The sequence below is a fragment of the Camelus bactrianus genome, chromosome 6, assembly GCF_048773025.1.
Source record: "Camelus bactrianus isolate YW-2024 breed Bactrian camel chromosome 6, ASM4877302v1, whole genome shotgun sequence".
NCBI classification, from domain to species: Eukaryota; Metazoa; Chordata; class Mammalia; order Artiodactyla; family Camelidae; genus Camelus; species Camelus bactrianus.
In genome coordinates, this window is record NC_133544.1 from 1763758 (window position 1) to 1885653 (window position 121896).

Sequence of the window (121896 nt, forward strand, 5' to 3'; positions counted from 1 at the left end):
GCTGCGGGTCGTCCGCGGCCCGGGTACCTGCTCGTCGCGCCCACGCAGGGGTGGCCCTGACTCACCGGCCTCGCGGCCCCGCCCGGCGCCCCCGCCGCCAGCGCCCAGCTTGGGCGCACCTGGAGTCCCCGGGGTCCTCGCCCCAGGCCCGGGGGCCACACCCACCCCGGCTCGCCCCGGACTCGGGGATGTGGGGACCCAGGCTCACGGGGGTGAGGAGCGGGTGACGCCGGCCACGTCGGTGCCCAGGTGATGACCGGAGCCGGCGGGAGCCTGGGCCCAGGTTGGGTCTGCGGTGAGGGTGCGGGCCGGCTGGACACACCCATCCCTCTCCCTCTCACTTCAAAGGAACTTCATGGGAGGGGGAAGGAGGGGGACAAAGAGAAAGTGAAACTAGAGGGAGGGCTAGAACGGGCCGGGCAGGTTTCTGGTTCTCAGACCCTGCCTTTTCCCAGAGAGTAAGGAGGGCGGCTGGGACCCCTGTCAGAGCCCACACGGGGAGTCCCATCCTATCCTTTACTCCTCATACGGGATGGGGGCACAGCTCTGCTCTGCGCCACACGGGGGCAAGAGCCCCCAACACTCCCCAACACACGCACACATACGCACACACACACAGACACAGCACATGGCTTTGGCCTGCCCACTTCAGTCACCTGGAGATGTTGGGGCCCGACCAGCCAGCCTCAGGGGACTCTGCCTTACAGCAGAGCTGCCTGTGGGGGGTTAATGGGGGGGGGCGCAGCTTTAGGAAGGAGAAAATTCGGAGGGAGGTGAGCCCTAAAGTCCTCAGCACACATCTTGAGCCACCAGTGCAGCTGCATGACGATGGGTGGCCGGCAGTGGTCACCATCATTTAGCTGAGCCCCGGGCAGTTACATGCCCACACGACCAGCCTGAGACCAGTGTCCTTTGGGCTCAGGAGCCCCGGGTTAGTCCCAGGCCAGGGATGCAGCCATCAAGTTGTGATGGGCCCTCAAGAGGTTTCCACCTATGTTAGGGGCAGTTTACCTATCACCACCAGCCTGGAAAGTGAGTAGCAACGGTTTTATTGTTTCCATTTTGCACTCAGGGAAACTGAGGCTCAGAGAGAGGCAGTGACTTCTCAAAGTTTCAACAGCTCTCTGTGGTGGAACTGGGACTCTGCAGCCGGCACCTCTGCTGAGTCGGCTGCCTGAGTGTCAGCGTGGGGATCAGGCACTAGGAGAGGGAGGGAGCAGTGGAAGGGGACACAGAGGTGTGTGACCGGGAAGAGGAGCTTGGGAATTCCTCCCCCAACTGCCACCACCACCACCGCCACCACCACCGCGTGGGTGGAAAGCACCCACCTCTCCTGTCCCCAGTCTTAAGCCCTGGTACAGCCCAGCCCAGGGCAGACCCTCCCTGCACACCGTCACTGTCTCCAGCACTAGAGGGGACAGGTAAGAGCCGAGAGGAAGAGGGAACAGTGCAAACGTCTGTGGTTCCCACTTGCAGCAGGAGGTACTGAGGTGTGGCCAGAAGGGGAACTTCCCCAGGTGACCTATAGCTGGGGTGAGACTGGCCCCGACCGAGAAGTCTGATTTTATGGTGGAAAACACTGAGTACACGTGGACAGTGGCCTGAGTGAGAGAGAGAAGTTTCCCAGAGGTGATGCCGGGCTCCCAGGGACCTGAGACGGGCCGCTGCGAGCCAGCACCTCGCCCAAGTGAAACCACTGGGTGTGAGCAATGCGGCTCTCATCCATCCAGGGAGTATGGTCCCTGCGAGACCCTGCGGGGCGCAGGGGGCCTCCCACGTTGCCCCAGCCCTCCCCATGCCAAGCCTTGCTCCACATCTCATGCCAGCCCCTTGCCATGTCCCCGGGTGGCTACCTGCAGAGGTGACGGGGCTGGGGCAGGTGCCAGTGTGGACCCTGCGCACAGGACTGGGCCTGAGTTTCTCAGAGCCCTCTCTGGGCAGGATGGGATGGACGGAAGAGGCTGGCCGGCGGCGTGAGCCTCCAACACTGTCCCCCGTGCAGCTGCCCCCTCATACGGTGCTGGGAGCACAGAGGACAGACCCTTAGTCCCCCTGCTGCTGTTCAGAGATCCTCTGAGGAGCTCAACAGAGAATGGCCCTGGGGAACTTTCCAGACATGTGCATGAGACTTTCCAGAACTTTCTGAGACACTTGTCCTGTCCAAGAGCTGCTCACTGTGGGGCTCTGCATCCCATGAGCATGTGGAGGGGCCGAGAACAGGGGCCTGGCCGCCCATCCCTGGTGGGGAGCTCCCTGCAACTGCTGGGCTGGCAGAAGCTTCTCCCGGCTGTCAGTGACCCTCTTGGGGAAAAGCCAGCTCAGCAAGTGCTCTCTCCGTGGGCACTGAGGACACTGGGGCACCTCTGCACTGGCGGGTCGGCACCTGCTCTGTGAGGGAGGTGCCCTGTGGGGTAACAGGAGGCACTGGCAGCTTTCACAACCCCAGGCTCTGAGGAGGCCTGGGGAAGGGCTGGGAGCAGTGGGCTCTGCCTTGTCCCCCATCCGTCCCTGGGGGTGGGTGTTTCTGATGAGCTGCTGCGTGTCGGGCACCAGAGGGGATGTCCCACCGCCCTCTGGCCTTCTGAAGATCCCAGTCCACCAGCAATAGCAAGGGCTCCTGGCTCTGGACCCCCAAGGTCCCTCCTTCCCCCCATGTCCCCCCCACGCCCCCCACCCCTCGGGCCTTCATCAGGGGGTGGGGCACCATCACCCACTGCGCTTATGTGGTGCTACCTGGTTGTGCAAGGCCAGGCACACCCGTGTCTGGGCGAGATCTGGAAGGCTGCCAGCCACGGTGCCAGCCCGGGCCTGGGAACTGGGCTGAGAAGCCCGGGGGTGCGGGTGGAGCTGCCCCAGGCCGGGCCCCTCTGGGAGAGGCTGCATGGGAGGTGCCAAGGGAGAGCTCTTTGGGGTCACACTTTGGCCCAGTACCTACGGGGAGCATGCCCTCAGGCTGGGCCCAGCGTCTTCCTGAGACCTCAGTCCAGGGGCCAGATGGCCAGATAGAAGGCAGCCCTCCTGTGGGCAGTTAGTCACCGAGGTACAGGCGGTACCTAGAGCGGGGCGGCCTGCACAGCTCCTCATGCCCAGCCTGAGGGTCGGACACTGTGTGCGGGGGGAAGTGGGGAGCCCAGGCCCTGGCCCCACCGGACTGCTTATGGTTCGCCTAGAGAACAGGCCTGGGGTCCAAACGCCTCAGCCCCAGCTGGGTCTCTGAGCAGGAACAGCAGCAACCTCGGAGCGCCACGCCCACCAGGCCTGGGCCTACCCCGCCCATCCCACAACTGCCCACAGCCGGGCTGCTTCCACCTGCTGCCCACCCAGGCTGCTGCAACCAAGGCCAGTGCAGGCCGCCCCTTCTCTGCCTCCCCAAGGCGGGCCCAGCTCATAATAGGTAGTGGGTCAGGGGTTACAGGCAGTTCAGGGGCTGGAGTGAACCATGCCAAGGGGCCAGCACACCAGAGACCCTGTGAAAAGCAGCCAGGAGGGACCAGGACAAGAGAGATGGTCTCTGCCAGGAGTTAAGCAGGAGCAGATATGGGTGGGGGCGCTGCCTGGAGGAGGTGACTCCAAGCCCCAAGAATGACTGGGATGAAAGGGGATGGGGCAGAGGCTGTCTGGAGGAGGGAAAGCCCGCCCACCCCAACTCAGCCAGGCTCACACCCACACTCACTCATGCTGCGCAAGGATTAGCAGAGCGTCCCTCGCCCCCAGAGTGCTGGAGACACCGCCCTCTGACCCAGAGCCTGGGGCCGGACACCCCACACACACCCCCACAGTCCTGGGACCCAGACAGACCCATTGGAGCTGGGCTTTGGGGATCTGGAGAGCGAATGGTCCCCAGAGAGACTTCATTGCCAGTCTACCCAACAGAGACCTTTAGGCTGCAACTTAGAAACAGAATGGGAAGCAGTTCCACAGAGGAAGGGGGCGGAGGGGTGGACACATCAGTCAGAGCCCCGGGGGTGGGGTGACTGCGATCCCTCCAGCAGGTCACAACAGGAAGGAATGGCTTGCACTGCAGCAGGACAGCTTCAGGTTAGACACCAGGCAGAACTTCCTGGAAATGGGAGGTCTCCAGAGAACAAGTGGAGGCCCACGTACTGAAAGGGGGCAGGGCAGACAAGCCCGGGCACATGTCAGTGGGGCCCAGCCTTTCACAGGAGAGGGACCAAAGGACCTGAGCAAACCCAACCAGCCTGGAGAGTTCCAGAGAGCCAGCTGATGGGGCAGGGATGGGGAGTTAGCTCAGGACCTGGCCTACCCAGCCTGGGAGGCAGGAGGGAGCACCCAGCCCAGTGGGTGCTGGTCCCGGTGAGGAGGAGGTGCAGGGTGGGCAGGTCCCCTGAAGGCTTCATGAGCTTCTTGGCAATGGCTGGGGCCTCCGGTGCTGTGTTGGGTGCGCTACGAAGCAGCCTGACATGACAGAACACAGCGGGTCTGAGGTTGGCCCTTCCTCTGGGGAGCCTTCCCTCTGGGCACTTTGCAGCTCTGGACAGTGTACTCCCCGCCCACAGGAGGGGCAGACCCGACTGGTTTGACCTTCTCAGCCTCCTCCGGCTCTGTCCCCAGGACCTGCCCTTGGACACATTCCCCAAGCCAGGGTCCAGCCACGGAGCACGAGGAGACTTACCGGGCCCAGGGCCCCGACACCAGCCCCATGCTGGAGGCTCTGCAGAAAGGTCACCACGTCCAGGTTCCCAACTGCCTCTGCCTGGGGCGGGTGGGACGTGGGAGGGGCTGCCTAAGGGACTCTGACCAGCAGTCTGGCCCCTAATCCCCAGCCACCAGGACGCCCTCTCGCCCATGCATGAAGGACCCCACGTCTCCTCCATTCCCCTTGTCCCCAAAGCTCTGGTCCCTGGGAGGGACCTGGGACAGGAAAAGGGACAGCACCCCCCCCCCATGCTCGTGGTTCCAGCACACCAGGAGAGCAGGAGTCGGGCATTTGGGAAGGGGGAGTCAGTGGAGCTGTCAGGGAGGGCTTCCGGGAGGACAAGGCCTTGGAGAGGGCAGCAGGGGCACTGGGGGCACTCACGATGAGCTGGGCGCTGCGCCCGTCATACCCCGGCTGCCTCAGGTCGGCCCCCGCCTGCCACCACGCCCGCAGGCCTTCTAGGTCGGCCCTGGATGCCAGCCTGGGAGGGGGGCAGAGGAGGGGGAGCAGTCAGGGACTGCTGGGCGGCCGTCATCTGCCCAGGGGCACCTTTACAACACCAGCCTCAAACAGCTGACCCAGCAGCGGCGAGCCCGGGGAAGGCGTGCAGGAGTCGCTGGGGGCCAGCAGGAGGCCTGGCATCTGGTTTCACCCTGCGGAGGTGACTGTGACTCAGGTCAAGGGCGCACCCAGGAAAGCACACGCACGAGAAAGCACACACACACACGGGTGTACCGCACACACACGCACGTGCACACCCCCCCCCGCTGCGAGCTGCACACCAGTTTCACATTTCACAACACAGGTCTCCCTGGGTGGGGTCCACGGAGGCAGGAGGAAAGTCTGAGGTGGCCCCATGGTTCAAAGAGGAACACACAGGAGGGCGGGGTGGGGGGCTGTGTGGCCCTGGGTCCAGCAGGCCGCCTGGGGGGTCTGGGCTGGGAGGGGGCCTGGGCCAGCCTGCCCTAGAGAGGTGAGGGGGGCAGAGAGGTCCTCTCAGGCCCTCATCGGGCCCTCCACACCTCCTGCTGCTCCCAGAAGAGCCCACTCCTCGCCCTGGGAAAGGGCAAGGAAGGGGTCCATGCCAGGTGCACTGGCCAGGGCTGGGGGGAGGGAAGGGTCACCCCCCAGCCCACTAAGGGGGCCTTAGTGACAGTGCTGCTGGGTCATTTCTAGGGTGTTGCATAGGGGGCCTGGTGCCACAGGCCCCTCCCAGACCAGCTCCCTGGGCCGCTCGGAAGGGCGGGCTAAGGGCCTCCCAAATCCAGCCAAGCAGTGGGGTTGGACGAGCCACTCCCGTGGGACCTGCCTGTCACCTCCCCACTCTGCCCCAGTTTCCCTATCTGTGGGTGGGGACATCAAAGCTCACCTGGGGTACAGCCCTGAACCAAGTCACCCCAGAAGCCCCTTCAGCGCCAAGACCAGTAGCTGTGGGCAGGGCCCTCCCTGCCTGGGCCCCACCTCCCCACACACATCAGAGAGCCCCCTCAGCCCTGTCCTTGCTGGGGAGCCGGGGCCGGTCAGCTAGCAGGATTTGTCCCAGGGGACACTGAACTCCAGGGAGAGGCAGCTAAGGCTGGGACCCGTGAGGTGTCCCCACCCCTTCCATACCTAGGATGGTGGTCCCTGGCACCAGGTGAGGCCCCGCTGACACCAAGGCATGGGGGTAGGGGAGACGCTGCGGGCGGGACACGGGGCCAGAACTTCAGGCCCTCTCCCTGGTGAGCAGGCAGCTCACCTGCTCCTCACAACAGCCAGTCAGCCTGAGACGTCACCCTTGTCACCCACTCCCCACACCTGGGGGCTCAGACTTTCAGGGACCCAGGCCCAGGCCCAGGCCACTTCCAGGCCTCCGCCCCCAGCCTGGCTACCACTGGTGCCCCAGCCTGGCCTCTGGGACAGGCCTCCCCTACCACTGCCTCCCTTTCTCCACAGCCGCCCCGGTCCCTCCCCTCCTTCTCAGCCCTCAGACCCCAGGGGGACACAAGAGGAGCTGGTGGGCCCAGGGGAGGCAGTGACAGTTCCAGCAGCACCATGGGGAGGGGTCCCGGGGACAGAGGAAGGAGCTGAGCTGGGCAGCCCAGGGCCTGCCCTCTGCCCAGCCCACCACCACCACCTCCCTGGGGACCTTTGGGTCCGGCACCGCCCTGGGCTTCAAGTCTTCCCAGGCCTGCCCAGGGGCCAGGCTGTTGGCTGACTGCCATGCACCAGGGCAGGGCAGCCGCTGGCCTGTGGTCAGTTTTCCCCAGGATGGGGACCAGGCCTGGCACCAAGGGACCACACTGGAGCTCACCCCGCTGGGGAGCATGGGATCTCCTGACACCTGACAAGCCCTTCCCTCCCCCCCCCCCACCTCCCACATGCAGCCCAGGCCTTCCCCAGGCCTCCCTGCAGCCCAGGCCCCTCTCCCGCCCACCCCTGCATGGCGCCCCCCCAGGCCCCTCCCTGCCTCCTTTGCTGGACTGTCCTCTCTGCCCAGAACAACCACCACCCTCCAAGAGTGCGGGGTGGCGTCTCCCTCCTCTGAAGCCCCCACCCAGCCGACTGTCCCTCCCTGCAAGCCTTGGCCTCACGTCCCCGGGGAGCACAAGAGTGCCTGCGGCCCTCACCTGCACAACTCCGTCCCCGAGTCCTCCAGGTCCTGGGTTGACAGGCAGGCCCCAGCTGCCCGCAGCAGCCCAATGACATCCTGATGCCTGACATGAGAGGCCCGTGGTGACCGTCTGCCCCAGGCAGCCCCTGCTCGATGCCAGCGAAGGACCAGCAAAGGTGTCCTGTGCACAGGGCCAGACCAGACCACCCCCAGCCCCTCAGTCCCCCTCACTTGGCCCCATGGAGAGGGGGTGAGTCAGCCCTCTGCCCAGGGACCCAAGGCACAGCTGTGGGTCCCTGGGGACAGCCCACTGTGGAGGAGCTTCCACACCAAGCTGGCCGGCCCCACGGCTCACACACAGCGGGTGGCTACCATACAGGGCTGGATTGGGGGAAACTGAGGCCACCAGGCCCATGCTCTGCCCTTGGGGTGGAGGGGTAGGGATGAGACCCCGATGGACAAACATGGGGGTTCGGCTGGCCCAGAGCAGGGCCTGATATCCGAGGGTGCCCAGAGGCACCTGGCCTGAGCCAAGCCTGGAGCCCACAGTGGGGTAAGCGTCTGTCCGTGGGGGCTCACAGAGTGGGGAGGGGGTTCGGGCAAGGCCGAGGCAGAGAGAGCAGAGGCCCGAGGCCGCGCAGGCTGTCTTGGTGGGCAGACACTGACCTGCAGCATAACTGCACCTGCCTTCCCGGTGTTGGGGGTATACCATAAACTGCATGGTCACCCCACTTGTAGGGAGCCTGGGGAGGGTGGGGCCCCCCAGGCCTTGCCCCTACCCCCAGCCCCCAAGAGGCCTCCAGGGTGGGGCAGCACCTCTGTGCCACTCCAGGGCACAGCAGGGCCCAGTGAGGGGTGAGCCGGGAGACCAGTTTGGGAGGTGGGGGAGGTGCTGGGATAGCCAGCTGAGGGTGAGGGGGTGGGACCAGGACAGGGTGAGCTCACCAAGGCACCCACCCACGCCCAAGGACACGCGGCCTGCATGCTCCAGCCAGATGGCGGCGGCCTGGGTGCACGTCTCACCGGCGCCCTCACCCTCTGTCTGCAGCCAGGCCTGTCCTGAGAAGCCTTTGATGCTCATGGGAGCCTGGGGAGGAGGGTGCTACGCCACCCCAGGGCTCTCAGATGGGGAAGGCGCCCAGGACTTGACCCGAACAGTCTGGTGACCAGGGCCCGAACAGTCTGGTGACCAGGGCTCAGACACTCTCAGCCTCTCTCCCTCTCTGCATGAGACTCACAAAACCCCTCAAAATAACCCAGGGTCCTGCGGGCCAAGAGCCCCCTGGGGAGGGACCCTGGGGCCTCCTGCAAGCGCTAAACAGAGATCGGCCCTGCTGACGTCTGGCACTATGTAACCTGCTTTGCACCTGCTCCATTCCAGGGCTGGGCCGGGGGCTTCTCCCTTGGCCCCACCCCAAGTCCCTCAGGTGGATGACGTGGGAAACACATGAGACCCTTGTGCTGTCTGTGTTTGTCTTTTCTAGAAATTCCAGGCCAAGGTCTTGCTGTCCCTGCCTGGCTCAGCTAGGAGGTCACCTCCAGGAAGCACTCCCTGACTACCCCACCAGAGTCGATCCTCCCACGCTGGGCTCTGTTCCTACTCAGCACGGTCACTGCTAGTACCCAGGGCCCAGGCTGGGGGTGGGTGAGGCAAGGCGGCAGGCGTCCCTGGTCCCGCCCAGCTCTGTCTGAGGAAGCTGTGTGGCCACAGGCAAACTGAGAGCCCTCTCTGAGGCAGCTCTGTCCGGGCCCTGCCCCACGCAGCTCCCCTGCCCACACATGCCCTGCAGTGCCCGGCCCCTGAGTACCTGCCCCTCACGGCCAGTAGCAACGGGCTGAGGCCGTCCTGGTCTCGTGCGTTCACGTCCACCCCGCTCTGCAGCAGCACGGTCACCATCCCAGCCTGGCCCCCCCGGGCGGCCGCGTGCAGCGGAGTTCGACCGCTGAAGTCCTCCAGGCTCAGGTCACCTCCCTGGGGTGGTGCAGGGGCCCGTCACTCTCTGACGGAGGGCCAGGTGGGGCCAGGGAAGGGGCGGGGTTCTGGGTGCACCCTGTGGGGGCCCCAGCACAGCCGTGTGCTCTCTTGGCTGCAGGGAGGCCTGAGCAGCTGGCCACAAATCCCGGAGGATTAGGGGGCACAGGGTGAGTGGGCCCAGGAAGGGCCGTCCTGCCCAGAGCTGGCCAGCGCCCCCACCCACGGGTGGGTCCCCAAGGGTAGGCAGGGGCTCACCAGCTCTGCAAGCACCTGCAGGGCCTCCAGGTCCCCAGCATGGGCCGCAGCACAGGCCAGGCTGGGCGCCAGCGCGTCCCGCACAGCATCGGCCTCCTGGGTGGGGCAGCAACACCTTGGGACCTGTGCCTTTTCCTGGTGTCCTCAGCACCCTCACAAGTCAGAAGGGCGAGGAGCAGCAGGGGGAAGGGTGGGCTAAGCAGGTGGGGCCCAGGAACCGCGGGAACGCTGCTGGCCCCCACACCGCGCTGGCAGTTGGTCCCAGGATGGGGTCCAGCCACCTCCTTAAGTGATCTCATGGGAAAAGAAAGAGCTTGAGTGCCACGCTGAGGCCCACCCAGGACCCCCACCCCTCAGAGCAAATTCCAGGCAGGAGATGAAGCCACGATCAGGCTCCAGCCTCACCAGCCGTGTGACCTGCCACCCGCCCTCTGCGATGTGTCTCCACCACTATCGAGGATGTGGGGAGAGATCTAACAAGGCGCCCACCTGGGGCGGTGGGGAGGGGTCGGGAAGGGGTGCCTGGCTCCTTTCTGGAAGGAAGGGCCTGCTCCCCACATCTGCACAAGTCCCCGCAGGGCCTCCTGCCCCAGCACTGGGAATTCCACGGGTTGTCTAAGAGCTCCCCAAGATGCCAGAAGGCTGGGGGTCCCATCAGAGACCCCTGCAGGCAGCCTGCCACCAGGCACCGCGGCCAGCCCTGAGCACAAGACTGCTGCTGGCCGGCCTGCATCACTCAAGTCCCAACGGCCCAATGCTTCCCCCTTATGACAGGCCACACGCGCCTGACCACTGCCCACCGCTGGCAAGCAGGTTAACCCACCACAGCTCCCCAGGACAGGCTCTCCCCTACCCTCACTCTTCAGGGGAAACAGGCAGGCAGCGTGACCCAGGGCAGCAGGGGACCAACAGCTCCTGCACTAGGTCCGGATGCTTTGCCCAAAAGCCTGGTGTGGTGGGCGGAGGAGGGCACTGGGAGGCCTGATCCCCCTTGTGGGCCTGGCCCAGCTTGAATCCTAGACCCCTTCCTGGGCCCAGGCACCTTGGTCGAGGAGGGGAAGGAGGGCTCCTCGCCGTTCGGAGCCTAGGAGACCCCAAAGCAGACACCCCTCTTCCTCTAGCACCCAGGGTGGGTGGGGCACCCATGCCACCCGAGAGCTCCCCTGTCACGAGGCAGCCCTGCACCACTGGGTGACCAGGCCACATTCTGTCCACCGTGTACTCACCACAAGGGCTCCTCTAAACCCACCCCCCACCCCTTTCCACATGCCGGGCCACCAATCCTTGCAAATCCTCCCTGCTGTGGCCTTGAGCCCTCCACTGGGGCCCAGGACCGGGCCATGCCTGGTGCATTTCTGCTCCTGCACCAGAATGTCAATGGCAGGGGCTAGCACCTAGCCTGTCCCTCAGGGGTCCACTGCTCAGGCCTCCTGCCACACCAGTACCCTTCACTGGACAGTAAGTACCTGGCTCAGACTGAGGAGCTGGGCAACCCCGTGGCTCAGTGCATTGCCCTGCACAGAGGACCAGAGCTCGTCCACTGCAGGCGGTGTCATCTCCCCCCGAAGGTCCCTGACCAACAGCTGGGGACAAGTACACAGGGTACCAGGTCAGCTCTGCCAGGGCCAGGCCCAGCAGCCCAGGCACAGGGTGAGGGCTGCCCTGGGCCTGAACCTTCTCCATCCCGCTCCCTCCCTCGAGCCTGAGTGTGATCCCAGCCCGGCTCCCACACCAGGCCAGTCCTACCCTAGAGTCCTCCAGCTCAGGGTGTCCCAAGGCCCCAGTGGCCTCTGCACAGCCCAAGGGTCTGGGGACAGCTGAGTCTGAGGCCAGCCTGGGAAATGTGGGGGAGGGGATACCTGGGAGCAGCTTGGGGAGTCACAGCCCGAGCCAGGCCTGGGCATGGGGCCAGCAATGGGCAGGGGGTGCCCACCATCCCTGCCCTCCTTCAAACCCAGGCTCACACCCCCAGAACTGGCCCTACCCTCTGCCAGGTCACGCACCTCCTTCCTGCGGCTCAGGCCCAGCCCCGGCAGGCCCAGCACATAGGACAGCTTGGCCAAGGCCGCCTCTGAGGTCATGTCGAAGCCTGAGACGGTGCCAGCCCCTGCCATGGCCTGGGGGAAGGAGGCACAGGTGGAAAGTGGGGCGAGGGGTCCCGGCCCAAGCCTCCCCTGCCCTCCCTCTCCAGGCCTGGGGGCCCCGCCCCCACCACGCCAGCGCCGTAGTCCGAGGTGACGGCACCCTGAAGGCAATGGGTGCAGTTGACGATGACCAGGCCTCTCTCAGCCGCCGCCCGCAGCTCCTGAAGCAGGTCAGGCTTGGTGGGCCCATTCCCTGAGCCGAAGGTCTCCAAGACCACGCCCTTCAGGGGGGGCTGCAGGAAGGCCCTGACCTGTGGGGGCCGGGAGGTGCCGGTGAGGCCTCTGCTTCCTGCTCTAGCAACAGAGACCAGCGGGCCACCTGCCAGGCTCCCCACCACATCCTCCCAAGGAGACACCCCATCCCCTTTGAAGCGTTCAGGCCGTGACTGGCAGGTAGTAATGAAAACACCGCGTAAATGCATCAGGGGCGGTCGCAGGGAGCCGCTGGAGATGAGAAAGGCCCATCAGAGGGGCCGGGCTGCCCCACCACTCCTCCCAGCACCGTGGCCCTTCTACCCTGCCCCGACTGACGCACAACAGGTGATGCTCCAGGGAAAGGGCCTTGCAGCCAAACGTGCATGCGGGGTTCTGTGCGCATCCCCAAGGTTCCAAGGCTGCACTCAGAAGAGAGAGGCCGGGGCCTGGGGTCCACCTCAAATGCCCCTGTGGGGACACCTGTTCCCCAGCTCAGCCATGCCCTGTGTGGGCACTAGTGGGCACAGCCCAGAGGCCCCAGGGCCAATCGCTCTGTCTGTCCCTGAACCTGCTACACAGGTGGGAGCCCAGAGGCTAAGCCGCTGGCCTGGGGATGGCGCTTCTGTGCAGGCAGACGCGTCCGCCTATCTGGCTGTCCCTCTCGGAGCCCTCATCCCTCATCAGAACTGCCATCAGCTCCCTCTGCTTCTCCAGGTAGAAGCCAAAGTGAAAGCACACCTGTTCCTGACAGGCCCCAGGGAACAGGGAGGCTGGACACAAGGACCACTGCTGGCCGACTCGCCACCCGCAGGCCCTGTCCCAACGGCCCAGGAGCCTCGGAGACCAGCAACTGCTGGCCCACTAGCCCCCATTAAGTGAACCCCCCAGGGGCCAGACAGCTCCAGGATGTTCTAGAAAGATTTCACAGACCAGCATGATTTTTCCAGACAGATCCTGTACATCTCAGTCCCGCTTAACACGGCAGCCTTGTGCAGTGGTCTCTGGCTGCTACACCTCATGAGACCCTGCATGTGGGCTCCCTGTCTAGCAGCTCCTGGGACAGCTCTCATCTGCAAGGCCAGTCCTCACCAGGGTGCACCTCCAACACACCCCTTCCTGTCCCATTGCAGCTCCAGCCGAGAGCTGTCCTCACGAGGCTGCTGTGACCCGGGGGGACCAGGCAGCCCAGCCTCGGCGCCCTCCACAGCCCGCCTCCCACTCTGCGGGTCTCTGGCCATCACAGGCCCCCAGCCACGGCAGGGAGGCCATGTGCCCAGTCGTGCCTCTGCCTGTCTGGGGGGGCTGGGGTCCCAGGAGCATGTGGCCCCCACCGTGGCTCCCAGAACAGTGTCCAGGACCATCTCTGGGCTGGTCCCGGGCCCTGTTAAGGCTGTGTTTGCCAGAACAATACAGCCCCAGCCCTTCCTACCTGGCCTCCCACAGCACGTGGTCACCTCTCTCACTCCCCCAAATACTGCAGAAGGCCTGTCCTGTGCGGCCCCAAGGGGCGTGTGGAGGACAGCCCACCCCGTCTGTTCCCAGCGCCTGGGGAGGGGAGCTGGCACCAGTTCATAGACTGCGGCCCAGGGGTTAAGGGTAGCTTGGTGCCAGGTTCTGGTGGGGCCAGGCCACCCTGTCTGTGGGGATTTGCCTGGGAAGCCACGTCTGTCCAACTAGAAGAGAGGGCTGCAGGGCCCGCCGGTCGCACCCTGAGGCCAGCATGCCGAGCTGTGGCGCCCGCCACCCCACCTCCCCGCAGCCCGGCACTGCCTCTGAGCCCAGCGCCCACAGCCTGCTCTCAGCTCCGGGGCCGCGCTCACCTGGGAGCCGCTACCCGGCAGGCAGCACAGTGTCCGAGCCCAACTCACAAGGCAGGACGGAGGCAGGCGCTGTGTCTGCCCCAGGGACAGCTGGCAGCTGAGGGGCTGAAAGGGACCACCAGAGCAGCCCCGAGAAGCAGCAGGGACTGGGGCCGCACTCCATCGGCCTCAGAGGAACCGCCAGACCAGGCGCCCTGAGCCCACGGACGTCCACTGGGACAAGCCCGTGTCACAAATGAGTGAGATGGCCCCGAAGCCTTGGCTGAGGCCGGGGAGGGGGTGTAGGGCTCAGCCTTGTGGGTGTGGAGGCTGAGGGGCTCTGTGTGATTGCCTCGAGGGGCGGGGAGGGGACATGCAGGGGCAGGAAGGGAGGGGCCGAGGGCCTACCAGAGGGGCGGGGATCCCAGGGTACAAGCGCAGCAGGCCCACGTCGCGCTCCACGCTGCTGTGGACCATCAGCCGGCCCTTCCCGCCGGCCCTGCGCACCAGCTCCCGGTTGACTGTGTGGACACAGAGACAGAGGGACCGAGGGTGGACCTTCACACCCTCTGCCAGCAACCGCCCAGCCCGGCTCCACCAGCCCTCTCTGCGCCGCTTGGCCCGGCCTCCCACTGGTGTCTCCAGAGCCCTGAGCCCTCACACGGCCCCTGGCCCTCCTCCAGCCTGAGCCTATCTCCATGGTGGGCGTGGGCTTCAGGGGAAAAGGACCCTGCAGGGACAGGACAGAGGCTGCCTGGGCCTCTCAGGCTGCACGGGTGTGGGGAGAGGGGAGGTGGAGGAAGGGCATTCCGGGCAGAGGGAACAGCACGCGCAAAGGCTCGGAAGCACAGCAGACGTGGCAGAGCTGTGGAACGGCAGTCTGCTGTCCTGGACGCCAGCAGCCGTCAGGGCGGCATTCTCTGACCACCTGGCCTCACATACCCCTGACTAGGCACTTCCCTCGGCCACAGCCCAGAGAGTCAATGAATGAGTGAGTTACCTGGATCCCTCCCCTCGGGGAAAGAAAGCCTCCATTTCATTCACCCCGAAGTCTGAGGCTTAACGTGAGTGCAGCCCACTCCCCAGGGTGGCTCCCAGGCCCCGTGGAAAGTAGAAAGGGGACATCACTTGAGGTCAGGGCCCACCACGCAGAGAGCGGCCCTGAGGGGCAGGCTGCCTAGGAGTCTGTGGGCGCCTGGCTACCAGAGGCCTCCCCACCCTCGTGTCCCACTCTTGGGCAGGGGACAGCGGGCTAGGCAGTGGGCCTGGCTTTGACCCTCAGGAGCCGGGAGCTTTCAGCCCCTCGCACTCGGCAGCCTTGAGCGGGCAGAGGCTGTCGTGGGGTCTATGGACCCCCTGGTCCAGCCCAGGGGAACTGAGGCCAAGAGAGAGAAAGAGCTTTGCCCGAGGCTGCCCAGAGGTGGGCGCAGAGCCCGGAGGAGGCGGGGGCTCCAGGACCCCAGCTCAGGGCTTCCCCATCCAGCCCTGCGGGAGGTGTAAGTCTGCGTGCCTCCTGCTGTTCCCACCGGAGAAACACTCGTGTGACGATAAGCAGAGGGACGTTCTGGACACAGGCCGCCCTCGCCCGGGGAGCTGGACAGGTGGGAGCTGTGGGGCGCTGGGGGATGGGCCTCGGGGGCGGGTGGCCTCAGCATCGGTCAGCAGTGAGGCACCTTTCAATTTAGGGCCCTGTGTTCCAGCTGGGCGAGCAGATAAGACAGCAGTGGTGGGAGCGCTGTCACCAGCCAGGAGTTACGGCCGCAGAGGGGCTCAGAGACAAAGAGGGCCTGCGCCCCCCACATGGCCAGCCCATCCCCCTGAGAGCCCATGGAATCCCGTGCTCCCGCCTGGGCCTAGGGACGTCAGGGAACCGCTGTCCCTGTGCAGACAGGCCAAGGGAGGAGGGAGGGCAGCAGGAAGCACGCGGTGGCCAGGAGAGCTCCCTGCCCCGAAGTCAGTGCTGCAGGAGGCAGCAGACTGGCTTCAGGGCCATGCGGCCGAACCCACGCACCAGGGGACCTGGGTCCCCTGAGGCCGGTGTGACTGCACACACCTCGGTTACCCAGGGAAGGGCAAGGCCAAGGGGCCAGGTTCCCAACACAACCATGCACCCCTCCTCGCCCGGCTCAGCTCCCCCTCCTGAGCCCGAGCCCCTGGCCCGTAAGGGCTTCACGGAAGGCAGTAAAAATGCAACAGAGAGTGGTGAGAGGGCCCCCGACTGCCCCAGAGGCGGTGCCATCGCCAGCTGCCCACAAGGGCAGGCGTACATCCGCGAATTCAGGTGGCCCCACAGCCTCTGTAGCCCCTCTCCAGAGGCCCCCCGGCCACACCCTGGGCTGAGCCTGGTATTTCTCAACACCAGGTGCCCTAACTGGCCTGGCGCCTGACAGCAGAGCTGGGGAGGGCGGGCTGCAGGTTCCCACACACCGCTCGGGCACCCTGGCCAGGGGGAACAGCCCTGGGGGGCCGTGGGCCAGGGGTCCCAGGGTGGCCTCTCCCCCGGGGGCCGGCCTCAGCCCCTCACCCGCCCGGCTGCCGGGCCGGCCTGCACAGGCATGCTCTGGGCCTCGAGGCCTGCCTGGGCGTGGCACCGGCAGAGGCCTGGGGATCCAGGGGGAACTCCTCCGCACCTGCCAGCGGGCTGCGTCCCTGGAAGCTCCACTCTGAGCCCCAGATAAGGCGTGTCTCAGTCCCCACAGGGGAGGCGGGCCTGCAGAGCAGTGTCTCCTTCCTTGGCTGGCTGGCCCCCGGGAAGGAAGCTGACACCCTCTGCCAGCACCAGCACACATGCCACCTCTGCTGGGAAGCCCTCCTGACTGCTCTGGCCTTCATAAAACAAGTGGACCCCTGCCTGGTCCCCAGAACCCTGGGCCTCTGGGCATGCCACACATGCTTTAGATGCACTGATGTGTTCAAGGCCTTACAACCACCACCCCCCCGGGAGTACTGGCCAAGCAGGGTGGGTGGGCAGGGGCGGTCAGTGCAGGGCAAGACCCCCAGAATGATGGCAGGGCTCAGGACCGCAACACCGCCCTGCGTGGTCCTTCCACTCTCTGCCTCAGTTTCCCGCCTTGTGGTCTCCTCCTGCCCTGGCCAGCTGTAGCCACACTACCACCTGGCAGAAGGCCAGCAGGTGGCCAGCAGGTCCCACCTGCCACCATTCCCACATCCATGTGTCCTACTGGGACCCGAAGGCACTGGAGGCTTTCAAGTTACACGACCAGCCCACCTGACCCTGGAAAGGGCCGGCTGCACGGACAGCTCTGGCCCTCCCGCCAGAGCCCCTCAGCACTCCCCGTCCTCACTGACGCCTTCCAGAAAGGTCCTGCCCTGTAGTCCCTTCCCAGCTTGGTCCTGGAGCACCTGAGAGTCCCTGCCTCCATGAGGACATCCCAGGAAGCCGCGCCTCTAAGAGGTCAAGGCCCTGGCGGCCCACAGCCCACCCCTCCCCAGGTCCTGCTGTGTCCCCTGGTCTCCTGCTGCACCTGAAGACCCCAAAGGGCTGTTCTCGTGCTGGCCCCCAGAACTACACCTTGGGCTCCCACGGGCCCTGATGGGCTCTGCCAGGACCTGGAGCCCCCCAGAAGGGTCCCTGGGACAGGGTCTCACAGCTGGAGGGGAGGGGACAGATGCCTAGGCCCAGCAACACCAGCCCCAGGACCCCTGGCTCAGTCAGGAGGAGACACAGGGCAGGTGTAGGGGTGGCGCTGAGACAGCAGGGCCACTGCAGCGAACACATCTGTCACAGAAAGAGCCTCCTGCCTGCCCTGGGGAGGGGGGCCAGGTGCCAAGTGGGGGTCACAGGGGCTGGCTGTGCCCACCGTGGGGCCGGAGACACACAGGAGAGCAGATATCCTGGGTGGAGTGACTCCCCATGGCCACGAGGGCAGACTGAGTCAGACGAGGCCAGAGGCAGCTCCTGTGCATGGGCAAGTGCAGGGCGGGGGGGGTGGGTCTCTCCAGGGGTACCCACCACCCACTGGAGACCTCGGTCAGCCCCACAATGGGGGCTGGGCTACCTGCCAGGCCCGGGGGACAGAGACTTCCCCCTGGAATTCCCAGGGACAAGGCTGCACCACAGGAACCACATCCCAGGGAGACCAAGGTGAGTGGCAGAGCCATGGATGGTCACTGAGAGGGGCTAGTGGGCCCGGGGCCACATGGCCTGGGAGGGGACACTTGAGAGAGAGAGGCTGATACCCCAAACGTGCTCCTCGCCGAGGACAGTCCCCTGGCTCTGAGCTGGGCCTCCCACCTCTGAGGCCCATGCATCCCACCCTTTCTGAGCAGCGGCCCCACTCTGGCTTCTCCACAGCCCAGGGCAGTGCCCATCCCAGGGCAGCACCCACAGCCCCTGAACACCTACATGACCCAGGGCAGGCACCCTCGTCGGCTGGCCCTGCTCACTCACTCGTGACGTCAGCACCCACGATGGCCAGAGGGGGCAGGTTGGGGGAGCAGAAGGCTGCGAACCTGCGTGTGTCCACCTTGGTCACTCGGTTGCCCCGAAACAGCTGATTCTGGAAGAACAGGCAGACCTGTGGGAGGGGAGGGTGGCTCAGCACTGGGGAGCCCCTGCCCCTGCGGCTTCCTCCTTATGGACCAGGCAGTGCCCGCAGCTGGAGCCCTCCCTACCCTGCGGCCCGTGTCTGAGCTGCTCCCCTGGGGAGGGGCCAGGGGGCCCACGGCAGGGAGACAGGACCTGAGCTGCACTCCAGCGAAGCCCCGTCCCCAGGGCGGCTCCTCTCCCTGTCCCCTGCGACGGGAGGAGGACCTTCTAAACGGCTTCCTGGGCCACCACGTGACAAGGAAAGACTGTGAAAAGGGAAAAAGCCCACCCCAGACTATGCTCCGCGCAGCCTATGTTTATGGAAACTTACACACACGTGTACACGACGTAAATAAACACGTGCCACATCACATCTGCGACGTTACTTAAGTAAGTGCGCATGAATCACGCGCACACGTGGCCCGGAGGAAGAGCCCCACTGGCAGCAGCGCGCTCTCTGGGGCGGGAGAGGCAGTGGCGTCCTCGCCACTCTCCTGTTTCCTCCAGCGATGGTGTATTTCACTCTCAAGGTGAAAGACGAGTCTTTAAACCCTGCCAGACCCCTCACCTGCAGGCCCTACCTGAGCACCACACCCTCGGGCCCCCCTCCCCGGGTTCTTGGGAGCATGCAGGCGCCCCCACCCACCGCTGGACCCAGGACACGGGCCAGGCCCACCCACCCGGCCAGAGGGGAGGAGGGTGGTACCTCGGGGATCACGTACTGGCCGGCCAGGAGCAGGGCACCCAGAAGGTTCTCACGGCCATCGTTCCAAAGGGCGTGGATGGGCACCTGGGGAGAGGCCACGGAGAGGGGCTGAGGCTCAGGCAGCAGGGAGGGACCCAGCAGTGGAGCCCGGGCAGGGGTCCGGGAGAGGGGGCGGGGCAGGCCCGGGCTGGTGGGCGGCCTGGGAGACGGGGGTCTCCAGGGACCTCCGCTCAGGGGGCAGCTCCTGCTGGACAGACCAGCCTGGCCCAGCCCGGCCCCTCTGCTCCCTGTGCGGGCCCCAGTGCCCACTGCCGGAGGCCACGCCCCTCACTGGGGGGAGCACACATTGGGCCTCACTGCTGCCCAGCCCACCTCCCCGGCCCCAAGGGCACTGAGGCCCACCCGTGGGCACGGCCAGGCAGAGGGCGGCCAAGGAGTGATGGCGGGTGGGTGTGACAGTCAGAAGTCCCATCCAGGGCATCCAAGCAGCAGTCACAGACCTACCCCCATGTCCACCATGGGGGCCGATGTCCAGAGTGAATGACCAGTACCCAGCTCCCCACCACCCTGCCCAGGATGGTGGAAACTGGCTGGACTGCCGTGGGGTGTGCGGAGGGGCTGGCAGATCAGCAGACAACGGTCAGCACAAGGCCCCAGAGAGGAGGCCATGCCTCAGCGTCCCCCAGGGTGTAACCGGGGTGAGGCTGCTCCGTCAGGCCCGGGCGAGGGTTAGAAAAACATGACCACGACCCTTCCTGGGGCCAGCCGTGCTCCCAGACCTGCCCTTCGTCCCTTGATAGAGGCCAGCAAGGTGACCTGTGCCCAGGGGCTCAGGAGGGTCTGGGAAGAGCCAGGGTCAGCCTGGCTCGAGCCCTCCACCCGAGCTCCGAGCAACTGGGTGTGTGCGGTGAGCCCTGGGCCTTCCCTGAGTGGGGACCGCCCTGCTGTGACACCCACTGGGGGACCAGGCACAGAGCAGGGCAGGCTGCTGGGTCGGCACCCAACAGGACTTCCCAGAGCCTCTACCAGAACTTTTCAAAGGGACACGGGCACTGGCTTCTCATGCAAAGGCCTCGGCCTCTGGACACTGGGGAAGGCTTTCCAGGGGCCCAGGTGGGGCTGGCCCAGTGGTGTGGGGTTTGCATGTCTGCAGCTGCAGGCAATGGGGACTCCAAGGCAGCCTCTGATACAGGCCCTGACGGGGGTCCAGACTTCCCCTGCCACCTCCCCCCAAATCTAGCAGTTTTCTAGAACATTCCACCTGCTGGCTTTGGGGATTGTGCTGGGTCAGGGTGAGAGGGGACGGGGTGGCATGTGCCCAGGTTGGTGGGAACCACAGTGGGAAGATGAAGAGAGGGTCAAAGGCCAGGCCCTGCACAAGGCCGACAGCAGCCTGCGAGCCGGCGCCTAGGGTGGCGGGGCTGGCACTGGGCAAGACCAAGGCGCTGCCAGCACCGGCCAGCTCAGGCGAAGCAGGAACCACCTCGTGGAGCCGCAGGACTGAGGAAGAGCCCAGGGTCCTGCCTGCACCAGCAGCTATGCTGACCGGCCCTACGGCGCCAGGAGGCCCCGCCCACATGGGCCCGGGATGTTACCTGGGCACCAGTGAAGATGATGGTTTTCTGCAGGTTTTCCAGCACGAAGGAGAGCACAGAGGCGGCGAAGGCCATGGTGTCAGTGCCGTGGATGACCACAAAGCCGTCATACTGCGCATAGTGTCTCTGCAGGAGATGGTGGGCTCAGGCAGGTCCAGCCTGCCCCACTGCTGGCCTCCTCCTGGGCAGACACTGGTCCCCTCCACCACCAAGAAGAGGAAGGAAGGGCCCCACACCCAGCTGGAGGGACTCGGGGAGGTACCAGAGGGACCCTGGTCACTGGTGGCCGGTAAGGGCCTCTGGAAACGGAGCCCCTGCCTGGGGTCCCCGTCCCCATGCTCTCTCTGACCCCTCGTGAGCCTGCAGTGCTGTGGGTCTCCCCACGACACCCCTCACCTACGAAAGAACTCAGGTCGGGGTCTCTGGATGGTCTTAACCCGAGGATGGGAAGGTCTCCCCCAGGATAACCACTCTGGACTCCCGAGCACACTGGTCAGCTGGAGGACTGTGCTGGAACTCAGCTCCGTGCTCCAGGAGGGCCCCTTGCAGAGTGACTGCTGCCTCCAGGACAGCAGGGGCTGCGGGGAGAGCAAGCCCACCAGCCTCTCTCTCGGTCCAGTGGGAGGGCCAGGCGTGGAAACAGCACCGGCACAAGGTGCAGCCAGCGCTGGGAGGCGGCCAGGATGACGGCAGGCAAACACAAGGAAGGGTCCCTCCAAGCACGGCCAGAAGGCCTCCCAGGCACCCCAGCCAGCTCTGCAGGGGCATCCTCCGGCCACCGCCTCCTAGAAGGCAGCTGGCTTGGGCCGTCATTTCGGGGGCACAGTTCTGGGAGCCAAGGGGACCTGAGGGGACCAATTCTCATGGTCCATTGAAAGGCCAAGCCAGGCAGGCTGGAACTGCAGGGTAGCGGAGCCAAGCGGCGGGCTGGGGCGCCCTCTGCTGGCCATATGTGGCACAGGAGCAGGCAGGGCCGCCCAGGCTGCAGGGACCCTTTGTGAGTCTGCAGGTGGCGGGACCCTGCCCCTAGGACCGTTTGGGGTCAGGCCCCACCCAGGGGATGCTGCTGGCCACAAGCCAGGGAGACTGCCCCAGAGAATGGCTGGACATGCCCAATGGCACCCAGTGGCCCCACTCGAGACATAAGGGCCAGGCCCCAGGCCACAGGTTGTCCTGGGTGCTCACAGTGAGATCGGACGAGGCCCAGGAAGCTGTTCTCCCCCAAGCAGAAGGAGACAAGCGTGTGACTGGGGCCAGCCCCCAGCTGCCAGGAAGGGAGGCTTGTGTGACCAGCTTCTGGGGCACAGGGTTTCTTAAGGGAGGAAGGTGGGAAGTGGGCCTGGAGGGGGTGGGAGAGCCCCCAACTCTGGGAGGCAGTCGAGGTAACTCAAGCACAGGGCCAGGCTCGTGCAGGTTGGGGCGCGGCGGGGACGAGAGAGAAAAGCTGATGGTAGGGAGGTGGCTTTGGCCTCAGGTAAGGCAGCCACATTGTAAACCACGAGACCTTCCCGTGCTTCTGTGCCCTAAATCCACCAAGGCTGCAGCTTTAGGGTGGGCGTGGGGTGGACAGAGCAGGGGTGGGCCAGGCACAGAGCTCGTCAGTCTGCAGGGACGCACTGCACACAGCCTGGGATACTAACTGGGACAAACTAACTGTTTAAACAGATCAAGACAGTCATCCGGGCCCTTTCCTCGCCGGGAAAGGGGACATGGCTCTCACTGCCCAGCCTCCACTCCACTGGCACAGGAGAAAGGGCCTCGGGAGCCTTGCTGCTGAGGTGAGACCAGCCCACCTCCTAGCCACCCCCATGCTGCGCCCACACCCCCCAGCTACCTCGATGGTCTGGGCAATCTGAACCCACTCAGCGATGGTCATGTCACTGGAGTCAAAGAGGGGCTGGCACTCCAGCACTGTGTAGACGACCCTCTGGCCGGGGCTGGCAGGTCTGCGGGAGGCAGAACGGCAGGCCCCCAGTCTGTGGCCTCCTCCCCTGGCGGCTCTGCCCAGCCCGGACCCCACACCTGCACCCTGGGATGTGTGCAAGGCCTCCGCACACCCACCAGGCATCCCAACCTCCCCTCCACCCAAGTCCCCAGGAACAAGGCCCGTGGTCCCCAGGAGGAGCCAAGGACAGGCCAGGACGGACTGCTCCAGGGCAGGGTCCCCTCCCACAACCAGCTCCAAGAAGGGGGCTGGGCCATGGCAGGGAGCCAGAATGGCCCTGGGAGGACGACTATGGGCAGGAGGGAGGTTGGTGACCAGAAGGAGAGTCCCCACTCAGCCTGCTAGCAGCCTGGGCCAGGAACTGGGAAACAGAAGGACCTTCACATGGGGGCTGGGGAGCCTGGGGCCACCCCTGCCTCTCTGCATGGGCTTAGGTCCCTGCATGGCCAGGGCGGCCTGCAGCCCCGCAAGGTGGTAGGAGTCTGAGGCTTCTTTGAAAGGGGGCAGCTCTAAAGCCATGAAAGTGTGAGGATGCCGAGGACAGCCTCCTGCAAATGGCTCGCATGGACGCACTGAGAAACCACAGCCTGTTCCACGGACCTGGCAGGTGCCACCCAGTCTGGGGATGGCCCTCCCCCGACAACCGCTGGCTGTCAACTCCACCCGGGGCCCCAGGGGAGCCCCTACTCACGGCAGCACCAGGGTGTCCTCAGGGAGACCCCGGGCCCGGGCGTGCTCCTCATCATGGAACATGGGCAGCGTCCTCAGCACAGCAGCCAGGCCCGTCCCAGGGACGAGCACTGCAGGCAGAGTCCCGGGGGGGGTGGAGGGTGCCGTCAGCCTCCGTAGACACCAGCTCCGGCCTCTGCGTGGGGACCAGGCCCAGAGCAGGGGTGGGAGCCGGGGCCAGGACAGGGGTGCTGGGCCAGGCGGGCTCTGCCCTCAGGGAAGCCAGGCACAGGCGGACGGGCATGCGGCTGCCCCAGAGCTCCGGCCAGAGCGGGCAGCCGGCTGCTGTCCGGATGGTATGTCTTCCTCCCTTGGAGCCCAGGTCAACTGCTGCTCTCACCCAGACGGCCCCAGGGGCTCTGTAACACCCCCATCTCCGGGTGGGCCCCAACCACCTACCGAGGCTCAGGGGGCCCTGGCCCTGTCACAACTCGGCCACAAGTGCCCACTTTTCTTCCCCCACTTCCCAGAGTGCACACACTCGCTCCACCCACGGACACACCGTTGGCTCTGCCTGGAAGTCCTCTGCTTCTCACCCTAGAGGTTCTTCACCTCAGCTCAGGGCACCACCTCCAGGAAGCCCTCCTTGAGGTCCAGGCCCTGGTGCTCTTCCCACATGTTCCCTAGTTGCCCTTGCTCCCTCCCTGGACTGTGTGTAACCCTCCAGAGTCGAGCCGAGGCCTTCTGCCTGCAACCTCCATGTCCCAGGAACACGCATCTGACTCTGAGTCTGTAAATTGTGTTAATTTTACTAACAAGGGCCCCCAAGCTTCAGGCGCTACAAAACCAGAAACTGCCCAGCCTGAGCCTCGTCCCTGAACCACACAGACGCACTCACCTCGTCCCTGGGCCACACAGACACACTCACCTCATCCCTGGGCCTCATTCCTGGGCCACACAGGCACACTCACCTCGTCCCTGGGCCACACAGACACACTCACCTCGTCCCTGGGCCTCATTCCTGGGCCACACAGGCACACTCACCTCGTCCCTGGGCCACACAGACACACTCACCTCGTCCCTAGGCCTCGTGCCTGGGCCGCACAGGCACACTCACCTCGTCCCTGGGCCTCGTGCCTGGGCTGCACAGGCACACTCACCTCGTCCCTGGGCCTCATCCCTGGGCCACACAGATGCACTCACCTCGTCCCTGGGCCACACAGATGCACTCACCTCATCCCTGGGCCACACAGATGCACTCACCGGTAAGGGCCGGTCTGTCCCCAGGACAGCCGGCGCCCCTCAAACCACTATGGTTTGGCTATGAAATGCTGAACTTGCGTGTGTGGCAACATAGTCAGGACGGGGGTCTAGACCCTTAGCAGCCAGGCCCCGGAGCCCTGCCCTCCTTGCTGAGCCCGCCAGGGGCCGGCTTGTCGGCTGTCTGGATTCACGCTGCCCCTTGACCAGAGACAGCTTCGCTGAACTCAGAGGGGATGGGCCGAGGGGTGTCCCTAGCTGCCAGAGCCTCCCCGGAGCCTCCTCCCCCAACCCCCTCTCCGCCACCCTGACCTTTGGCAGGGCTCACACGTGCAGCACTGACTGCCCTGCAGGCCAGTGTTTACCAGCTGGTGCGGAACTGCTCCCAACAGTGACAATCCAAACAGCTGCGCTGTGGCCGCTCTCCTCACTGCCCCTCACCACTGTCACTAGGCCAGAGCCCACGCCCGCAGTGCCAGGCACGTTAATCATTGACACCCCGTCCCAACTGGAACTCCGGGGCAGGCCAGGCATGGAGCGTCGGAGACCCCCAGGCCCCCAGCCAGGCTCAGGGAGGGCAGAGGTCCGCAGGTCACAGCCTCCCGCCCCCCGACCTCCGAGCCTCAGGCCTGGTTCTCCCATAGTCCCCTCTCAATCCTTCCCCCACCTGGGGTGCTGCCCTAGGGATCTCAGAAGACTCTTCCTGACTGGAAGTTGCTCCCCACCACTCTCCATCTTTCTAGAGTCAAAGCCTCCGGTTCACCCTCCAGATGTGGAAGTTTGCAGCCTCTTTGGAAAACGCGGTCCCTGTGAGAGTGAGCCACGCAGCTGCTTGGGGAGCCCATGGGCCCAGGGCGGGGATGGGGAGGGGGCTCAACGCAGGGCAGGGGGGATCAGGGTCAGACTCCACCCTGTCCCTGCAGCCTAGACCCCTGAGAGCTATGTGCTGAGCTCAGCAGAATCACAGGAATCACAGCTGGCCACGTGCTAAGCCCAGAGGGGCAGCACAAGGGGTGGGACAGGGCCCCAGACAGCGTCTGCGGACCCAGACAGAGGCAGCCGGCTCCCCTCTCCGCCCCAGCCCTGCAGGGCTGCAGCAGCGGAGGACAGATCCCGGAAGCCCAGGGTGGAAGAGCTGGGATAAGTGTGTGAGGGGGTGTGGAAACCACACCCCCACGCCTGAGCCCTACGATACAGGGCCCTGTGCGGGCCTGAGTCCTGGGCCCCGCATGGAGGGGCCTCAAGAGCCGCCTGTGAATTGACAGTCAGGGGTGGTATTAACAGGGACAGAAGACAGAGAAGCAGCTGTTGGAGAAAGTGCCAGTGGTGTCTGAGTGGCTGCTTCAGTGGAAACGGGTGTCCAGGAAGGGAGGGATCGGGATATGGCCCAAGGACCAAGGGCAAAGGAGAATGTTCTCAGCTCGCCCAAGGGCAGGGGCAGGAGGGAGGGGCAGGAGCCGGAGCTGGTTCCCAGGCAGGGAGGGGGCTGGGAGGGCAGCAATGGAGCCAGGAGAGGATTCTAGTCGGAGGGGTCTCCAGGGCCAGGTGAGGGGCTGCCCAGTGTGAGCTCCCGCCTGGGGCGGCAGGGAGGGGCAGCAGGCTGGGCCGGGGAGGGAGCCTGGGAGGAGGAGGGTGGAGAAGGACCAGCACCCACCAGAACCAGGCTCCTTAGGGAAAGTGAATGCCTGGACAGCAGACTGGAAAAGAGGCTCAAGAATGAGGCTGAGGATTCGTGGTGGCCCACCATGGGGGTGGAAGCACCTCGCACATAACAGAACCGAGAGGAGACTTTGTGGAGGGTAGCTTCACCGTCCACCCTCCCGGGGAATGCTGGAACATTCCGGATGCTCAGTGTGCAGCCCTCTTCCCACCCCTGCAGGGCCCCAGAGTCTCTAAACTGGGTGCCTCCCTGGGATGTTCCGCCCTGGTGGCACCCCTGCCCCGGCGGCCCATAGAACTGGGTGCTGGCGCCCAGGACCTCACCCCATACAGACCAGTGACCGCCTGGCCGACCTGAATCAGGCCAATGACACGGAGCAGAGAAAACGCCAAAACCGCTCAGGCGCCTCGTGCGCGTGAGCGCTTCCCACAGGAGCCAGGTGCCGCGCTGCCGGGCTAGGAGCCCAGGGCCCTGGAGCAGCGGGGAGCGGGTGAGGGCCGCGACGCGGTCACTCGGTGGCCCCTAGTGGGGGGCTCCTCTTTGCACCTGCCCACCTGTCTGTCCCGGGGAGGGGTCAGACGTGCTCGGGGGTCCCTCCCGGCCCCATGTGCCGGGGCTGTAGATGCTGGGCCGTCAGAGGAGCGCGCCCCCGCCCAGAAGACGCTGCGACCCGGGGGCGGGCTGATCGCTGACCGCGAGCCGTGGGGTCAAGGTGCGCCGCACCGCGGGGGGCCCGGAGGCCTGGGGAAGGCCGGACAGCACGACGACGCCCGTCCCACCCCTCAGCGCCCCGGGCGCCCTCAGGACTCACCGCCACGCTCGCTCCGCATGCCGATGGTACCGCCGGTGTAGACGGCCAGGACCCGCCGCTCGGGCCCCTTCGCGCGCGCCATACCCGTGACCCAGGGGACCCGGCGGGACCGACCCGCGGAACCAGGGGTCTGAGAGGCCCGGGCACGCCGCCGCTGGCATCCGGGGAGGGGCGGGGCCTGCGGGGGGCGGGGCCTGCGAGGGCTTAGAGGGACCCGCCTGGGGGCGGACACTCGCCAGAGGGTCGGGGCCGTCGAGGGTGGGAGCGGGGTGGGGGCGGGGGCAGGGGACAGGTCCTGCGCCGCCCCTGGCGATCCGATTTCCGACGCTGTGCAGTGGTCCCGGGGGTGTTTGCGTAGCTGTGACTTGAGCCCCAAAGGCCACATGCCTCACCGGCAGTGACAGAGGGCCCCCAACGCGGAGCGGCGGTGGCCCTCCCCGCCCAGACAGTCCCCATGGCTCCTAGCGCTCGAGCAAACCCAGCATCTTGACTTGCCCTCGGTGTCCACGCCTCAGGATAGCCGGCGGCAGAGACCCCTGCCTGACCACTCACACCATCCAGAAGGGCTGGAGGGGACCCCTTCCAGGGCTAAAGCCCACCCACTTACGTCCCAGGAGAGGCTGCGGCGGGGAGGCGAACCTAGGATGGAGGGTGCCAAGAGGAAGAGACTGCAGGCTTCATCTTGGGAGGGTTCAGAGTCTGTACCTCCCTCCCTGGGGCCGCCCATCAAAGCCCTCTACACCCTGACTACTGGGTGGGGACCATGACAGTTTGGTGGAAAACTGCATCCTCTCCGGAAAGAGCCCTTCCTGAACCTGAGTTTGATCCCCTGGAAGTGATGAAGTAAAATTCCTGTATTATGGCGGGACAAGTATAATGAAAACATTCTGGCTTTGAGGGGAAGACGCCCTCCCAGGCTCTTCTCTCCCTTGCCTTTGAGATGCGAACATTCCGCCTGGACGTCTCCAGGAATGCTGCTCTAGGCCTTCTTTCTAAAATGCAAACTTCAGAAAGGTAACTCTTATCCCAAGAAAAAACAAATGGGGTGAATAGGTAGTTTGGAATTGGCTTGCCAAGGACAGACACAAATCCTAAATGTCTTCTCCACATATATTAGTAAAAAGGGTAGAAAGGGTTCAGCTGTCTAAACAGGTGACCAGGATTTGTTCTGTCTGCCAGAAACCCAATTTGAATCCAACCTCTTTTGTAACTGATGAGTTTTTTTGGTAACTACTTTTTAATTGAAGTATAGTTGATGTACAATATATAAGTTACAGGTGAACAACATAGTGATTCACAATTTTCAAAGGTTATATTCCATTTATAGTTATTATAAAATATGTAACCGATGGGTTTTGTATTAGTGTACCTGATTCTTGGAATTCTGGCATCTCTGTCTGTTGAGTGTATCCATATACGTGTATGTGTTGTAGATGTGTGGCACTGCCAAAATTAATTTGTAAAAGAGCTGTATTTAATTGGCTTAAAGGGAATTAAGCGATTATACAAATACTCAGAAATATAAAAGAAACAAATTCAAATGATTTTCAGGATCATGTGACCTGGGATTAATTTTTAATGAATGAAGACAAACTTAAGCTCGTTGTTTTGCTTAATACAGACGTGTCTCCAGGGTCATCAGCACCAAGCACGACAGTCTCACGGTACCTCAGTTTATTTACCAAAAGTCAAAGAAGGTGTTGTTTCTGTTGCAAAATTTGTCAGCAAGAAAAATAACTTGATATGAAAAAACGTTTAAGTAAATTAAATATAACTTAGATTGAATTTAACTGAGTAAATGAATTTTGTTATTAAAAATAAGCTGGTGCAAAACTGGAGTACGATTTTCTCTCTCTCTGTTAAGAGAAGAAAGTTTTCTTAGACTATTAATCTACTTTTGATAACAGATTGTAAAGTTTAACTTATAATTAATCTATTTTAACCTTCTGTATCTGCCTTTGAAATCTTTTATTGTCATCTGGTTAAGTGATTAAGTATTGTTTCTAGAGACCTATGTTCCTTTTCCACCAAATGTCTTTTAAAACCTTTTTGACATTTTCGACAAACTTCCCAAAGATCAAATTCTAACTGAAGTCTGTTTGACCTCTAACTGTGAGGTCTCCCAAAGGCCCCGGAGCACCTCAAGGGGATGTCCTCTCCTTATCAAAGAAACATGTTAGACTAATTAGGCTTAAGGGAAACATTGTTAAGTAAGTGATTAACCGTCTTAGGTTATATTGTATAGGTAAATTTTATTCATATAGATATTCTAGAAATTATTTGGAACTCTTAAAAATCTCTTTTATCTCCTGGTAAAATATTATCAGTCATAATTCTAGTTATTACCTTAAAATGTCGTACATCACGACAGTGACCAAGTTTCTCTGTCAGTTGCACTGCAATCAGATCCTGAACAATGCCTTTTAAAGTCTTCTGTCATTTATTCAGATACTGTTTTACTCAGAAGCTTTTGCAAAAATGCTGGATCTTCAAGAAGATTCATAGACAGGACTTTGCGACAAGTACAGACTTCTGATCACTTTCAAATCGCACTGCTGAACTGGGTAAGAAAGTAAAGAATTCTAATGGAAAGCCTGCTGGCTTCATAGAACTGAAAAGAAGATCAAGCATTGGTCTCATATGACTGAGTAAACTGATGAACGTGGTTACAGTTTGGGGGGTTTTTGTCTGAAATATCACTGGCTTTTAATCTGTGTTTTCCAGATATAAGGAGACCCTTCCCCCTCAAGCTAATTACTACTTACCATAAATTACACCTTTGTAAGCAGAACTAAAACATTTTATCTTTTCTCTCTACCTGATCCCTCCAGAAACTGTAAACTCTTAAGCTTGCCAGGTGAGTAAGGCAGGCTACCTCCTGACAGGTGCAAATATCTCAAGAAAAATATCTGGAGGATCGCCAGGAGAGAGGAACCTACCCGAACGTGCATGTGTCCCAGACAGAATCTGGCAGCACGCCGTTGCTGTGGATTTTCCGGCCTTAAGAGGCCTTTTAAAAGTTCAATTTGAGATTCTTTGTAAAAAGTTCCAACACGGCCAACTTGTAAGACCCCGTATGATCAGTTACATTTACGTAAGTAATCAGGCCCATTTTACTGAAACCAGTCTTATTTTTGCAAGTTAATTAGCCTAATTTGGCTATCTAGTAGAAATGGGTGTAATTTTAGATAGAAAAAAATTTTCAGTGAGCATTAACTTGTCTTTAGGGGGTTTGTTTTTGTTTTTTGTATTTACTGCTTTAGAACAACCTCCCAGATGGCTCCTTGTTGCTGTTATATCATTGCAAAGTTTAATTGAAGTATATTAAAAGGACATTGTCAGTTTGCTTCTGAAGTTTATCACAGTATCTGTCTTTGGGTGGAGGTCAGATGTCTCACGACTAGCCGCCAGGCGATCGTGCGTAATGGAAAAGGCATCAGAGGAAGGACTCTGCATCAGAGTGGAAGAGCCCACTCCAGGCCTCCTCTCCTGAATGAGCGGCAACTCCTGTTTCTGACACCCAGCCTCAGCGCACTGAGACCAGCACCACCAGACCAGGGCAGGACAGTGGCTGACCCGAGCTGCCGGACCAAGCTTGTGTACTCATTACTTTGATAATTGTTCACACTTTTGCTTTATGAACCAAATGTATTTCTCCTGTGGGCTCAGGGTCACCTACAGGCAGTTTTGGAAACAGCCCCCGCCAATCTGTCTTTAATGCAAGCACACTGGGTTTGATCAGTTTTCCAAAGGTATGACCATTTGGCTGTGGTATTTGTTCCTTCACGTGAAATAGATGTCATTAACCATATAGAGGCTTTTAAAAAATTCACTCAGCAAGCTCTGAATGACAGGCATCAAGCCATTAGCTTGTTCAGTTTGGAAGTCTCCACAATGAGAAAAATGGTCCCATAGGACCTCACGGCCCTCGGTGTTCTAAATGCCTCCTGGGGGGACACATGCCGTGATGCATGCACTGAACGTTGGGCTTTATAGCTGATGAGTCTTCTAACGTAACTCAGCTCTGAATGGTCCTCTCCCAGTTTAGGGGAAATACCAGGAAAATGGTTTGGTTCAGGAGCTTCTTGGCTTACACCTTTACCAATAACACTGTTACGCCTATTGTCAATTTTGGTTAGTTTGTATAACACATAAAGTGATAGTTTCTTGCCTTCAATGCTGTGTATCACCTACTCCTATTAAGATGATCTCTAAACAACTTGAAACTGCTGATCGCATCTATATTTCTCCATAAATTAATGAACATGCACAGCGCACATGCAAAGTAAAAGTGGCGTAAGTCCTATTGGACAACACGGAATCACCATCAGTCCTTGCCAGACATCGTGCTCATACAACCCTCTAAAGGGAAGCAGAGAACCGGGCTGTTAACACCTAACATCGAGGGACGTGGAAGACCCAGGGCAGGGGGGCAGCCGCCCTGCCATCGAGGGACCAAATACTTGACCACCTAATGCTCTCCATCAAAAGATTAACAGTCAAAGGGGAAACTGATGAAATAAAATTTTATAGCAAGACAAGAAAAAATTTTAACATGAAATCTTCCTCTGCCTCTTCAGGTCTCCTCCCTCCTCTTCAGTGTGTGGGGTGCGGGGTGCGTGGGCGTGAGCCAGCCCTCCTGAGTACTTAACATTCCTTCTTTATCTTGTAACAGGGCAGGACGACCCAGCACCTGATAGCTTCTTAGGAGACAGCCCTTCCTTCTCAGTCTTGTAGGGGGTCACAGTGGCCCGTTGCTTACTCTGAGTGTGCAGATCTGGGTTGTTAAACTGTCAATACTTTATTCGACATATAACACCTTGTCTCAAAAAAAAACCACTATAATTGTGCTTTGACCTCCACTGTGTGGAACAGTCCTCTGAGCTTTATGAAAGACTGTCTCCCAGATTATAATCCTCAGGGTGGCTCAAATAAAATTTTCCATTCTTTCTTAGATTGACTATTAATTTATTTTCATCAACAGAAGTTATTTTGATAACCGACAACAATGCAAAAGTGCTTCTTGTCTACACACAAGCAAGTGAACCTGCCCGGGGGTGCGCTACTAGTCTGACAGGAGTACTGCAGCCCGGGGCCTGAACAGCAGAGGCACGGCTTGGGGGCCGGAGCCGCGCAGGGAGCTGTGGGCAGCGAGGGCTTCTTCCGGGGCCGCCCCTCTGTGCTCGCGCGTCTCTTCGCTTGTCTCTTTTTGTGAACTTCCTCATCTTCTAGCAACACCAGTCAGATTGGATCAGGACCCACCAGGGGCCTTGTTTGAACCTAATCTCCTTGTGCAAGGTCCCACCTCCAAGTGCAGTCACATTCTGAGGTGCTGGCGGTCCGGGCTTCACCGTGAACTCAGGGGAGACACAGTTCAGCCCCTCCCTGGAGAGCCCGGTTTTGCCTGTTCGCAGTTCACATCACTGCCCACCCCCCAGCCTCCTAAGTGTGTCTGTCGTGGGGCTGCTCCCCGAGTGGCCCTAACGCCTGCCTGGCCCTCCCCAAGGGTGAGTGAGCTCTTTCACACGCGCTCCTTCTCCGCCTGCATGAGCCACGTTTCACTCTCGGGAAGCCATTCCCTAACAACCCACCAGCTACCGCAAGTCCCAGGAAGCCGCGTGTGGGCCCCAAGCAGGCCTTCGCTGGTGGTATCTCAGCAGTGGCTTCTCCCCCAGGGTGTAGACTCAGCGCCCCTTGCAGACGCCAGCTGTCTTGAGGCAGCTCAGCCGTTCTGCCAGCCTTCTCTGTCCTGCTTCAGTTGTATTTTCGCTTACAGCTTCCTACATCTAAAAGTTCTCTTACTGCACCATTTATGCCACACGAGCACACGTGCCTGCTCTGTGCCGGGCGCTTCTCTAGGCCCCAGGGACCCGGCCCCCAGTCTCCTTACCTTCTGCTGGGGAGGGGCAGCCACAGACAACCCTTCTCCGGTGTCAGGTGGTGAGTGACAAGTTCTGTGAGGAACAACAGCGAGTGGAGACAGATGGGCTATTTCCAGCAGGGTGGCAAAGGACAGTCTCTCTGAAGGGCTGGTGTTCAAGCAGAGCCTAAGCAGGGAGCAAGCACCCTGGGCAGGTGCCAGGGCCCCGGAAGGAACGAGCTTGGGGAGTCTGGACAATGCCCAGGAGGGCAAGACGAGCCGTTGGACAGAAGGGATGCTGGCTAAGGGGCTATGGGGCCAGGTCAGGGCACTGGATTTAAGCCTAAATGTGACTGCCAGCGCCCAGAGGGCTGGGCTGGTATGCCTCAAACTCTGCTGTGAGAGAGGCAGACGAGAGGGGTCAGGAGAGCTGCTGCAGGTCCGGCAGGAGAGCGACAGCGGCTGCGGAGGAAGTGAGAGGTGCTCATACTGCGGATGCACTTTGAAGCTTGGGGCACAAAGCAAAGGGAAGAGTCAGGGTGACTCAAGTGTGGGCCAGAGCAGCACCTCTGATGAGATGCTCTTTACCAAGTGGAGACAGTGTGGGGCCAGGTGAGGTGGCAGGTGCTGGGTGCATCGTGTCTGAGATGCCACCTGGACGGCGCTGAGGAAATAGCTGTGTTCTGGAGTCAAGAGCACAGGGGTGATTTCATGGCAACAACCAGGTGCCTAGGAGTGGAAGTGGAGTTCGAGGCCCGGCCTGAAGCCATGAGGCCAGGAAGGGAAGAAGCCAGGGGTCGGCGGGCCAGCACCAGGGCTCGAGTGTGGGGGTGGGGGATGCCCATGAATGAGCAACCTGATCCCCAGCTGAGGAGCGGAGGGGACAAATGCCCCACTGGAGGGCTGCTTCAGTGCCCACTCTGCCCCCGGCTGGAGGCACCGGCTTCTCCCACATGGACTGGGCTCCTTGACTCTGTGGCCCCCAATCCTCTCTCCCCTCCTGGGAGCAGGGAGCTGTCCCCAACCTTCTCCCTCAGGACTAGGACCCGTCCCAACCCTGACCCTCTCCCAGGACTGGGAGCTGTTCCAGGACCCCCAGGGCTCCTCCACTGGGCAGGCCTCACCAGTGGCACTAAGACCAGGAGGTGAGTCAGGAGGACCTGGGCAGACCAAGGCCACCGCCCCCCCCTTCACATCCCCCTCCCCAAGCCTTCATGTTTTATTTCTCAAGCTGTTCAGAGGAAGTTGTTTCTTGGACCCCCGGGGATCCCGAGGACCCTCTTCTCTCTCTCTCTCCCCATGTTCACCCTTGCTAGAGCCACTTCCTGCGTGCAAATAGGAGGCCCGGCCCCACCCTAGACAGAGGGACAGAGGGGGAGGGGTGCCCTGGGTGGTCCCCACGGCCCACAGCCTGCCCGCTGGCTCCCGTGCCCACTGCCTTTTCCTCCTCATCTTCTAGGGCAGGATCGCAAAGCATGGGTCTGGTCTGGAGCCTCACCTGGAACCTGGAAACGCAAACTTGCCAGACTGCCGGACTCAGAAACTCTGGGGTGGACCCTGGGAATCCACGCTCCAATGTGCCCTCCGGGTCCAGACCAGGCGCTGGCAAACTGTGACTCACAGGCAAAATGCGGCCCAGGCCCACCTGTTCCTGTAAGGAAAGTGTTCAGGAACAATCACACCACTCACTCAGGTACAAGCTAGGGGAGAGCCAGGAGAGAGCCGGTGGACAGGGTTCCAGGGATCAACATGGTTGCTGGCCTTCCAGGGGCAGGCGGGGAACCCCTGCCCCCGCCACACTCAGTCCATTCACGGGGTCAGGCTCCTGTACCCCGATCATCGCCTCCACCCTGAGGCTGGGAGGGAGCCTCACGGGTCTGGAGCAGCAGTCCACAAGCCGGTCCCCTCCAGACAGGCAAGTGAAGACTCCGCACAGAGCTACCGGCAGCCACAGGCGAGGGCACACCACACGCTGGCCCACACCACACATGTGCCCTTCCTGTACGTTCTGAACACGACAGTTGTCAAGGGAAGGGAGCCCCTCATAAGCCCTCCAAGAAAAGCACAGGCAATCCCGCATGAGGTCCCCAGCCCAGCGCTGCAGGCGCCCGGGGGGCCACGGGTCCCCCAGCTCCTGTGCCACTCACCCTTCCACACGCCCGCCCTGCTTACAGATACTCATGCATTCACCCTGGTTCCAACCCCGAGGCAGAGAGTGATGCTCCTGTTCGTCAGCTGAGAGAACCGGGGCATGGAGAGGGTCCCCCAGCCGAGGGGCAGCTGTGGGGGCTGGGGACACCGTGTGGGGGCCGTGGCAGCTGTATGGAGGCAACAGGCACCACTTCAAACGGCTGGAGTGGAAACTGAGGGCTGTCAGGGAGGAATGGTGGAATAAACCCCCTTCAGTGTGCTTGCGCACCTGTGTTATACGTTAACGAGGTCCCCCTGGAAGGCAGGGAATGCCTGCTTGCCAAAAAAAGTTTCCTCCTGGTGCCAGCAAGGTAATTCCTCAGGAGATAACACTCCCTTCTCAATCCTGTAAGGGGTCACAATGACCACTACTCCCCTGGGCGGACTATGCAATCCATCAGTAAGTTACTTTGATGTGGCACTGAGACAGGAGGGAAGGGGGCAGGGCACGGCCATTCAAGGAATGACACAGCAATTAGCACCAAGATGGTGGAAAATCTAACTCCCGTAGGCTTGAAGCCCAAGATGGCGGGAGATTTGACTTCCAGCAGACCTTGACCTTCATTATATGCTCACTGTAATTATTAGCATGGCCAGTGACACTCCCATAGGCGCAGAACGGGTCCAAGGCTGACCATAAAAGGTCACAAGGTGGGCCGTGGCCCAGTTCCTAACCTTTCCCCAAAGTGGCTGGAATAAGCTCCCACCTGTTAGCAGAGGCGGTGCCTGAGCCCAGGAAAACCAGCGCCCACCCCCCTCACGCCGCGCTCCCTCCGAGTGACAGGCCGCGCTGTCTCTGGCGCGTGTCTGAGTAACCGTGGCTCGCTCAGACTCTTCCCGCGTGAAGCCAAGGACCCACCTCGGCGGGGCGCACCCCAGAGACCAGCCAGGACCTGGGACACGGCCCTCCGCTCGTCCCGCACTTTTTTCCTGTATCATCACCGTTTCCTCAAAAACTTAGGTAACTGCGCTTTGGCCTCTAATGGGCAGAAGAGTCCTCACTGTTTTCTGAAAGACTGCCTCTTGGGTTATAATCCTCAGACTGGCTTGAATAAAATTTCACACTTTTTTCTTAGATTGACTATTGATTCTCGTTTTTCCTTGACAGGAAGCTGGAGAACAGAGCAGGAACGGGGTGCGCCTGGGGCACAGGGAGAGGCAGCCTCAGAATCCGACCCGATGGGGCTGGGGAGGGGCTCGGGGGATAGGGGCCGGGGACAAGAGTGAGAGCATCTTTGGCAAAGGGGCCAGTCTGAGCTGAGTGTGGTGGAGCCCAAAGGGTCCCCTTAGCTCAGGGCAACTCGAGAATCCTCCCGGACACTGTTGCCCCACGTACCCCGTCCACGTCCCCCCGCTTCTCCCAGGCTCACTGGTGGGCGCAGACGCTGAGACCCGGGGCTCGCCCACCAGGAGGGAGGCGCCTAGGCCTCCTGCCGCCAGAACTCAGGCACTTGCCCCCAGAGGTCCAAAGCAGGCTCTGCCGACCGGGAGGGCACTACTGAGAGGGCCCCTTCCTGGCCCCCTCACCGCGTTTTAGTGAGGTTTCCCAGTCCTTTTGTCATAGCCTGGTATCTGCGACTGAGACGTTCCCCTGAGTTCTGTGAGCCGCTTTAGGAAATGAGCTGAACCTGAGGGGGTCGTGGAGCCTCTGAGTTACAGACAGCGAGTCAGAGGTGCAGGTGACAGCCTTGGTTTGCAGCTGGGGTCTGAAGCTGAGGGGCAGGAGACGGCCTTGGGGGGCTGAACCCTAACCTGTGGGGGCTGAGGTGAGCTCTCAGACACCCTGCTGGGGCCCGAGAGCTGCTTGCTGGGGGAGCGGGGGGGCTGCCCCCACTCCAGGATCTGGCGGAGGAACCCGAAAGAGACCAGAAGTACGTTTCGCACACCAAGACTGTGCCGCACGTGTGACAAAGGGCTTTGGGAATATTAAGCTGATGTCCCCCCTCCCCTACAGGCCCAGCTCCCCTGCAGGTGCACCAGTGCGGCCACGTCCTGAGGCTGGAACACAGCCCCTTGTTCCACGGGGTGGTGTGGAGCAACCAGACCCAGAGCCAGAGCCTCAGTCCCAGGGAGCTGATGTTGACCGTGAGCGGGGTCAGCTGGGTCTCTGCCTGTCTGGGGTCCAGTCCCAGGAGACCTCAGCCAGCCCGGGGCCGGGATGGGTCACTGGACACACGTTTCTGCTGGAGGAAAGTGTGAACTTGGGTGGCATAGCACATTTTCAGCAAAACAAACAAACAAACAGTCTCCAGAGAGGACAAGACTGGCAGCTGAAGGCCCTGACCAGCTGGATGGGAACATCTGTCATCCCTGAGTGGAAACCAGTGGTGCCTCCCCGCACCACTACCCCCGCGCCCCCCATGGCGGGAAGCTCCGACTAGCTGAACCAGATCGGCGCATGGAGCAAAAATCCTCACCCTTACCTCACCAACTCGGAAGTTAATCTGATACGGTAGCAAACTCAAGTATAAAAGGCTTTTTAAAACTATAAAGTTTCTAGAAAAAAACAGAAGAACTTCTTTGTGACTTGGTTTTCAACAAAGATTTCTCAGGAAACTTAAGGAACTAACCATAAAATAAAAATTTTACACTGATAAACATCAAAAGCTCAAACTACTGTTCATCTAAAGACACTTAAAAAAAATGAATAGACCACATATAAAAAATAACTCAAAACGGATTAAAGACCTAAATGTAAGACCTGAAACGACAAAACCCCTAGGAGAAAACCTCGGGGGAAGCTTTGTGACCCTAGACTTGGCGGTGAGTCCTTGGCTGTGACATCAAAAGCACAGACAACAGAAGAAAAAAGAGACAAACGGGACTACATCAGACTTAAAAACTTTCGTGCATCAAATGATGCAACCAACAGAGGGAAAAAGCAACCTACAGAATCAAAGGAAATATTTGCAAATCATGATAAGGGCTAATATCCAGAATGTATAACGGCTCCCTGCAGCTCAGCAAAAATCATGTAACTCAATTAAGAAATGAACAAAGGACCTGGAGAGACGTTTCTCTAGATTATATACAAATGACCCATGCACACATGAAAAGGTGCTCAGCATCGCGGATCATCAGAGGAGTGCAAATCGTAACTGCAGGGAGAGACCAACTCACATCCAGTGGATGACAGTGACCAAGCAAACAGAAAACAACAAGTGCTGGCGAGGATGCAGACAAACTGAAAGCCTGTGCACGCAGGGTGGGGTGTTAAAGGAGCAGTCACCATGGGAAGCAGTATGGAGTTCCCTCAAAAAATACAAATAGAGCCAGCAGGCGGCCCGCCAACCCCCCCTCTGGTGCACATGCACGAGGACCAGGAACCGCATCCTGAGGACGTACCTGCAGCCATGCTCACAGCAGCACTATTCACAGCAGCCACGAGGTGCACGCACCCCACGTGCCCACGGGTGGATGGCAGGATAACGTGGCCTGTCCACACAGCGGACTATTACTCAGCCTTGAAAAGGAGGGGAATTCTGCACATGCTGCAACATGGATGAGCCACGAGAATGTTATGCTAAACGAGGTCAGTCAGTCACGAAAAGTTAAATGCTGTGTTAGCCTACTTACACGAGGTCTCTAAAGCAGACACACTTAGAGCAGGAGGTGCCAGGGGCTGGGGTAGGAGGAAAGGGAGGTGGTGTTCAATGCGGACAGAGGTTCAGATTTGCAAGATGAGAAAGTTCTGGGGATCTGTTTCACAATAATATAAATACACTTAACATCTTTCAATGGTTAAGATGGTAATTTTTGTTTGGTTTTAGCACAATAAAACGAACACACAAGGAAAGATCTGGGTAAAATGTTTCTGAAACATGTATCTGACAAAGAACTTAAATCCTAAATAAAGAACTCCTGCAACTCAACAGTAAACACACAAACAAGCCCCACTGAATGGGCACGAGACTTGAACAAATACTTCCTAAAGGAAGACACGGGTAAAATGTAAGATAAATGATGAATAAAAGGCGAGTAACTCCTCAGAGGGGTGAACAGAATTCTAAAGAACACGGGAAGAGAAGACGCGAAGCAGCCACTACTTCGGAAAACCCGGTGGTGTTCAGAGCTAAACCACCCTCTGCTCTGCGACCCTGACCCAACCACTCGGAGGCTTCCATCCGGGAGAGATGAAAACACACGTCTGTGAAGACTTGTTCGTGGCAACTGTACTCATGATGGGCGCAAAGTGAAAACGACCCACGTGCCCATCAGAAGGAGAGAGGATAAACAACTGGTGTGTTTGTACAGTGAACAGTCAGAGAACCAGCTCCCAGTTCGCACGCATGCACGCGCCCCAGCGCCGGCACCGCGGGCTCCATCCGCACCAGGGCCGCGGGGGCCGGGGCCCCCCCACCGTGAGGGGGGCAGCCAGCGCTGCCGTGTGCGTGGGGGCTTCCCGTGGGGATGGAAACAGTCTGTTACCTTAGCACAGGGCGGCCGCGTGAATCCTCCGGCTCTCGCTGAGCTGTGACACGGACCTGTATGCTTCCAAGTGTATAAGCTATACCTCACCTAAAAAATAACCTCTTATTTAGAGCTATATGAAAAAAAGGAGAGAACATCAAAAAGTTAGTAATATCTTTGCACATTATAAAATCCAAAATCAAGTTATTCTATAATAAAACTAAATAACCAACAATATACAAACAATAAAACCTACATAACTCTCCACAATGTTTATAAAAATGCTTCCATAAAGTTGGGAGTTCTGCTTTCTCATCATGATTTCTCAGCTTTTTTATTTCATTTATTAGGTATTCCCTACTATTAGTCATTTGCAAGCTAGCATTTAGAAAAGCTTCCAAAGCTTTGCTATCAGGACCGCCAGCAGTGGGGGCAAAACCTGCAACCCCATGGGAAATGGCTAGGTGGCAGCGCCGCGGCTCCACGGGTCTCAGTCTAGGAGACTGGGTTTGCTGAACCGTCTAAGTAGCTCATTATGAAATGCAATTTAAGCAAGAAAATATTATAAATGTAGAAAATGTGCCGCCCCCCAATTGCAGGGCTTAAACAGCTCAGCCCAACGTGAGGCTCCTCTAAGTCTTTGCTCAACGGCTTCCAACACTGAACCCCTCCTCTGAGGTTGTAACAGCATCCCTCTCTTCAGCTTAAATGTTCTGCGATCACGTTCCAGCACAAAAGCAGGACCAGGGGGTGTCCTGGAACGTGTCTGCAGGCAGAGCTCCCGTGGCACCTGCCCACTGGTGGACCACCTCACCCTCCTGGCTCCTGGTGTCCGCGCAGCAGGGCCCGGGTCGGACCCATCCTTCGTGTTCCTGAATGCAGAGGGTAACTTCAGGCTGGAGAGACAAGCTGCTTAGTATTTACTCCCTTGAGTTCCGATGACCTGGAGTCCGTGCTCTTAAAAGGAAGCCTGGGCTTTTCAGAGTGGGAGGCAAGGGGTCAAGAGTTATGTGGAATTCAGGCAGGTCCAAAAAAATACGCACAACCACACTTCATCCAGGACCAAGCCATGTGCATGGTCCGCCATGAGTGTCACTACTCCTCGTGTAACTGAGCACTTTGTTGACTGAATGTGTATTCTTTTAATTTTCAAGCTTTTTTTTTTTTAAAGTACGTACTATATCAAACAGGAACTATGCTTGGCTGCTTGTAACACAGACCAAAAACAATGGAGGCTTTAAAAAGTTCACCTCCCTCTCAGGTAAAAAAAGTCTAGAGGAGGGCGGTCCAGGTAGGGCCAGTGGGATGGCTCCGTGGGTGACAGGAACCAGGTTCTGCCACTGTCTGTGGGTGGCTTCCACCATCAAGGTTGCCTCAGGGCTGAAGATGGCTGCTGAAGCTCCCGTCATCAGGTCTGAGTTCTAGGAAAGCAGCAGGAAGAAAGCTGAATGAAAAGGGCCCTCCCACACCTCCCATCCCAGGTGACTTCTGGAGGTCCTTCTCTAGAACCTGTCCTTCCACATTCCTCTGTGCTCTCAACCCCACCCAGACATGTACCAGCACACATGTGTACCTGTAAAGTGGGGGTTTCAGCTGCTTACTTCCAAATGACACCCTGTGCATTTCTGCATCTTTCTGCTCCCACGTGCCCTTCCTCGTGGAAACCCCTTCAGGTAATGGCTGTGACCCCGAACTCGGTCTTGGCACAGAGCACACTCTACCCCACGTCCACGCCACACCTCCCTGGCTCCCCTCCATGGGAGCTCACTGCTTCTGCTGCTCCGCCTCGCGCCGTGCATGTGGCTGTTCCAACTTACCAAAGCGACAGGAGAGGCCTACTTTCAACGCTCATGGGTGCTGCCAGATTGATTCCCAAAGAAGCTAAAACACTTCATAACCTACCAGCAACTGTAACTACTGTTTTCCTCCACCTCCCACCAGCAACAAACGACACGGCACTTTCCAGAGCCTTGCCGCCAGCGTGTGGGGTGAAGCGCCCTGGCTTCTAGCCCGTTACCATTAAGAGCTTGAGCACTTCCACGTTTCTTGGCCATTAGGATTTGGGCCTCCCATCCATACAGTTGTCCTGTGTTTCTGTTTGACTGCTGTTCTTTCCTGGAAAGTTTTAGAAGGCTTTTGTACAGTATGCATTAGCCCTCTGTCATCTACATCACAAGCATTTTCCAACCAACAGCGGCCGGGTCATGGCATCTCTGGCCGTACGTTCTCCCACATTGACCACGTCTGCCTCTGCCTTCCTGAGCGGCCCCTGGTTTCCCAGTCTAGGCAAGGCTCCCCTGCCCCGCGAATAGGAGTCAATCCTCAGGCATTTTTTCATCCACAAACATCTTAAGGTAATTTTATCCAATTCCAACAAGACACCTCACTGGGACTCCTGCTGGAGCTGCACCGTATCTGCATATCAACGACACCTTTCACGGTATAGAGCCTCCCACACATGCTTCCACCTGCTTGGGTTTTGTGTCTTTCAGTAAGATCTGTCTTCTTCATATGGGTATAGGTCCTACACCTTTACTCTGAAACGTGTTTATTTTCTCACCACGCACACAGAACGTTTTCTAGGCTCTTACTGCCATGGAGATAAGCTAATGACTCTGGATCTCTAGCCTGCACCCAGAAGCCTTCCCCAAGCATCTTGTGATATGCAGACAGGCTGTGGAGCAGGAGCCCACACAGCAGGCCCGACGCGGGGCTCCTCAGGAAGTGCCTGCAAGGCTGGCATCACCCGGCACCCAGGAGCATCTGGGAGCTGAGATTTTGGGAGGGTCCCCGCCGTCCTGACTGCTAGGATGGCTCACTGTGCCTGAACTGTCTGCGGAAACACTCGAGGTGTATGCTGAGCCAAGAGATGGGAATCATGGTACACGTGGGGCAGAGGGTGCCCCTGTGACCAGCCTCTGACACAAACCCTGTGCACCGAGACGCCAAGGAATTTCCTGGCAGACACCATCGCACACAAGTTGTCACAGCTCGTTGCTGGACGAATTGAACACAACCTGTGTGGCTTCACCAGAGGAGGACTCCTGGAATTGCCCTGTATGCCTCTTCCCTTTGGAGCCTCTCACCGCAGGAAATCTGGGCTGAGAGACAACCACACCCGAGTCCCGCGAGTCCTGCCGGTGAACCGCCACGCCTGGAGGTGGTCCTAAGGACCCCAACACACAGGTACACGTCACATTGGCAGAAAGAGCTGGACCTCGGCCTAAGCTGGGTCAGTCACTCCACCTGCCGAGCTTACCGCATCTTAATGACAGGGACCGCGGACACCCTAATGCTGCTCTGCAATCTAAGCGAACACTGGCTGCTGGTTTCCAGTTTTCATTCCTTTAAGTGGCACCAGTCCCCGACACTATGGTTCAGCTGCCAGTCCCCACGGCGTCAGCTGTGAGCAACGGCAGGGGCACGTGCTGCCCCTCCATGCAGGGGCTGCCCGTCTAAGCCTCTCCTCCCTGGACAGTCGTGGGCAGGCCCTCCCCCACAGAAAAGTAATCCCTCCCCAAACTACTGTGGGTTCTCCTCAAACCCGTATGTGAATATCAAATAGGTGTCAGGTCGTGAGATTCAGAAATTAACACAATACACACTCTGCCCTTCAGAGACCTGTAACACAACGTGGAAAGTCCCCTCGTAGGAGGCTTACCACTTAGTAAGGGCTCGGTCATTTAACCAAAATCCCCACAAGGCAGCCCAAAACGCTTGTGAAACAGATGAACTGTTTAATTCTGGTAGCATAAGCAAATGTGGGCGACGCAGGGGAAGGGATACTTAATTGTGCCCAGAGACTCACAGATAGCTTTGCAGGCCAAAGGACGCCTGTGTGGGCTGCACAGAGGAGGTTTCACCGGGGGGCCAGCAGGGGCAGGACTCAGTCCAAGCAGAACAGTGCATGTAAGGAGAGGATGTCAAAGTATACAACATGCTCAGGAAATGATGAGAAACTGCCCTGCAGGCCCAGGCCCGGGCTGCAAGGCCAAGCAGTGACACAGCAGCCACTGCAGGCTGTGTGCAGGCTGGACCAGAGGCCCCCCCCCCCCAGTCAGGGAGGAGGCACGTGCAGGCTGGACCGGAGGCCCCCCCCCCAGCCAGGGAGGCACGTGCAGGCTGGACCAGAGGCCCCCCCAGCCAGGGAGATGCGTGCAGGCTGGACCAGAGGCTCCCCCCCAGCCAGGGAGGCACATGCAGGCTGGACCAGAGGCCCCCCCCCAGCCAGGGAGGCACATGCAGGCTGGACCAGAGGCCCCCCCCAGCCAGGGAGGCGCGTGCAGGCTGGACCGGAGGATCCCCCCCAGCCAGGGAGGCGCGTGCAGGCTGGACCGGAGTCTCCCCCCCAGCCAGGGAGGCACGTGCAGGCTGGACCAGAGGCCCCCCCAGCCAGGGAGATGCGTGCAGGCTGGACCAGAGGCTCCCCCCCAGCCAGGGAGGCACATGCAGGCTGGACCAGAGGCCCCCCCCCAGCCAGGGAGGCACATGCAGGCTGGACCAGAGGCCCCCCCCAGCCAGGGAGGCGCGTGCAGGCTGGACCGGAGGATCCCCCCCAGCCAGGGAGGCGCGTGCAGGCTGGACCGGAGTCTCCCCCCCAGCCAGGGAGGCACGTGCAGGCTGGACCAGAGGCCCCCCCAGCCAGGGAGATGCGTGCAGGCTGGACCAGAGGCCCCCCCCCAGCCAGGGAGGCACATGCAGGCTGGACCAGAGGCCCCCCCCCAGCCAGGGAGGCACATGCAGGCTGGACCAGAGGCCCCCCCCAGCCAGGGAGGCGCGTGCAGGCTGGACCGGAGGATCCCCCCCAGCCAGGGAGGCGCGTGCAGGCTGGACCGGAGTCTCCCCCCCAGCCAGGGAGGCACGTGCAGGCTGGACCGGAGGCCCCCCCAGCTGGGGAGGCGGCACTGCTGAGGTGATGTGCACCTGGGTCACAGAGCAGGGCGGGGCAGCAACCAGACACGGAGGAGACCTCAGCAACAAGGCTCCCTGCCCCCGGACACCACTTTGACGACGTGTGTCTGAGTCTGCACAAGCTAGTCGGCGTTTGCCAGCAAGGATGGATTTTCAGGGGAGAAGCATTTTCTGGAAGGAACTTCACTACGTCTGTATAATTCCCTGTTCAACTTTCTAAACAATGTAGTGAGTTTCTTTTTCTTTTTCTTTTAATCTCCTCTTTCTTTTTTTCCTCCTAAAAGATCTTCCACTGGGGTTAACTCTCTTCCAGAGAACATCTGGGGTGGTGGGTTCTAGCTACGGTTTTATCAGTCAGAGCTTCTGTCCTTGTGGGGTTTTTCTGCAGCCATTTTTCCCACACATTAGATTTTATAAAGATGACTGTTCTATCCATTGTTAGACAGTAACAACTGCCACTGAACACGGCTTCAAGACTGACGATCCCTACCTGGCTTCCTTTTCCCTAATGTCACCAACCAGATACGACTCTTCAGTTCTTTACCTGGAATCCATCTTACCAGCCCGTTACATTTCATGCTGTAATTCATAACAGATACTGTCAGAAAAAGTACCAATGACCGAGGCCGTGTCCGCTTCCTGGCTAGTCCAGAGGGTGGCCATATCAAGGTCAAGTGAGGTGCCCTTCAGCAGGGCTGAAAACAAGGAGACGGCCCGCCTCCCGTGTCCCTCACCAAAACAACATGAACAAAAGCACAAAGCCAGGGGCCTGTCCCCATCAGGCGGGGTTCACCGGAGGGCAAGACAACAGGAAGAATCTGGCCTCAAAAACACCAGGTTCTGCACACGTCTGAGTTCTTTATGCCCACAGTCCTGAGTGTCAGGAAAGCTGAGGTACCTGCCCCCCCCACAGGCTCACCACACGTGTTTAACATCACCACCACCGACAACTGAAAGCCAAACCACGAGGCACAAACGGTGACAGGGTGACAGCGCAGGGGCTTCCCTCACTCCCTGCACCGCCCAGCGGGAAGGATCTGTGCAGGCAGGGCCACGAAGCCAGACCCAGGCTCTGTCACCCTGGAGGGACAGCCACATGCTGAGGGCAGGCCCCCGGGGGATCACAGTGGGTGACCTTTCCGCGTGCCGTCTGATTCGCCGTGCTGCTGTTTTTGAGGATGTCTGCGTTTATACTCAAGAGGGCGGCTGGTCCGTGGTTTTCCGGTGCTGTCTGTCTAGCTTAGGCAGCCAGCTAACGCTGACCTCACAGGTTAGGAAGTGCTCCCTCCTCCTCCTCCTTGGGAAGTTTCAGGAGGATGAGTGCTAATCCCCCATGACTGTTTCGCACGGTGTCTGCTAGCGGAGCCACATGTTCCTGGACTTTTCTTTGTTGGGAGGTTCTAACCTACGCGGTCTCTCCTTGTGATGGTCTGCTGAGATTTTCTGCTTCTTCTTGAGTGTTTCTAGAAACTTGTCTATCTCACCTAGACTACCTAGTCTGTTGGTGTAGAACTGTTCACAGCAATAAATCTTACAACACGTCTAACTTCTGTAAGGTTGGTAGTAAAGTCCTGACTTACCTGTGCGTTCTGTTCTCCGTTGAGCTGAACTTGGACCTCGACCTCACTCCAGGTATAAAGATTCAGCTCAGGAGGGATCAACAACTGGAGCTAAAACTATAAAACTACTGGGAAAGGGGAACACAGGAGTAAATCTTCACGATCTCAGATTTGGCAATAGAGTCTTTGATTTAACACCAAAATGAAAAATAGCTGAATTAAACCTACTCAAAAGTAAACCCTTTTTGCATCAAAGGACATCACCAAGAATTTTAAAAGACCACCTACAGAGTGGGAGAAAACCCTTTTTGCATCAAAGGACATCATCAAGAATTTTAAAAGACCACCTACAGAGTGGGAGAAAACACCTGTAAACCACGTATCTGACGAGGCGTCAACATCCAGAATACACGAAGAGCTCCCACAACTCAACAACAAAAAGCAAAACCACCAACTGTGAAACAGGCAGAGGACTTGAATATAAGACACACAAATGGCCAACAAGTACGTGGAAAGATGCTCAACATCACTGGTCATTAAGGAAATAGAATGAAAACCATGGGGAGATACCACTTCATACCTACCACAATGGCATCACTCTAAGAAAAGGGGGGGGTTGGTGACACACAAGTACCCTTTGCTGGTGAGGGTGTGGAGAGATGAGAGCCCCCAGACACCGCGGGTGGGAATGTAGAATGGTGGGAAGCGGTCTGGCGGCTCCCCATAAAGGTAAACACAGAGCTACTGTCCGGCTCGCAAGGCTGGCCCGAGGTGTGCACTCGAGAGAAATAAAGACTCTCGTCCACACTGAAAGCGGGATGTGAGCGTTCACAGCAGCATTATCCACACCAGCCAAGAGGTGGAAACAACTCAAACGCCCATCAGTGGATGAATAGGCAAACCGGCCCTGCTGTACACCAGTAACAGGAAATCATTCAGCCACGGAAGGAGCAGAGTACCGATGCATACTACAGCCTGGACAGACCTCAAACACACATTATGCTCAGCGAGCAAAGCAGAGGCCCCACGCTGCGTGAGCCTCCTTCGTGAGGTGCCCAGGGTAGGCAAACCTAGAGACAGAAGGCAGGCGAGCAGGCACGAGGGGACGGGTAAGCGGGAAGTGGGGGAAGGGGCAACAGGAGTGACTAGTGAACGGGTATCGGGCATTTTTCTGGGTAATGAAAACAGGTGGAAAGGAGAAACGGTGTGAATACAGTCAACACCCTAAATTGTACACTTTAAAATGGTTAATGGTAAGAGACGTGAGTTTCCCCAAATTTAAAAAGTAAAGGGCTGGAGAAGGACACAGCATCCTAACACAAACCAGAAGAGAGCTGCAGCAGCCGTGCTAACTTCAGACACGGAGCCTTGAGACGGAGAAGACGATTTAGGATGAAGGAGCGCGTTCGACGATGAAAAAGATCAGTCCTCCAAGAAGACGTAGCCAGGCTTAACGTGCACGCGCCTAACGACAACAGTGTCAAGACCCCTGTGACCAAGACTAAGAAGACTTAGGAGAAACAGACTCGTCACATGTATGGCTGGAGACGTCAACGTCCTCCCACCACCAGCAGGATCCTGCGAGTGGAGAGTCAGTAAAGGCCCCGTCAATCAACTGGATTTAACTGGCACCTCACAGAACACTTCACCCAACAGCAGCAGAGCACACATTCTTTTCGCGCTCACACAGAACGTTCACCACGACGGACTGTATTCTGAGACGTAAAACACACCTTAACACGTTTAACAGAACTCTCAGAGCACAGGGGTATTAAACCAGAGGTCAACAGCAAAGACAGATGGGAAATCCCACAGAGAGCTGGGCGGTGGGCGGGGCGGGCGGAGGCCGACTGGCCACGCCCCTCTAGCGCCTCCTCGTCGTACCACGGACACGTGACTACTAAGCACATAAATCACCTCTTGAGAAGTGTGGCTAGAGAATTACCCACGTGAAAGGCAAGGCAACTGCCCTCTGAGCTAAAGTTGTGTGGAAGGAGATGCGCTCAGATACACACCTGCTTTTGGAGAAAACGCTGTTTACAACGCCAGCGTGACGAAGGACGGCGACCGACTGAGGCCGCAGCACCGCTGCGGCGGCGGCACCGCGGGCGCGCGACGAGCGCGCGTGAGGAGCGCAGCCGTCACCCACCCGAGCGGCAACTAGCGACTGAAGCGCAAATCATGAAAAAGCACAATTCACTTAACAAAATACTTAGCAAGATGGAGGCGATTCCAGAAAAAAATAAGAGTTACAACAGTTTCCTTTGAGGGTTAGAAACAAATTTAAAAACTGGGTCTCTTTTTTTTTTAACAAGCCTCGGGTGCTATTTGGTCCTATTTAACTTTTAACCATCCACGTAACTGACTAAGAAGTAGCCAGCGGAGAGCTCAGATCAGCCCGCGCGGCCACTCCCACGCCGTGCACACACCCGCAGAGCAAAGAGCAGACAGCAGGGTCCAAACACCCTGCTTCTTTTCTCAAGACGCCCGTCTGAAAAGGCAGGTGAGATCTTCACCTTAAAGCTGAGCAGGGGGCCTGAGCTGCCGGCTTGGCGGCACCGCCTCCTGTCTTACGCTGGACCGCTTTTGCCCAGAGCTGCCCCGAGAAGCAGCCGAGCGAGGCGGGCACACGGGAGCGGAGGTCGGTGCACATAAGGTCGGACGGACGCACACGCATCGCCGGCTTCCCCACCCGGCTGCCCCGCAGAAGCCCACACGGCACCGGGCCTGCCCAGCGGACAGCGGCCCCCAGACCCGGCGGCTGCCCGGTCCTCTCCGGGAGCTCCGGCCGTGTCCCCCCGTGGGGACCGCAGGCGCGTGCTCTTCGGCCTCCTCGCAGGCCCCCACCTGCCCAGGGACCCGCCCCGGTCCCTCCACTTGCCTGCCGCTGTCGCCCTCCGCACTGCTCTTCCGGTGAGACGCTGTCTGACAAAAGTTCTTTTAGAAAAAAGTCTCCATTCCTTTATCAGTTTTATCAATTCCAAATTTTTAGAATGAAACATACTTTAATCTCCTCTGTCATAAACAAACTTAGTCTCATGCTTTTATTGTTTTAACATAGATATACTAGTGGCCAGATAATCTCTAATTTCCAAAATGTGTACCAAGAATTGAAACTTAAGTGAAAATCTAAAACATACAAAAATGAAGTAGTTTTAACCAAAATTAGGTATCTTCCCCCATGGGAAAAAAGTCAGAAAAATGCAACATGGTTTTTGAAAAATAGAAACAAACAAAAAAACCAGGGCTTTTCCCTTGGGCTAAACTGGGAGCCCTAGTTTTTCCTGTACCCCAGGTTTAAGTCACTGTAACAAAATAGAACATACAAGCACACTATGGAACCTTACACGGACATTAGCTACCTTAAGAAATTTACTGCAAAATATAGCTCTTTTTCCAAACAAAATCTTCTTTCAGAGTAATTTTTCCCGAAATGTTTAATACAGTGATTTTCTGTTTCTAGAAAAGACCAGGCTTTCCAATCCTTCCCACCTGAACAGAAACACCACTCTCCGGCCACCAGCCAAAGAGAAGAGGGGCCAGGACAGAGAAGGCCTCTCAGACGCAGCAGACAGACCATGACACTCAGATCAGAGGAAGGCAGGTGGTGGATGGAGCCTTTATCGGCCTCTGAGCGTCCCCAGGAGGAGCTAGAACACCACCGCAGCACATCTAGGTACTGAGGACAATGAGTTTGTGCAGCTGGTATAGGAAGGTGTTCTTGCTTCTGCTGCTCGCCCTGTCAGTCTGCTCCATGACCAGCTTCGGATCAACCTAGTGGGGCAGAGAAAAGGGCCAGTCAGGCTCTGCAGAGGGGCTTTTCTAGACAAAACGTAAAATAAATAAAATTCTACACACACATATACAGAGACAAATAAGACAGCAGAAAGTACTCTTTCAGTTTTCCAAGACTATTTACAGAATGCCTCTCTGTTCTCCCAGCAGTTAATACTCTGTAGCTGCTAATTCACCTTTGATAACATGGTCATCTTGGCTCGGAAATCTCCTTCCTGTGTATATGTGAACAGGAGCTTCAGGCGCACTGAAAGCATGTATGTTTTCTAAACACATCAACCTCAGCTGGAATTCTGCTTTCAAATTCAGTCCCACCGTTGGCTTCAAACCCCTCTGCCAAGTCTGCGGGAGACCCGAGTCTGTGCATTGCCCCCAGCGGCCGGGGCAGAGCTCAGCCAGAGCTGGTTCCAGTGACGGGTCCTCGGGGCTCTCAGGAGGGAAGTGGTCGTGGAGCACATGGAGGGGGACATCCTGTGGCACAAGTGACTCTTGGGCTCAGGTGGGAAAACTCTCCGGGGCCACCTTCTCACTTCCACTGCCAAAGGGACGAGGAACTAGTGCCCCAGCTGGTTTGTTTATAAAGACGTCTCTGACTCTGGGGTTAAAGCTTAGAATTCCTCCCTGAGTTCCTTTCCCTGAAATCACATTTTACTCTATTTTTTAAACCTTAGAGATAGGTAGGGCCCTGCCCTACTTCACAACTGCTGTGGACTGAACTGTGTCCCCCAGAGTCACACACTGAAGAGCAAATCCCCACCATGATGGTCTTCAGGGGCGGGGCCTCTGGGAGGTCACTGCAGTTAGAGGTCACGAGGGAGGCATTCATGATAGGATTCGTGCCTGATGAGAAGAGACACCAGGGAGCTCGTCCCCACTCCCTCTGCCACATGAGGACCCCATGGGAAGGTGGAGGGCTCCCAGCCAGAGGACAGCCCTCACTGGACCTCAGCCACACTGGTACCCCGATCTCTGCTGTGTGAGCTACCCAGGCAATGGTACGTTGCAAACTAAGACAACCACCAATGTACCTAAAAGCTCATCCAGACACTCGCACCTGTTTTATCTAAAATGAATGGATACAAGCCACCTGTGGGGTCTGTGACATCGCCCCCTTAACCAACAGAACCACCTCTCTGCCACCAGCCTCTTTCCGCTCTCCCAGCAGCCTCCACCGACCCTTTTCCGGAGACCCCGAGTTCACGGCGCACCTGTTCCCTTCGGTCCTGGCGGCAGGCTGCTCTCACTCACCTGATTCCACTCATACGGCTTTTCATGCCACTTAGGGACAATTCTCTCTCTTGGTTTCAACTGACAGAACAAACTAAAATTTAAAGAAAGAGAGTTTAAGTTATCTTAATTGTATTATTAGTAATTGAAAACACTACTGTGGTTTTTAAAAAGAATTTTAAATCCTATATACCGTCCCTCAGAATTCTAACTCCAGTAAGTTTTTCAAAGGTGAAAATTTATGTAGTTATGATCAGAGACTATTTTAATCCACTAAACATTCAAAAACAGAAAAAAATGGAGCAGAGCAGGTCTATAAGCCCCACACTGTCCTGGGTGCTGGCTCAGTGACCCGTGGACACTGCCCCACAACCACACTTCGCTGCATCACTTAGCCAGGTTCTGGGAAATGTAACAGGATCTTTTTCTGTCACTTACTCATACAGGAGAAGCTGGGAATACTATCAGCATAAAGAGGCAGAGACAGAGAATTCTAGTAACGAGAGAGTAAAGAGGTCCGCACGTCTCCCTGCACCTCCGCCCCAAACAACTAGAAAACTAAACAAAACCGTCCAAAAAGCCCATCTGAAGGCTCAGGATATTAACCAAAATCAGACAAGTTCAGAAGTATTCATTCAGGAAAAACTGCTGACCTCCAGGGAAGGACAGCGGAGTCTGGATTCTTGCTCGCGGCTACTCTCACCACCACCTACGCCCACCGTGCCGGCTCAACCTGGCCCCCCAGTGTCCCAGGGCCAGGCTGGCCATGCAGACAACACCTTCACTGCCAGGCTGAGTTTACTTGACTTGGACTAGAGGGTAAAAGCCCTCATGCCTGGCAGCACTGTCAGTAAAAACAGCAAACTCAGCAGGCAATAAACAGAGAAAGCCCACAGCTCTGCGAGCCTTCGGCCATGGCCCCGCCCGCGGCCAGCAGCAGACAGAAGGACAATCCAGAAACGCAAGACGGAGAGCCTGGAAGTGAGGGTACCACGGAGGCTGGGAGGCTGGGAGGCTGGGAGGCTGCGAGGGCTCTCCACGCGGCCCTGGCGGACTGGAGGGAAAGCCCTGGCGAAAAGTAAGAGCCAGGGAAGAGTTCAAAATTGCCTGAACTCTAGAAGAAGAGCAAATTAAACCCAAGGTAATCTGAAGTAAGGGAATAGTAATTATAAGAGTGAACATCAACGAAACAGAAAAAGGATAACCACTGGGCGGGGAAGTAAATGAACAAAACAAACGTTAGTTGATAAACTTTAGCTAAGCTAACCACGAAAAAAGAGAAGAGATACACATGATTCAAATCTGAAGCAAAAAAAAAAAAAAAAAAGAAGGGCCATAACTATGAACCGTACAGAAAAGAAAAGAATTATAAAAAAGAGATTCTGAACAACTTTATGCCAATAAATTAGTCTATTTAAATGAAATGAGCAAATTTCTGGAAAGACACAAATTACCAAAACTGACTTAAAAAGAAACAGAAAATCTTACTAGACCTGAAACACAGGAAATTGCATCTGTAATTTAAAATCTCCCCACAAAGAGAAGTTCCAAGCTCAAATGGCTTCACTGGTAAATTCCATCAAATACACAGGCTCCTTCAGAAAGTAACAGGAGATGCTCCCTAACTCACCCTACAAGGCCAGCATGCCTGACTCCGATGCAACAGAGACATCACGAGAGAACCAGAACCCAGTAACCCTCGTGAACACAGATGGGAAACTCTTAGCAAAAACACGTAGCAAGCAAGTTCATAAAAAGAATTACATCGCATGTGGTGTTCATCCCAGGAACACAAGGTTAGTGTTAACGCCTGAGAAGCGACTGATACGCCACCATGAATCGGGTAAGAGAAGAGAGAAAGGAAAGGCACGGTCATCCCCTAGATGCAGGGAGAGCGCTTGGCGGGACGCGACCCCTCTCCTGGTAGAGCTCCCGGCAAACCGGGGCCGACAGGGACCCCTTCAGCCCGACAGAGAGCCTCTACAAGCATCCCAGCTCCCACCACACTCAGCGGTGAGGGCTGAGCACCTGCTCTGTAGCACTGGGAACAAGGCAGGCAGAGGCTTTCACCACTGCGCTCTCACCACTGCTACCCAGCTCAGTTCCGAGGGTTCCAGCCAGCGTTAGAACAACAAGAAAAAGGAATTCTGGACATACAGATTGGAAAGGAAGGAGTAAAACTCTCTCCCACAGATGTGATCCTGAATGCAGGAATTTCTAAAGAACCCACACAACCACCAGCACTAATGAGCAGGTGTAACAGGCCACAGGGTAAAAGACCAGCACGTAAAAAGCACTTGTTCGTTTCCAGTAACGAACAACCTAAAAATTAAGAAAATTTAGCTCACAGTAGCATCAATAAAGACTAAAATATTTAGAAATAATTTAATAAAAGTGCAAGATTTGCACCCTGGAAGCCATAAAAAAGCATTAAAGAGAAATTACAGGATACTTGACAGACACTCTGTTTCCATGGATTGGACAAGTCAATGCTGTTAAGGTGGCAATTCTCCTCAAACTGATCTACAGAGTCAGTACAATCCCTATCCCCAGTTCTTGCAAGGCTTGTCAGAGACACTGACAAGCAGATCCTAAATTTATATGGAAAAGGATCTAGAACAGTAAAAACAATTTCGGAGAACAGAATCTGAGGACTGATACCCTCCATTTGAAGACTTACTATTAAAGACAGACATAAATCAACAGAACAAAATAGGAAGCCCAGAAATAAGCCTTTACATTTACGGCCAATGACTTCTGACAGGTGCCAAGGCAATTCAACGGGGGGAAAGGCAGCTCTTCATAAAATGATGTTGTAACACCTGGATGTTCATATGTGGAAAAAAAGTGAACTTAAGACTCTTACATCTCACACCATCTACAAATGTCATCTCAGAATGGATCAAAGACGTAAATACAAGAAGGAAATATAAGAGTTAGAGGAAAACAGAGGAGAAAACATTTGTGACCTTGTTTAGCAAAGATTTTTCAAATTTAACACCAAAAGCATAATCCATTCAAGAAAGATAAAGGAGACATCATCCAAATTAGAAACGTGTGTTCTTCAGAAGACGTCATTAAGAAAATGAAAAGACAATCAAGAAGACATGGAAAATGTCTGCAAGTTACATATTCATAAGAGACTTAGCTAGAATTTATAAAGAATTTCCACAACTCAGTAGTAAGATGACAACCCAATTAAAAAACCAGGCAAAGGTGTATGAGAAAAGGTGTATGACTGGTTAATGAGGAGATAAAAAGATGCTCTGTATCATCAGCCCTTAAAGGGTGCAAAGTAAAACCACACTGAGGTACTGCCATAATTCCACCAGACTGACAATGAAGAGTGCACTGGCAATATCAGTGCCGGCACAGAGGCGCACAAACTGGGACTGTCACAAGTTGCCAGTGGGGCTATAATGTGGGAATCACTTTGGGAAAGTTTGTCCATTTCTTAAAAAATTAACATAAACTTACCACACAACCTACCAGTTCTACTTCTACACATCTGCCCAAGAGGGAAGAGAATATATGTTCACACACAGACTTCACATGGCTTTTTATAGTAGCATTATTCACAACAGCCAAATACTGGAAACAACCCAAATATCTCATCAACTGGTGAATGGATATACAAAACGTGGCAGGTACAAACAGTGGAGTATTATTCAGTCATTAAAAAGAACAAACGTGTTACAACACGGAGGAACCTCAAACATATTATGCAAAACGAAAGCAGCCAGATTTGTTGAAGAAAACACTAGGCTATGTATGTAAAACTCTCAGAGAAGGCCTGTCTAGAGAGACAGAAAGCGGGTCAGTGGTTGCCTGGAATTGGGGGTGGGAACAGGAGTTGCTTACAAATGGGCAGGAAGAACTTATGTTTTTAAAAACAGCTTCAATGAGGTATAATTTATATACCAGAAGTTAATTAAAGGACACAACTTAATAATCTTGGTAAACTTACAGAGTGTGTAACTATCTCCATGATTCAGTTTTAAAATATTTACAAGTGAACTTGTGGGGATGATAGAAATACTATAAAACTGAGATGTGGTGATGGTTAGCAGAACTACAAACTTACTGAAAGCCCTGAACTGCCACCCAAATCCCCTGCCCCGTCTACGACCTAACCGCTCAGGACGCAGTCACCTCGCTGGGCGGGGCTGTGAGGAGAAGCAGCGGAGCAGGTCACGGTCCTGCGCTGCCAGGCACAGCTGTGCAAGAACGGGCAGCATCTGGCATCTCGTTGACTTTCCGCTCCTTCCCATATGCATTTTGGGTGGATTTCTTTTAGTTTTAGAAGCACTTTGAATGTTTTTATAACATGGTTTCCATCCAAGTGCAGGTCACTTGGCGCATTCACTGTGTGCGAACACACTTTACGTGTGTTAATATCAACACAAAGTTCGCGTAAAAATATTTTTACGTAAAAAATGAAGAGAGAAAACGAAAATCAGCCTTTCTCACAGTCACTAAGGCAGCTCTGTATATTTAATCCCTCTCTCACCCGCTCTCACACAGCTCTCCTCCCGGCAGCACAGGACACTGTTCTAGGCAAGGAAGGAGTTGCCACTGGCCTGGGAGGGCGGTGAGACAGGGTGCAGGGCCGCACACACCGGGAGCCTTCTAGCTTGATCCTCCACGACCCCATCTACTCTCCTCGGCCTCCTCTAGCTGTCCAGGCTGACCTGGGCTCGTGGGCTGCACCAACGAGGCCCCTGTCCTAGGGAGTCCGGCGAGTGGTGAGGGTGGGGCAGGATGCTTATCACCAGACCACCTTCCTGGGGGAAGCTTAGTAGAGGGGCCAGGTCCCAGCAGGTGGTCCTCTCCACACATCCCCCACCCCAGGCCCCACTGCCTCCTTTGGCCCAAGGCGCCCACTGTTACCTGTGGGCACTGCACAGCCCACCACAGTTTCCCTCTGCCCTGCCTGTGCTGTTTGAAAGGGTCTCTCTACTACATTTTCCTCAAATCACCCACACCGCACGTGCCCACTGTGTCCTGTTGGACGCGGGCACCCAGGACAGAGCTGGCTGCTCTCCCATGAGCTGCCGCCTCCTGGACACCGCCTCCCGCACTGGAACCCCACTCCAGACGCCCTACCCGGCACATCACACACAGCTCAGAGCACTCACAGTCCAGACAGCTAAGGCAGCTGACCGCAAGGAAGGAGGGAAACCCATGTCATCACTCAGCTCACCCCAGAAGTTTCTGACGCGCGTCATCCTGCAACTGTGCGATCCCTTCAGGCCCAAGACGCTTGGGTCCATGTGGTCCGTCACATGCCAGCTTGTTAACAGCGGCCCTGAGAATATTAACCTGTAAATGACAACACAAGTACTCATGCTTCTACCGTAACTGAATTTCATTCCACGTATCATTAATTCATAAGCATTCACATTCATATTCGTATGATTATCATCAGTAGGGTTTCCGGAACAAATTATTAAAACAACACAAATAACATCAATAACCACTATCATAATTTAAGAAGCAGTAACAACAGAAAAAATACAATTCAGCAAGAAAGGTTCAGACTTTTCAGCATAAGCACACTTTTTAAACTATTACATTTTAAAGTAGAAGTTTAACTGATGGGTTACACAGTTCAAAATCTACTTGTATCACATACCAAGGAACGGATTCCTTGCATCTGTGGATTCAACCAAGCCTGGACCAGATAATTCAGGAAAAAATCCCAGAAGTTTCGAAAAAGCAGAACTTGAATTTGCCACGCGCTGGCAACTATTCATACAGCATTTCCACCGTATTAGGCACTACAAGCGACCTAGACGCGATTTAAAGCACATGGGAGGGTGTGCACAGGTCACATGCACACACTACACCCCCTTTCATAAGGGACTTGAGTGCCTGGGGACCCTGGAACCAGCCCCCATGGGTGCCGAGGGATGACCACGTACTCCCCCAACTCTGTGTCTCAGCCGAGGCAAAACTGGTGGGAAGCGAGGTGCCAGCACCAGGCGTGCGGCAGAGCAACTCAGCACTTGCGCTGCAAAGCGATGGCCCCGTGAGTCTGGGGACCATCCGCCCCCGCGTAACTGGCCCCCTTCACCCTCTCACCCCTGCGGCCCTGCTGCCACTCGTCCGTGTGGCCCGTTGAACCCTGAGGAGTGTCGCCCCCACGGGCACAGCACCCATTTCCTTACCTGCCCGTGTCGGGGGTTCTCATAAACCCTCCACTTGGGGTAGTCCAAGCTCCCGGCAGAGCCCCACCCGCCCCCGGGAACGCCTGTCACAGCCGAGAGGCCGACTTTGGTGCACAGCTACGCACTGGACTCCAGCTCGACGGGAACCTGGCAGCTCTCCTCCGCATCCTCTTTCTGTCCCTGGGCCGGACACAGGCACCACACTGCACCCGCTGTCACCTCCCCCAGGTCTCCTCTGGGCCAGGACAGTTTCTCAGCCTTCTCTTGTCTTTCTGTCCTGGACGGTTCTGAGGAGTTGCAGTCAGGAGTTCTGCAGGATGCCCCCGTCTGGGCTGGTGCGGCACTTTCCTCATGATTCGCCTGGGGTGGCAAAGTCGGGGGAGAGCCCCTGAGAGGAGCCTCCTCAGCATCTCCCACTGGGGTGTGTGTGCCGTCATCACGACAGGGCACCTCGCTGCGCAGGGTCTGCCAGGCTCAGCGGAAGCCCCTCGCTCAGGCTGGCCCACCCACACCCGCAGGCCAGGGAAGAGGAGGCCCTGCCCCCGGGGGGGCACGGGCGCCGCTGGGGCCTCGTGTGTGCAGGACCTGCCCTCCCTCCCCTTCCGTTCGCGCAGGCACTTGTTTACAGCCCTGTGGACACGTGGATGATTGCGTCACGAACCCACACAGCAGTTGCTCGTTCTGTTGCTCTAGCTGTGCCAGCTCTGGCCACTGGGAGCTCCTGCGTCCCTGTGACACGTCTTCTGAGCACATCTTTACCTCCCGGCACTGCAAGCAGCTCCAGGCTTAGTCTGTATCTCCTTTGTCCAACCCTAGACAAAGCCACTTCTCCAAGGAGCCCTGGTTCCTTTCACTGGAAAATCCTATCAGAAACCACAACCTGGCCACTGGGTTTGTTCAGGGCTGCTGGGATGTCGCCGTTCCTGGCCCTCAGAGAGCAGGGTAATACAAGTGCGTGTGTGCGACCACGTGCACGCACACCCACCCAGCTGTGCACGGACGTGCCGATAAACAGGCATTTGCACTGAACGGTGTCCCCCACTCACCGGTGCCACAGGGCCGGTTCCGGCCCGCCTTCCTGGCCCACCCCCAGTGCCCAGTGCTCACGTCCAGCTACTTATTAGTCCAGCCCAGTACATCAAGCGCAGCTACAGAGGAAGGGCTTCTGTGCAGCTCTATCTGCCTGCGACAGAGCCTTGCCAAAGCTGCTCCCCACCCTTTCAGTGCACAGTTATCCCCCGATCCTGGGGGGAGGGGGATGATGACTGCATTTATGAGAGCCCCACTCTTTCACGGGGGCAGGCCAGGGTGCTGACAAAACCCTGACACACAGAGCAGCTGTGTCCTCTCCAGCCCGTGGGACTCTCTGCAGCCCACCACCCCTCCACCCGCAGGCATCACGAATCTATGCTCTGGCCTCTCCCAGAGTGTCACAGGAAGAGAACCACACCGTTCCCAGCCCGAGCGCGGGCCTTGCTCATGCAGCAACGTGCACGTAAGACTCACTCATGTTGCTGCGTGAATCAACTGCCCACTCCTTTTCATGGCCGGGCGTGGATGCACCACGGTTGGTTTGTCCTTTCCCCTGCTGAAGGATATCTTGGTTGCTTCCAGTTTCTAGCGACTATGAATTATGAATGCTGCCATCAGTATTCACAAACAGGTTTTACGTGGGTGTAAGTTTTCAAATCTCTTGGATAAACACTTAACAGTCGGATTGCTGGGTCTTATGGTAGGTATGTGCTGAACTTTGAAGAATCTTATCTTCCAAAATAGGAGCTTCATTCGCATTCCCACCAGCATTAACAGAGTTCCTGTTGCTCCACATCCTCACTGGCAATGGTTATTTTCAGGTTTTTATTTTTTCTTTAGCCATTCTGAGAGGTTATGTCACTGTGATCTTAATTTGCATTTTCCTAATGACATGATGTTGAGCGTCTTTTCATTTGCTTTTTGCCATACATATTTTAATCTAGTTGCTTATTTTATTATTGAGTTTTAAGAGTTCCTTATATATTATGGATAAAAGCTCTTTCTCAGATACATATTTGCAAATATTTCCTCCTAGTACGTAGCCTGTCTTTTCATCCTTTTAACAGGGTCTTTAGCAAAGCAAAAGTTTTTAATTTCGATTAAGTCTAACCTCTCAGTTTTTCCTTTCACAGATCGTGCTTTTGGTGTTTCATCTACAAACTCCACCAAAGGAGAAAATCAGAGAGCGTAGCACTGTCAGGAAGCTACATGACACGGAACAGTGAGCAACACAGGCCGGGCGGGGAGGGCGGGCACCTCCAAGACCAGCAGGGTGCAACTCCGTCTGAAGCACCGTGTCAGACACGTGCTCTCCTAACGGGTGTCTTGGCAAACAAGGCAGAGGAGGAGCCACCACGCAGCGATGAACCACTGCTCTCACCTCCACGACGTCCTCCACGCCGAGCTGCACGTCAAACGCCAGCTCTATGTCGTGCTCCGGCAGGACAGGGGCCCCTGTGGTCGGGCTCCACCCCAAACCACAGAGGGCTCCAGTGTAACACTTTCCCTCTCGATCAACCCTAAATGAAAAGTTTGGAGAAAAGTTAATACTTCAAAATGGTTAAGCCACTGTTTTAATGTTAAAGGAACTGACCAATAAAAATGCCCAATAAAATCATTCTAAATTCTAGGACAGCAACTAATTTCATTTTTGCATTTTCTCTTCCAGTTTTATTAGAAATAATAGAGAGAGAGAGAGAGAGAGAGAGTGTGTGTGTGTGTGTGTGTGTGTGTGTGTATAGTTGTAAAGACAGTAAGTTAAGTATTTTTACTAATCCATTATTTAAGTTTCTAATTCTTACTGCAGTACATGAGACAACATAAAGAGTATTTTATCACAACTAGTTTTCCCCTACCTTTGAACTCCTTCTATGAGTTACAGGCTTATTAGGGTGATGCACGTGTTTACGACCTGGGAAAGAAGTCTGGCACTTAGGAAAAGCTTACAAGACTTTGTGCTCCGCCTCTCACCCTAGAACAACTACACCCACTAATGATACAAAGCCCACAGCTTCCCTCCAACCACCCTGAGTCCTGTCTTCTCCATTTCTCAGGTTTCCCATATCTGTTGGCCCCTCCACCTCTGTGACCACCAGCCTCATCCAAACCACCGTCGTTTCCCGCCTGGACTTGCGCAATAGCTCCCTGACGGATGTCCCACACCTGCTCCTGCTTCTCCCCATGCGTTCTGCACAACAGCAGACAGTGCTGGCTTTTCAAAACCTGCCCAGTAGGCTTCCGTCCTTGCTTCAGGGCTCCCGGCGGCTTCTGCTGCATTCTCAGCGACATGATGAGCCACCGGCCTGGCCGGGCTCTGCTGGGCTCCACCGCCCTCACCCCCAGGCCTCTCTCCAGCCTAAGGAGCTCAGCTCCTCCAGCAGAAGCCCCCTCTCCCCCACCACGTCCCCCAGAGCCCTTGACTCACGAGGCCCTTCTCATGTCCCAGGCATCAGTGTAAGTCTCAGGGTCAACAGAGAAATACAAAGTGAATGAACATTCATACTGAACACATTTTACACAGTCGGGTAGTTTTCTTTGACTCCTAATCAACTCAGACCTTTCCCATCATCTAGGTCAATAAAATGTTGACGAAAATACTCTGGACAAAAACAGTTTCCTTCTTAGTCCTAAACACATGAACTCATCCTTTTTTCACATTAATGACGATAAAAGAGAATCTCACTCTAAGAAGAGACTCAGAATTCAGACTTACAAATCAGGTGCTGAGTATTTGCTTTACAGAACAGTCACCAAAATGCTTCTTTAAATAGTAAGCTCCCCTACGTTATTTTTAACGAGTATACTTTATTATTCCAATTTATATAAAAACTTTCCAAAACAGAAGTAATAACCAGAGGTCACCAAGATGAAGAACAAGAGCGACCCCCCACAGCAATGAGACGCCGCGTCGCGTTGCCCGCGTCGCCGTCGCCCCCGCCGCACTGACAGCCGCCGAGACGCCCCTGGCTGCCCACATGTGGCAACACCGGCCCTGCAGCAAGGACCGTCCTGAAAGCCTCAGCCTTGACCTGACCCAATCCAACCTGGGGCTGCCATTCTCTGCTCAGCTGCTCAGAGTCTGAACTCAGTAAAGCAACCACAGCACTAGGCTTAATTCTCTTCGAGGAATCCTACGTACCGATGTGAACCTGAGAGTCACTGAGAACGTGGATTTTTACCTCCTTTATAAAGCATATTTATGACTGCAACACTCATGGCTGGAACAAAAGCAAGCACACTCCACACAGTGTGCAGCCAAGGGCAGACGGCCACGCTGAAACAGCGCGCAGGGGAGCTGCAGCTGGCACAAGCTGACGGCTGCGACGCTCAGGAGGACTCACCGCTCCAGAAAATGATGTTTAAAGTTGTTAAAGCAAAACGGGAGCCTCTCCTGCAAGCTAATATTCCAGAACTCTTCACACAAGCCACATGAGGAAACACACTTCCTCAGAAGTTAAATGGTAGTCAGTCTGAAACTCGCATGTGAAGGAAGCACTGTTCAATGCTTTGTAGCCAATGTGCACGGCGCTCACGTGCCAAGCGTGAGAAGTCTAACGAGGCTCCCCGCCTGCCCAGGCCGCCCTGGCGACGCTCCGACGCCCGCGCTAGCCCTGGGCGCCGGCCCCTGTGGTCACCACGCAGACACCTCTCCCTGCACCCCTCGACCACCAGCGACCTCGGAGGTGCACGCCTGGCCCCCGCTGCCACCGCCTTCCTCCTGAACCACCTTGGCCGTCGGACTGCCGCCCACCGGGACAGGACGGCCACAGCACCAGAGACGGGCTGACACCACCGATGCGGTGGCCAGCAGCCAGGTCCAGCGGGGCGCCCGGGCAGCAGCAGGGAGGCCACGGCTCAAAGGACACCCCTTTCTGCGAGCACACCCAGGACACTGACAGGCCCCAGGCCCGGTCCACACTGGGGAGCCACAGGAGGCCACACGCCCAGATCAAATGCCTCTCTCATCTACTCATCTCAAAAATGGTAGCTCCTGATTCCACAGGAGCGACAAAACTCACACAACTAACCAGACGCAGAGTATGGATGAAAACCCACCCCCAGGCCCTGTCTGCCTTTCCTGATGATCCCCGCGCTGGGCCTGAGGACTCAGAGAAACTACTCTCATGGACGTTGTCATATAAACTGTCCCGTTTTGGCTCATTCAAACTAAATGAGACAGAATGAATACAAAGTATCAGTTATGTGCAAAGCACTGCGTACTGTTGATATAAGCCTATTAAACTTACTTTTTTCTAGAAAGATACTATTTTAAATTTAAGTATTTCTTGAGTGTCTACCACCTAACCACCTGCACTTTGGAGATTTAAAAATAATATACTGTATTAGTCACAACCTCAAGAAGCTTATATTTAAAAGAAAAGCACCGAAGCAGGAGTTCGGTCCAGCTGGAGACGAGAAGGCCGTCAGAGCAGCCAGAGGGGAAAGCGCAGGTTTACGCCCTCCATCCTCCAGGTCTCACCCTCCACGAGGAGAGGGGGCCACAGCGGAGGACGGGGTGAGCACCCCACACCCCTCCTGTGCACAGAGGCCTCACTCAGTACGGCCAAGGTCACTTCCGTCTTGCCCACCAGGACGTGGGCTCCTAACGGCCGCACGTGACCTCCTTCCCTGCCCCGACCCCCATGCCAAAGCCCATCAGGCCTTCGGCCGCAGTGAGTGCTCTGCACACCCTGCTGCTGAGATCAGAGCCCTGCGGAGCCGTGGCCTCCAAGGCAGGCGCTCCCGGAGCTCACGCTGCCACGCGGCCCTCCCCACCAAGGTGTCTGGAGGCCCCTGGCGTGAGATCCTGGCGCCAAGGGGAGCTGCCAACGCTTGCAGTTTGTCTTCCCACCTCACGGCCACCACCGTAAAGTGCACTCACATCTATGGCCCACTGACCATGGGGTGTCCATCACCACGTGCTGACCCTGAGCCTTAATTCTGCCTCCAGTTTCACCGCTCCTGCCCCACTTTAACTCACACTCCCAAGAGAACCCTGGTAAGCTCTCTGAGCCTCTTTCTAAGTCCAAGTGCAGCTCTGGGAAGGAAGTAAAGCCTCCTGGAGGCACACGAAGCACAGGAAAGGGCCAGCAGCTGATGCAGTGGACGCCGCGGGCACTTCCCCTCCAAGGTCGGGGGGCGCCGAGTCCTCCCCCACCGAGCGGGTGAGCACGCCATACCTTAGCTCCATCACTGGCGTGAACAGCATGCTGAGGAGGGCCAGGAGGCCGGGGATGTGCGGCATCAGGGAGGTCTCCCTCAGCAGCATCGTGGACCCTGTCACATAGGCACCAGGAGAGCAGCGTCAGGGGCGCGACATCCCCACCTGGCCAGCACCGCCCCCCTCAGGCAGCCCTTCCCGCATGGACATGTCCCCCAAGATGCCAGGTAGCACAGCGCTCCCCGGTGCAGCCGCAGCGCCCTGAGAGGGACCCTGTGCCTCGGCTCGCGGTCTGGCCCCTCGCCCGCTGGGACGGGCTCTGTTGGGTTACTCGTCTCCCTTTCTTCCCCTAGGCCATCGGGTCTGTCCCAGGACCAGGAACTTGGGCCCGTGTCCTCCGCAGGCAAGCACGACGAACGAGCGCGTGGCCAAGGCACCACTTTACGCGTCCCTGCACGCCAGGACCGGGGGCAGTGCCCATCCCTCAAGCCTGCGTCGCCACACAGTTGGGAAACGGTCTATAACACAGCATGCACACGTACAGTGGCTCTCTGATCCCAGGACAAACTGCTCCCATGCCTGGGGCCCCGGGAGGAGGAGCAGAGCCAAGGCCAGGAGCAGGCGGCCTCCACTCACCCGTGGCGTTGACCGACAGGGAGGCTGCGACCAGCACTCTCTGGTGTTCTTCAGGGCTGTCGCTGACGACGACAGAGTTGATGCTCTCCTTCTCGATCCACACACACCTGAGAGGAGGTTGTGGGGAGGCAGCGGGTCGCCCACCGACCAGGCAGTGCATGTGCCAGACCCACAGGCGGCCAAGTACGCAACCACAGGTGCCACCCGCACTGTCCCGGGCCCCTACCCTGCAGGGCCGCCGCCTACCCCCGGCCAGGCTATCCAGGTCCGTCCAGAGGAATCGCGGCTTGGCCCACCCCCCCTCCTCTCCCACACTCCCAGAGGCCCAGGCTCGGGCACCCGCCGCTCTGGCTCTTCCCTGCCATCCACTCCCGCCACCCCCGCTTCAGCACCAGCCTGATGATTCCACACCCGGAGCTCCTGCCACGGACTCAGCACAGCCCATGCCGCCCCAATGGACTACAGCAGTGACTGGCCTCAGAGGAACACTCCCACCCAGAGAGCCTTCTGCTCCAAATCCAATGCATTCTCCAGGCTGGGGCTCTGCAAACTTAAAAGTGCATGTGGACCACCCACAGCTCTCTTCCAAAGGTGGGTGGGGCCTGGCCCCCGCACTCCTGACCAGCTCAGGACGCCCACGCCGCCGGTCCTGGAGGCGACTCTGAGAAGCCAGGTTTCCCCTCGCAGCCCGAGTGATCATTTCAAAACACACACAATTAGGCTTCCCGCCTGTCTGAGGATGGAGTCCAGTGCATCTCAGGAGGACGTGGCTTGTAGGCTCCCCCTGCAGTGCCCCTCCCCACCGAGTCTCCACCCCTGCACGACTCAAGAGGAGCGGACTCTTAAAGCAAGGCCTGCACGCCTGCTGCTGGAACCACCACCCCCCCAAGCCTTCCCGGCACCGCCGGACACCTGTGCCAGCTCGAACTCCTCTGCGTGCCTCAGGCCTCACATTTCTCTGAAAACCTCGAGGGCCTCCCAAGAGTGGTGAGGGGCTGCCCTTGGACACCTTCAGGGTGCCCTGCGGCCCGGTCCAGACCCTCATCAACTGCTCTTGGAATAGCTGGTTTTCTTTTCTGAACCACTGCCCACTGGACCCGTAACCTGGGGAGGACACCAGCTGTGTTTTGTTCTCCACTGTTCTCCCCAAACTGTTCCCAGGACACAGCAGGCACTCACAGATTTCCTAAATGAGTAACAATTCTAAAAGGAACAGGAAAAATGAGGGCTCAACACGTCCTACACAAAATGGCTTTCAGGTAAGGAAGAAAGGCAATCTCAGATCTGGAGCTAATGGAGAAGTTGGAAGGAGTCAGAAAAAGTAACACGTTTCTACAGGTTAGAGATAAAGAAGATTGATTTCTAATGAGCTCTGTAAATAGAAAAGCAGAGAAAAAAATTTTTCACAGGAAACAAGTAATGATCATACCTGAACTTGGATATTCTGGTCAGACTATGACACTTCAGTTCATAAGGGTTAAACGGCCCATGAAGTATCGCCTGTACACATAAATACACAGAATGTTACCAATAAGTGAAATATCATTTAACACACATTTTAAAAATCCAAAAGTCAGCTCATGGTTTAAAAAGGAAAAAGCTTCACCTCAGTCATAACATCTGTAAGATTCAGAGGGGGAAACGCCTTAAAGAAGGTTATTTTCTGGGATGCAACAGACCTCTTCAACGGTTTCACTAACATTCCTCAAAATACATACTTAACAAGGCCTTTGGTCACAGAAGGAAACCGTGCCCAGTGCTTTAGAAAAGCTGCTGCCTTCTCACTGCAGCACGTCAGCCCAGCGAAATCAGCAGGCCTAAGACAGCACAGCAAGAGGCGGGGCAGCAACAGCAATGTCCCCGGGGAGGGGACATTCCAGCCAGCCCTCTCCTCCAAACAGCGCAGGCAGCCCCGCCTCCAGCGCCGCTGCGGGAGGGGCCGGAGCACCCCCACGGGCTGAGCTGAGCACTGACACTGCTTCCCAAACCCCACACTGCGCTGCCTTCCATCTGATAAACAATCACTGGCCGCCTCTGGAAAGGCTGGTTTAAAAGAAGAACTAGTCAAAGCATTTCTCTACACTAGACCCTGGGTTTTTCTCTTATCAATACAGGCTCCATTGTGAGAAAAGCAACAGCGTTAACCCCCAGGAGATACAGAAACACCGTGTATGACCAGTGATGGCTCAGCTTATAAACGTAGCACAATTACACGTTTTTAAGTTCTAAAACGACTCCTGAATTACCTTGCAGTTCGGGTGACCCAGTTTGTTGGAAGAAAAGCTCTCTAACAGAACCCGGAGCAGATACTTTTCATCATCTTTTACCGGGGATGGCACAGACCTGTCTGTCACGCTGTCTACTGATTTGGAAAAGAGACCCTTGAGAACTTCATGGTTTTGCTGAACAAAATAAGAAAAGTTCATTTTGCTGAAAGAAAAAACTGTATTAAGAGCACTTCATTTCAAACTACTCAAAGTATTTCGCAGGCATAACCTTATTCTTGGGTGAGCTTTAGGTCATTAAGGTGTCAAAAGACAATTTTATCAAGTACATTAAGAACATTTTAAAACCTAAACAAAAAAAGTAAGACAGGATTCATTGAAGGCTCAATTCATTAGTCTTTTTACCTTTCAGCCATCAGAGAACTGTGACAAAAACAATTTTTTCGTATATAAAACTTCAGTTTCACACTGGGAATATTACCAGGGTCCCCAGAAGTGTTCTCCAACATGGAAACACAAACCCAGCCAGCTCTCTAGGGACGTTTTTTCTGCCTGCCTGTCCCTTCCCCAACTCAGCCCCAACTCCTCTGCAGAAATTACAGAAGGAAAACTGTCTTCAACATAAGCCTCAAAGTGGCATCTCTGAAAACTTCAGATCAAGAAAAATAGCTTCAGAACTGACTTTGGAAGAAACAGTTGAACATAGTGAAATGTCTGAAATACATGAAACATTTTATTAATTATTTCATTAGGGAGATAAATCTTGGAATCCATTAAAAAAAACCCTCCAACAGAGAACGTTTTCACATCTAATTTTCATTCCAAGAAGAAAGACAACAGATAACAGCTTCAGAATAGAAAACCAACAACAAAAAAAACACCCAGCCAGGTAATCTGGTCTCAAAGAAACCTAATGTTTAAAATGGTACTGATGGTAACACACGGTTACCAGACACTGCGTTCATCCTCCGGCTCTCTGCACCCCCTCACACACGCTCCAACAGGGCGAAGTGCGTACCTTGGACGCATAGGGCTCCTCGGCCAGCTCGGCGTGGCCCTCAGTGACCAGGACGTCTCGGATGTTGACGGCATCCTGGACCCCCGAGCAGCGGTACACGTCCACATGCAGGACGCTGTGCACAACAGAGAAGACCTTCACCAGGAGGGCGCAGCCGCTGACCAGGGAGGCAAACCGCTGGCTGGCCCCGCTGCTCCAGGGCTCACCACACACCAGAGACCTTGCGGATGGGCGCATTTTGCAAATCTTAAATTCCAGGGCCTACGGGACAGAAGCGCACGGCTGAGCCAGTCCTGTAAACGAGTGGAATGCTCAGCCACACGCCACTGACAAGTGCCCCTGGCCCAGGTGTCTTCACCACTGATCTCATAAATGTCCTACCAAAAACAATTTGGGGGTTAGGGAAGACTTTATAGGTAAAAAAACTCAGTTTTGCTTTTCAACATCAACAAAACAACTTCTACACCTCTCCACACTGGCAGAAGGTGCATGTGTGAGCGTCTCCAGCCCGCCTTAACTGTCTGCTTTCAACATAAACCTTAGACACAGCATTAGAAAATACCACTGAATTAAAACAACTACTTTTTACTAAGTTTAAAACCCTCTATATATTTAAACTCATTACAAAAGAAGTATTGGAAAAAAAAAAAAAACCTACAGCAGTGTTTTTGGAAAAAAGCAGAAACCAAACCTGGCGAGTGTGACAGAGCGAGTCCTCCCTGCCGGCGGCCTCAGCCTGAGCTGAGGGCGAGGCTGCGGGCCACACGGCCGTGGCCACCCCCCCACCCCACCCCCACCTCCCTGCTCACACCCCGGGAGCCGCTCCATCTCACCTGAAACGGCAGCTCCAGAAACTGACAGGGCATCTCCATCAGGAGATGCAGAGCGACGTGAGCCCGGTTGCCGTAGTCCACGAAGAAGACCTGGAAGAGGAGGGCGCACACCCCACAGCCCCGTCAGCCCCGCTGCGGCGCCACCACCACGGGATTCGCAGCGACTGGGGCTTAAGTCCTCCCGTCACTCAGAGAAACAACTTTCCCACCAGACTATGTTTAATTCCCATTTAAAATCAGAAAAGGCTTCCAGCCAACTGCTGTAGGTTTCTCTCATTTCCCTTTGACTGATTTGTGACAGAAGAACATACCTCAGCGGAATCTCCAGAAACATAAAGGATCTGCGCTCTGAAGTAGCTTTCTTTATCAAAATCAGCGAAAGGAGCCAGACAGACCAAGTCCGGGTGCGGGTGGACGGCCAAGGGCAGCAACTTCAGGCGGTTTATTTCAGCAGTGAGCTTCTTGAGAATCTCGGAGTTTTTTTCGTCAATCCTATATCCCCAAAAGTGCCCCACTTCAACCACCTAAAAAGGAGGAGGAGGAGCACAGGTGAAACCTAGAAAGCTCAACTGCAGGGCTGACGTCCAGCTACCGCACTCGCAACTCCAGTCCTGGGAACCTAAGTGTTCTACAGGCTTCTAGGAGGTGCCCACTAGGAAGAAAGGGGTTTCTGGCTCAGGTGAGGCGAGGAAGTGTGTACTACATCCCCTCCTGGAGGTGCAAGACTCGCTCACACACACAAGCACTGAAGGCTCTGAGGGGCGTGTAAGAAAGAACTGCTCTGTCTCCGAGCAGCCCCACGGGCTGGCAGGCGCCCTCCAGGGTGGCGAGGGCTGGGTGTGAACGCACAGCCCAGGGGACGAGCAGCGGAGGAACGGGAGAGAGGACGTTCCATCCAAAAGGACCCCGCTGGGGAGCGCCCCGCCCCGCGGCCACGGGACGGCAAGAGCCCACCCCACCAGCATCCGGCAATCGCCTGGAATCCAGGTTTCTCCATGAAGTCTCCCAACAAAGGGCAGCCACGGGCTCACCAGGAGACGCGATGCATTTTAACTGGGATTTTACTATGAATAAGCAGAAACCATACCTGACAGACAGCAGCGCCAGGGCTAGCTTTGTTGTTATACTTTGAACTACACAAATATCATGAGGCCAATTAAGATTTTCACACCTATCTTGTCACTTAAACTGATTTTTTTAGCAGTTTAAACGTACTAACATTTTAAAGATTAAACTTTGATTCTAGAATACGCATCTGTCCTTCATTTTGTGTTACAGCCACAATTCCGTTTAACAAATACTGCAATTCAAGCTCACCAGGTGCGAACAACCCGGGTCTGACCTGCCAGGGCGCCCTTACAGGGACGCTTTCCAACAGTGAGCCCGGCCCGTGGGTGTTCGAATCCAAGGGCACAGAGGGACCACAGAGCGGGCCAACTCTAAGCCATCCAGGAATTCACCCCCACGCTGCTCAAGGGTCAAGTGCAGACGGTGCCGCACTCAGGCTGCATGTGTCCACAGTCCAGTATGTCACGTGCACAGCGTGCCAGGCCTGCATTAAGAAGACAGAGAAGCTCCAGTGACTGGGTCCCACCATTCTCACCTCTGTGACATCGATTGTTAAAAGGAGATCTGTGACCATCTGGGATCCGTCCAGTGTGTTGAAGGAGACTTGCATGGGATCTACCGTCTGCTTCTGGAAGTCCACATTCACCCTATTAATACAGTTTTTTAAAAAAGCAATCGAGTGTTACAAAGAAAACATGTTTACACATGCAGTTACTGCCTGAACTATTCCACTGTTCCTACAAGAAAAGAACATTTTAATAAAATACCTAACGCCAGAGATGTCAAATTTGATTTTGTCTCAAATGTGAGTTTCTGCAGCTTCCTGAGCCCCCCGGGGGTGGGCTGCACCCAGCAGTTACCTACCATCCTTCAGGAATATATTCTAAAGGTCCAGACTCTGATGAAATATCTTCCAAGGATGTAAATTCTGAATCTGGGGCCTGCAGTGTCTCCTAGCTTGTGGTGTCGAGGTGAGTGACTCTGAACTTCAGAAAGCCACAAGAGTCCACGCCCGTGGAATGTTGTTAGAAGACACACACAAGATTTTCTAATGAACCCAAGAAATACCATTTCTCCCTTAAAGCAATAATATAGTAGATGCTTAAATTTTGGGAGATGAAACATAAATTTGACAAAAATTTATTTCCTCGTAACTTTATTCTTAAATGAAGAGGAGGAATTATAAGAAATGCTGGTCCACCTCTCCTCCTCATCTTCAGATCCACTTGTTAAATAGGAGTGACTGAGGCAAAACCACCCAGCAGGGCAGGTCTACTCTGTGTTACAGCCTGAACCCACGGAACTCTCCAGCTCTCCGAAGCAGAACATCCCACGCTGGATGAAACTGAATGAACCTCCTTCCCTTCCTCACCAATGCCTCAAGCTCCTGTCACCTTCCTCATAGGGTTAAAAAGGCTGCAAACCAGAAATGGTACTTGAGAATTCCCGCAGACAGTACTGTGAGAACACACTATAACACAGAATGCTGACTTTAATTTGGTCCCAGAGGAGAAACCTGCAAGCGAGGTTCCAGGTCCCATGTCCATGGCAGCTGCCCAGCAGGGAGGCCACTGCTCTGGGCAGCTCTCCCTCCTGCACCAAGCAGGTGAAGGGAGAGACCCTGCCCAACAAGGAAGGGAGGCTCGGGAGGGAAGCATCTCCACTCTGCCCCACTGTCGGCTCTGCTAAGGACAAGAAATATTCCACTTTGCTTAAAAAGAGAAAACAGTGTATACAGCTACCAAACTCCATCAGAGCGCGCATCTGAAACACGTGCAGCTTACTGTGCAGGAGCCACACCACGATAAAGGTGCTTAAAAAGAGAGAAAATTAACAAATATAAGGAGGAAAAAGAAAACTACATTACGTTTAATCCCTGTGGTCTAAACTGAAAATTACATAAACGACTCCACTCAGTCCTCCAAAGAGCCTTGCACAGCAGGCATCACATCTATTATAAACAGGTGAAACCACTGAGGTTCAGAGAGGTCAAGCAATGTGCCCCAGCACACACAGCCAGAAGATGATGACCCCAGGATCTGAAGCAGCGCTGCCCAGGTACAGCGCCAGCGCTTCCAGTGTGAGCTTGAGCAAGGGAGAACAGCTGTTTAGAAATAATATTTGAAAATGTGAGAGCAGGCAGACAGGTCATGCCCGCCTCCCGTCTGAAAATACCTTGTGTTCCTGAGCTTTGACACCGCCCCTCCGAGCACCTTCCCTTCAATGTCCTCTGCAGAGTGAACGCTGAGTTCAAGGGAGACTTTGAGCTGAGACATCTTAATTGCCATGTACACCGCGAGGAGAGTTTTAAACCTCTCTGTCGGATTCCGTGAAAACTCCACGAAGGCTCTGCTCCACAAATACAAATGAAAAAAACAAATTTGTCAGGTGTCTGTAAAAAAAGAACTAAGTGCATGTTAGTTTCTCTCAAGACTAGACAGAGATTTTCAGTTACACGTCTCCTCAGAACACCAGCAACGCTTCATTCTGCAGTTAATCAAAAAGTATTCACTTAAGAGGAAATTATTCACTTAAGAGAAACACAAATTACAATGCCGTATCATTAAAGTAAAACCAAGGATCACCCGTATGTATTATGCAGCATCTAATGCAGAATAGAGACTGAGTTCAAATGGAATTTTCAGCTAAGAAACCTGAATCCTCATAATTAGAATACAGTGAGAGATTTGGGAGTTTGTTTTTTTGTAAAGATGCAGACAGAGACACCCACACGACTGAGGAGTTCAGTTACCTCCCCGCCCTCCCTCCAAGAACATCCAGTCTACTACCCAGTGATGCTGATGAGCACCCACCCTTACCATCCCTCCCACATCCCAGGGTCCTACCCCAGCCCCTCTCTGAGGGGAGAATCAAGGACGCATAAGGGTGCCTGCCAGGCATTTCCTGGTATCAAGGAAAAAAGCTTCAAGTTTGCATTTATTTATATGTGAAGGTCAAAACCTCCTGGGTCAAAACATCATACTGACAGACTCACGCCCCTCCCGCTGCTGTCGTGGGACTGTGCCAACCTGACAGACCTGGAAGGGCCCCGAGCTGTGAAGAGCATCAAGTGTGGCCCCAGCGTGAGGGTGGAGTGGCGGTTCAGCCCGTGCCCTGCCCGGCCTGCCCTCTCGGCCCCTGGCCTCCCCTCCTCTGTCCACTGCACGGTCCCAGCCCACCTCCCTCTCAGCCTCCTCCCCCGTACCACAGGAGCCACCACACGCGCTCTCCTCCTGGCCTCCACTTCATTCACTCCCTTCCATTTCTATCCTCTTTCTCCAGGCGGCTTCCAAGTCTCTCTCAGAAGTAATTCCTTTTAAACCCTAGACCTCATTTCCAAGACTCTCATCTTTCCTGAGTATTTCCAACTCAACATGTGGCGGGAGCCAAGCCCGTGACAGCCCCCCACCCCGTGCAGCCCCCTCATCAGTGTGAGGCCAGGCCCTGACCCTCTGCTCTGCTCCCTCCATCCCCACCCCCAGCCCCGCAGCCAGATCACCACCCCCCCACCCCACCCCCGCCACCTCCGGGCACTGCAAACGCCCACCCAGCTCACGCTCGCATCTCACTCCCTCTGGCTGGACGGCTGCTGAGTGGACTGACTCTGATTTCCTCTCCTCGTCCTCATTTCCTAAGTTCCACAAGACACAGTTCAGACTGGAACCCTCAGGGGTCTCAACTGCCCATCTAGTCATGTCCATACCAGTCAGCTGGCCACAGACACCATCCAGAAGACAGCGCCTGGGGGGGGGTGCTCAGTGGAGGAGTGCTTAATGTACCGGAGGTCCTGGGTTCAGTCCCCAACACCCCCATTAAAATAAATAAACAAAAGCCTAACCACCTCAACCTCCGCCCCCCCCCCAAAAAAAGGGACCACGTCTGACCTCCCCCTGTTCAGACTCGACCTGACACAAAACCAGCTCCAGGCAAAGCGGCTTCTGGCTCCTGCCCATGCCCTGCACTTCCCCAAACCACAGCTCTGCACTCCTGGCTCCTGCCTGAGCCCAAGCCAACCCTGCCTGCCCCGCCCGCTCGCCTGCGGCCTCCTCCTCTCCAAAGCCCACCCAAACATCTCCCGAGAGGCACCAAGTGAGCACTTCTGCTCCTACTCTGAGCCTCAGCTAGGTCTTCCGAACACCCGGGCCTCTCCCACGACCCTTCACGACAGGCACCCCCCCGCCAACTCACTGAACCGAAAACTTCCAGACGTCCACACAGGAGCCCTGCTCCGGGGCCCTTCACCTCACACGGGCGCTGCTCTCAGCAGGCCCTGCTTGGTGCCAAGAGGGGCAGGCTTTACTCTTTCAACCACTATTTTATGTCATTTTTGCCTTTAAAATTTGACACACAGGAACTGTTACACCCAGAGGAACACTGTTACACCCTCAAGTGATTGGCATGACATTGGTATTGTGACCATACATCAGAAATCTATGAGGAATCATAGACTTAAAACATCTACAGAGAGAGCCCTGGCGCACACAGACTCCAAGCCTGCAGTGAAGACCAAGGCCAGGGGCTGCCAGGGGCTGCCAGGGGCGAGAGGCCAGATGCTGCCCACCCAGACCAGCCGGGGGAGCAGCCCCATGCCTGCAGCCGGGGCCCCGCACACTCCGGCAGGACCACAGCTGCGAGCCCAGTTTCAAATAGGCAACGTCACACACGTGACCAGGAGTCTGACTGCTGTAACTTGTGGTAGATTATCTGAGCAAACTCGAGACACTGTACGTTTAGTTAAACCTGCAGCAGATGAAAGTACTGAGAAAGGTTCTAATTAGGGTTGTGAATTTGCCACATGAGGCATTCACACACTTACAGAGAAAACCAATACATTAGTCATAGGAACGGAGCTTAAACTGTCTGAAGCAATTAGCCCAAATTTTAGGAGTGAGTATGTTTAACTTGAGTTATTAGACATTAATCAAAGAAAAACTAAGTTTCCTATGTGCTAAATTTACACAGCTTTGTATGTTAAATAAAATTTATAGAACACCAGAAAAATATTTCTAAAAACTTAAAAATCAATTTTAAAACTGTAAACAGCCTTTTCTGTGCACAAACATTCCTTCTTGGAGGTGAAAACTCAAAGCGATTCTCCAAAACACACCGCCCGTCCTCACCTGCCATTAAAATAAGGTCAGGTGTAACTGCAGTTTTTGTCTTCCAAAAATATTCAGACCTCGGAAGTTCTAAGTAACTCTAGGCGGATAAGCTCTCCTGTGGGCACCAGTGACCTGGGGGTAACTCGCTGTGAGACCGGGGACAGACGCACCAGGGACAGCCGCTCTCAGCACCTCGGCGCGCTGCTCAGCCTTCTGGGCATCAGGCCGCTGGCCACACAGCTTAGAACCTGGAGGAGGTCACTTGGTTGCAAGACAAGATAAACTGCTACTGACAACAAGAGAAAGCAGAGCTCCACTGCAAGCATGCCTGCAGCGGCCCTCGGGAAGACCCATGTCCACACGCGCTCACTTTACACAACTGGGCCCATAAACGCGAGGCCCTCACGGTTCTTTCCCGACTGCAGCAGACAGCTAAAGCACGCTACTTACTTCGCGCCATCAAACACGATGGATTTGACTTGGCCGCACTGTCTGAAGAGAGACTGCAGTTGTTTGTAGTAGAGAAACCCATAGGGAGGGATGTGCTTCAGCTGCAAGACACAACAGGGCCTCGGTGAGAGCAGGCGAAGGGCTGGCAGGACAGCTGCTGCGTCCACACAGAGCACGCTGCCTCTCACCATCAGAGGCAGGCTCTAGGGCACCGTGTGTAATGACTGATGACGTTTAGATTATAAGTGAGTTTAATGATAAACACATGTCAAATACTGGCTAATTCTTCCTGTTAAAATAGTTCAAAAGTCCAAAAGAAAAATGAAGACCTGTTTTTTTAACCTAAAAATCATCAAGCTGACTAAACACATCTTTTTAAAACATAATTGTTTCTACACAAACAGTAACGGGAACTTAAACTTTCAAGGAAAATACACCACTAGTCAGAGGAGGCAGAATTTCCTCACGCCCAGAGCCAGAGGTAAACTCACACCCCACCTGCCCAGCCGGGGCTGCCCATCTCCGCCGCCCGACGTGCTTCCTCCCCACGGCAGGGAGGCTCGCGCTCCGAGCTCTGGCTCCAGCACGAAACCTGGAGTGCCTGCCCCTGGGACCAGGTCCTACTTATCCCAGGGCCCACACAACTCCAGGAGAGGCAGCGGGTGGACGAAAAACAAGAGCTGTGGACTCAGGCCTGCGTTCAAATCCTGCTTGTCAAGTTTCCTGAGGCAGGTGATGGATGCCCCAGGACTCCCCAGCTGCGTCATCAGCTAAGGATGAAGACAGATCCCCACTCAGAGTCAGCGTGACGCTCAGAGAACAACGAGTCAAAGCCCTTAACAGAGGCCCTCTCAGACGGTAAGGCCAGCTCTGCCACACACACAGCAGGCATTCTTCTGGCCCCCGGGGGCACGGGGAGCAGCAGGCAGGCACAGCTCCGCAGAGGGGGAGTGTCCCGCGGGGCTCTTCCCCCAGCGCACAGGCCAGGGAGATCAGCCCCAGCGGGGAGAGGAAGCCCACCAGGAGGGCTGGGGCCCCATCATACCTCCTCAATAGCAACCAAAGGCTAATGACCACCTTTTAAATGAAAATCCCCTCCCTTGGTATAAACTGCAAGTTAGCTGCGAGCGCCCAGCGTGAGCTCCAGCTCCCGTCCAGTGCTCTGTCTGCAGTGCTCCGGGAATCCGTGACACCCGCCCTTTGAACTCCACCTCTTCAGTAACAGTAGCGATGGAAACACTAACAGGAATGAAAATGGAGCATTTACTGTACGCCAGGGACTCTGCTAAGTGCTCTGTGCCCTTTATTAGACGCAGGCCAAGAAGAGTCTGGTTCCCAAACGCTCCACTCCCGCTGTGTCCTGAGGCTGTTCTGTGCTCAGGTTCAAACAGAGGTCCACAGATGTTGGCCCAACAGTCAGCGCCTGTGACTGACCATCAGGTTCTCCCAGAGCATGTGCTAAAAGCACGGGCTACTGAACACTGCTGTCCAGGCCACACTCTCTAGCTCAGCTGTGCGGCAGGGGCCCTTCAGTCTGAATTCTGAAACAGACCCTCTCCAGGTGGTTCTGTTGGGCACGAATGGGGATTGGAGTGTAAACCACAGCAATGCTGCCAACCAAACTGTCTCCACTTGTGTGAAATGAAGCTGCTGGTTAACTAAACGTCCTTAAATTCATGGAGAAGTCTCTCAAATCCCTCACAATGGCACACGATCGATCAACACCAGGCTAATGAACACATAACATCTTAGGACTTTCTTTCACGACCAGGTCTGCAGAAAGGGAAGCAAGACTGGAAGCAGGAGGTGTGTGTGAAAGGCCGTAACACTCACTTCAGGGGAAGATCCACTCAGTACTCATACAAACAGAGACGAATGAAGAGAGAAAACGCTCCGCATCAGCCACGCTGGAGTGAAGCCCCTGCTAGAAACCGACAGCTCAGCCCCCCGCCCCCCGGGGAGGGCCCACCTACCACAACGGTGGTCTTTGGGTCTTTGCCCGCCAGCTCCCGCACTGCCATCTCTTCGTCAGGCTGCCCAAAAGTGAAGTAATTTGGATAAAAAGCACCTGCCAGCACAACCTGGAAGAGAAACTTATTTTCATGAAGCAACAGAATTATTTTATCATGCTGTCTCACAGACATCCTGATCTCATCCTAGGGTGACTGACATCTATAATGTAAAACATGAGTTTACACGACAAGAAAACTGGACCTTTAACCAGCCAAGCAGAAAGTCACAATGCTGTGGGTCTGCAGATTGCTTTGGGTAGTACGTCCATTTTGATAAAGTTGATTCTTCCAATCCAAGAGCACAAGACATCTTTCCATTTCTTTGTATCATCTTCAGTTTCCTTCATCAATGTTTTACAGGTTTCAGAGTATAGGTAACCTCCTTGGTTAAGCTGATTTCTAGGTATTTTGTTGTTTTTGATGCAATGGAAATGTTTATGCCAGTTACAAAACTGGGTTTTTGAAGGGAAAAAAAGTGAATGAAGGGCCACAAATGGCAAAATATCCTTTTTTATGGCTGAGTTGTGTTCCATGACAAATACATGCTGCCTCTTCTTTATCCATTCATCTGTTGACATGCACTTAGGATGTGTTCATATCTTGGCAATTCTAAAGAATGTTGCTTTTAACAGTGGAATGTGTGTATCTTTTTAAATTAATTTTTATTTTGTGGTTGGCTTTATTCCTTGATAACTATGTAAGTTTAAAAAGCTAAAGCTCTAAATGTTCTTAGAAACAATGAACAGTACATACATGTAAATTTTAAAAAATACGTGCAGTATATTGTGTGTATTTACATGCAATATATTGTGCATGTGCAGTCAAATTGTAGCAACTTTACCTAATAAAACAGAAAAATGAAAAAAAAAAGTCACAATGCTGGTTACTCCACCATATCAGAAACCCTTTCCACATGGTCTTTCTTCAAAGGAGCTTGAGCACTTCCCAGCCTGAGGCTGAGGCAACAGCTCAGAGCCCAAGACTAGTCTGCTTTTTCTACCTTCTCCCCGACGTACTTACTTTTATGGGTCAGGCACTTTCCCAAATGTTCAGATAAAATTCCAACTGGGATACTCAGATCTAGTGCAGCAGGCTTGTACCCAATACTCACTTCTAAGAAGCACTTTGCCAAGATCCCTTCTTCAATAAAAATAGACCATTTGAAACATACAGCCATGGAAGACTTCCCCAACCTTAACAACCTGACATCTAGGAAAACACTCCCTTTTCCAGCATCACCCAGTTTACAGTCTCTTCCTAGAACCGGCTCCACACGCCCCGGCCAGAGCACTGGCGCTTCCAGAGCGTGCTTCTCAGAACCCCGAAATCAGCAGCACTGGCCCCTTGTCTACTCTTCCCTCCACACAATCCCTAGAAGGTTACGTCCAAAAGCTAACTGATTATGGCCTCCAAAGGTAAAGCAATTTTTCAGTGTAAAAGAAGAATGACCTAATAATATTAAGAACATTTTTACTTAAAAGCTACATACAGCAGAAGACTCTCTCCCGGAGCAGTGATAAAGTCAGCACTCTTTTAGAAACACTGCTCCAGAGATTAGAGAAAGAAAACCTAAACTAAGCAAGACCAGAGTTTTTCCTGATTCCCAAACACAGTATGAACCTGTAACCTAAAACCTCCTTTGAGGCATGATCTGCATCAGAAAGGGGGAGTACGCACTTCCACCACCATGAGACCTAATGAGAAGAGCCGGGAGACGACGCCAGGGGCCCCAGCGCACCTGCAGGATGAAGCGCTGCTTATAGACATACTCTTGGTCCATGACAGGCCGCCGGGAATCAACATACATGTTGAACTGGGAGATTCTAGTCTTCAGTTCTTCGTACAACTCAGCAACCTACGAAAAACACATGGGAAGTGACATCTCCGAGGCCACACGCTGCTCAGAGCAGCGGCACGGCACGGGGAAACAGCGGGCCATCGGCCAGAGGCGGCGCCGCAGCCGTCAGCCGTCTCACTAAAGGCTGCTTAGTGAAGAACGGAGTGGACGCTCAGGACCCCAGCAGAAAACACCCGCACACAAAGCTGTGCACGCACGCGCGCGCACACACGAGACCACCGCACGTGCACAGCCATGTGCCTGCAGGCATCAGAAGAACAGGTGGCCACGACCCCAGCCTTGGCTTTCGGTCCTCTAAACACTTCCAGAACTTCTGCCATAAACGTACATGGCTTCTATGATTAAAAACAAAGTAACCAATGGCCAGTCACTCAACCGAAAAGTCCCACCTCGTTTCAATAAAACTCATCTCACACAGAACACATCAAACTTCAAATGCACACTCATAAGAGCACACAACTCCCAATACCTGTGAACTCACCACGAAATTATCTCAATAATTACAAAAAGGAAACTCCTAAAAGCCAGGACCTGCGAGGAGGGAGGAAGCCTAGGGACAGGGGAGGAAGGGCCAGGCCTGTCCACATGGCAGCCCGTGTGTGTCCATGCCACTGACATCCTCCGTGGGCCGTGGCACAGGCGACTTCTCTAATTAAAAACAACTTAAAATCATACCAGGCACCTTCTCTGACCCAGACACAGTAACACTTTTAAAATTAACAACAAGACAAGACATCTGAAAATATTTCTACCTGCAAACTCAAATCCTTCTAAAAAATCTTGAGTCGAGGAGGAAGACGACACTACCACAGCTGTGTTCCGAGCAGGAATAACACCAAGACCCTACATGTCAAACACCAAAGGGGTGTGGCCCCAGCTGTGCTCACAGGAAAACGCAAACCTTTAAATGCTGCTAACCAGAAAGACTGAAATATTAATAAATTAAATTCTCATCTCAGTAAGACTAAAAAAGTAAACCAAGAGACACAGAAGAACTAAATTAATGAAAAAAAGCAAAAAGCAATCAGCTGGAACACCCCCCATTTCTCCTCCACCCCCAGAGCACCTGCACAGCAAAGCTGGCACACCAAGCCCAGAGTCAGTTCTCTAAACACGCACAGCACACACTAAGCATCTTGCCAACCAACTCAGCAGGCCTGCGGTGCCCACAGCCCGGACGTTCCAAAGAAAGGTCTGGCTCCTGGCAGGTCACCTCCAGGCCCTTGGAACATCCTGCCTCATAAGAGTGTCTCTGTGTACCTGAGGCCCTGGCCACAACCAGCGGCAGGGAGGAGCAGTGTGACTTCTGCATGGTGGGGGCCTTGGCCAGCAGTGACCTCTGGCAGGGCTAACACTAAGGAGGTAACATAAGCCACAGGGCACCCCATGCCTATATACCCAACCTCCAGAAAACCCTGGACACCGAGGCGGGGGGAGCCTCCCTACAAGCAGTACTTGGTGCCTGGTGTTGCCTGGTGTCACCTGGTGCTGCCCGGGAGACCCCGCCTGGAGAGGACGCTGGCATGCAGTCTCCTCCGGCTCCTCCCCGCACACCCTTTACCCTGGCTGATTCTCATCTGTCTCCTTAGCTATAATAAGCCATAACCATGAATGGAACAGCTTTTCTGAATTCTGTGAGCTCTTCTAGTGAATCGCTGGACCCAAGGGTGGTCTCGGGGACCCCCAAACACACAAATCTAATCAGAATCAGAGGACACAACTACATAACATGCAAAATGAGAAAGAAGATGGTAACAATTTTGAAATGGTAAGAGTGTTACCTAAAACTACATGTAATTACATTATATAAAATATGTAATTATATGCAAGTATAAAAATGTTCATCAACTATTATATAAACATAGTAATTGTATTATTAATTATATACACATAAATTCTACTAAAGCTGGAAACAGAAAATGTATTTCTTAAAATACTCATTACTACCCTGTGTGTTACTGGTATCTGATAAACATTTGATAAGTCATCTTCATTTGCATTCATAGAATTCACAACTTACCTCTCTAATTCTCTTGATTTGAATGTAATTTAACCGTCCCCAGTCAAGTTCATCCTTTACATACACAAAAAGGTAATACTCAGTATTAATGTAAAACATTAAAGCTAATTCAGCTACCATAAAATGTGTATCTCAGCTAAAAATATATACCATAGAGAACATATACTACGAAGAAAAATAACACGACCGAGAGGCAGCGTTAGCGAGTGTAGTCACGTTAAGGATACGTCCAGACGACCAGACGCGGCAAATGTAAATACACTGCCATCAACAGCCGAAGAGCAGAGCCTGACTGCTCTCCCCCGCCCCCAAACCTGCCACAAAACGAAGGCTAACAGAATGAGCTGTTTAAGCCCATCATCTAAAGCCTGGCCGACAACCGCAGCAGAAAAGCTTCAGGTTCTCAGTTTTGAGAGAACACATCTGGGCGCGTGCCCACAGGCACCGGGGGCCGGCAGGGAAGGGGCCCGACGCCCCGGGCCGGCCTGCGGCAGAGGACAGGTTCCCAGGGGCCCCCGCCGTCCGGCCCCACCTCACGACACAGACAGACACAGCCCACCGACCTTTGGGTGCCGCAGCTCTCCTCGCTGTCTGCAAGCCTGCCAAGCCTGAAAATAAACGGCCCACGGGTTCACACACTTCACTGGCTAATTGAATTTTTTAAAAGTTCAATTTCAACACATTCTGACCACAGAAAATTTATGAATTTAATTTTTTTCACTCAACTTTCATAGTTCTGGACTGTCACCCCATCTACTTCTTCCAACACAGTTTATTTAATATTGGACATTAAAAGCCCTAACAGAGCTTCTGAGAGAAAGCTGCAGTAACAATCTCTGGTGGCTGCTCCGCAGCACAGAGAAAACTTACTTTAAATGCTTCAACAAGTGCGATACAGTCACTCTTACTGTTGCCAGAGAAATTCACTTTGTTCCTATAAACAGATAACAAAGAATGTCATTTGATACCATTAAAACAACAGTGGCTTTTAAAAACATGAATGTTAAATACCTATATCCATCCAGATGCTGCCTAAAAGGCATTGCAAAAAAATTCTTCAACGAAAGAGATGCCGCTAACAAGAGAAAAGACACAGAACGTCAGACGGCAGCGGGGCGCTGCACACCCCGCCTCCAGCTCTCTGCCCCCCACTCACCTATGATAAGACACTCGTCCAGGCACCCAAACACGTGTCCGAGGACGATGAGTTTCCCGAGCTGCTGGCTGACAGGAAGCTGGGCTAACACTCTTCCTAAGAAGGTCAGTTCACCGTCATGGGGGTTCTCATCCTCTCTCTGCCCGCTCACTGCAAGCGCTCCAACCTTTATAGAATCAGTTAGTGCCATCAGCAAGCATCAATTCACTCTTTCTCCTTCAGGCAGGGAGTTTAAAACAGGAAATGAAGACCAAATTTTGGTGAATCAGGTTCTAAAAGACATCTAAGTCAATGTCAGAAAGACTGATACTACCAAAAAGGTTTTAAATTTGTCTTTTGGAAGTTAGAGCACATTGTTTTTAATACCGGGAGGTAACACTCAAGGATATGCCCACAGACGTCTACTTAACTCACAAATGACCATGGCGTGCCCAACACAAAGCCGAAAGCCCGACCACCACACCGCGGTGGGCACTCACAACAAAGTGGACCCACTGTGCACAGAAAAGCTTCCTCATCTTCCCTGAGTGCATTTCATGGACACCCAAGCAGGTGTCGGAGGTATCAGAGGTGCCCCCAAAGTCAAGGACCGGAGGCAGAACATCCACAGCCCTGACCAACAGCAGGGAGACCAGGACGCAGCTCGTGCCCGGGCACAGGTGCCAGTAGCAAGAGCAGGGCGTGAGTCAGGTGTGTGGTCAGACTCCAAGGAGCAGAGCGGGGCATCTAGCACCAGGAGGAGGAGAAGCCAGGATGAGGGTGAAGGGCAGAACTTGAGGGAAGTGAGGAGAAGACTGATGCAGCAACAGCGGAGAACAGGGCTCACTGGTGCCCACAGCCCATTGCTTCTCAGCAAAGGGGACAGTGATGGGGAGAGAGGTAGGGGAGGAGGCGCCTCAGCAAGACAACAAACAAATTGGTCCAGATGATGCGTGTGAAATCCGGAACCAACAACCAGTCACCACACGTGCTTCCCCAAGCAAACGCTGAGTATTCACAACTGTCAGGATACCTTCAATAGAGCTGCAGTGCGAGACTTCTGAAATTCACCCTGGAATCTGAGCTTCCCCAGCACGGCCCGGCAGCAGGGTCCTACCTCCTTCAGCAGCAGGATGGTGCGCTCCAGGCCACTCAGGCTGGGCGGGGATAGGGCCGTGGCCAGCAAGGCTCTCGGTTCACCCATGTCAAGTAACTTCACTTTCAACACTGTGCTTCCCAAGGGACAGCGCTGAAAAGAACACAACTTAAATTCAGAAACAGTAAAATAAGTAAATCACAATGAACCTATTCCCGTGACCAGTACTTTTAGAGAGAGAAGCAGGAGAGAGGGAAAGAGAAGAAAGGGAAGGGGGGCGGGAGGGAGAAAGGGAAGGGAAAGGGTGAGAAGGAGCAGAGGATGCGGGGGAGAGGGACAGAGCCTGAATTACAAAAGGAAAGAGCCCCCTGGGAGCCGCAGATGCCCAAGGCTGGGTTCGTTAGGAAGGAACACAGCTGTGAAGTCCACGGCCAAGGGCCTGGTGCTTAATGAATGGAAGCTGGTACTGCAACTCAAGACGATTCTGGTCAGACTGATTTTTCCAGGATCAAAATTATATGACACCCAAAATTATATCACTTAGACTGCTCAGTAAAACTGTCTATAAAAAACAAGGGGTGAAGATGCCCAAAGTTTATTACCAACATCTCAGGAATGACATGGTCAGGGATGGAGTTGTCCCAGAACTCCTTGTATACAAGTCTGTAACAGTATCCTTTAGACACTCGTCCGGCACGGCCTTCAAAGGAAAAACATTGGAACTTTGGCATTAATTACTTTAACACAAGCATAAAGATATATTTAAGAATAACCATTAAACATAAAGAAGATCTGTTCTCTTCTGCCAAGCCAGGTCAGTAAACACTTTAGGAGAAGTCATCGTATACACACAGCCGAAGTGCTGACCCCCACTCAGCGGTGTACAGGATAAAACCCGGTGCTGCTTCTAAAGCAAACAACCTGCGCCCAGAATGCAGTGGAAATCCAAACATGCTGAATGCCACACACTTCCTGCAAATGCATGCTGGTTTATACTGGTAAAAATGCAGAGGTCACTAAACAAAAGTGATGAAGTTGGCAAGAGAAGCTGTGGGTTTGTCATGTATGGCCCTGCTCTCTCTCATTTTATTGTGTTTTGGGATAAGGGAGTTTCTGTTCCACAAGCAATATAATCACGAGAGAACATCCGTTCATAGGATGGTCTCTGTGGGCCAGGCCTGGCTTTTAGTTCTCTGTGTGTAATCACTCATCCGACACAAAGCAGCTGTCTTGAAGGACGCATCTACACAATAGCCAAAACAGTCTTGAAAAAGAACAGAGCTGAGGGAGTCAGGCTCCCTGACTTCAGGCTATGCTACAAAGCTACAGTAACCAAAACAGTATGGGACAGGCACAAAAACAGACACATAGACCAATGGAAAAAGGAAGTCCAAAAGTAAACCCACGCACGTATGGTCCATTAATCTACAGCAAAGGAGGCAGGAACACACAGGGGAGAAAAGACAGTCTCTTCAACAAGCAGCGCTGGGAAACTGGACAGCTGCCTATAAAAGACTGAAATTAGAACATTCCCTAACACCGTGTACAAACATAAACTCAAATGGATTAAAGACCTAAACGTAAGACCAGATACTGTAAAACCCCTAGAGGATGACACCAATCACAGCGATATTTTTTTTTGAACCAGCTCCTGAAGTCATGGAAATAAAAGCAAAAATAAACAGATGTGATCTAATTAAACTTAAGAGCTTTTGCACAGCTAAGGACACCATCAACAAAATGAAAAGACAGCCTACAGAATGGGAGAAAATATTTGCAAATGATGTGACCAACAAGGCACGAATTCCCAGAATATACAAACAGCTCATGCAGCTTAGTATCAAAAAAAATAGTAATGAGCAACACAATCAAAAAATGGGCAGAAGGCCTAAACAGACACCTCTCCAAAGAAGACAGACAGACGGCCAACAGGCACGTGAGAAGACGCTCAGCGTCATAACTGTCAGAGAAGCGCAAATCAAAACTGCAGCGAGGTCCTGCCTCACACCAGCCAGAGCGGCCGTCACCGAAAGTCCACGACGACAGATGCTGGGGAGGGTGTGGAGAAAAGGGAGCCCTCCTGCACTGCTGGCGGGAATGCAAATTGGGGAAGCCACTGTGGAGGACAGTATGGAGTTTCCTTTAAAAACTAAAAATAAACTTACCATGTGATCCAGCAATCTCACTCCTGGGCATATTATCTGGAGGAAAATATAATCCGAAGACACAAGCACCCCAATGTTCACAGCAGCACTATTTACAATAGCCAAGATACAGAAGCAACCTAAATGTCCACTGACAGAGGACTGGATAAAGTAGCTGTGGCATATTTGTACAATGGAATAGTACTCATCAATAAAAAAGATAAAATAATGCCATTTGCAGCAGCATGGATGGACCTGGACATGGTCATTCTAAGTGAAGCAAGCCATAAAGAGGAAGAAAAATACCATATAGCATCACTTACATGTGGGCTCTTAAAAAAAAAGGACACATATGAACTTATCTACAAATCAGAAACAGACTCACAGACATAGAGAACAAACTTATGGTTACCAGGGCATAAAGCGGGTGGGAAGGGATAAATTGGGAGTTCAAAACTTGCACCTATTGGAGAGTGATGGAAATGTTAGCTACCTTGATTGTGGCAGTAGTTTCATGAGTGTCTACATCTATCAAAAGTCATCAAATTGTACATCTATGTGTAGTTTACTGTACAGGAATCATACCATAATAAAGGTGTTTAAAAATTAAAAAATAAAATTTTTTAAATAGTAATAATAAATAAATCATTTTTTAAAAAATGAGAGCGAGTGGAAGGGCAGAGAAGGGCAACCCTCAATAAATACACAGCTTTTAAAAAATGGGGTAGTCCAGGGAGGTGCTTTCCTTCCCCATCTGTGGAGTCTGGACCCCTGCCCTGTCTACCCCCAGGGGTTCCCCTCACCACCAGGAGACCCAGTGGAGAGTCCAGACTTCCATCTCCATCACCTTCTCCCCCACCTTATCTTCAAATGATAGGATTGTTTAAACATAAAAATCCCAAGGTAATGACAAAACCAAAGTCATCTCCTAGAACTAATCAGTGAAATCAGCAAGTCACAGGATATAATGACAACACACAAAACTCAATCGCATTCCTATATACTAGAAACGAACATGTGGACAGCTGAGTTACAGATGCAATGCCATTTAATCACTCTAAATTAAACTAAAAACTTAGGTGTAAATCTAGCAAAACATGCACAGGATCTGCATGCTTTGAAAACAACACAATGCTGATTAAAGAAACTGAAGACGACCTAAATAAATGGAGACACACTTTGTTCAGGGACTGAAGACTCAATGCAGCAAAAACATGAACTCTCCACAAACTGATCTACAGGACAGCACAATTCCTAGTACAATCACAGGAAGCTTTTCTTGTGCATATAGGCAAGCTAATTCTAAAATCCCCATGGAAAGGCAAAGTGGAATAGTTAAAACAGTTTTGAAAATGAAGACTAAAGTGGGAAGAATCCACCTGGCTCGTGCTGAGTTTTCATATACAGTGATGAAGACAGGGCGGTGCTGGTGGAGAGACAGACACAGGCAGCAGGACGCAATAAACAATGAGAAACAGACCCAGGCGAGTGCACCCACGCAGAGCTTCTCAGAGGTGCGGAAGCCACCCACTGGCGGGACAACGGGGGTGCTGGAACACCTGGACACCCACAGGCAAGCCCCACCCCGCCCACAAAAGCTAACCCACATGGACCACAGACAAAGGCACCTATGGAACTTTTATAAGAACACACAGGAGAACCACCTTTGCAGCCTCAGGCTGGGTGAAGAGTCATTACACATGAACCAGAAGCATGACCCATAGAAGGACAAACTGATAAATGAGGCCTCACGAACATTTAAAACTTTTTCTCGATGAAATACCCTGCTAAGAGGTGAAAAGACCAAACATAGACTAAGGGAAAATATTTGCAAGCCACCCATCTAACAAAAGACTGTATCTAGGATATATTTTTTTAAAAACTCCCAAACCTCTGTGTAGCACAGGGAAATATACACAAGATCATATGGCAGCTCACAGAGAAAAAAATGTGACAATGCATATATGTATGTTCATGTGTAACTGAAAAATTGTGCTCTACATTGGAATTTGACACAACATTGTAAAATGATTATAAATCAATAAAAAATGTTAAAAAAAACAAAAACAAAAACTCCCAAACCTCAACAGTAAAAAGACAAACACCCAATCAGAAAGTAAACAGGTGAAAAACGTGGACATCTCACTGAAGAGACACAGAAGGCAAATCAGCACAGGAAAAGGCGCCCCACCTCGCGAGCACTAAGGAGACGCACATCAACCTGCAGGGAGACATCACGACGCACCTGCAGAGCGGCTGAGGGAACACCAGTGCCAACACCCAGCGCCTGCAAGCACGTGGGGGACGGGGGTCTCACCCACGCCGGCAGAGCTGCGCAGTGGTGTAGCCTCCACGGACGTCTTACAAAGCTGCAGGTGGACCTCCCACGTCAGCCGGGGCCTGCACTTCTGGGCTTCTACCCCAGAGAAATGAGCATCTGCATTCACACAGAAGCCTCTCCATCAGTACCCACAGTGGCTTTACGTGCAATTGCCAAGAACGGGAAACAACTCAATGTCCTTCAACAGGTGAATGGTACTGCTGACCTTAAAAATAAAAGTAGTTATTTAACCAGCAAAAATGGGTTTATTCAGAAACAGCAGAGAATTGCAATTTGGGACAAACTCTGGCAAAAACCACAGCCATGTCCCAGACAAAGAGGAAGAACAGTATTGTATAGAGAAAAAGGAGAAGGCTGGGAGGGGCTGTTCTGAGCAGAGTCCACTGGAGACGTGTATGGTTCGGGGTGGTGACAGCTCCTCACTGGCCGAGCTGCTGAGGCGGCGTTCTCGTGGGAGGGACCTGGGGCTGGCGCCTCTCCCGCGCCCGCAGTGACAGTTCTTCCATAGCTGACCTCAGTGGTGCTGGGAGTGGTGCTGCAGGGCCGCTCCCCGCGGGCCCCCCTCTCCATTCCAGTGACGGGTCCCTTTATTAATTTCCAAAGGATGACGGAACACTGTTCAGCAACGAAAAGGAATGAACTATTGGACACTCAGCAACTTGGATGGATCTTAAGAACACCACAGGGAATGAAGAAAGCCGGTCCCAGAAGGTTACGTGCAGTACAGTTCCACCTGCACAACATCCTGAAACGACGCAGCTGCGGTCAGCCGAGTGGCGGGGCAGAATGGCTGTAAGGAGGCAGCACCAGGCCACCCCGCGTGGCAGGTGGAGCAGCTCTGCGTTCCGATCGTGCTGGTCTAGAGAACGCGCTCATACGACCAGCTGGAGAGAAGCCCACACGGCGGGGACTGGGAGGCGGACAAGGTGCTGATGCTGCGGCGGGTGTTGGTTAGGAGGGTCACTGACGAACAAGCTGAGACACCAGGGCAAGGGTTTAAGAGACTCTAGGAATGATTTTTGCAACCTTCTGTATAGGAAAAAAGTCTAATTCTAGAAATTTTGAACATACAAAAAAACAAAAGATAAATTCCTAAAATCTCAAGACTGACTCAAAGATAATCACTTTAAACATTTCTGTATATATACTTCTAGCCATTTTTTTCTAAGCATAGTTTTATGCCTTGGGGGAGGTGTCTGTATAACAATACATAACATAAGGATTTTCCAAGTTGGTAAGAAGCTCTTTATGATCGTATTTCAATGACTCCTTAATCTGTCTCTAGGCAAGTGGTTTCAAGAGAGGTCTAACAGCAGCAAAGGGGTCAGGACGGCAGACTGCAGCCGGGCTTTGGACCCGTCCCAACCCTGCCCCTTCCCCCGGGTGACCTGAGCAGGCTCCCTCCGCTCTGTAGCTGCGTCCCTGAGAAGTGGGGATGTGACAGTGCCCTGCCTCCCAGGGTGGTATGAGGGTTAGACGAATGCACAGAAAAGGCTCCAAACCGCGCTTGGCACGTGGCAAACAGTCAGTAAACGCTGCCTCTATGCTATTTTTTGATACAGTAGCTCTTTAACCCAACAGGTATTCTTGGAACGGTCCCTCGCCCATCCTCCCCGAATGGACTTCTAAAAAGCACAAGCCATGTCTCGGTCCACACAGAGGACGCTGTGCCCAGGAGCCAGCCCCCAGCAGGTGACTTCAGTCTGACTGCACCTCCGCTGTGGCCAAACCCCCCAGGCCCTCGTCTCCCCAGTGATACAATGTGTGCTTGTCACAGCAAAGGCCAAACCCTCCGTGCAGCCAGTGCAGGAAAGACCCCAGAAGGAGCGAGACTTGGAGAGAAGTCAGAAGAAGGATCAGCAGAATTCAGCGAAGTGATCCCCATGGCTTCTGTTACTATTCGCCAAACATTTTTAAAATTCACTGTGAAAAATGACAGTGTTGAGATGACAGAAGACAGCCATTACGGACAAAGGTTATCACCCAATTCAATGAACAAGAAGGTGACTGTGGATTTAAATCGAGAGTCTGACAATATGAAATGTTGCTTAAAAGTTAAAACTGGTTCCAATAAGGGAAATATCTGAATAAGGCTCAAAACACAAAAAGCAAAACATATAAAGAGCCCCGAACGAGCGCCAGGCCCCACAACGGTACGGGAGCGCGGATGCCTTACCTTTCCTCTGGCTGCAGCTGGTCTTGGAGGCCCAGCTCAGCCGCAGACTCTGGTAATTCGTGTCTTCATCGCAGACCAGAGTTCTAGTCAAACAAAAATCTATAACTGTCATTTAAAAAAGGGGCTGTAAGTACCATGCTAACAAGAAACAACTATGTCGCAAGCGCAATACACAGTGATAGGACAGTTTATGACACACTGAGCCCTTGGATTAGTGCACTCACAGAGGCCTCTGCGAGTGCTCGGCCGCCCCCTAAACTGTCCTCAGTGACATACTTGGGCTCCTTCCTCAACCCCCACCTCCCTCGTCACAGAACTCCAGCTGGCTGCCCCGAAGCTCTCCTGCCCACAGACCCCTTGAAACCCCCCCCCCCCCCGAACACCTCCTGACAGCAACCTCGCCCCAGGGGCTGCCCCTGCGAAGCGACCTGAGGGCTGGGGAGGACCCAGGGGACAAAGAATGTGGGAGAAACTTACAAACCTGCTTTTCTAAATTCTCTCCTCCAGAACTGGGGCGGGGGGAGGGTTGGGGAAGAGGAGGAAGAACAACTCCCCGGGGACAGATAAGTCCACAACCCCTAGACCTTGTGGGTAAACAGAGAGGCAACTCACCGTATTTGACATCTGGAACTGTGACAGAACTCTCCGCAATGTTTGTGGACAGAATAATCTATCAAACACCAAAAAGAAGAATCTGACATTCTTACTGCATGCTGGAAATTAGGCAAAGTTAAAAGACTCAAACTCAAAAATTATTTAAAAGCAAAAATACTGGACGCAAATTTTGAAATGGGTCATTTTCCTATTTTATACAAAATCACAACTGAGCAAGGGTCCCGGGGGCGGTGCAAGGAGGGGGCACCGGTGCCACGCGGGCTCCACAGTCAGGCTGGCCGCGACCCCAGCTCTGCTCCAGGCAACGGGCGCCCTGGCCCATGACCGCACTCCCCTCATGCAAAAAACGGAGACAGTATAACTCCCACCCTCACAGGGCTGCTGTGAGGGCCACTTGAGTCAATAAACGTAACATGCGCACACCTGCTCCAGGCAAGAGCCCAGGGATCAGCAAGCACTAGCTCTCACCTGTCACACGTCATCCGCTACCCGGACGCCTACGCCACACCAGGCCCTGCAGAGCCACCGCAACCCACACACAGACACACGCCACCGCAGTCAGCCTTCCTAACTGCTCCGCAAGGTAGATGCTACTGACCCTACTTTCAGTCAAATTAGATCTTGGAGACCAACCTGCTCAACAACCACAGAGGTGCAGACCCAGGCCACCTGCCCAAGTCCACATGCAGGCTCTTCGTCCCTACACCTCATCAGTTACAGCCTCTTCCCGGCGGACTCCCTCGCAAGGGCCCAGCAGATGCCCCCCCGCGCACAGAAACCAGGCCCCTGCAGCGCAGCGGGCGCCCAGAAGCAGCTGGCGAGAGCCAGGGCGAAGGCAGCCCTTCCTGAGCTCAGACAAGGCGCCGCAGGGGCTGGCCGGGGCAGGACGCACAGCCCAGCACTCACACGAAGGGCTGCCCTGGAGATGCAGGGCCCTGCCACTGGCTCGGGGCCTGCGGCTCTCAGGAAGCACCAGCAGGCGGCGCTCGGCCAGGCCCGCTGCTCACAGACACCCGCCCTGAGAGCAAAGCGAACCCATAAACCAGGACCACAAATGTGGGGTCCAAGCCAACTCTCCAGAGCAGAGCCAGGACCAGAGGACAGACCCACAGCCTGAGAAACGCCAGAGTCAAAAGCCCTGAAATCCACTGGAAACAATGCCCCGGAGCTGAGGCAGTAAAAAAACCTTAGAAAACTGCCTTACAAAATAAAGACAAAACCCACGAACCCACCTGGCTCATCAGGCGAGTCTCTGCGCAGGTGCCTGACCACCAGCTACAGAACCCCGCGCACCACCCGCGGCAACGCCGTTTCCCACCGGCAGAGCCTTGGAGGAAAAGGCTCGGCGCTGCTCCGAGCCGGGCTCCCAGGCCTCCTACCTTTCTGTACCCGGGCACTGGGCTCAAAAACACATTATTCTGTTCTTCCAAAGTCACACTCGAATGGAGTGGATAGACCTGTAACCTACAAAACAAATCAATGAAACAAAATACCCATAAAGGACAAATATACGTGAGAACTTTCAAAAATGAATGACTACTCACTGAGGTAATTTAAATGATTTAAGGCAGAAACAATACAATGCTTTACAAGGAACAATATAACTAACTATATCATTTTAAACACACCTTTTGTGAACCATGTTTGTGAGAAGTTCATGCATATAGTTTATTTCACCCAGACCTAGGGAAGAAAAAAAGTGGAGGGAAAAAAATTTGTACTTATTGCTAAAAACAACCTTTGAATTAAGATGACATCTTTTTCAAAGATGGCCCCACCAATTCGTTTTGACTTTTTATCCTCTTCACCTAAATGTATCAGAATTGTAAGTGATGATGACATTGATTACTAGTAATTCAAAAATACAAGAAACACCACACTCTTCCACTGTTTTCCTTCCCACAGCAGCTACCTGTGAGTGCTGGCCATATGAGTAATTCTACATTTCTTTTTTTCCCCTCACTCACTTTCTAAATTTCCTACATTGATCATGCAGAATTTTACAACCAAAAAATAGTATTTAAAAAGTGTTGGTTACACAGATGTGCTAAATTTTTTTCATTAGTTGCAAAATACTTTCATTGATATAAAGCTTGCACATGATTCTGCCACATCCTGAGTTATCAATATTTGAACCTATGATGGGTTCAACTATGTCCCCCTAAAAGGTGTGGAAGTCCTAACCCAAGCCCCTCAGAATGTGACTTAATCTGCAGATAAAGCATCACTGCTTTATATAGTTAGTTAAGATGAGGTCACACTGGAGTAGAATGGGCCTTTATTCCACCAGGACTGGTGTCCTCTTAAAATGGGAAGAGACACAAAGACACACACAGAGAGAACACCACGTAACGATGGAGGCAGAGATGGGAGTGACACAGCCACAGTCCAAGAAGGACGGAGGCTGACGGCCACCAGAAAAGCTGGAGGGGGCAAGGAAGCAGAGCCCCTGAGGGAGCAGGGCCCGCCAACACCTTGATTTTGGATTTCCAGCCCCCAGAACAATGAGAGGGTACATTTCTGTTGCTCAAAGCCTCCCCGTCAATGGCACTTTGTCACAGTGGCCCTAGAAGGCTAATACAGAACTATTCTCAAAAGATCAATGAAACAAACACATCATCAGACTCGAACTCACAAAAACATGTAACAGAAAGACAACAAACTAAACTGTAAAATACCATGCATAGACACTCTACTCAGGTAGCGTGTAGCAGTTAGGAAGCATTTACCCCACGCCAGGCATTCTTAAGACATACTGCCATGGCTTGACTGGGGTCATTTTTCCCTTGACACGAAGTTATGCACGCAGCAGTCTCTCTCTGATGGATGCTTACTGGGGCAAATGCGACCCCACCCCGCTGTCAGCTAACGGTTGTTTTCTGGATACAAAACTAACCTGTGTCAACCTAAGCAGCACAGGGTCAAAAGTCTTAAACTCACATGTTGCCATCCAAAGCAAAGTAGGTTATTTTATTCATCCTTTCATTCTCCACCAGAGTTAGCACAAACACTCACACGCTCTGTATGTTACCTTTCAACAGTAAAAGATAGGAGTTATTGTTTCATGGTCTCATCACGCTAGACAACCTGATTTTTTAAAAATCATCATTTTGAAAAAGAAGTACAATTTAACATAAATTAACCTTTTCAAGTATTTTAAAAGATTATTTTCTCAAATACTAAAGAAAAAGGAACTCAAGGACTATGCTGATGGCCGTCCTGGCGCAATGATGATGCTGTCATTAACTGAGCTTCAAGTACAGGCTGACAGCAGCGACCTCACACAATCGTACGCGTGAAACCGCAAATCTAACAAAGCCAAAGTTCTGAAGGGGGTAAGACTGCCCTCAAAAAGTTAAACTCTTCATTATCAACATTTTTAGGAACACAAAGGTTATAGTAAGAAGTCAAACTGAAACTGACATTTATTCACATTCTAAGAGTCTAAAAAAGAATAAATGACTGCGAACGCCGCTTTTCACAATCTGTGCAAAAGGAAGGAGCCTCTACCCGGGTCGCAACTCCAGGCCACAAAAGCATGACACTCACCTGGCAGAAACACCAGCACGCTGCTCCGCACAGGCGCAGATGGGGCCCCCGACCAGGTCCTGCTCCTGCTAAAGTGTGAGGTGCACAGTTAGTCAAAGCTAAGCGGCAGTGCTTTTCCAGAATCCGAACATGACAGGCTTCCGAGCTGGAAAGGCTCTCACATCTGAGCATCCAGTATGATGTCCACTCTTTCACGAAGAAACCACAGAGGCCCCAGCCCCGCGATCATCCAGGGCCCAGCCTCTCGAGTCTGTTTTCCCCGAGAAACACACCAGCTGCAAAAGTCAGCAGTTATTACAATCCAGAACCTCAAAATACAAAATATTTCAAATAACTACTACAAACAACACTGAACACTAAGGAATCCAAACTCTTACGAGGAAGCGTTTTTACAGATCAAGCTCTCCAACATCCACTCGCCCCCCGACTAGCAGCACCGTGTGAAGTCACCACTGTCACCCCCCACCCCGCTGGGTGCCCCTGCCATGTGCCAGGCCCTCCCTGTGCAGGCCAGTGCAGGGTGAACCAGACAAGCCCCTGCTCTCTGGAGCTTGCATTCCAGCAGGAGCGGCAGACAGGAAACAAGGAGGGTGCACCTTCAGTTTGGCGGTAAGACCAGGACAGACACAAGCCGAGAAGACACAGCCACACGTGCAGTGGTTACCGCTCCTGGGCACAGCCTGTGTTATTTCTTGGCTTTCCCAAGAAAAAAATAAAGATTACAGTGGAAATTAATGAAATAAAGAAAGAAAAACAACAAAGAAAAGTCAATGAAACAAAAACCTGGTTCTTGGAAAAGATCAACAAACTGACAAATCTAGCTAGTCTGATCCAGAGAAAAAGAGAAAGTCAAGTGGCTGCAATCAGAAATGAAGGAGAAGACATTACCACTGACGTTACAGAAGCAAAAAGGATTACAAAGGAATGCTGTGAACTGGACACCAACAAACTAGACAGCTTACATGAAATGGACATATTCCTAAAAAGACACGAACTACTGAAACTGGCCCAAGGAAAAAAAGACAATCGGAATGGACCAATAACAAATGAAGAGACTGAACTGGCAGTTTTAAGACTACCCATAAAGAAAAGCCCTTACCTCGACAGCTTCACAGCTGGACTCCACAGAACACTCAAAGGAGTAATACCAATTCTTCACAAACTCATCCCAAAACCAGAATACTTCCCAACTTACTTTATGAGACCAGAATTACCCTGATACCAAAACCAGGCAGGAAAATTACAGACCAACATTTCATGAATATGAACATAAAACCCTCAACAAGGTATCAGCAAACCAAATCCAGCAACATATAAAAAGGACACACCATGACCAAGTGGGCTTTATCCCAGGGGTACAAAGTTGACTTAACATCTAAAAATCGATTAAGGTAAAACATCATTCCAACAGAATAAAGACAAAAACCACACGATTATCTCAACAGACAAAGGAAAAGCATTTAACCAAATCTAACACTTTTTAGTTAAAATACTCGACAGATTAGAAATGGAAGTGAACTTCCTCCACTGATGAAAGTCATCTCCAAAGAGCCCACAGCAAACACTCTAACCTAACCGTGAAAGACAGGATGGCCTTCCCTCACATCAGGAACAAGACAAGAACGTGCACTTCTTTTCTGCATGGCCCTGGAGTCCTAGCCAGGGCCACCAGGCAAGAGAAAGGAAAGCAAGGCATCCAGATCAGAAAGGGAGAAACAGAACCATCCCTGTTCAGTAGATGACATGACCTCGTGTACAGAAAACCGTAAGGGCTCGTCCCAGAACCAATAAACAAGCCCAGCAAGGCTGGGTGCAGAGTACACAACGGGGAGGGGGTCGGCCGCAGAATACACGATCGGGGGGGAGTGGGTACAGCTCAGCAGTAGAGCGTGGGCTCAGCATGCACAAGGTCCTGGGTTCAGTCCCCAGTCCCTCCATTAAAAAAATAAATAATCCTAATTACCCCTCTCCCCCTGCCAAAACAAACAAGCAAACAAAAAAACACAAACAGAATACAAGCCTGATATACCAAGATCAACTGGTATTTCTACACATTTGCACTGAATAATCAGACACCAAAATTAAGACAATAATTTCATTCACAATAGCATAAAAAAGAATAAAACACAGGAATAAATTTAACAAGATAAGTACAAAACTTACACTTTGAAAACTACTGACACTGTTGAAAGAAAATTAAAGAAACTGTCAAAAAACAGAAAAACACCTCGTAGTGGAATCCTGAACGCTGTTAAGATGACAATACTCCTGAGATGGGCCTACAGGCTCAGAACCCCTCTCAGAACCCTAGCCGGCTTCTCTGCAGACACTGACAAGCGGGTTCTACACTTAACATGAAATTATAGGGGACTCAGAATAATCAAAATAATCCCCCAAAACAAGAAAGTTAAGAAGACTCATGCTTCTAATTCTAAACATTACTTCAAAGCAATGTCAAGGCAGTGTGGATCTGCACAAGGATACGTAAAACAGCAGAACAAAGAGTCTGGATGTAGGACCAACAGATTTTCAGCAAGGTGCCAGCACCGCACAGCGGGGAAGCACGGGCTCTCAGCCAGCAGCGCTGGGACAGCTGGACTAACACACATGCTGAAGAAGGACACTGGGCCCGGACCTCACACCGACACAGAAATGAGCTCAAAATGGATCAGAGACTTAACACAAAAGAGCCCAACTACCGAACTCTCAGAAGAACACGCAGGGGTGACTCTTCCATGAGCTTGACTCTGGCAACAGAGTCTTAGCTATGACACCAAAGCATGAACAACGAAAGGAAAAACAGACAGACAAGACTTCATCAAAATTAAATGCGTGTGCTTCAAAGGACACCATCAAGAAAGTGAAAAAACCACCCTGCAGAAAGGAAGAAAACATTCGCAAATCCTGTACCTGGTAGGGGGCCTGTATCTAGACTATATGAAGAGCTCTTATGACTCAATAACAAAAAGACAATTTAAAGCCCAATTAAAACCCAACTTAAAATGGACAAGGGTTTATGTCTCTAAACATAAGTAAGTATAACATACGTATCCACAGAGCACACACAGGCCAGTGAGCACATGAAGAGGTGCTCAACATCATTATTCATCAGAGAAACAAAGTGACGCCACTTCACAACCACGAGGACAGTCAGAATCAAAACGTCAGGTGCCAACCAGACTGGCAAGGGTGGGGAGAAACGGGGACCCTCACAAGCTGCTGGTGAGGACGTAAAATGATGCAGACACACCAGGAAACAGTACAATCGACCCAGGAACCCGCACAAAGACGTTCATGCAGCATGATTCAAAAAGGCCAAAAGGAGGGGACGCCCCAAATCTCCACCAACATACAAATGGATAAACAAGTGTGGTATGTTCATACAACAGAGTATTACTTGGTCATAAAAAGAAATAAAGCACTGACACGCTCTAAGACGGATGGAACTTGAAAGCTTATGTCCAGTGAAAGAAGCCACAAAAGACCACGTCATACGTGACTTTGTTCACATGGAAGTCAAGACTAGAGAAACCTAGTAAAGACAGAGGGCTGACCAGTGGTCACTTAGGTGCAGGGGTAACGGGAAAGGTGAGGAGCCATAGCCAGAGGGCTTGGGGTTTCCTTCTGAGGTGATGAAAACACTCTAAAATCAACCGTGGTGATGGCTGCACATATACGTGGATGTACCAGAAACTACTGAACCCTTTAAGTGCATGAACTGTGTGGTGTGTGAATTATACCTCGAAAAATCCATTTTTTTTTTTTTGCAGGGAGAGGTAATTAGGTTTTATTTACTTATTTATGTGGAGGTGCTGGGGATTGAACCTGGGACCTTGTGCATGCTGACTAAGCATGTGCTCCACCACTCGAGCCATCCCCTGCCCCCCAGTTAATCCATTTTTAAAATGAGGGGGAGAAGAAAGGAGGATGGAGGGCTTAGAGAGGGGCAAGTACAGTAAGTCCTTGCCTGCCTCAGAGGTAACGCATGGAAGTCAAGGAGAATTTTCTTAGGTTGACAAGTACCACAAGCCTCTGGAAGGAACAGGAAGACTGTGGGCCTTACACAGAGGTATTAAAGATAAACACAAAAACAAAACTACAAACCTTCCCACTACCAAGAAAAACTTTTGTTCGCTGACGTATCTGAGACTAAACATGTCAGTCATGCAGCAGTAAATATGGCTCAGTAACAAAAATATAACATAAAAGCTAAGAAAAAAGCCAAAGTTCAATTTGAGTTGAAATATTTCATACATATCATTTTTAAAATACATTTCCAGCTATCGACAATAAGCACACGAAAAAAAACAAGCAATGACAGACAGCCCACTTAGAAGAAATGAGCACACCTAGCACCCAAACCCTGCTTTTGGACAGCACTCCTCACTGCAAGAGTCAGGTTCCCTGGGAAAGGGACTCCTGGCCTCGGGCAGGGAAAGAGCAAGCTGGACGGCCTGGACACGCTGCGCCGGGAAGCAAGCGTCCCCCAGTCAGGGGGCCACGGCAGTGACCCAGGGGCCGGCCCACAGAGGCTCCCACTGGCCAAATTACAGACAACCGACCATTAAAAAGGAAAACTGACTATAATCAACTCTGACGTTAAGACCTATGAGTCTCAAGAAAAGGAGAAGACAAGCCACAGACCAAGAGAGAACACTTTCAGAAGACAAACATAATACAAAGAACTGTTAAATATATTTTAAAACCTCTTACATACATATATATAACTCTCTATATATAATTTAACAATAGGAATATGAACAATGCAGTTTCAAAAATGGGCAAAAGCTCTGAAGAGACACATCAGCAGAGAAGACATACAGCTGTCAAATAAACATCTGAAAAGACGGTCCACAACATATGCCATGAGGGAAAGGCAAATTAAAGCAAGGTACCCTTACACACCTACTGGGCTGTCCGAACACTGACAACATCAACTGCCGGTGAGAATGTGGAGCGACAGGAACTCTCCTTCACTGCTGGCAGGAAAGCAAAATGGTACAGCCGCTCTGGAAGACCATTTGGCAGTTTCTCACAAAACTAAACATACTCTTAAACCATATGATCCAACAATTGCACTTGTTGGTATTTACTCAAACGAAATGAAAACACATCCACACAGAACCTGCACTTGGATGTTTATAGTGGTTTTATTCACATTGCCAAAACCTGGAAACAACCAAGATATCCTTCAGGAAGTGAACGGATAAACAGACTGTGGTACATCCAGACAATGAAATTTGATTCCGCACTAAAAGGAAATAAGCTATCAAGCCCCGAAACGACATGAAGGGGCCTCAAATGTGAGTTATCACTAAGTCGAAGCAGCCAACCTCGAAGGCTGCAACTGTAAGATTCCAGCTACACCACATTCTGGGAAAGCAAAACCACAGAGACAAGACAAAGACCCGGGGCTGCACAGAGGGCTCCAAGGAGTCTTTGGGGCTAAGAGGGGATTCCAGTGTAAAGGCTTTGGCGGCCACATGCCGATCACAGTGCGTGTGCTGCCGGGGGGCTTCACGGCAGGGGGGGCTGTGCGTCCGCAGGAGAGGCTGCACAGGAACTCTGCTTTCTGCTCAGCTCTGCCTTGAGCCTGAAACTGCTCTGAAAAAGAAAATCTATCTGAAGAGAAAAAAACCCACGAGTCCACTGACGGTCGTAGAGAGAGACAGGAAGGTAAGAGGCAGGATAATAAAGGAAAAGTCCTCCTCGTGGAGTAATCTCAGAGAGTAACGCAAACAAGTGCGCTCCGTGACACGCGCACCGTAACGTGTGAGCGTGCTAAGTAACACGCCCACCGGTGCCATGGCAGCCCCCAGGCTGGCCACAACAGGTCAAAGTGGTGGCGGCCCAATTCCTGGGAATCCCAGCCCCCTCCCCAGGGCAGCCGGAATTATCCTCCCACTTTCAGGCGTGGGAAGCTACCGAGCCCATAAAGACCGGCAACGCCAAGCCTGGTGGCCTCCTCCTCACTCCCTCCTCCTGGGAGACGGCCCGCACTCTGTCTGTGGAGTGTGTACCTGCTTTTACTTCAACCTGAGCACCCAACCCCGACACCTCGTGACCATTCTCTCACCTTCTGAAACAGCCTACACTCTATGCCGTATGTATCTTTCCAAATAGATCTACCTTTACTAAAAAAAAAAAAAAAGAGAGAGAGACAAAGACATTTTTTGCTAGATAAAAACAACATTAACCAGCAGACTCCTCAAACTTTTGTAGGATATACTTCAGGAAGAATGGAAATGATCTAAGAAGGAAAGTCTAAGACGAAAGAATAACGAATAGTATATATTTGAGTAAATCTAAACACACTGACGAAATAAAAAATAAAGAATCGTGGGAGCTTAAAAACAGAGCTAAAATAGTACTCAATTGCCTGTAAGCTAGACTTTCCGACTCATGTGCCAAGCACAACTCCCGACACCCGACACGCACGGTCCACACAGGCACACCCCCGGCCCCGTCACTGGAGCAAGCGTGGAGCCAGACGCCCACCATGCCGGAGGGAAATGTCTGGCAGAAAACCTATTTTGAAGACACAGAACATAGCCACCTCACTCTAAGGTATTGCTCAGGGGGACTGCAAGACAATGAACAACCTGATACTTTATGTCTACAATTACGGTGTCTGTGTGAGTCTAGGGCCTGCAAGCGACCAGCCTCCCCCGCAGCCAAGTGCTGGCTGCCGTGGGGAGGTGGAATCTGCGTTCTGTCTGTTGTGATGTGTAAATGGCATTCGTGAGCTGTCACAAGATGAGCATAGTAGTTCCTCACACAGCATAATACTTTGAAAATTAAAGACTCTAACCACCACTTACAGCCTGAAGTTGTTCTCAAGGGAAAAACATGCTCCAGGTTTCAAAGGGCCAGCTAAACGAACGTCTGGATTACAACAGGAGACAGCGAGTATCGGGAATCCATCTTTACAATAAAGGGAAACAAAGGCAAAGAAAGGCTTTCTACAGTTTCTCCTAAGGTGGTCCTTAGTCTTCCCCTCAGGCCTGTGAGCGACGTGACTCCTGCATGTCTGGAAAAACTATTCTAGCTTCAGGCTGTAGTTTCTAGATTTTAAACTGTCAGTCCTGAACCTGTACTTAGCATGGTTTTAACTACTTTAAAATAGAAATTTCCAGTAAAAAATGTGCGAGATATTTATTTTAAAATATGCACGGTGACTGCTGAAAACCTACCCACAGTTATATCCTAGCCTTGTAAAGACACTAAATAGTTTCACGAGGAGTCACGAAGTTTTAATTACACACATTCAAGCACACTGCCACAGCCACGTAGTGCAGCTCTTACCCACTCTCCTTCAGATCCAGGTCGTCGAACATCTGAATCAGGGAGACAGTGACTTCATACACATCCTTAGTTATCGATGGCTCCTCCAGCCGGTGGGGAGACAGCTAAAAAGAAGAACAGAAAAAGCTGGAATACCAGAATAGGGTTACAAAGGAAATTCTGGGGTTGGATGGGTGCCTCTCTAGTACATCACCGCAACAAATGCCCCAAATAAAAATAACAGCGTTTGTAGCCAAACAGCACTACCTGCGCACTTGCTGAACGCCAGGTGCTACTCCAGGCACCCGGCGCGCACGGTCCATCCTGGCACAGCCCCGACCCCGTCCCCAGAGCAACGGAGGGGTCAGAGGCCCAACGTGCAGGAGGGAAACGCAGATGAAGTTGCTCCAGATGCCTGTGGAGCCCAGGAGGATTTTCTGATCCCAGCCACTGCCCACCTCTGTCACAAGCCCCAAGACTGCAACATAGTCATGCGTGGGAAGGAGCCCTGGAACCGCAAGCACCGACACAAGGTAGTACCCATCTGCACCTGCCAATCTACAGTAGTGACATAACCACGTCAGACTTCACCTGCCAAGGCCTGGCGGAGGGGTCACTAGACTGCTTTTATTTGTGTATTAAAACAAAGCCAAAAGGAGCCCAGTCACTTCAGGACTGCCCTTCGAGTGGTTCTGGAGGACACTGGGGCTCAAACACATTGCCAAGCCCCCAGTGAGGGCAGAAGCCGTGGTCTGAGCTGGCAGCTCCCAGGGGACCGAGGGCGTCACTGTGTGAGGCTCTCTCTACAATACGCAGCACAACAGCTACATCACAGCTTCCATAAAGTCCATTTAATAGCCATTCTAGGTTCTCTCCCACCAACAAGGCTTTTTTCTTTAATAATTTTACTCATCATGTACTAGATGCAAGGCATAACATTTGATTTTGTGAAGTACACATCAGAAGTCTTCAGAAGTTAGCTATAAACGCAAACTTTGTTCCCAATTTTTAGAGTAAATTAAGTCAGCTAGTAATAATCCATTTTCATTATTCTTACAATTCTACATAGAATACGTATGACAAATTGACTTTTACTTAATAATTTTGAGTAAGCATTCCATTTTTAATCATTTTTACTGAAGTATAGTTAATTTACAATTCTGTGTTAGTTTCAAGTGTAAAACAAAGTGATTCAATCATACACATATATTCTCTTTCAGATTCTTTTCTATTACAGGTTATTACAAGATATTGAATATACTTCCCTGTGCTCTACAGTAGGTCATTACTGTTTATCTATTTTATATATAGTAGTTTGTACCTGCTAATCCCAAACTCCTAATTTATTCCTAACCCCTACCTCCGCTTTCCCCTTTGGAAATCACAAGTTTGTTTTCTACGTCTGTGAGTCTATTTCTTTTTGTAAATAAGCTCATTTGTATCATTTTTTGAGATTCCCCATTTAAGTGATGTCATATATTTGTCTTTCTCTGTCTGACTTATTTCACTTAGTATGATAATCTCTAGGTCCATCCATGTTGCTGCAAATGGCATTATTTCATTCTTTTTATGGCTGAATAGTATTCCATTGTGTGTGTATAGAGACACACACACACACACACACACACTACATCTTCTTTATCCAGTCATTTATCAATGGACTTTTAGTAGTTTCTATGTCTTGGCTGTTGTAAATAGTGCTGCTATGAACAATGGGGTGCATGTATCTTTTTGAATTAGAGTTTTTGTTTCTTCCAGATATATGCACAGGAGTAGGATTGCTGGATCATATGGTAGTTCTATTTTCAGTTTTTTAAGGAACCTTCATACTGTTTTCCAGAGTGGCTGCACCAATTTACATTCCCACCAATAGTTTAAGTGTTCCTTTCTCTCCACACCCTCTCAAACATTTGTTATTTGTAGACTTTTTGATGATGGCCATTCTGACTGGTATGAAATGATATCTCATTGCAGTTTTGATTTGCATTTCTCTAATATCAATGACATCGAGCATCTTTTCACGTGCCTACTGGCCATCTGGATGTCTTCTTCAGAGATGTGTCTATTTAGGTCTTCTGTCTATTTTTTAATTTTTTTTTAATATTAAGCTGTATGAGTTATTTGTATATGTTGGAAATTAACCCCTTGTCAGCAGCATCATTTGCAAATATGTTCCCCCAGTTTGTAGGTTGTATTTTTCCCCCATAGGTTGTCTTTGCATTTTGTTGATGGTTTCCTTCACTGTGCAAAAAAGCTTTCAAGCTTGACTAGGTCCCATTTATTTACCTTTGTTTCTATCTGCATAACTTTAGGAGATGGATCCAAAAAAATATTGTTGCAAATTATGTCAAAGAGTGTTTTGCCTATGTTTTCTTCTGGGAATTTTAAAGTATCTGGTCTTACATTTAGGTCTTTAATCCATTTTTTTTTATACAGTGTTAGAGAATGTTGTAATTTCATTCTTTTACATGCAACTGTCCCATTTTCCCAGCACCAATTATTGAAAAGACTGTCTTTCTCCATTGTATGTTTTCGCCCCCTTTGTCATAGATTAATTGGCCATAAGTGCGTGGGCTTATTTCCAGCCTCTCTATCCTGTCCCATGGATCTATGGGTCTGTGTGCCAGTACCATACTGTTATGATTACTGTAGCTTTGTAGTATAGTCTGAAGTCAGGAAGCATGATTCCCCCAGCTCTGTTCTTTCTCAAGATTGTTTTGGCTATTCGGGGTCTTTCATGTTTTCATGTAAATTTAAACCTGTTTTTATTCTAGTTCTGTGAAAAATGTCATTGGTGATTTTGATAGCGACTGCATTGAATCTGTAGACTGCCTTGGGTAGTATGGTTATTTTAACAATATTGATTCTTCCAATCCAAAAACATGGTATATATTTTCATCTGTTTGTGTTGTCTTCAATTTCTTTCATCAGCATCTTCTAGTTTTCAGAGTACAGGCCTTTTGCCTCCTTAGGTAGCTTTATTCCCAGGTATCTTACTCTTTTTGATGTAATACTAAAAGGAATTGTTTCTTTAATTTTTCCTTCTGATATTTCATTGTTAGCACTTAGAAATGCAACAGATTTCTGCATATTAATTCTGTACCCAGCAAATTTACTGAATTCATTGGTGACCTCCAGCAGTTTTTTCTCGTAGTGTCTTTAGGATTTTATATGAATAAGCATTCTTGATGTTCAACAACCTTTACCTTTAATTCTACACTTTATCTCAACAATAACCACTATTTACCATAACTATGCAAAAAAGAAATAGAAAAAAAAGGTATACTCTTCACAAACTTCAACAAGGCCATCTAGAACTGTTTTCCTACAAACAAACAAGGCATGGAAGCATGTCACTGGTTCACAAGTGATTTCATTGATTTCTAGAAGCCAAGCCCAAAGAATATTTCTTAAAACACACTGCTAAGATATCAAACATGGCCCTGCTTCCTCTCAGCCAGCCTTGACACAGGGGACAAAAGAAACACACGGGTCACAGGCAACCAATTCACTTGCTGAACTCATCCCTTCTCGTGTGCGGAAGTAGGGAGGAGACAGCAGACAGGCCTCCGCCTTCCCGGAGAGCACAGTGTGGCTGGAGAAAGTGGACAGGTGGACAAGTCAAGGTGCCATCAGATGGGCCGCTCTGACAGACCATCAGGCGAGGACAGGGAAGCGCTGTCAGTCACACAGCAGGCTCAGGATGACTGCGGCCTCCCACGAACGTGTTCAGCCACCATGACTGCCACCAGTGCTTCTGTCCCAGGCCGAGACCTCAGAGCCTGCGTGTCTGCCGACATCTGAGACGGCCAGGCCCAGGCTGGCCAGCCTGTCCCCGGAGGAGAGGGGGCATGCAGCAGGTGGGAGGCGCGCAGGCGGTGGGGAGATGGAATGTCAGCCCACCTCACTCGCCCTGTCCTCCAACACGCCCTTCAAATGGATTAAAGCAAACAAAATGGAAATCACATAAAAGCCATGCTCTGGGGCGGTGGGGTGTGGTTCAAAAAAACAATGCACGGGGAGCCCTGGGGAGTGGGCCAGGCTCTGCTTCTGGATCATGCTGCAGATCTCGGGTGTCTACAATCTCATCAGAGCACAATTACATTTTATGTACTTTCCTAAGGGTGGCTTTGTTGGGGGGTTTTCGGCAATTAAAAAAAAAGTTGAAAATAAAGCATGAAAAGGACTCTTCAGAGGAGACTGAAAGGCACAGCCAGAGTTGGTAACGGAAAGACCAGGAGGGCCTCATGGGACTGAGGGCAGGCAGCAGTGTCAGATATTACAGCGAGGCCCCGTGAGTTTAACGTCCCGCGCTCTCAACGTCACGAGGAGATTGCTCGCAATGCTGGCACAGCGGCCTTGGCTGAGGGGCAGGAATGAAGACCGCGGGGAAGCAGGGGACACTGGGAGTGAGACAGAGTCTGGCAAAACTTATGAGAAACAGGGCACCTAAAGAGGGTGTTGTTTTACGATGAGAGACTCAGTTCTGTTCAGATGTGCACAAGAAAGAGTGGGCAGAGGAGGAGCTGGTAAAGATAAGGGGAGGAGGGCAGTGAATGGGACAAGGTCCAGGGAGGGTGGGAGGGCGGGAGGGCAGGACTGTCTCCTCTGCAACATCAGACAGGGGGGAGGTTCTGCGACAGCAGGAGCGACAACGATGATAAAATCCGAATTTTAACAAAAGTCCTCTGACTCCAAAGACTGTCACAGAACCTACATAAAACAAAGTTAACACAGAGTCAACTCGAGTATTCCTTCATGGACGTATTTACTGAGCACCGATCAGGACATGTGGTAAATGGTGCTGAAGCCAGGTGTGCCCAGGCGGGCCGAGCACAACCCACCCACCCCAGCAAGGGCCACCCAGGCTCGAGGACAGCTGCCCCAGCTGAGCCAAGCCCTTGGCACATCCACAAGGAAGCAAACAGACTGAACATCAACGGGAACCAGTTAGAATTTGGCCAGCTGAACAGGTGAAGAGAAGATCAGCACACAGTATTTACTGCTCATATTCCAGAACAGGTCAGATACCACAAAACTTTCAGACGTTATAAACAAGTGCCCCTACCCTCCGCCTTGAGTGCAGGGCACTCAGTGACTCGCTTCCATCAGAGAGCCTGCAGGACAGGGAAGGCTGTGCCCGTACCCTTGCACACCTCAGTGGGCGTGACAGATAATAAGCAAGCAAACAAACCGTACATATTTTTCTTTAAATATGCATAAAGAAAAGGAGGGAGAGTAACCTTGAGGGAGAAGCTTGGGAAATACCCCAGCCAGAAGCCACACTGTAGCTGTGATATGAAAATCAGCCCTTCACCCCACGGTCTTCTTTCCCAAAGCTCATGAGCCCAGTCTAATCACAAGACAAACAAACAAAAACTCCCAAGAGTGCGGTGCCCTAAACACTGCCTGAGAAGCACTCCTAGAAACTGTCACGGTCATGAGAAACAGGACAAGTCTGAGCATCTGTCCCAGCCCAGAGCAGCCTAAGACGACATGACACTAAATGCCACGTGGGGTCTTGGAGCAGAAACTGAAGTTCAGCCAACGGTAATATACCAGTGTTAGTTTCTTAGTTCTCACAGGCTTTTTTTGAAGTGCTACAAACTAAATGTTGACTATAGATGGATAGGTGGGTGGCCACTACAAAATTCTTTGAAATCTTGTTTCGAAATACTGCCATTTAAGAAGGTGGGGGGAAAAAAGAGGTGCTACATTCTAATGGCCATCACTGGCCTCCCTCTGACATAATTAGATTTGACAAAATATGTCTCTAGCGTCAGATGAAACCTAGTCAGCCAATGCACTTCAGCAGAGACGGTTTCCGTTAACACTACAGATGCTTTTAATGAAAGTCAAACTCCTGTACAGAGCAATAAGGTAGTGTCCACCAAAATGCCAAAGGCACACAGCCTTCAACCCAGTAATTCCATTGCCAGGAACTTACACTGTAGGAAGGCATAGCCTAAGCAGGGGACCTCGAGAGGGGCGTTTTACTCCCCAGGGATGTCTAGAAACATTTTTGGTTGTCATGGGGGGCTGGTAGAGGAGCCCAACTTGCACCTGGTGAGTCAAGGCCAGCAACGCTATTAAATATTAAACGTGCTGCAACGCACAGGACAGCCCCTACCACAGAGGATTATCAGGCCCAAAACGCCAACTTGTGCTGAGGTAAGAACCCCGGCCCACAAGATACGCTCTCACATGTGCAAAGATGTTCTATTCGCACTGCTTTTAGTAAGACCAGAAACACTGGACATTAAATAAAGAATACTCTTTGTATTTATATTCATACGGAAGAGCATTACATGGCTCTAAAGAGGGAACAAAGAAACCATACACTGACATGTAAGAGACGTGAAAAGGTAAGTGAAACACTCAGAACGACACACGCAGAACCCTGCCACTCTGTGAAAGAGAGAAACAATACACTCATTTTGCTGGTACAGGAAGGGCCCACAAGAAATTAACAAGAGTTTTCCCGCTGGTCGGGAAGCCGGGCGGGCAGAGGACAGGAGCAGGAAGCAGGTGTTTTACACCTCCACGTGCTGCCTGACTCCCAACCCTGCAAGGGCACAAGCCACACGAGAACAACTGTAAATCAACTGCACCTTTCACAACAGCAGACCACCCGGTTCTCCACTGTTCCCACACGCAATCCTCCCTCCGTTGAGAGCACTGCAACTTAGAAAATTCGAGTTTAACCTAAATAAAACTTGAAATAAAATTATCTCCCACTCCCAGGTGAATCTACGATTTTGCACCTGATCCAAATCTGACATTTTATTCTTCAACAATAACAAAGTACAAATCCAGTTCCAACACTTTTCACAGGGACATATGATATGAGGGCCTGCTATGCCCACAGCTGATGCGCCGGGGCTGTCCTTCCCCTGTTCTTCCCCAGTCCCTCCACGCCGTCCCCCTGCTCCAACAGAGCCTTGCATCTGTAGCTAACGCATGCAGGTTTGATCAAATACAAAAGTACATTCACTAGAAAAGAAACAATGCATGCCCACACACCCTGTTATGATGAATGTGCTCCAGATCATCAAGATAATACTCTTCGATGGAATACGGCTTTCCTTCCACTTCAAAAATATATGCAGGGCTCATCTTGTTCTGAACAGGAACGGCAAAGTAGTCCGCAAACTCCTCGCAGTTGATGGTGGCTGACATCAGGATCACCTGCAGGGCAAGAGCAACCACTAAAACAAACAAAACAGTGATAATAATAACAACTGAAATGAAACACTTTTAAAATTCCAGGCTTGTCTTCTATTTTAACAATTTTCTAAACTTTAACTGAACACTTCGATTTGACCTCTCGTGTAACACAAATTATTACAGCTTAAAGAATGCTCAGAGATGCCAAGTTTTACTATCTCCCTTCAAATACATTATCAAGTGAAAACTACATCTCCACAATAAAGCTTCATTATAACCATTTACCTAGAAGGACACTTTGCATCAGAAAACCAAGTTAAGACAGAATAAGCTACTAGAGGATATTCTAGAAAAGTGCAGGAGTAAAAGCAGCAAAGAGGAAGAAGACAAGGGCTCCGGGAGACGGTGACCCTGCGCCAAGAAGGTGGAGCAGCCCAGAGGGCCCGGCCGACCGCGGCGGGGGTCGGGCTCCAGGACTCACTGCAGGTGTCAGTTCTGCCAAAAAGCAGACGTGGGGTGATGCCCTCAGGACACTCGGCCACGGACGCCAGCAGCCAGCACCCACAGCCCATCGGATGTGCCCTGGAGGAGGCGGCAGCATGACAAGGCCTCACCATCCACCGTCTCCAGAATGATAAGCGGGAGGCACACACACCACCTTCTGCATGTCTGTGGCATCACTCTCAGCAGAAACAAAAACTTCATATGGCACAGCTACGGGGTAAATAAAATATCTGTATTTTTCCCTCTGTTGTTAGAGACAAATGTCCAAACCATGCTGACTAGAACTGGCTGGGATGAGGTGCCTGCAGTGAGAAGAAAGGCCCTGAGAAGCCACGAGGGGTAAGAACGGCCCCAGGGCACACCCCACCCTGCAGGTGATCTCTAACTGTCTCCTAAGGACCGCTGAGGATAGGGAACTGCAGGGCTGCTGTTCTACTGAGGCAGCAAAAACGTGAGGCCCAATCTGGGCAGCCAGAGCAGCCAGCAGTCCACGTGGCTACCAGATTCCCCACGGGTCACCCTCCCCCAGGCGGCCCTCCTCCACCTCTCCTCCAGACAGCTCAGCAGCCTGCCCGACACCGGCTTGTTCAGGGTGCCGCTGCGCCGAGTCTGACCAGCCGGCCCTGACAGCAGGCCCAGTCGGCTGAGTGATGGCACAAAGCCAGGGGGCTCTAAAGGTCTGGGTGCAGAGTGGATTGGGAGAGCTGAAGGCCCACCCGCCCAGGTTCCTGCATCCAGGACTCTGACAGCAGCTCTCTTCTTGAAAGCAATAGAAGAGGAATTTCTGAGAATTTCAGAAGACTTACTGACAGTTAAGTTATAAAGAACTTGACTTCTAATTCCTTAGCCCAACATTTGTTAAGACATTTATAAGACTCTCTATTTAGAAAATACTCTGCTTCATGTATTTTGAAAAATCATGAAAACACTGGAACTGACAGTTCCTACTACTCATACAATAGGTACCAAATTTCTGACCACCATTGTTAGCAGTGTGGTATATTTTTTAAAATTCACTAATATTCTCAACTCTCTTTACTACTGAAAATTGAAAAAACATGTAACCAAGTCATTATCTTAGAGTAAGAAAGTGAAGTCTTAAGATGACAAAGAAAGGTCTCGATCTATTGAACAATTTTTAATGTCATCTTTAAAAACTAATTAACTAGCCAAACTCTCTCATTCACTTTGCAGTCATCTCAAGCAATGAGACAACTGTCTATTGCAAATTTCAGCTTCCATTTACTTAGCGCCCACCAGGTGGGACCATGAGCACCCTAAGGCTGACAGCCCCACCGTGGGAGTTGGGGGAGAGAGAATAAATGTCTCCCTGAGTTAACAAAGAGATAAAAGCCTTCAAGACAAAGCCCTTTGTGACTCAGAGGCAGCTGGTCTGCAGTGGCAGCGCACCCCTCCCGGCCCTTCATGAAGCTGTTTCCAAGAGACCCCTCCCTACCTGCTCAGCATCGCTGTGTTGACCTATGTTTAAATCACATAATTATTATAAACCCTTTGCTATTTTGGCTTAGTTTACATCCTCCTCCTTTTTGTTCAAATAAAATGTAAAGAATATTTACCATTCCCACAACTTAAGTCTCCTGTAACAACAGTGCACAGAACAGTTCTCAAACTTCAGTGATTTGGTGCTACTTTTAAAACAGAGATTGAAGGTAGAGTCACATATCTTCCAATTACGGTACTTCAAAATCAGTACTCTAATTCCCAGCATTTCGTTAGCGTCAACCACTATTAGATCCTTTTCTGAAGCCTGGAGAATATTTTACAATTTAATGCAACATAATAACCAAGAAGTATTCCTCAGTCTTATTCTAAGAGAATGCCCGTTAGCCAGCTTCCAAGCAAGATATGTAGGACTACACAAGAAAATTAATAATTAATGTTAAGAGTCACTGCTTTCAACTGTTTCTGTTAAAATAAAGAGAAACAAAACTACATAATAACTCTTAACCCTAAATGTTTCAGTTACTCATGAAATCAACTTTACCTTCACAAAACGTGAATTTGTTCTTAAAAGTTTACGAACTACCAACAACAGGAAATCCATTTCTTCAGTCCGCTCGTGTACCTACAAAACAAAAAGGGGGCCCCCACATGCCCTCAAGCAAGACCCACGCCACTGCTGAACGAGCAGAGGAAAAGGGGTTCCAACGTGCACAGGAGGCTGGGGACGAGGTCTCTCTGCTCAACGCAGCTCCTCGGGAAGCTCGGATTACCCCCAGGTAAGGAGGACCAAGAAAACAGCCCACAAACCGGAAGGCACCCCTGGGGCACGCAGCCACTGCCCCCTCGGGGCTTCTCTCTAGGGCCCTGCTGGCACAGGGCAGAGTAATGTTTAGCAGTCTCAGCCCTGTCCATTCAGTGCCAACAGTGCCCCCAGATGATAACAAAACCCATCCCTACCACAGAGAACCACAGGGCAACTCCCTACAGCACCCCAGCCTACTGCTCAGCCCTGCGCGGTCTCCTGTTACACGACTTCAGCAAGTAAGTGCTGTGCCCGGGCAGCAGCGTGTCCCCCAAAAGGACACGCCTCGTGGTGTGCAGGACTGCAGTTCACAAGGGCGGCCCTGGAGAGCTGGCTTGGTCAGTAACAGGTGCCCCAAAACTGGGGGAGGGGCTGGGCCCCCAGGGAGCGCTGCAGGAGCACTCGGGGCCGTGGGGTGGGGGCCCTCCTGGGGACTGTACTCAAGAACTCTATGCTCGGGGAGAGCAGCTGCTTCACAGCCCTTCTCAGACAGACACCTTCCAGGCCGACCAACCAGGACCGTACAGGGCCCCCAGCTCCCAAACCCCAGCCGCCCCGCCCCGGAACAGCTGACACCAAGAGCCAAGTCACCCATGGCTGCATTTCTACCACCGAGTGAGGCTCCCCGACACACCGGGGGACAGGAGACTCTCTGCTGGATCATTTTCACAAAAACAGGTGCCAAATTTGACCTGCTTTCTAAACAAGGAATCTTTTCTTAGTCCTCAACCTCCCCTCCCACATTTTGGAAGTAAGAGCAACAGATAAAAACAGAAAATCAACATTTGTAAGTAGAATAAGCAGATACGGACCCGAAATACTTTTTGGCACTTTACGAGTAGGGGACAGTCAGCGTCACCTGCACTGTGCTCTCTGGTGAAAGAAGAACAGGAACCTAGGGGGGCACTCACTTCATCAATGAAGACATGCGTGAACTCCATCAAGCTCTTGGCGCCGACGACTTTCTGAAGCAGGACCCCGGTCGTCACGTACACTAACTTGGTGTCTTCCGTTGCTACTTTCTCCAGCCCCACCTACAATTGGGGAAGGAAAAAAGAAAATAGAAAGTTTTCAAGTTTAATGGTTCACATTTAACTACCCTTCATAATGAAGGTAAGAAAGGGAACTAAAGAAATTGTTATCTATCACAAAAAATATAGGGTCCAAATTAAAGCTGAAATTCTAGAGTTGATTTTTGCTTGCTTGTTTGGTGATGGGGGAGAATCTGGCTTCTCCAGTCATGCTGCCCATGTCATTCTGATGTTAAGACAACTGTGTATGAAGACACTTTCTACTTACAAAGATACAATCAAAAGAAAAAATTATAAAAGCCATGAGTCTGAGAATTTTCACCTCTCTATTCAACTGAGAAATTAAATTTATTTTCAGGACATTCAGAGTTTCACTGTTTTTAAAATTATTCCACATTTCTGCTCTATAAGCAACTGCTTTCAGTTTAATTTCCAGCAGAAAACACTCACATCCTATCATGGACTTACAGAAACAAAAAGTCAACAAGGAGAGAGCCGGTTCTCCCCGTCCCACCTGATAGCCCACCAGACCACCCAGAGTCCAGGCGCGCTCTCTACTGATCCAGCGGGCGATGCTGCTGGCCCCTATCTTGCGGGGCTGGGTGACCACGATGTTGCAGTAGGCGGAGCGCTCAACGTAGTGATCCAGGATGTACTGCGGGAGCTGAGTGCTCTTACCGCTGCCCGTGGCACCATGTATGATCACCACAGAGTTACTTTCTATCAAAGAAATGACCTACGATTAAAAAGAAAGTCTTTCAAAATTGCCACAAGTTTAAAAATGATGTAAAGTGTTACCTATGAACCAAAAGCTGTGTCTCGGGGGTTGGGGGAGGATACAGTTCAGCGCAGAGCACATGCTCAGCCGGCACACGGTCCTGGGTTCCAGCCACAGCAAAACTGCACCTCAGAAAGACCTTCAGGATTTATTTTCTTTTCCTCCTTAGAAGCTAAATTATTATTAATCATCTAAACATCACAAGAGAGCAAGAAGGTTACCAGTGGCTACCACACTTGAAACCAGTTTGACCACTGGGACCAGTAACCAGTAGCTCCGGACACCCAGGCCAAGTTCATGGCCTCTAGGTCTCCATCTCTTCACTAATAAAAGTGAAAATACCGAAATGAATTCTATAGCTCTCACTGTCTAAATTCCTATTATTTTTAAATTGTGTAATGAACCTCCGTGTAATTCTACTGAGAAACGCGAAAACACAGCTTTTATTACACTGACGTGGTTTTAAATTTTCGTGTGAAATTCTTCACACACATTTTTAAACAATTAACCTCCACTGTTCCACGTACAGACTAGATGGAGCATTTTCAGACCTCCAATCCAATTCCTCCCCACCACTCCCCTACATTTATTTAAGTTCTTATCACTCGAGCAATTGCTACCATCAGGGAGTACAAATTATTTTGAATACTAGTGTCTTAAAAATTAATAAAAATCTACTCAAGTTGTGTGATTCGATCTAAAATAAAATAAAAATTAAATTTAGAACATTTACAGTTTAATCTATAGCCACTCCTTCCACCAGTATAGTTAATAAAGGTTTCAATACATTTACTTTTAACCACGTTTAGTAACATGTAACTAATTAAAAACTTAACCATCTTGCTGTCATATCTGACCCGACACTGCTCCTAAAATGATCTATCAATGACTGATCAATCACTAGGGAGAAAACCCAGCAAAAGCATAAGGAAACCCCAGCGGAATGCTAGAGAGGAGTGCGGCCAGGGGGCATTACTTGCTTTATAAAAAGACTGGGCAAGGGGTGTGGGTGTAGCTCGGCGGGAGTGTGTGTGCTTGGCGTGCACGAGGTCCTGGGTTCCATCCCCAGTGCCTCCATTGAGGGGAAAAAGAAAAAAGACTGGGCAGTGAGCTCTTTCAAGCAGCAGCTCTCCCGGGACAAGCAGGTGTTTACTCACACCTACTTCAGAGGAAGGAGGACTAGGTGAAGAGCTAACATCGGGAGATGCGCTCAGGGGATGCCTGTACAAATGAAGCATGGCCGAAGTAGGCCCATCAACACAGCTACTGCACAGAGCACCTCCCTGGTGCTCACCCAGCCCTGCAGGCTGGAAACCAAAGCGACGGCCCGGGGCATCTACTCAAACAACAAAACCACATTACGATGAAAACCACCTTACCTCTTCCTTACATCGATTTACAGGCAAATCGGGGTACTTATACGTTGTGTCTGGGATGCATATCGCATTGCTTGGTTTAGCTGAAGGAGGCCGTGGACCTGGATTCAGACAAAACAAACACACACAACGGTGCTTCTTATCTGAAAAAGTGTGATCAACCCAAAGCTGTACCTAATCTCACCGACCCCGCACCTACAGCAGCTACACTCGTAAGCACACACCCACTGGCCCACACCCTGCTGGCCGGCACTGCAAGCAGGGCAGTCCCCACTGCATGCCACTGCCACACGCGGAGCGCGGTCAGCCCTCCACCGGCCGTCAGCATGGCAGGCCCAGCACCACCATCTAAGACGAAAGGCCTGCAGGGCACGGCGCTCGTCGCCTGAAAACGGCACTCAAGTGGCTAGCTCAAAGGATAAACGTTTATTTGAAATTTCACACCACTTTGTTGAGTGTTCAGTCCCTGCTACTGACGCAGATCGGCAGCAGACGGCCAACCACCACTCCCAAACAGCCATCGGGAAGGGGTGCCTCCGCTCTGGTAAGGACGCAGCGGGGCACCCCGCCCGGCCTCACTACACAATGTCCTCTTGTACGTGCAGGTGCCACTCTCCAGCGATGCCATGAATTCTCGACAAACCAACAAATCATCAAAATTCACAGGATACAAACTTTCATTGGGAAATAATTTTTACTCCCCAAATAAACTTTGAAGCTTCCTTGTCTCTCCCAAACTCAGGCCTGTGCTCGTTCCCCTCCAGGTCTGCCCGCTTTCACTTTTCTGCCCCAGCACCCCCTATGTGCTCTGCCGTCACCCCTCCCACCTGATGCGCGTGCATCCACACTCCGCTTGGCTCCCCCGCACCCTCCCCCACATATATCCTCAGTTCCATAATTGGTCTAACAACATATAATTGAAACATGGCCGTTTTCCTCTGGTTGAATTGAGATGTGCAGTACTTGTTCTGAGAAGGAAGAGCAGGAGCCAGTTCTGCTGCCTCTCAAAGCAAAACAGCCTCTTTGTGGACAAGTGTTCCTCCTAGGGCATCACTGGCACTGGCCCCGGGAGAAAGTTCTCAAAGTCCTGACCCCAACAGCCCTCTAGCCGTCTAGTCAACCTCGCTACTGATCACCAAACTCTAAACCTGCATTTTCTTTCCGCTTTCATGTCTCGTCTCCTTCCGTTACTCCTCTCAGTTTTCAAAAAACACAATCCCTGACACCATCCCATTTTCCCTACTGCCGTACTTAATCCCAGTCCCACCCCTGCCAGAAGCTCTCTCAGCTAAAAAGTTCTTAAAATTAACCACGCTACCTTCAAAACACCGAGTTTGAGCAAAATTCAGTGTGTGAACAGTTCCTAACTTACAAATGGTTTCAACATTTTATTAAATTATTTAGAATTCCGAATGGTGGCTGGGTATCCAGCCGGCCCACCAGTGGGAGGCCTAGAGAATCCCCGCAGAAGGAGCAGAAAGCAAGCCCTCCCACTCGGGCTGGTAGGCCTGTCCATCAGCAACAGGCCTTTTTTTAACACAAAGGAAAGGGATGAGACTCCACAGAGCTCAGGAAACAGGAGACAGAGGGAAGGCCTCCTGAGCGGGACTCCACTGGGAGATGCAGTGATAAGCAGTGGGGCACAGAGTGGGGGTGAGCCATCGAGGCGCCCTGCACAGGGGGAGGGAGGTGACAGCCCTTTACAAAGACAAAAAGGCAGAAGCCACATTTCATGCTCTGGGACTTTCAGCCATGGCTCGCGGTGCTGCTGAACGAGCCACCACTCCGACAGCACTGATGGAACCTGCACTCCTTGATGACATGCACTTTGAAGGTTGCTACTTAAAGACAAAAACGCTACAAGAAAAAAATTCCCAGAGTCCTAACCGTACTGTCTAAACCGCAGCCCTTCCTCTGTGTGACATAAAACACAGTCTGACGTTTCCAGGTCAGTGGCTGAAGCCGCCCCAGCACAAATCAAGTCCTGCCTCCACGTCCACTGCCAGAGGGAAGACAGGAAACCAAAGAGGGACACGTCCACGCCATGCAGCTCTGTCGTCTGTGCAGCAGTGACCAAATCAAGGTAGGTGACCAGGAAAACACCATCAGTACACCTCAAAGAGAAAAACCTGGATCATTTAAGGCAAATCAATAAACTATATACGGCAAAGTACATTCCAAAAATGACGTGCGAAATACCTCAACTTCAAAATCTGCTGTCTTTATTTTCCTGTTATCTCTTTATCCTAGGCTAGTACAATTCAAGTATTTCATGTGAGCTGGAAAAACTGGAGACCATGAAAATTGCTAGTTTCTCCTTACTAAGTCACCCTCCTGTATTACCATCAACCAAGGATAAAATCTAACCAAAAAATTCAACAGCTCTGGGTTCCAAACAGTGTAAAACAGATTTTAAATGGAGACCAGAATAACATTACTTATCATAAAATCTAGACATTGTACACTATAGAAAGTAAGTGTAATTACTACATTACTGATTTAACCATAAAATTAAATCTTCAAAATAAATAATTACATATCACTTTCTCCAAGTATGGGATGGTATTCCAAATACAAAATTAAACTTAATTTGAATGTTTCTCTTTTCAGTTATTAAAAATACCACACAGGCGAGGCCATTCTCTTACACCTAGAAGAAAAGCCATAAAAGGATAGAAACAACCACCAAAAATACCATCAAATTAAAAGGGAGGTGGCATGGAGGCGTTTAACCACAGCCTAAAGATGCCGCCCAAGACGCGTTCAAAGCTGCCGTGTGAAAGCGGCAGACACCCGCAGGAGCCCACGACTGGAGCCAAGCTCCAGCTGCCCAGAAATGCTATTAAATCTCAATTACTTAAAAGTGATTTACCTTTAACTATATAAAACTATTCTAATGTAATCCACAGAAATTCACTGAATGTGTTCTTGGATTCCTACTTAGAAATAGTTCTTTTAAGGTACGTAGATGAAGTAACACCTGTATCACACCCAAAGGAGAAGTGCGCTGTAACTGGATGTAACAACACATTCACGCTGGAATCAGCAGCACTGGCCTGGAATTGGAGGTACAGGTGTGACCTCACGGTGTCAGCGCACGCACACGTGCACACGTGTGACAGCCTCGCCGCGTGCTCCAACAACACAGGGCACCTTCTGGCTTCCCGCGGCCCCTCTCCTCCCTCCCACCTGAATCCACGTGTCACCAGGCCCTGTCCTGTCCATCTCACCACTGCTCCCCACCTCGCCGCCATCACCCCGCCATCTCCCTCCAGTCTCACCTGGACAAGGGCAACTCCTCCTGACTCTCCCCTCAGGTCCGCTCTGGCCACTCTAATCCAGTCCCTCCAGGGCAGCCAGAGTGGTCTTTCAAAGAGAAGTCTAATCACGGGACACCTCTCCTCCCTTCACACTCCGCCCAAGAGAGGCCTAGAACTTCAGCAGCTCCCCGTGCTCTGGGCACTGAGACCACAGGCCCGGCAGCCCCGGTGCCTCGGCCCCGCCCGGCCCCACCGGCCAGGCTGCTGCTCCCGCACGGACCACAGATGCGCACGGCCAGGCTCCCCTAGTGCCGACTGCCAGGAGTCTGCAAGCTGTCAGGACTGGTGCCCTGGAGGCCCCGTCATCCCTCCCCGGCTCACTGCCCCTTTCCCACAGCTTCCTGCCACACCTCCTGCTGCTGGCTCTGGGCCTCCCGCTGCCTCTCCCACCAGCTGTAAAGACACTGGCCCACCGGACAAGCTCCCCACACAGGCTCCCCAACTCGATCGGAGTGGCAAACCCTCTCACCACGTGACCTAACAGCCACATATGCTGGGGATTGGGACGGGAACCTCTACGGAGCGCTATTACTCAGCCTACAACAGATCCTGCCGAGGCCAACCCACCCCAGCAATATCTCGGGTCCCCCTGCACCAGGGCCGGGCACCAGGCTCCTCCTGGCACAGGCCCGCTGCACGCCCCCGCCTGTCCCGCCTGCCTGTGCAACCTCCACTAAGTCTCCAGCTCCAGGCTCAACTGTAACTCTCCCGACCTCCCTGCTCAGGTCAGGATCCCTTGTCCTCATTCCTCACAGAGCTATCTTTCAGAGCACTTACCTTCAAAAGCAGTCACCTGTGTAACTACATGATTAAATGAAATCTCCATGAGAGAAGGGACAAAGTCTTTTAAGTTTATACCTTTGGTGCCTCATACAGGCACTGACACACATCATGATGAACACTGAGTGACTCCAAGTGCAGCCAAAGCTGGACGCAACCCCCTGGTGAAAAGCTCCAAATACATTAAGATGCCGTGGACAGAGGAAGCAACAGCAGCTTCAGACAGGAATCCAAGTCAGGAGTTATGAGAGCAGACACTCGACTGGCAGGGGCTCATTCATGCCCTAGCTACACAGCAGGATCTGTGCGCGGGCCCCAGCGCCACTGTGCATGGGTGTGACAGAAGGGCCGCATCATCGAGTCATCTGAAAACGACACACCTCCCCAGAGGGAAGCAGTAAACAATGGCGTCTCTCCACAGTAACACATACAGTTTGTCGGGCCTCTGTCAAAGCTGCACGTGCCCCCACACAGCCAGAATCACCGCTCCTCTGCTCACTGGTATCTACGAGGCTTCCAAGGCTTCCCTCAGATAAGCCATGAGGAAACGGAAGTTCTTCTGAGCACCGTGTTGTGCTTTTCCTAGCATAAGTCAATGCTGGATGGAGGACACACAACTTCTGGTAGTAACACACTGAGTTGTTCAGACAATACTCCTCCTGAGGGCAACTAGAGACGCTTAATGAAATATACAAACATCATCTTAGGAAAACGGAAGGAATGGTGAGCCAGAGAGGAGACACCAGGCCAAAGTCTAACAAGGCAGGAGCCCGGAGAGGGAGACTAGGAGTGGAAGCCGCTTCCGCCTTGGGCGAAAGGCTAACAATGAGAAACCAACCTGAACACAGTACAGTGACCGAAAACATGAACACAGAGCTAAGCGAGAGAGTGGGGCACAGGTAACGGCTCAGAGTTTTCCAGAACTGATGAAGATACCAATATTCCACACTGTCAAAAAACCCAGACAAATCCCAAGAACAAGGATGAATATTCTATTACATGTGGGCTGTATTTCATAACTGTTAAAAACGCAAAAACAAGGAGGTAAATACTACTCTGACCCCAACTTCCGCCCCTAAGCCTGACCACATGTACACAGGGTAAGAGGACAGGAGGCGGGACTTCCTGATCGAATTGGCAGGAAGTCTACAGTGGCAGACCTTTTATATGGCAAAAAACCAAAACCTGACTTCTGCCATACGACTAGGGCCTAGTGCTAATGAGATAATCAGCTCAGAGAAAGAAACCATATACTCACACTTTTACCTTTTATTTTACAGATTTCTGCATTATTTAAAATTGTTTTAATACATTTATTGTTGTTTAAAAACTATAATAATTTTTAACAATTTTAAGTAATTCTAATTAACAGTAAAGTAAGGGACCATTATTAGTCTTCCAAAGAACAGACTATTGAGAAACTATACTTGAGAGAAAAAAAAGAGCAATTTACAACCATCATATATTCACCCCCCTCCCAAAAAAATCCTGAATTAGGAAGCGGCATGGATTCTTTATTGACACAATACCACATTCCTTGAAGACTTTTAAGAACTTAATGTTTTAAGGTGTGAACAACTCACGCATCATATTTTACGATATTTAAAGACGCCTGTTTACCTGGCCCCCTGCTTGAATGATCACTGCCATACATATCCAATTCTTGTGCTTCAAGCTGTCTGTATTTGTTAATATACTCCATTTCTGGGCTCGTCTGGCTAAGTGGCCTGCAAAGAATATTAAAAGTTAGTATATATACTCTTTACAAAAAGCCAAGAAATTCCCAAATGCTGGAGGAATTCTTAGTTACTTTTACATTAACTTCTAGAAGGAAAAAATGCGAACTGTCAATAAACAAATGAAAATACACTCAAATTCACAGTCACCAAATAGATGCAAGTTAAAACAACGAGAAACTTTTTTTCATCCTCCAAATTGGCAAAATGAACGAATATTCTTAGATTATGAGGAGAGGGTGGTGAGTGAGTATGGCCGTTTATCCCACAGGGCAATCTACCAGCACCTACCGAAACTCCAAACAGGCGGACAATTGTCCCTGTGCAGCTCCCCGAGAGCAGCGGCAGCCGCAGCAGAGGCAGCACATGCACAGCCCCATGCAGAGGCTGCAGGGCTTCAGAACGAGCCCCTAGAATGTGCCACTTCTGCACGAGTACTTTGAACTAAAGTCAGTTAAGGCCCTGAGAGTTCAAGAGAGAATACTGTCCCTGCCCTAACTACCTAGAAGAATTTAAATTGGGAATTTTTCCCAGAAAAAAAGTGATTACCAGAGAGAAATTCTACCTAAGTGGCCCCTTCTATATAGCAAGGCAAACATGCAAGTACCTTCATATTGTTCTGGAAATGACCCTCCTGTCCCTGGAAGCCCCTGTCCCATTCCTTAGCTGAGGATGTCTTATATACCTCCTTTTACCTTTCTTGAGGTCTTTAAACCTCTACTGTATGCGGGGTTAGTGTTCATATAAAATTAAATTTGATATTCTCCTGTTAACCTGTCTCACGTCAATTTAATTCTTAGACCAGCCAGAGGAACCTAGAAGAGGAGAGGGAAGTTCTCCTCCTCGCCAGCAAAGCATTCATTCACTCAGCAAATACTTACTTTTCTCCAGCACGCTCGAGCTCTGTCTTAGACCCAGAGCCACAGCCGTCAGCAAAGTCCTTGCCCTCATCAAGCCAGCATTTGAGTGAAGGAGACACAATAGACATGCAACATGCTCACTAGTGATATGAAGGGAAAATAAAACCAAGTAAGGGTATAAAGGACCCTCCAGGGAGAAAGAATACCTCTTCATAATGTTTGTAATAGTTAACTCCTAAAAAACATGAACGGCAGAGCGCCACGCTAAGCTGTGGCACACTCTTACCAAATATATGCCATTGCCAAAGAAGAGACAAAAATGTCCAAAACATGAACTGAACAAAGGCAATTGCTGTGATATGCAAAACATGCTGTCAATTATGTGTTTGTTATCAACGTCTAATTTGAATGCACTGCTATCAGAAAAGATTGTATAATACCGATTCTTGAAATTAGAGGTTTAATAAAACACCATTTACATTAAAGCCTACTTTTGCCTGATATTAACAGTCACATCAGCACTCTCTGGTTACTGTTTGCATGATACTCACTCAATTCACTCAACAAATCAATAATTAAGAGCCAACTCCATGCCAGGCACTGTTCTAAGGACCTGGGATAAAGCAGTTAGCAGACTGTCCTCATGAAGCTTACAGCCTCACTGCGGGAAAGAAAGGAAGTAAAACATGGAGTATGTTAGACAGTAATAAAAAGAAATACAGGGACAGGAGAGGAGACAGGGTGAGAACACCAGGACATCCTGGCAGAGATGCGAAGAAGAACCGGGCAGCTCTGCAAGGGAATCGGTCGCTGGAAAGCAGGACCCCTGAGGCAAAAACGTGCAGGGGACAGTCTGGAGGTCCCTTAGGCTCCAGCAGGCACAGCCCAGAGGGGAGGCAGGGGAGGGCACAAGAGGTGGGGAAGAGCCGGGGGATGGGGAAGAGAGTACTGGAGGACCGGCAGGGGCTAAAGATTTGGGGTTTTGCTCTGGATGAGATGGTTTTGAGCAGAAGCAGAGAAGTAGTGATATCTGACTCCTATTTTAACAGGATGGCTCTAACCAGGTGAGGTGGGGGGGGGGGTGACAGGGCCCAGACACAGCAGAAGCTGAGAGCCCACCCCTGACCACCACAGTAACCAAGGAGAGAGACGATGCGGCCTGGACTAGAGTGGCAGCAGTGACAGTGGGGCCCAAAGAATAAGACGGCATACTAGACATGGGACACGAGGAAAAAAGGAGTCAAGAATGACCCAAGGTTCCAGCTTCTGGTAAGATCAAGTAAGCACCCTGCACCCCGTACCGCCCACAGAATGAAGCTGTCAACCTGGACAGAACGCCTGCAGCTACTGGAGGGCTCTGAAGAGTAAAGGTGACAGGGAGGCTGGGG

The 121896-nt window shown here is 52.8% G+C and overlaps 2 protein-coding genes across 6 annotated transcripts; both read right to left on the reverse strand.

Moving 5' to 3' along the window:
* Positions 1 to 4013: 4013 nt before the first annotated feature.
* On the reverse strand, positions 4014 to 27001 carry ASPG (asparaginase). 5 transcript variants are annotated; one of them, XR_012507314.1, is made up of 16 exons: positions 26814 to 27001; positions 23105 to 23213; positions 22303 to 22414; positions 20469 to 20594; positions 18874 to 18957; positions 18030 to 18156; positions 14027 to 14139; positions 11693 to 11875; positions 11484 to 11597; positions 10947 to 11063; positions 9481 to 9576; positions 9059 to 9222; positions 7267 to 7353; positions 5067 to 5138; positions 4634 to 4714; positions 4014 to 4416 (listed from the first exon to the last, which is right to left on the reverse strand). XR_012507314.1 is itself a non-coding variant. In XM_074364906.1 (16 exons), exons 1-16 carry the CDS (start codon positions 26893 to 26895, stop codon positions 4405 to 4407), a joined length of 1692 nt encoding a protein of 563 aa, XP_074221007.1. In that variant the 5' UTR covers positions 26896 to 27000; the 3' UTR covers positions 4014 to 4404. The 5 variants fall into 5 exon arrangements, 4 of the variants coding, with proteins under 4 accessions (XP_074221007.1, XP_074221006.1, XP_074221008.1 ...); XM_074364906.1 differs by having other exon boundaries at positions 5039 to 5138; positions 9496 to 9576; positions 26814 to 27000; XM_074364905.1 differs by having other exon boundaries at positions 5039 to 5138; positions 26814 to 26999.
* Positions 27002 to 32353: 5352 nt separating this feature from the next.
* On the reverse strand, positions 32354 to 111583 carry TDRD9 (tudor domain containing 9). Its single transcript, XM_074364909.1, has 32 exons — positions 111539 to 111583; positions 110367 to 110447; positions 107714 to 107878; positions 100712 to 100815; positions 93407 to 93471; positions 91486 to 91540; positions 91237 to 91321; positions 89855 to 89912; positions 89243 to 89347; positions 83184 to 83281; positions 82603 to 82734; positions 81507 to 81672; positions 81362 to 81425; positions 81221 to 81284; positions 80914 to 80958; positions 80351 to 80404; positions 78211 to 78327; positions 76434 to 76541; positions 74461 to 74561; positions 71084 to 71257; positions 69444 to 69555; positions 68152 to 68364; positions 67841 to 67930; positions 67008 to 67268; positions 66011 to 66166; positions 65194 to 65264; positions 63765 to 63871; positions 63148 to 63244; positions 59349 to 59487; positions 55969 to 56087; positions 50787 to 50859; positions 32354 to 49517 (listed from the first exon to the last, which is right to left on the reverse strand). Exons 1-32 carry the CDS (start codon positions 111566 to 111568, stop codon positions 49416 to 49418), a joined length of 3411 nt encoding a protein of 1136 aa, XP_074221010.1. The 5' UTR covers positions 111569 to 111583; the 3' UTR covers positions 32354 to 49415.
* Positions 111584 to 121896: the final 10313 nt, after the last annotated feature.

Coding starts and splice junctions, on each gene's coding strand:
- ASPG (XM_074364905.1), bottom strand. CDS start 26,895: ATGGCGCGCGCGAAGGGGCCCGAGCGGCGGGTCCTGGCCGTCTACACC. Junction 18,157..18,873: donor GCCAGTACGTGATCCCCGAG/GTACCACCCTCC, acceptor CCCCTCCCACAG/GTCTGCCTGTTCTTCCAGAA. Junction 11,876..14,026: donor CTGGGATCCCCGCCCCTCTG/GTAGGCCCTCGG, acceptor CGGCCCCCACAG/GTCAGGGCCTTCCTGCAGCC.
- TDRD9 (XM_074364909.1), bottom strand. CDS start 111,568: ATGGAGTTCACGCATGTCTTCATTGATGAA. Junction 71,258..74,460: donor ATCGTGTTTGATGGCGCGAA/GTAAGTAGCGTG, acceptor TTTGTGGAGCAG/AGCCTTCGTGGAGTTTTCAC. Junction 59,488..63,147: donor ACGCCAGTGATGGAGCTAAG/GTATGGCGTGCT, acceptor CTTTTCATTTAG/GGTTGATCGAGAGGGAAAGT.